This window comes from Phyllostomus discolor, chromosome 10 (genome assembly GCF_004126475.2).
Source record: "Phyllostomus discolor isolate MPI-MPIP mPhyDis1 chromosome 10, mPhyDis1.pri.v3, whole genome shotgun sequence".
Classification (NCBI taxonomy): Eukaryota; Metazoa; Chordata; class Mammalia; order Chiroptera; family Phyllostomidae; genus Phyllostomus; species Phyllostomus discolor.
Genome location: NC_040912.2, coordinates 85,536,832 through 85,676,739, shown reverse-complemented (window position 1 = coordinate 85,676,739; position 139,908 = coordinate 85,536,832). Strand labels below are relative to the sequence as shown.

At 50.2% G+C, this 139,908-nt stretch overlaps 4 protein-coding genes and 18 gene segments (V, D, J or C); 3 read left to right on the top strand and 19 right to left on the bottom strand.

Annotated features, from left to right (window-relative positions):
• Window positions 1-1,492: 1,492 nt before the first annotated feature.
• LOC114507380 lies at window positions 1,493-2,198 on the bottom strand. The segment is given in 2 exon segments: window positions 1,493-1,920; window positions 2,019-2,198. Coding segments are annotated over 2 exon segments (516 nt in total).
• Window positions 2,199-3,734: 1,536 nt separating this feature from the next.
• LOC114507379 lies at window positions 3,735-4,272 on the bottom strand. The segment is given in 2 exon segments: window positions 3,735-4,084; window positions 4,194-4,272. Coding segments are annotated over 2 exon segments (429 nt in total).
• A 1,426-nt stretch (window positions 4,273-5,698) lies between these two features.
• LOC114507378 lies at window positions 5,699-6,513 on the bottom strand. The segment is given in 3 exon segments: window positions 5,699-5,704; window positions 5,942-6,321; window positions 6,452-6,513. Coding segments are annotated over 3 exon segments (435 nt in total).
• A 3,753-nt stretch (window positions 6,514-10,266) lies between these two features.
• On the bottom strand, window positions 10,267-18,053 carry LOC114507377. The segment is given in 5 exon segments: window positions 10,267-10,408; window positions 12,031-12,182; window positions 12,445-12,767; window positions 12,877-12,976; window positions 18,042-18,053. Coding segments are annotated over 5 exon segments (729 nt in total).
• Window positions 18,054-24,548: 6,495 nt separating this feature from the next.
• Window positions 24,549-25,190, bottom strand: LOC114507375. The segment is given in 2 exon segments: window positions 24,549-24,934; window positions 25,065-25,190. Coding segments are annotated over 2 exon segments (435 nt in total).
• A 7,665-nt stretch (window positions 25,191-32,855) lies between these two features.
• LOC114507373 lies at window positions 32,856-33,496 on the bottom strand. The segment is given in 2 exon segments: window positions 32,856-33,205; window positions 33,315-33,496. Coding segments are annotated over 2 exon segments (429 nt in total).
• A 5,508-nt stretch (window positions 33,497-39,004) lies between these two features.
• LOC114507372 lies at window positions 39,005-40,434 on the bottom strand. The segment is given in 3 exon segments: window positions 39,005-39,105; window positions 39,897-40,208; window positions 40,301-40,434. Coding segments are annotated over 3 exon segments (462 nt in total).
• Window positions 40,435-41,361: 927 nt separating this feature from the next.
• Window positions 41,362-41,932, bottom strand: LOC114507371. The segment is given in 2 exon segments: window positions 41,362-41,783; window positions 41,884-41,932. Coding segments are annotated over 2 exon segments (471 nt in total).
• A 1,516-nt stretch (window positions 41,933-43,448) lies between these two features.
• LOC114507370 lies at window positions 43,449-44,019 on the bottom strand. The segment is given in 2 exon segments: window positions 43,449-43,834; window positions 43,965-44,019. Coding segments are annotated over 2 exon segments (435 nt in total).
• Window positions 44,020-49,873: 5,854 nt separating this feature from the next.
• On the bottom strand, window positions 49,874-50,566 carry LOC114507369. The segment is given in 2 exon segments: window positions 49,874-50,297; window positions 50,407-50,566. Coding segments are annotated over 2 exon segments (429 nt in total).
• An 11,672-nt stretch (window positions 50,567-62,238) lies between these two features.
• On the bottom strand, window positions 62,239-62,856 carry LOC114507365. The segment is given in 2 exon segments: window positions 62,239-62,624; window positions 62,755-62,856. Coding segments are annotated over 2 exon segments (435 nt in total).
• Window positions 62,857-68,321: 5,465 nt separating this feature from the next.
• On the bottom strand, window positions 68,322-69,269 carry LOC114507364. The segment is given in 3 exon segments: window positions 68,322-68,477; window positions 68,740-69,062; window positions 69,172-69,269. Coding segments are annotated over 3 exon segments (558 nt in total).
• Window positions 69,270-77,397: 8,128 nt separating this feature from the next.
• Window positions 77,398-78,067, bottom strand: LOC114507363. The segment is given in 2 exon segments: window positions 77,398-77,765; window positions 77,882-78,067. Coding segments are annotated over 2 exon segments (417 nt in total).
• An 841-nt stretch (window positions 78,068-78,908) lies between these two features.
• On the bottom strand, window positions 78,909-79,553 carry LOC114507361. The segment is given in 2 exon segments: window positions 78,909-79,340; window positions 79,441-79,553. Coding segments are annotated over 2 exon segments (471 nt in total).
• Window positions 79,554-80,815: 1,262 nt separating this feature from the next.
• Window positions 80,816-81,392, bottom strand: LOC114507360. The segment is given in 2 exon segments: window positions 80,816-81,201; window positions 81,332-81,392. Coding segments are annotated over 2 exon segments (435 nt in total).
• Window positions 81,393-83,096: 1,704 nt separating this feature from the next.
• LOC114507359 lies at window positions 83,097-88,463 on the bottom strand. The segment is given in 5 exon segments: window positions 83,097-83,146; window positions 85,477-85,530; window positions 85,640-85,778; window positions 87,967-88,262; window positions 88,363-88,463. Coding segments are annotated over 5 exon segments (588 nt in total).
• A 601-nt stretch (window positions 88,464-89,064) lies between these two features.
• Window positions 89,065-89,807, bottom strand: LOC114507358. The segment is given in 2 exon segments: window positions 89,065-89,543; window positions 89,674-89,807. Coding segments are annotated over 2 exon segments (528 nt in total).
• A 4,688-nt stretch (window positions 89,808-94,495) lies between these two features.
• Window positions 94,496-95,697, bottom strand: LOC118496949. The segment is given in 3 exon segments: window positions 94,496-94,503; window positions 95,047-95,385; window positions 95,496-95,697. Coding segments are annotated over 3 exon segments (549 nt in total).
• Window positions 95,698-99,749: 4,052 nt separating this feature from the next.
• Window positions 99,750-100,934, bottom strand: LOC114507357. Its single transcript, XM_036010978.1, has 2 exons — window positions 100,667-100,934; window positions 99,750-100,555 (listed from the first exon to the last, which is right to left on the bottom strand). The coding sequence occupies exons 1-2, from the start codon at window positions 100,713-100,715 to the stop codon at window positions 99,891-99,893; spliced, it is 714 nt and encodes a 237-aa protein (XP_035866871.1). The 5' UTR covers window positions 100,716-100,934; the 3' UTR covers window positions 99,750-99,890.
• Window positions 100,935-109,452: 8,518 nt separating this feature from the next.
• Window positions 109,453-114,064, top strand: LOC114507874 (cationic trypsin). Its single transcript, XM_028525919.2, has 5 exons — window positions 109,453-109,911; window positions 111,538-111,697; window positions 112,411-112,664; window positions 113,220-113,356; window positions 113,889-114,064. The coding sequence occupies exons 1-5, from the start codon at window positions 109,872-109,874 to the stop codon at window positions 114,036-114,038; spliced, it is 741 nt and encodes a 246-aa protein (XP_028381720.1). The 5' UTR covers window positions 109,453-109,871; the 3' UTR covers window positions 114,039-114,064.
• Window positions 114,065-119,968: 5,904 nt separating this feature from the next.
• LOC114507245 (serine protease 58-like) lies at window positions 119,969-126,907 on the top strand. Its single transcript, XM_028525145.2, has 5 exons — window positions 119,969-120,038; window positions 121,353-121,509; window positions 123,290-123,540; window positions 126,210-126,346; window positions 126,758-126,907. The coding sequence occupies exons 1-5, from the start codon at window positions 119,969-119,971 to the stop codon at window positions 126,905-126,907; spliced, it is 765 nt and encodes a 254-aa protein (XP_028380946.1).
• Window positions 126,908-131,121: 4,214 nt separating this feature from the next.
• On the top strand, window positions 131,122-137,581 carry LOC114507235 (probable inactive serine protease 58). The gene is made up of 5 exons (XM_028525136.2): window positions 131,122-131,193; window positions 133,040-133,178; window positions 133,407-133,663; window positions 137,053-137,192; window positions 137,279-137,581. Exons 1-5 carry the CDS (start codon window positions 131,154-131,156, stop codon window positions 137,426-137,428), a joined length of 726 nt encoding a protein of 241 aa, XP_028380937.1. The 5' UTR covers window positions 131,122-131,153; the 3' UTR covers window positions 137,429-137,581.
• The last annotated feature ends 2,327 nt before the right edge of the window (window positions 137,582-139,908 follow it).

The window sequence follows — 139,908 nt, the reverse complement described above, 5'->3', positions numbered from 1 at the left end:
AAGCCCGGGGCGCAGACTGAAGTCGGGCGCTTTTGTTCTGTCCAGAGGTCAGAGACCACTTTCCTCTTGGCTTTCGCCAACCTCCATGATGCACAATGAACTGGAGCCTTCATTTCCGAGGTGCTGGCTTCCAGGGGAAGGGTGTCGTATATCTTACCTGCAAAGGTGGAGAGCTCTCTGATCCCTGAAAATACCAGGGTGGACACAGTATTGGCAATATGAATTGAACAGACCTTCTGGAATCTGAAAAAACCTACACCTCTAACATGACTTACAAGTGAATTTCATGGTTTTTTAAAAAGAGAGCAATGGCCTTGGCCACATGGCTCAGTTGGTTCAAGTGCCATTCTATGAACCAAAAGGTTGTGGGTTCAATTCCCAATCAGGACCCATACCTAGATTGCAGGTTTGATCCATGGTTGGGGTGTGAATGGGAGGTAATGGATGGATGTTTTTCTCTCACATCTCTCTCTCTCTCTCTCTCTCTCTCTCTCTCTCTCTCTCTCTCTCTCTCTGTATGTGTGTGTGTGTGTGTGTGTGTGTGTGTGGTCCCTACACCTACAAGCAAGGCTGGGGATCTAGAGCAACTTGGGGAGGTGGTGACCACAAGGGGTCTGTCACATTAGGATGGTGTCCCTTCCTCATGTCCCTTCCCAGCCTGCAACTTACCCTTCTGTGTCTCATGGGGTGTGTTGTGGTGTCTTTTGATATACAAGGGTATAATTTAATACCACTGATATTATAAATATGTTTGTCAATATTTGTACATTACATTATTTTATAAGTATTTATATGCTTTATAAATGTTTGTGCTCTTTTGTGTCTTTGCTAAAAACACCCTCGCCTAAATGAATGCCTAAATATATTTCATTCCCTTCTCCTAGTAAAATCTAAGTTTTCCTTTTCACATTTGAGAGTAAGTATGCCTAAAATATATTGTCACATAAGGAATGAAGGGGAAACCTAGAGATAAGAGGGCGGGACGTAGGTTGCATGCTGAAGAAATAATCTGTAAAACAGATCCCTGAGGTGGCACACCTGAGGGAGAAACTGAATGCAGATGAATGAATCTAGCACAGGGAGAGCAGAGGAGACTTGTACAAGAAGACCGTGGAGGTCAAGGGCAAGGTGAAGGGCAAACACTATAGGACCTTGTAGGGCTATTGTCCCATAGGAGAAAGGCAGCCAGCGGCAGATCCATCTGAAGGAAAGTTTATGACTATAAGTTGAAGGGAATAGAGCGTGGGGACCAGCGTAAACGAAGAAGTCACTGAAGCCCCTAGGAGAGTGTGGGGACTTTAAGATTATCAGGGGACTCCTCATGCAGCTCAACTTGTGATGCATTTTCCTTTCTGCAAACGGGAAGAGAGAGAGAGAGAGAGAGCGCCAGCGCGAGCGCTGCAGAAGGCAGAATCAGCTAGTTAAGTGTGTTCGGGTGGCTGGTCTCCAGTCAGGCTGAGACTGGTACAGAGGAGGACTTCGGCCCTGAGGGTCATAGTGCCCAGTGCCGTAAGGCCCCCACACTGGCAGGGACTTCTTTGGGTTTGGGCCAGGAATCAGAGTGCAACCTCAGGCTTTCTACTGACACTTTCTGTGCAGAGAGGAGGTGGCCATGCAGCACTGTGGATTCACTGCTGGCGCAGAAGTACACAGATGTCTGGGCGGGGGTGGCCGACTCCAGCGTGAGGAGGAAATTCTTTATATCTGATCTAGAGACGCTGTACCCATCAGGGACCTCTCCTTTGTCAATGCTGCCAATACCATATGAATAATAGATCAGCCTCAGCCCGTGACCTGGATCTTGTCGATACCAGTACATATAGTTGTGGTCATAAGCCTGGTTGCAACTCAGTATCACCTTCTTTCCTGTCACTGTGACCTTGTTTCTTGGACTCTGGGTAACTTTGGCATCCAGGTGTCCTGTGAGAGAGAGTGACATAGTGTGAGGTTGTCATCCTAAGACGAAGGCTTGGACTGAAGGCTGGGAATTCCAGGGCAGGAAGCCCGCTTGCACTCACCTGCCCACAGGAGACAAACAGCTGCGCAGAAGAAGAGCCTGGTGACCATTTTGGGTCCAGGACAGAATCTCACGTCTTCCTGTTCCATTTGGGCACATAGAACTCGGCCTCTCAGGGACTCAGTGACATCACTGACCTTCACAGATGCTTCAGCTACAGAGCTCACCTGCCACACCCCTCCCACAGGAACGAATCAGTGACACAGAGAAAGCTGAGCAGTGCAGCATGGGAAAAATGTGTAAGTCTGTTTTTAAAGAAATCTAATAAGTCCTACATTCTTTTTTCCCACCTTCAGGTATGAAATTCATGCCTCTATGCATAATGATACAATTCCTTACTTGAATACTGCTATAATTTTTAACACCATTTTTGGTGCTTTGGCAGATTTCTCTGCTGATAATACACCTTCACATTCTGTCTGCTAGTGATTCTCTTTGCATATATTCTGGATAATTTTGATGTCAGCCCACAGGGATCCTCTTGGTTAAAGGAACTAACTGATACCCAGAAAGTTTTCACAGTGTCAGCCTCAGGGTCATTGGAATCTGAGACTTGATTTACGTTGTCTCACGATTCACCCACTGGTGGGAGCCCAGCCACCCAAGCTCAGGTCTCTGCATGCTCACGGGTGAGTGTCTCCCCTGGTTCCAGCTGAGGCCCGGGGGGACTAGATACCTATGGCCCTGTGACTGCGCTTTCTGTGAAAAAGAGAGTTAGTGACATAGATTAGATATTCAGCCAGAGATCCCCGTCCTGCTACCTCTTACACAGGTCATACCTCAGTGTGACGTGACCCTGTTTCTGTGACTGCTCTTTTGATGTCATGCTGATGGGCAACAACAACCACCCAGCAGTGAGAAAGGACACGGAGTCAAAAATCAGAGGCCAGGGGGATGTGACACTCAGCTGTTGTCTGCAGCTCCGCACCTGGGCAGATGGAGCAAGTTGAGATTTCCTGACCAGAAGTGGTGGAGCTGAGGACAGGCTGAGAAACCCCCATCCCCTACCCTGTCCAGTAGTTCAGAAACACGCATTCCCCCGCATGAGCTCCCAGAGTGCTCCTTGACAGTCCCAGAGGGCTTCTGCTTCCCTCCTAGGATCTCCTGATGGGCTGGACATTCCCCGGGTGACTTAGCTCCTCTCTTAGGGGGATATCATGACCTCGCTCTGTCTGCAAGCATGACAGGACAGACACATGTCCTCTGGCTTGAAGCTCTAGGTCCTAGCAGTTGGCAGGCAATCAGCCATGTACCCTACACCTGAGGGGTGACCTCCCCATCCCAGATCAGAGGGTCCTGAAATGGAAGAGACTGTGCTCTGTTCTATCCCATGGACCAAGGCCCAGGCAGGACCATGGAATCCAGGGGCTTGTTGACTTCAGAGGCATGAGAATGGAGGATGCACGTGCATGTGACGTTTGGAAGGTCCAGCAGCTGCAGCTCCCTGTCTAGGAAATGGTGTACTGAGCCCTCCCCCCTCTGCAAAGTGGACACACAGTGTCCACCAGGACCGGGCACCACAACACACAGTCACAGAACTCCACTCTGTCACAGAAGAGGGCTTCCTGCCATGTGCTGGGCATTTCACACTGCTGGCAGAGCTGGGAGAACATTCAAGAAGGCTCTAACTGAGTTTAGCAGGGCAGGGAGAGAGTTAGAAAGGAAACAAAAACCAACAGTGAAACTCAGCTGAGGCCCCCTCCCTCTGCCTGTGACATCAGCTGGGACAGGAGGGTTTGGGTACAGAAAGGCATGGGCCCTGCAGGGCTGTGTCTAGGCTGCTGGCACAGAGGTACACGGCCGAGTCTCCCAGCTGCAAGGTGTGCATGGTCAGCTCGGAGCTGTAGTCACTGAACACTTGTACTGAGAAGTGATCTGGGATGTCTCCTTTCGCGTACTCCTGCTTTTCATAATACTGAATGAGAAACCTAGGTCCCTGCCCTTGAGCCTGCTGGTACCAGTAAACACTCTTGTGTCCAGAGATGGGGTGGCATTTCAGAACGGCCCCCCCACCAGGGCCTTTGATGAGGTGTCTTGGGGACTGGGTGACTCCAGCAGCCACTGACCCTGTGGAGGAAGGAGACGGAGCTGAGACCAGCCCAGGAGGCAGATGGACACTCCAGGAACAGTCAAGAATGCTGGGTTGGAGGGATGTCCCACCTGGGCTAAGACTCACCTGCACCCAGCAGACACAGGACCATGCAAGAGAGGAGCCGGGTGCCCCTGGAGGATTCAGGCAGGACCCAACTGGCCATGTCTCTGCTCAGGGCTCTGGTCCTTTGGTTGAGAATGCAGTTTTGTCCCTCTCTTTGCTCCCTTTGGAGGACTTGCTTGTGACGTCACTGTTCTGATGTCACTGTCTTTGTAGGCACTCGTGGGTACTCACACCCCAGGACAAGCTCAGCTAGTCCTGCTCTCCCTGAATCTGACCATTTTCCTACGAGCAGGTGCAGCTGGCTGTGCTGAGTTGGGCCCCGAGGGTACAGGGCGGGTGGCCATCAGCAAAGGTTCTCTCTGCCTTGAGCAGATGCTCCTTGCTCTACACTGGCTCAGGTTCCCCAGGCTCCTCCCTGAAGCCCCATCACACTCTCCAGCAAACACAGGCTCCAGGAGAAACTTAACTCCCTGCAAGGCCTACTTCATGGCTCCTTGCTATAACATACCCACCTGGTTGTCAGTTAATGTGAGAAGATAAGATCAGTGAGCCTCTGATTCACCAGATAATCTCCTTGATGCAGGAATCAACCCAAGATTCTTCCCATGAACCCTCCCTCTCCCACAGGGCACCATCTGCATCTCACTCCATGGATCCACAGCGCCCTCATGTGGCCACTTATGCAGCAGCGCTGTTGACACCTCCCTTGCAAGGAAGCCTGGGAACCATGAGCAGAGGGGAGCACAGGAGGGTATGTGAACAGGGAGAGGGTGACGGTGACACACTGTGGTGGCAGTGCTGGCACAGAGGTACACGGCCGAGTCCCCAGGCTCTGCAGGGTGGATGCTCAGATCGGAGTAGGAGCCAGCAGGTCTCACAGCAGAGAAGCGATCGTTAGACATCCCGGAGGAGTCCACAGGTTCCTTGTTTTGAAAGGACACCAAGAACTTCGGGCCCTGCCCTGGCACGTGTTGGTACCAGTATAGGCTAATGTGGCCAGAAATAGGATCACACCGAAATGTCACGTTCTGTCCCCTCTTGGTGACCTTGTAACTGGGGGACTGGGAGACTCCAGCTTCTGTATGACCTGGGGACATAGAAGTTGAAAACAGAAAGAGGAAAACAAATGTAATCATCTCTCTCTCTCTCTCTCTCTCTCTCTCTCTCTCTCACACACACACACACACACACACACACACTGAGGCTGCCTGGGTTTCTGAGGACTCACCGGCCCCCAGGAGACAGAGGGTCGCCCAGCAGAGGGGCCTGGTGCCCATGGCAGGGTCAGGACAGGAACGGGAGGTTCCCCGGGTCAGGTCCCTGTGAGCAGGAGCAGAGGAGGAGGGACGTCCCCTGTCCCCACAGGGCAGCTCCCACAGTGACATCACTGCCTCTGTCAGGCCCCTTGAACTCAGGGACATGTGATGCACATGGAACACACTTGGGTGACTTGTTTAAACACTTATAAGCTGTCAGGGAAGAGGTGACAATCCCTGATGGCACTTCATCTCCCCAGGCCTGTTCACCTAAACCTGGAAGAAAAAAGCCACGTGGGCACAGCACTGGGAGCAGCGGGCAGTGGGGCAAGTCACAGGTGTTGAGGAACAGACTTCAGTGTTTTCTCGCTCCTCTGCTTATGAAATGTGAGTCCCAGAAACGTTACTTCCCACCACGTATATAAACAGGAACAAGGATACTGAAGCTGCACGATGTCTGTAAGCACTACAACCACCCCGTCTGTAAGCAGCAGAACGGTGCCTGGGGAGGGCCTGAGCCTGTCTGGCTGGCAGCTGCCGCTTCCTGAGTGGGGCGGAGTGTTTCTGTGCAGGAGGCTGCCGCGCCTGCAGGGCTGTGTCAGGGCTGCTGGCACAGAGATACAGGGCCGAGTCGCTCAGCTCCAGCGAGCTCGCGGTCAGCTCGGAGCGGTCGCCATCCAGCGGCCTCACGGAGAATCTATCGGGGATGTTCCCTTTTTCTTGCTCTTGCCCATTGTAGTACTGAATGAGGAACTCAGGGCCCTGACCCTGAACCTGTTTGTACCAATACACAGAGCGGTGTCCAGAGATGTAGGAACACCCCAGCGTCACTTGCAGTTTTCTTGCTGTGACCACGTGTTTTGGGGTCTGCGTGACTCCAGAGTCCACTGGGCCTGTTGGGAGGAGACACAGAGGAGCTGGGGGCAGAGCACAGGGAGCCTCCAGAGGCAGCCACCACCCCCAGGCTTGTGTGTCAGGGATGTGACTGCGTGTCCAGACTTACACACAGTGCCCGGGGCTCACCTGCTCCCAGGAGACAAAGGGCCACACAGCAGAGGAGCCTGGGGCCCATGGCAGCTGCCCAGGGCCTCTCCCAGCTCTGGGCAGGGCCCCCTGGGGTGAGCGGTCTACAGTTCTGTGCTCCGTGTGCTGATAGGAGCATTTGCTATGACGTCATTGGTCTGATGCTGTCGCTGCTGTGATGGAACTCCCCAAGGAGGGTGCCCCCTGGTGCTCTGAACCCTTGGTGGGACCCAGGGTCCAGATTCTATACACGTCTCCCTGTGCTGCCCAGCGCCATGGCTAAGGGTTCACTGCAACTTCCCTGTATCCCCAAGTACCTCAACATTGTCCCTGCCTGCCCCTGCCTGAACTAAGTACCAGCTCTTGCTGCTGGCCCTACATCCCTTCTTGCTCTTCGGGCTGAAGGAGTTGCCTCCTTGGTGCCTCCTGAGGTGCAGGCAGGTCCCCTCTCCCTGGGCAGGAGGAGCCTGTGCCAGCTCGGGGCATCCTAGGACCCCTCAGTGACTCCAGCTGCTTCCCCCTGCACACATGAGCCCTGAGGTCCCTTCACTGTCCTAACCTGGGCCACTCCTGGTCTCCCACAGTGCTAGGGGACAGTTAATTGTCTCTCTGCACCTGCCCCTGCCAGCAGGGCTGCCTTGCCCAAGTCCTTCAACCATGGATCTGTTAAGGTTTAGCGGGACCTCCCACCCACTCCACAGCTGTAGGGAGGCTGCCCACAACTGAAACCTGCCTCAGCATCTGCCCAGTGTTGGTCCCTGCCCAGGGCTTCTTAACCCTTTCCTGCTCTCCCAGACGCTCCCCACAGCCCCTTCCAGGTCAGTGGTGTCACAGCGCCATCTGGTGGCCAGTAACTGACATTTCATTATCCTGTCTTCTGCCACAGCCCAAGGGATGGTGGGCTTGTCTGCCTGGTCTACAGGCAGAGGATTCCAGAAGCACTATCCTTTATATGGTATCTCAAAACCCTTAACCCTAATCCCAACTTTATTACCCACCGTGACCCTATTTCTTTCAGGTTCCATGCTTAACACCCCACCCCGTTCCCCTGGAGCACTCTCACATCATCTGCAGCTGCAGTCTGGGACCGGCTTCCCTCACATTGTCCTCTGAAAGGCAGAGGGAGAGAAGGGGAATGGGGGGACATAATATCTAGTCCAAGTAGGAAGGAAAACACACAAGGTGAAGGTTAAAGCATTTCTTTTATCTCCATTGCTCAAAATAAACATAATGCAAAAAAAGAAAAAAGGTATATTGAGTTACCTCCAAAATGTAGATAAGCAAAAGACTGAAAAGATAATGATATTACCTTCAAGATTGGAGTCAAATGTGTGTGAATAAATGTTAAAATTGATACCCAAGTGAAATGTAACCCATACGGTTGGTGAGCAGTCGTGGAGAATAGACATCCAATGGGGAGCTGAGGACGCTGGGACTGAGGCCCCCACGCACAGCCCACACGGGAGGAGCAGCCCGCACAGGGGGCACCTGCTCTGTGAGCACGGAGATGATTCGCGGTAAAGCGGCGGGTTGTGGGAGACAAGCAAACACTGGTACAAAACAGTGTCCTAAAGAAGCAGAGCGGCCAGGGTCAGGTGCTGGGCAGTGGCATAAATGGGGACACAGTCTGGGAAGGGGTCCCTGATGGCTTCCCAAGGACAGGCAGCTGCCCTGGGAACCCAGGCCTTCCCCCCTCCCAGGAGGCCCAGGGACCCGAGCACAGTCCACACACGACCAGGAAACGTCCCCCACCAAGGACTCTAGTTCCTGGGTGAGCAGGTCTGGTGTCATGGCTACCACAGTGTTTAGGTGGGTTTTCAGAGACTGTGACTGTCCTTACCTGCTGTGCAAGGTCAGGCTCCTGGACCAGGACTGAGTCTGTGACATCCAGTCCCACCTCAGAACTGAGGACTCCCAGAAGCCCATGATCCAAAGGCCTGTCCCCTCTGCCCATGGGCGGGGATTTGCCAGATGTCTGCCGCTGCCCCCACACACAGGGCCTCGATTATTCATATTTGTAGCAGATAATATATCCCAAAATAACACATAAAATAAATAAGAAGAAGTAAGGCATATTATCTAGAAAATGTCACATCATTGAGTTAAAAGAATTCAGGGAAATTACTTCAAGTCAAAATGAGAGGACACCAAGAAAAACCCTCATCTCTAGAAAGGATGACCCATGGGGTCAAGATGAAACCAAGAGGTCGTGGACACACGCTGCAGCCTGACACTCAGGATGGAGTGGAGGGAAAAAGAAAACACAATAGAGTGTGGGCTCCTGCAGCCTGGCAGAGGGCATGACGCCGTTCTGGTATCACTATGGTGATTCTCAGTCAAAGACACAGAAGCTGTGAAGACCTTCACTCCCAACAGGAAGGCACGTTAGAGAAGTTGCTACGGAGCCCCCAAGGTGGCAGGGCGGCTCAGAGAAGGGTGCGCAGGAAGAGGGTGTTGTGTGCATTCCTGAGGAGCGGGCACACTCCCCCTCCCCCGCAAAGCGGAGCTGTGTTGGGGACCGAGCCTCACAGTCCTACCGATGACTATTTGTGACCACGATGTTCAGTATGTGCCTTGGAGCACTGAGCTGGGTCTGGGAACCCTCATTATTTAATTATGTTATTTATTTACTTCCAGAGAGATGAGAGGGAATGCGAAAGAGAAGGAGACAAACATTGATGTGGGAGAGAGATATGCATAGGACACCTCTTGTATGTGCCTCAAGAGGGTACCAATTCTGCAATCCAGACATGTGCCCTGACTGGGATTCGAACCAGCAAGCCTTTGGTTAGCAGTACAATGCTCAGGAAACTGAGTGTCACCAGGCAGGGCTTTGTTTTGTCTTCCCAAAGCACAGCTGATGTCAAGAACTCTGTGTTCCCTGGTGAATGATGAGCAAAGAAGGGCTGCTTAGAGTGCGGGAGCTGCATGGAGGGAGAAGGATGAGGGTGTGTGCGCATGAAGGGGTGACAGGACCACCCTGTGCTGGAGCTGCTGGCACAGAGGGGCACGGCCGAGTCCCCCAGCTCTGCAGGCTGGCTCCTCAGAGTGCAGTGGGATCCCCCTGGCCTCTGAGCAGAGAACCGGTCCTAGGCTTCCCGCAGGAGTCTGGGGATCCAGGAGGTGAAAGTACATCACAAACTCTGGGCCCTGTCCCAGGACCTGTCAGCACATGTAAATGTCAAGTGTCCAGATATGGGATCACACCTGAGGACCACTCCCTGGCCCCGCTTGCTTGGAGACACCCAGAGTGATGCCCCAGGAAATATCTGAGTTGGAAGCTCCAACTCCTTCTGCAGGGCTTGACCTAGTGCCCTCTCTCTGCTCATTAACCTCCATGTAGTATAAGGTGTCTCCCCCGCCCACAGCAAAGCCCCGTGTCCTTCTTAGTCACCACCACTAAAAACCACGTTTCTCAGCCTCTGTCTGGAGGAAGACTCAGTGTTCTGCACCTTTAACACACCTGCATGTTATACTCACGGGGATCTCAGTGGATATGCTGTTCATGACTCCCTGCCCTGCAGTCATCACACTCAGGCTGATGACAAGAAAAGCTAGAAAGAGCAAACATCTTCCCAGCTAACAGAGCACCTGGCAGGACAGACTGACAGACAGCGACATTGCAGACTTGTGTCTGAGGCCCTGGACCTACACCAGGCCTGGTAGACACTAACCTAGAGGGGACCTCATCACACACCCAGGGTCCCCTAGCAGGCAGGGTGCCTCAGTTCTCTCAGGTGTAGGAGTTTGCTCAGGGGTCCCATGAATCCCGAATGCAGGGCTGCAACAATTGTTTTTGTGCAGAGAGAAGATGGTCATGCAGCACTGTGGATCACCACTTTTCTGCTGGCACAGAAGTACACAGATGTCTGGGAGGGGGTGGCCGACTCCAGTGTGAGCAGGAAGTCCTCCATGTTCTCCCTAGACGCACTGTACCCATCGGCATCCTCTCCTTTGCTGGAAAACCCAACACCCCAGGAGTAATACATCTGCCTCAGCCCATGGCCTAGGTTTTGTCGATGCCAGGACATAACGTTGTGGTTATCAGTCTGGTGACAGCTCAGTGTCACCTTTTGTCCTGTCCCTGTGACCTTGTACTTTGGACTCTGGGTGATTCCTGCATCCAAGTGTCCTGTGGAGAAAGTGACAGACCTTTATGTTGTCATCCTACCACCAAGCCTGGGACTGAAGGCTGGGAATTCCAGGGCAGGAAGCCCACCCGCACCCACCTGCCCACAGGAGACAAAGAGCCACACGGAAGCAGACCCTGCTGACCATTTCAGAACCAGCGTACAATGTCACGTCTTCCAGTTCTGTCTGGGGAAACACAAGTGAGCCTCTTAGGGCCTCGGTGACATCATGGTCCGTCACAGATGCTTCAGCTACAGAGCTCACCTGCCTCCCCCTCCCCCACAGGAACAAACCAGTGACATAGAGACAGTTGAGCAGTGCAGCATGGGAAAAATGTGAAAGTCACTTTTTTAAAGATATCTTAGAAGTATGTATGCTTTCCCCTGAGTCTGGTAAGGAAATTCCTTCTTCTATGCACAATGATACAATTCCTTCCCTGTACAGGTTTTCCTCCTATTACTGTAGACTAGGAAATGTTCCCATAGCAATGCTCATGCTCTGGTGGTGACTTCTCTGATCAAATTTCTCTTCAAATACATTCTCCTAGCTTTTCTCTTTGCATAAACTCTAGATAATTTCAATGTCAGCCCATAGCAATCCTCTCCCTTAAAGGAACAAACCCATATCCAGTTTTCATAGCCTTGGGGTCAAGGCCATTGGAGTCTGAGAATTCTGTTATATTTTACCACGATTCACCCACTAGTGGGAGCCCAGCCACCCGAGCTCAGGTCTGTGCAGGCTCACGGGTAAGAGTCTCCCCTGCTTCCAGCTGAGGCCCCAGAGGGACTAGACACCTGTGGCCCCATGACTGTGCTTTCTGTGACAAAGAGGGGAGCCTCGTCAGTGACGTGGATGGGATATTCAGCCAGCGCTCCCAGTGCTGCGACCTCTTCCACAGGTCGTACCTCAGTATGACGTGACCCTGTCTGTGACTGTGTATCCTGATGTCACCTTGATGGGCAACAACAACCACCCAGCAGTGAGAAAGGACACGGACTCAAATATCAGAGGCCAGGGCGATGTGACACTCAGCTGTTGTCTGCAGCTCCGCACCTGGGCAGATGGAGCAAATTCAGATTTCCTGACCAGAAGTGGTGGAGCTGAGGACAGGCGGAGAAACCCCATCCCCCGCCCTATCCAGTAGTTCAGAAACTCGCATACCCGCATGAGCTCCCAGAGTGCTCCTTGACACTCCCAGAGGGCTTCTGCTTCCCTCCTAGGATCTCCTGAGGGGCTGGAAATTCCCCAGGTGACTTAGCTGCACTCATAGGTGCATATCATGGTCTTGCTCTGTCTGGAACTATGACAGAACAGATACATGTGCTCTGTCTTGAAGCTCTACATCCTCGAAGGTGGGAGAAAATCAGCCGTGTCCCCCACTCCTAGAGGTGACCTCCCCAGCCCAGCTCAGATGCTCTTGAAACAGGAGAGACTGTGCTCTGTTCTACCCTATGGACCAAGGACCTGGTACGATGATGGAATCCAGGGGCTTGTTGACTTCAGAGGCATGGAGATGGACGATGGACGTGCACGGGACGTGTGGAAGGTCCAGCAGCTGCAGCTCCCTGTGGATGACATGGTGCACTGAGTGCTCCCTACTCTGTAATGTGAACACAAAGTGTCCACCAGGACCGGGCACCACAACACACAGTGTGGACTCCACTCTGTCACAGAGAAGGGCTTCCTGCCATGTGCTGGGAATTGCACACTGGTGGCAGAGCTGGGAGAACATTCAGGAAGGCTCTAGCTGAGCTCAGCAGGGCAAGGGGTGGGGCAGAAAACAATGAAAACCATCTGTGGAACTGGGCTGAGGCCCCCTCCCTCTGCCTGTGACATCAGCTGGGACAGGAGGGTTTGGGTACAGAAAGGCATGGGCCCTGCAGGGCTGTGTCTACGCTGCTGGCACAGAGGTACACGGCCGAGTCCCCCAGCTGCAAGGTGTGCATGGTCAGCTCGGAGCTGTAGTCTCTGAACTGCTTTCCTTTGAAGTGGTCGGGGAAATTTTCTTTCCCGTACTCCTGCTGTTCATAATACCGAATGAGAAAGCTGGGTTCCTGCCCCCGAGCCTGTTGGTACCAGTACACACGGTTGTGTCCTGAGATGGGGTGGCATTTCAGAACAGCCTCCCCACCAAGGCCTTTGATGAGGTGTCTTGGGGACTGGGTGACTCCAGCAGCCACTGACCCTGTGGAGGAAGGAGACAGAGCTGAGACCATCCCAGGAGGCAGATGGACACTCCAGAAACGGTCAAGGACGCTGGGTTGGAGGGACGTCGCACCAGAGCTGAGACTCACCTGGTCCCAGCAGACACAGGACCATGCAGCAGAGGAGCCGGGTGCCCCTGGAGGATTCAGGCAGGACCAGACGGGCCATGTCTCTGCTCAGGGCTCTGGCCTTTGGGGTGAAACAGCAGAGGCTTGTCCCTCCCTCCCTTTGTTCTCTTTGGAGGGCTTGCCTGTGACGTCACTGTTCTGATGTCACTGTCTTTGTAGAATCTCGTGGGCACTCACACCTCCGGGACAGGCTCAGCTGGCCCTGTGTTCCCTGAGTTGGTCCATCACCTATGAGCAGGTGCAGCTGGCTGTGCTGAGTTGGGCCCCGAGGGTACAGGCCAGGTGGCCACCAGCACAGGTTCTCTCTGCCTTGAGCAGGTGCTCCTTGCTCTACCCTGGCTCAGGTTACACAGGCTCCTCCCTGAAGCCCCATCACACTCTCCACCAAACTAGGCTCCAGGAGAAACTTAACTCCCTGCAAGGCCTACTTCATGGCTCCTTGCTAAGACATACCCACCTGGTTGTCAGTTAATGTGAGAAGATAAGATTGGTGAACCTCAGATTCATCAGATAATCCTCTTCTTGCAGAAACCAAGCCAAGATTCTTCCCATGACCCCTCTCTCTCCCACAGCGTGCCATCAGCATCTTACTCCGTGGAGCCACAGCGCCCTCAAGTGGCCACTTGTGCAGCAGCGCTTTTGACCCAGCTGGAGCTGGCTGGGTTCTGCCTAAGTCAGTCACAAAGAAACCCCCAGTCTGGGTTCTGTCTACATTAGTTATCAGGGATCCTCAAGGACTCTGCACAGCTCCTGCTGCCTATTTACCTTTCTCAGGCTCACCCTTTGCCTGTGGTGGTGAGGGAGGTGTGATGCCTTTTCCAAATGGGAATAAAAGTTATCAACCTGATCAGTGAGTGATCATGGAAAGAGGACGCCATGCATGCAGCTGCCCAGGGAAGGGAAGGCAGGACCTTCAGCAAAGCTCTGTCTTCACCCAGCGATTCCAGGAGAGGGTCTTCGCTGGGCTCCCATCAGCCAAAACGTCTCCTCAGCTCTAGAAGAAACCCTCTGTGAAGAAGGAACTAAGAAATGGTCTACTTATATATCACTTTTGTTTTTTAGAGCACCATCTTCAACTTGTCATATTTTTAAAAAAAATTGATTTGTCTTCCTTAATTATTGGTTTCTAGGAATTATTTATATTTTGAATACATGCTCTTTTCAGATATATACTTATATGTTCTTGATATCTTTTGATGAGCAAGATTTTTAAAATTTTCATAAAGGATAATGTGTGTGTTTTTAAGTTTAGATATCTTTATTTATTTTAAGATATATTTTGTTAATTATGCCATTACAGTTGTCCTGATTGTTTCCTCCACTTTCTCGTCATGTAACCTGGAGCCTCTCACCCTCCATCATTCCGCCTACCCCTTACTTCATGTCCACAGGTTGCACATAGAAGTTCTTTGGCTTCTCTGTTTCCTATACTATTCTTAACCTCCCCCTGTCTACTTTGTGCCTACCAATTATGCTTCTCATTCCCTGTACCTTTACCCCATTCTTCTCCCTCATCGTCCCCACTGATAACACTCCAGGTGATCTCCATTTCTGTGATCCTGTTCCTGTCTTACTGTTTCCTTAGTTTCTGGGTTTGTTTTTTTAGGTTCAGTTGTCGATAGTTGTGAGTTTCTTGTCATTTTACTGTTCTTAGTTTTTGACCTTCCTCTATTTCTTACTTTTAACTTTTCATATAGTAAGGGTTTGGTGTTGATGAACTCCTGTAACTTGACCTTATCTGGGAAGCACTTTCTCTGCCTTTCCATTGTAAATGATAGCTTTGCTGGGTAGAGTCATCTTGGATGTAGGTCTTTGCCTTGCATGACTTCAAATACTTCTTTCCAGCTCTTCTTGCCTGCAAGGTTTCTTATGATAAATCAGCTGATAGTCTAATGGGAACTCCTTTGTAGGCAACTCTTTCCTTTCATTTCCTCTTGCATCTTTTAACATTCTCTGCTTGTCTTTACTCTTGGGTAACTTATTTATTATGTGCCTTGATGTGTACTCCTCGGGTCCAATTTTTTTGAGATGTGTCAGCTTCCTGGACATCTTGGAAGTCTATTTCCTTCACCAGATTGGGGGTTTCCCTTCATGATTTTTTTCAAATAAGTTTTCAATTTCTTGCTCTTCCTCTTCTCCTTCTGGCACCCCTATGATTGGGATGTTGCAACATTTAAAGTGGTGCCAGAGGTTCCTAAGCTTCTCCTCATTTTTTTTTGAATTTTTGTTTCTTCATTCTGTTCCAGTCGGATGTTTATTTCTTCCTTTTGTTCCAAAGCATTGATTTGAGTCCTGGTTTCCTTCCCTTCACTGTTGGTTCCTATGTATTTTACTATATTTCACTTTGGGTAGCCTTCATTTCTTCCCCCATTTTGCAACCGAGCTCTTCAATTCTATGAGCATCCTGATTACCGGTGTTTTCCACTCTGCATCTGAAAGGTTGTCTATCTCCTTGTTGTTTAGTCTTTTTTCTGGAGTTTTGATCTGTTCTTTCATTTGGGCCATATTTCTCAGTTTCTGCACACCTGTTATGTAGTAAGGAGCAGAACATTAGGTATTCACCAGGGTGAGGCACCATCTTCAGTGTGTTGTGAAGCTTTATGTGGGGCAGGGGTCCCTGAGGGAACAATGCCAGTTGCTCGGTTCTCACAGCCTTTCTGTCACTTCTCTCTCCCTTCCCACAAGCTAATTGTGCCTTTTCAGATGATGGTTCTCAGGTGTGTGGGTTTGTATACATTCTATGACCCCATGGTCCCTCCAGCAAACTCTCCTGTGAGACTGGGAGTTTCTCCCACCACTGCAGCCCCCACAGATTTTTACAGCAAGAGGTTTTGAGTCTTTAGTTTTCTGTGCTGAAACCCTTGGTTTTTACATAACACTGAGGAAAGAAATCAAGGAAGACACAAACAAATTGAAACATATACCGTGTTCATGGATGGGAAGAATTAATATCATCCAAATGTCCATACTACCCAAAGCAATTTACACATTCAATGCAATACCTACTAAAGTACCAATGGCATATTTCACAGACATAGAACAAACACTTCCAAAATTTATATGGAATCGTAAATGACCCCGAATTGCTGCTGCAATTTTGAGAAGGAGGGAGGAGAATAAAGTAGGAGGGGTCACAATACTTGACACTAAACTATACTACAAGGCCACTGTAATCAAAATGGCCTGGTACTGGCATAAAAACAGGCACATGGACCAATGGAACAGAACAGAGAGCCCAGAAATAAACCCAAGTCTGTACAGTCAATTAATATTTGACAAAGGAGGCAGCAACATAAAATGGGGTAAAAATAGCCTCTTCAACAAATGGTGTTGGGAGAACTAGACAGCTACGTGCAAAAAAATGAAACTTGAACACCAACTTACACCTTACACAAAAATAAATTCAAGGTGGATAAAAGACTTAAATATAAAACGTGACACCATTAAAGTCCTAGAGGAGAACGTAGGTAGGAAAATCTCAGACATTTGACACAGAAACTTTTTTACTGACATGTCCCCTAGAGCAAGGGACATAAAGGAGAGAATAAACACATGGGACCTCATCAAAATAAAAAGAGAAACAAATGTATGGGGAAACATATTTGCCAATGATACCTCAGACAAGGGTTTAATCTCCAAAATATATAAAGAATTTACACGACTCCACTCTAAGAAGACAAGGAACCCAATTAAAAAATGGGCAAAGGACTTGAACAGAAACTTCTCCAAGGAGGACATACAGAAAATCCATAGACACATGAAACAATGTTCCATATTGCTAGCTATCAGAGAGATGCAAATTAAAACCACAATGAGATACCACTTCACACCAGTCAGAATGGCCATCATAAACAAAGCAACAAACAACAAGTGTTGGAGAGGTTGTGGAGAAAAGGGGACCCTCGTGCACTGTTGGTGGGACTGCAGACGGGTACAACCACTGTGGAAAACAGTATGGAACTTTCTCAGAAAACTAAAAATGGATCTGCCTTTCAACCCAGCAATTCCACTGCTGGGACTCTATCCTAAGAATACTAAAACACCAAGCCAAAAGAACCTATGTATCCCGATGTTCATAGCAGCACAATTTACAAGAGCTAGGTGGTGGAAGCAACCTAGGTGCCCATCAGTAAATGAATGGATCAAAAAACTATGGTAATTTACACAATGGAATTCTATGCAGCAGAAAGAAAGAAGGAGCTCCTACCCTTTGCAACAGCATGGATGGAGCTGGAGAGCATTATGCTAAGCGAAATAAGCCAGGCAGTGAAAGACAAATACCATATGATCTCACCTTTAACAGGAACATAAACAACAAAACAAAGAAACAAGCAAAATATAACCAAAAACACTGAAATAGAGGACAGGCTGACAATGACCAGAGGGGAGAGAGGAGGGAATTTCAGGGGAGAATGGGAAGGGTTTACAGGCACAAATGTAAAGGACACATGGACAAAAACTAGGGGGAGGGTGGTAATGGGAGAGAAGTGGGGAGGGTTGGGTGGGTGGGCTGGATTGGGAGTAAAAGGGAGAAAACTGTACTTAAACAATGATTAAAATTAAAAAATAAAAAAGAAATATAATAAGATCATCATCATCATCATCATCATCATCATCATCATAAAAGAAACCCTTGGGTTTGCTGTCTGTCTCGCTCCCCATATGTTCTTCCCAGCTCATCTGTGTGGGAATGTGGGACTGCCCACCCCATCGCCTGACCACACAGCCTCTCCTCTGGGCAGCCCGTCTCCACCCTTCCTACCACTCCTGATGAAGAGTTCTTCTTTAACTCCTTGGTTGTCAGATTATGGGAGGAAGTGAAGTTTTTCTTCCTACATTTCCATCTTGGCCAAAATTCAAAAAATGTGATTGTAAGGATTACAATAGTTTTTGTCCTCTCTAAGCAATCTTTGCCTACTCCAGGGTCATGAAGGGAATGTGCTATGCTTTCTTTCAGAAGCTTAATAGATCTGTCATGTTGGCTCACCTAATTTCATTGTGTGCATGGCCGAGTCAGCAAAATCACTGTGTAAAGAGGCAGGTGGTGAATATGTTCTGTTTTCAGTCCCACCTACTCAGCTCTGCCACTGCTGTGCCAGGTCAGCCAGAGACACTGTGTACCTTACTGAGTGGGGCATGTTCGCATAACTTCGTGTGTGGACATTGAAATCTGAGTTTTGTATGTCACAAAAGATAATTTTTTCCACCCACTTATATAAACCCCAATAGTTAGCTCCTGGGCCCTAGGAGAACCAGGAGAGGCCAGGTTTGGCCCCTTCTGCTTTATGGAGTGAGGTAAGCATTGAGATTCATTATTTTTCTCTATGGGTCCGGGTTGTCCAGCACTACTGTTGAAATGACTATTCTCCCCTTTCGTGCTACTCTTAGTGTTGGGCCTGTGGATGGCAGTGTGCATGCATCTTTGCTTTACCACAGTCTACCTCACCGCGGTCTACCTCCAGAAATGTTACTAACCCCAGATTTTTCACAGATGCCCTGGATTAGGGGAAGAGTGTTCCCAATTACTTCTAATTTAGGAAGAGTTTTTATCCAAACAGATGTTGGAATACATCAGGGTATTTTTAAGCATCTATAGAGATAATCATATGATTTTTTACACTTTAGCATTTGAGAGGTTACCCTTCCTGGACGTCCATTTAAATGTTAACAGTCATGAGGACGTAATGCTGAGACAGACCCCACTTGGTCGTGCTGTGTTATCCTTTTCAGTGTCGGGTTGGATGCACTGGAATTCCAAAGCTTTATTAATCTGTGCTCATGAGGGGTATTCCCTGTAGGGTTTTTAATATTTTTGGTTTTTTGTTTTGTTTTGTTTTGTTTTGTTTTGTTTGGGTGATACCTGGTTTTGATTTGGGTAAAATAGTGCTGGCTCGGGATGAGTAGGGAATTATTCCCTTGTTTTCAGGTTTCTCCCTAAGTATTCCTAGTGTGGCATTCACTCATTTTCATATGTTACATTTTCATTTTTAGTAGTGAAAATCCCTTTATGATTTACTTTCGATTTGTTCTTTGTCCTATGGGTTATTTAGAATATTGTTATTTAGTTTCTAATATTTGGGATTTTTGTAGACCTCTTTCGGTTATTGATTTCTAATTCAGCTCCTCTGTGTTCAGAGAACACGGTTTGTATGACTTGAATTCTTTTCAATGTATTGTTACTTATTTTATAGTAAAAGTCCACAGATTATCCTGTTGCATAGTCTGTGTGCCTTTGGTAAGAAGGTGCCTTCTGCTGCTGTTGGGTGAACTATCCCGAAAATGTGCATGAGGTCAAGGTGATCGATAATGTTCTCTATGGCTTCAGTTCCCTCACTATTTTTCCTTTTTGGTCAAGTTGTTCAATCAATTACTGACAGGTGATGATATGTCTGACTATAATTGTGAATTTGTCTCTCTCTCCTTGCCTTTTTGTCTTCAGCATTTCAAAACTCTGTTTTTAGATGCATAAGTGTTTCTGATTGCCTTGTCTTCTTGATCAGTTGACCTTTTTATCATTAGAATATGACCTTTCTTGTCTCAGATGATAGTCTTTGCTTTGAGATTTGCTTTGTGTGATACTCACGTTGCTGCGCCAGCTTTCGTGTGATCAGTGTCAGCGCGGTGGGTCTGCTCCAGTGCACCTGTGAGCCCTTCTGCTGCTGGTGCAGGCCGCTGTGGCAGGTGGCACACATCTGCTTTTTTGTGTTTTATCCATGATCACAATCAATGGTTTTGAATTTGGGCATTTAGACTATTTGGAGTTGATGTACATATTGTTCTGGTTACCTTCATGTCTGTCATTTTGCTGTGTGTTTTCTATTAGCAAATCTGTTCTTTGTTTCCCTTGTCATTTGTTTCATCCCTTCTTGTGTATTAATTAGGCATTTTTATAATAGTTCCATTTCCCTGTTTGTTGGCCTATGAGATACAACTCTGTTTGCTATTTCCGTGGTGGCTCTAGAGTTTGCAAGGGCCTCTCAGCTTCATCACAGCCTATACCCCTCCACGTAGATCAGGAGGCTCTCACAATGGTAAGACACCTATGCATTACCTGCTCCCTGTCTTGCTATTGTTGTCGCACATTTTACTTTTACCCAGAGAAGTCCCCCCTTAGCTGCACTTTCGCTTTCCACAGATTCAGTTTCCTAAGGTCAACTGTAGTCCCAAAATATTAAATGATAAATTCAAGAAAAAAAGAATTTAACAGTTTTAAACATGTGTCATTCTGAGTAGTGTGGTGACATCTCACACTGTCCCTTCTGTCCCACCCGGGATGTGAATCAGCCCCTTGCCCAGCGTCTCCACACTGTGCTCTGTCCCTGCCCATCACTCCCTGGGCCAGCTCTGTCATCAGGCTGACTGCTGTGGGCGGGCAGTGCCTGAGGTCCAGTCACCATTATTGTACTTAGAGACGGCCGTGACATGCAGGGCCATGATGCTAGCAACCAGATCTGCCGAAGAGATGCCAGAAAGTGCTTCCTTCAAAATGAAAGGTGTGTGTGTGGGGGGGAACAGTAAACGTTGGATTCCACCAAACCATCAGGGGTTTCAGGCATCCACTGGGTCTTGGAAAGGATCTCCACAAAATAAGGGGAGATCAGTACAACTATTATTTGGATCTTATTTGAGTGACTTCCCTTTAAAACCTTCTCAAGTAGGGATTTTATTAATCCAAGATAAATTTAAATTGTACTAAAAATAGGCTAGAGAAGAAGGAAATTAAATATGGAATGACTTCAGCATTGTCAAGAAAAATAGTAAAACCACGTATGGATATTGATCAATGTCCATTATTGTACATGACTCGTGTCTGTGAATGATTTGAATGGCAGTTTGCACTAAGGAGTGTAACTATTGATTTTTAAGGCTGGTGGCTGCATGTAGCCTAAGAGAATGCTGCATGGCTGCTCACATGTGGGCATCACGTGTCATCATCAGTGACACTCAGGACTCGGAGGTTGTCGCACGTCTGCTGAAACTTTCTATTTCACAAGAGAAGATTTCACCACACCCAAGGCACAGCTCCAGGGCTTATCCTCAATTACAGAATCTTTAGGTACATGAAGGAACCCCAGAAATCCAGCATGCTGTGTTCTAGTCATTCCTGCCAGAAAAAGCATTGAAAATCCAAATGCACTTATGCTCCTTGAGAAAGGAAGAACAGGGCAACTCCTTTGCTGGGCAGTCTAAGAACCATGAGCAGAGGGGGGCACAGGAGGGTGTGTGAGCAGGGAGTTGGGGACAGTGCCACACTGTGGTTACACTGCTGGCACAGAGGTACACGGCCAAGTCCCCAGGCTCTGCAGGCTAGATGCTCAGAGTGGAGGAGGAGCCAGCAGGTCTCACAACGGGCAACCGATCCTTAGGCATCCCAGAGGTGTCTAGAGCTCCCTTGTACTGAAAGTACACCAAGAACTCCGGGCCCTGGCCCGGAGTCTGTCAGTACCAGTAAAGAAGAACAGTGTGTCCAGAAATTGGATCACATTGAAATGTCACGTTCTGTCCCCTCTTGGTGACCTTTCGCCTAGGGGACTGGGAGACTCCAGCCTCTGTGTGACCTGGGACACAGAAGTTGACAACAGAAGGAGGAAAACAAATGGAATCATCACACACACACACACACACACACACACACACACTGAAGCTGCCTGGTTTTCTGAGGACTCACCGGCCCCCAGGAGACAGAGGGTCGCCCAGCAGAGGAGCCTGGTGCCCATGGCAGGGTCAGGTCAGGAGTGGGAGGTTCCCTGGGTCAGGTCCTTGTGAGCAGGAGCAGAGGAGGAGGGACATGTCTTGTCACCTTGGGGGCCGTTCCCATAGTGACATCACTGCCTCTCTCAGGCCCCTTGAACTCAGGGATGCGTGATGTATGTGAGAGCGCACTTGGGTGACTGGTGTAAATAGTTCTACACTCCTTCTTAAACAAAACTGTGCACGGCTGTCCCTTTCGGGTTCCTGCTGTCTAGGCACAGGGTTCCCACGTGACACCTCATTCCCCTGTCTTCCGGGTCAGCTGGCATTTTCACTCTGACATGTCAACAGTGTCATCAGTGCAACACACCGAAGGGTGAATTCATTGACTCTTTGTCATTTGGGACCTCCTGGGAGCACCCTGTTCTGTCACCATCCCCTCCACTCTCCTAGTCGCACATGCTAAACCTGGTCCCTTGCTAAGGAGAGGGTGGGCATAGGGGTTGACCCAACTCTGCCCTGGATGCACTGACACACTCAGAGACGCACAGATGGAGTGACGCCCTGGGATATATTGGAGTGGGAAGCCCCTCTTCCTTCTACAGGTCTCAACCCAGGTCCCTGTCTGTGCGTGCTCACACTACCATGTAATACCATGTCCGCACAGGCCACAGAGAAGCCTCTTGTGCTTCTAAGTCGCCCTGCATGTAAACACGGGTTTCTCATGGCCGCTTTCCAGAAGGAGACTCACCGTGACTGACCTGTGACACGCCTGCGTGTGATACACCAGTGGGCACAGATGTGTCTGGTTACTGATGACAGCCCACCCTGATGGCCTATGACTGAGGTTGCTGACAAGAAAAGCAAGAGCTGGGGAAGCATCATCCCAGCCAATGGAGCAGATGCAGAGGACAGACAGACAGCAAGCCAAGTGGACACATTTGTGTTCAAGGCCCTGGGTTTGGTTGCAGCCTGGCAGACACTGGCCTAGAGGATGACCCCACAAGTACAGAAGGTCACCCTACATATACAGAGGGTCACCCTGCAGGCAGGGGCCACAGTGGGCTCCAAGGTGTAGGAGTCTGCACAGGGTTCCCCTGAGTCTGGGCGCTGGGCCTCCCCCTGACTTTCTGTGCAGAGAGGAGGCGGCCGTGCAGCACTGTGGGTTCACTGCTGGCGCAGAAGTACACAGATGTCTGGGAGGGGGTGGCCGACTCCAGCGTGAGGGGGAAGTCTTCTTGTTTTGATCTAGAGACGCTGTACCCATCCGGGACCTCTCCTTTGTCCTTGACCCCAACACCCACTGAGTAATGGATCAGCCTCAGCCCGTGACCCAGGTCCTGTCGGTACCAGTACATGTAGTTATGGTTCAAGTCCTGGGAACACTGCAAGGTCACCGTCTGTCCTGTTGTCACAACCTGGGAGGTTGGGGACTGAGTGACGCCGGCCATCCCCAGACCTGCGGGGAGGACAGGGGAACAGATGCTGAAGCCTCCAGGGAGCGGCTCGGTGCTGGGCCTGGGCACTGTCCCCACAGAGGGGCCCAGCCCAGGACCCACCTGCTCGGAGGAGACACAAGGTCACGCAGCACAAGAGGCTGCCGTTCATGGCAGCAGGCAGGCTGACTCAGGGTCCCTCTGGGTCTGTGGGTGTCTGCACAGGAGCAGGGCGATTCCAGGGAGTCTCTCTGAGGTGTCACTCCCACTTCCTGGGCCCCAGAGCCAGCTTGTCACAAGGGACACGCCCCCTTCCCCAGAGCATCAAATCAGAAGCAGACGGGCAGGGGACAGCTCAGAGGGAGAAGAACGCGTGTGGCTGAACTGACGGGAGTCCCAGAGGCGTCCTCACCCTCTGTGTTCACAGTGTGTGGCTCAGGTGTGCTTCGTCCTGCCCGCAGATCCTCATGCCGCCCTGGTCTGCTGTGTGTCCCCGGCCCTGTGTTCTTGTACCTGAGGGCAACGCCTGGGGGCATTCTGATGCCTTTAGGGCTCTGGGGCCCAGTCGTCCCTCAGCCTCCTGTTTACTTTGCTGGTCGTCCAGCATCCGCTCACTGTCGCTCCTCCCACAGGGGCCCTCCTGGTGTCTGGTGGCCAAACCTCAGGGGCAGCCTCATAAACCCTAGAAGACCCTCTGGCTCTGATTTCTCTCCATCCCCTGACCGATGGGGCCCCACCATGTGCTCCTGAGGACCTTCAGAGTCACCTGAGAACCTGATTTCCGTTTCAGGGTGAGGCAGCACCAGCACATCCAGCCCAGGACTGGGACCTGGGTTTCTGCATGGTGTTCGGCTCTGCAGGTGCCCCGATGGCCCCGGCAGTTACAGCTGTGTGAGGGACATGGGGACAGGAGCCACCTCCCAGGTGAGACAGTGAAACTGCTGCCTTTAAATTTCTTCCTTGTTCCACAGGGACTATCCCCCGTGAAGAATTGCTGACACTGATAATAAAATAATGAGCCTTTAAACACCTGTAGCGCATCTACTCACAGTCCCACACTTGACATGACCCACAACTTGCTTCAGGGCTTTGTGTAGGTCTAGGTGATGGCCACAGTGCATGCAGTTGTGCCTTTCTTTGTTGTCATTAGGAAGGATTGATGAATATGTGTTGCCATGAAGTGAGATGTTATTGAAGCTGCCGGGTAAGAAAATGACAACCCAATGGTGTCAGATCTCCCCAGGGCGGTGAATCTAAACCCAGAAAAGGGGAGCCAGATGTGGACACGCTTCTGGGAGAGGTGGATGGGACAGATACACAGACGTTCAGGAGCAGACTTGAGTGATGTTTTGGTCTTCCGGTTACGGAATGTGAGACCCAGGAACAGGATTCCCACCAGGTGTATGTGCAGGACAATGATACTTGAGCTGCATGATGTCTGTGGGCATCACATCCCACCCCATCTGGGAGCAGCAGAACCGGGCCTGGGGAAGCTGAGCAGCTCCCTCAGGCCTGAGCCTGTGTGGCTGGCAGCTGCCGCTTCCTGAGCGGGGCGGAGTGTTTCTGTGCAGGAGGCTGCCGCGCCTGCAGGGCTGTGTCAGGGCTGCTGGCGCAGAGATACAGGGCCGAGTCGCTCAGCTCCAGCGAGCTCGCGGTCAGCTCGGAGCGGTAGCCATCAAACTGCTGCACTGAGAACCGATCAGGCAGGTTCCCTTTTCCTCGAGCTAGCCCAATGTAGTACTCAACCAGTAAATCAGGGCCCTGACCCTGAACCTGTTTGTACCAAAACATAGATTGGTGTCCAGAGATATAGGAACACTTCAGTGTCACTTGCTGTTTTCTTGCCTTGACCACGTGTTTTGGGGTCTGCGTGACTCCAGAGTCTACTGGGCCTGTTGGGAGGAGACACAGAGGAGCTGGGGGCAGAGCACAGGGAGCCTCCCGAGGCAGCCACCACCCCCAGGCTTGTGTGTCAGGAATGTGACTGCGTGTCCAGACTTACACACAGTGTCCGGGGCTCACCTGCTCCCAGGAGACAAAGGGCCACACAGCAGAGGAGCCTGGGGCCCATGGCAGCTGCCCGGGACCTCTCCCAGCTCAGGGCGGGGTCCCCTGGGGTGAGCGGTCTACAGTTCTGTGCTCCGTGTGCTGATAGGAGCATTTGCTATGACATCATTGGTCTGATGTTGTAGTTGCTCTGATGAACCCTCCAAGGAGGCTGTCCCCTGGTGCTCTGTGCCCTTGATGGGACCCCTATTCTAACTTCTATGCATCATTCCATGTCTTGCACAACCCCATGGCTAAGGTTGGCTGTAGCTTTCTGATGCGTGGGTCACCAGCCAGCAGTGATCATGGAACGCTGCCGATGGCTCGTAGATATGCGAGAGAAAACATGCACAGAGACATACCAGTTTCTATGGAGAAGTAGGGAGGGAATGGCCACCCCCTCTAGTGGGGAGCGCTCCGATTTATCGTCCAAACCTGCTTTCATTGGGCTCGTTTTCCATAATAATTCAAGTACAGTACTCATTACGAGGAAGTAAGGAACCAAAGAAAACAAGGAACTCTGTGGGTTTGAGTCAGGATCAAAGACCTGTAAAACTTTGAGGAACAAACTAACTTCCTCTTTGGACCCCTCTCATTCAACTGAGAGCATTCTAAACAAAGCAGGTTTCACAGTAATTTACGTGTTCTTTCTTAGGCCTGGTCACCTGGGGAATCCGCCCTTTTCAGCACAGAGCTGGACCACCCTGTCATTGTTTCAGGCTTAGGTGGAGCACGGGAACTAAGGCAACCAAGAGATAAGGAGATTTTCTCCCAGAGGATGAGAACTCAGTCTATGTCAAAGCCAAGGAACGAGGGTCCATCATCCCCTTTTGCTGCAGCCCCCAAAGTCCTCTTGGGGAGCCACCCACGTGATCATGCCTGTCTCAGGTCATTCCCCTCTTAGGGAATCTTACCCATCTTTGGCTAACCGACCAAGCTTTGGGGTTCAGTTATGAATGGAGCAGCAGAAGCAGCATTCCTGCCAGGGAGATAAGCTTTTGTCTCCTTGCTGGCTTACGGTTCCAAGGGCGTTCCCCTGGCCTGAGCCTAGGTGGGGGTTACAGCTTCTGATACCAGTCAGGGCGGTTCCCAACAGCTTCCCCACCGTCCACAGTGCCTACTACATTGTCCCTGCCTGACCCTGCCTGAACTAAGTACCAGCCCTTGCTGCTGGCCCTACATCCCTTTTTGACCTTTCTACTCAAGGAGACCCCTCCTTGGTGTTTCCTGAGGTGCAGACAGGTCCCCTCTCCCTGGGCAGGAGGAGCCTGTGCCAGCTCCAGGCGTCCTAGGACCCCTCAGTGACTCTGGCTGCTTCCCCCTGCAGAGATGTGGGCAGGGGTCCCGTCACTGTCCTAGCCTGGGCCACTCCTGGTCTCCCCCAGTGCTAGGGGACAGTTAATTCTCTCTCTGCACCTGCCCCTGCCAGCAGGGCTGCCTTAACCAAATCCATCCACAGTGGGTCTTTTAAGGTTGAGCAGGACCTCCCACCCACTCCACAGCTGTAGGGAGGCTGCCCACAACTAAAACTTGCCTCAGCATCTGCCCAGTGTTGGTCCCTGCCCAAGTCTTCTTAACCCTTTCCTGCTCTCCCAGACTCTCCCCAGACCCACTTCCAGGTCAGTGGCATCACAGTGCCATCTGGTGGCCAGTAACTGACATCTCATTGCTGTATCTTCTGCCACAGTCCAAGGGATGGTGGGCTTGTCTGCCTGGTCTATAGACATAGGATTCCAGAAGCACTATCCTTTATAAGCTATCTCAACATCCTGAACCCTAAGGGGAATGGGAGGAAATAATATCTAGTCCAAGGTAGGAAGGAAAACACACAAGTGGAAGTGTGAGGCATTTTTATCTCTGTTGCTAAAACAAACATAATGCAAAAAGAAAACAGGTGTTTCATGTTATCTCCAAAACATAAATAAGCAAAGACTGCGAAGATAATGATATTACCTTCAAGATGGAGGCAAATGTGTGTGCACGAAAGTAAAATTGAAACACAAGTGAAATGTAACCCATAGGGTTGGTGAGCAGCCCTGGAGAAAAGACACCCAATGGGGAGCTGAGGACACTGGGGCTGACCCCCCACGCAGAGCCCACACGGCAGCAGCAGCCCGCACAGTGGGCACCTGCTCTGTGAGCACGGAGCTGGTTCTGGGTGAAGCGGCGGCGTTGTGGGAGACAAGCAAACACGGGTACAAAACAGTGTCCTAAGGAAGCAGAGTGGCCAGGGTCAGGTGCTGGCAGTGGCACAAATGGGGACAGGGTCCGGGAAGGGGTCCCTGATGGCTTCCCAAGGACAGGGAGCTGCCCTGGAGCCCAGGCCTCCCTCCCTCCCAGGAGGCCCAGGGACCCGAGCACAGTCCCCATACGACCAGGAAATGTCCCCCCAAGGCCTCTCGTTCCTGGGTGAGCAGATCCGGTGTCATGGCTACCACAGTGTTTAGGTGGGTGTTGAGGAACAGCCACTGTCATTACCTGCTACCCAAGCCTCAGGCACCTTGATTGGGACTGCGTCTGTGACATGCAGTCCCAGACTCAGAGCCAAGGGTTACTGTTACAGGGTGCAGCCAAGAGGGGGGGCCCCAAATAGGCATTTGAAATGGGGTCCAGAAGTTAAGGTGTCCAGGAGATTTTGGGATGTCTCCCCCCCGCCCAGGGTGTGGGTTAGGGGAAGAGACAAATGGAGCAGGGCCATTGAGAGCTGTTTAGCATAGCAACAGCCTTGCAGCTAAGCTCTGGTGTGGTCGTTTGGCATATCTATAACCTTTGACTGGTTGCATAGATATGTTAAGTAGCTGTGATCAGCTCTAAGCCGGGGGAATGGAAGTAACTTCCCCACCCAGATGTAACTGGGGGGGGCGGGTCCCCTGAGTTACAGCGCCTGCGTGGGAGCTCAGAGAGGATTGGCTCCAGGGCATGGGGCCACGCCTGCCCAGACTCAGGATGGCAGCCCAGTAAAGCTGGAAGGATACGAGTTCTGGCATGTGAAGCCGAGTGTGGGAGGAGTTGGAAATGGGGCTGCAGAGGAAGATTGGCCGCGGGGATTTAAAACCCAGACTTGGCGGCCATTGAGAGGGAGAACCATGCTGCTTTAGGAAGGAGAGCTGTGCACAGCCCTGAGAGGAGAGAACCACGTGGCTGTGGAGGTGCAGAGAAGATCACCGCAATTGGAGAGAGAACCACGCGTCTTTAGCAGAGTGGAGACTCCCGCATCCCAGAGAGAGGGAACCATGCGCAGCCCTGAGGAGAGAACCACGCGGCCTGGCAGAGTGGGGACCCCCACAGCTTTAGAAGGGGGAACCACCACCTGGTTTTAGCAGAGATCCCGGCAACTCAGCCAAGGGTGCCGGGAATCCAGGGAGGTCTCCCAGTTGAGATGGAGGACTAACTGGGAACAACCAGAGGACTGCCTGAGCCATGGACTTCTATTTCCTTTCCTGAGATACGGTACGCTGGACTGGGCAAAGGGGGAAGGAAGGAAGAACTGTGTGTTTGTGGGTGTTTTTAGGGACTTTAGGATTTTTTTGATAAAGACATTAGGTCACTACTTTAAGTTAGTATAGCATTAAATAAACATTTCCTTTCCATTTCACGAAGCTCTGGCATTGAGAGACGTCTTTCCTAGGGCGGCGGACATAACGGACCCAGGGCCTTCTTTCAATAATAGTACATTGTCCCAGGCCCCCCTAGTTGTGTTCTGTAGCATTACCTCTCAGGTTCCCGGAAACCCATGATCCGAAGGCCTGTCCCCTCTGCCCATGGCCGCGGATTTGCCAGATGTCTGCCACTGCCCCCCCCCACAGGGGCTCGATTATTTATATTTGTAGCAAATGATATGTCCCAACATAACACAGCATATAAATAAAAAGAAATAAAGCATGTTGTCGAGAAAATGCCGTATCACATTGAGTTACAGAATCCAGGGAAATTACTTGAAGTCAAAATGGGAGGGTGCCAACAGCACCCCGCCTGTCTAGAAGGATTTACCCACGGGGTCAAGATGAAGTGGAGAGGTCGTGGAGGTACGCTGCAGCCTGACACTCAGGATGGAGTGGCGGGAAAATGAAAACACAATAGAGTGTGTGCTCCTGCAGCCTCGCAGAGGACATGACGCCATTCTGGTATCACTATGGTGATTCTCAGTCAACGGGCACAAAAGCGGTGAAGACCTGCACTTCCAGCAGGAAGGAACCTTTGACAAGTTGCTACAGAAAGCCCCCAAGGTGACAGGGTGGCTCAGAGAAGGATGGACAGGAAGAGGGTGTCACCCGAATTCCAGATGTGGACAAGCTCTGGGGAGTGGGCACACGCCCAGACCCACAGCGCAGCTGTGTTGGGGGCCCAGACCCACAGTTTTACCAAAGACTGTTCCTGTCCATGACATTGGGTCCATGCCTTGGAGCACTGAGTTGGCTCTAGGAATCCTAGTTTTTTAAAGATTTATTTATTTACTTTTAGGAATGAGAAAAAAATGAGAGAGAAAGAGAAAAACATTGATGTGAGAGATAAACATCCATCGGTTGCATCTTGCATGCGCCCAAACAAGCGTCCAAATCTTTAACCCAGGCACGTGCCCTGACCGGGAATCCAACCAGCAAGCCTTTGGTTGGCAGTACCATGCCCAGCCAACTGAGGCTCACCAGGCAGGGCTGTGTTCTGTCTGCCCAAAGCACAGCTGATGCCCAGAACTGCATCGTCACTGGGGAACAATGAGCAAAGAAGAGCTGCTTAGAGTGCGGGAGCTGCATGGAGGGAGGAGGATGAGGGCATGTTCACATGAAGGGGTGACGGGGTCACCCTGTGCTGGAGCTGCTGGCACAGAGGGACACGGCCCAGTCCCCCAGCTCTGCAGGCTGGATCCTCAGAGTGCAGTGGAGCCAGCTGGCCTCTGAGCAGAGAACCGGTCCTAGGTGGCCCACAGGAGTCTGGGGATCCAGGAGGTGAAAGTATATCAGAAACTCTGGGCCCTGTCCCAGGACCTGTCAGCACATGTAAACGACAAGGGTACAGAAATGGGATCACACTGGAGGGCCACTTCCTGGGCCCACTTGATGACACGTGGAGTGATGTGCATGGAAATATCTGTGTTGGAAGCTCCAACTCCTTCTGCAGGACTCGACCTAGTGCCCTCTCTCTGCTCATTAACCTCCACGTAGTATTAGGTGTCTCCCCCGCCCACAGCAAAGCCTCGTGTCCTCCTTAGTCACCAGCACTGAAACACGTGTCTTGTAGCTTCTGTCTGGAGGAAGACTCGATGTCCTGCACCTTCAACACACCTGTATGTGACACTCACGGGGATCTACCAGGATATGCTGCTCATGACTCCCCACCCTGGAGGCATCACACTCAGGCTGATGACAAGAAAAGCTGGAAAGAGCAAACACCTTCCCAGCTAACAGAGCACCTGGCAGGACAGACTGACAGACAACAACAGTGCAGACTGTGTGTCTGAGGCCCTGGACCTACACCAGGCCTGGTAGACACTAATCTAGAGGGGGACCTCATCACACACCAAGGGTCCCCATGGAGGCAGGGTGCCTCAGGGCTCTAAAGTGTAAGAGTTTGCTCAGGGGTCACATGAATCTGGAGCGCAGGGCCTCAACCTTCCTTTCTGTGCAGAGAGAAGGTGGCCGTGCAGCGCTGTGGATCAGCACGTCTCTGCTGGTGCAGAAGTACACAGATGTCTGGGAGGGGGTGGCCGACTCCAGCGTGAGCAGGAAGTCCTCCATGTTCACTCTAGACGCACTGTGCCCGTCGGCATCCTCTCCTTTGCTGGCGACCCCAACACCCAATGAGTGATATATCTGCCTGAGCCCATGGCCCAGGACTTTTCGATGCCAGGACATAGCGTTATGGTTATCAGTCTGGTGACACCTCAGTGTCACCATTTTTCCTGTCCCTGTGACCTTGTACCTTGGACTCTGGGTGATTCCTGCTTCCAAGTGTCCTGTGGAGAAAGTGACACACCATTATGTTGTCATCCTACCACCAAGCCTGGGACTGAAGGCTGAGAATTCCAGGGCAGGAAGCCCACCTGCACCCACCTGCCCACAGGAGACAAAGAGCCACACGGAAGCAGACCCTGCTGACCATTTCAGGTCCAGCGCACAATGTCACGTCTTCCAGTTCTGTCTGGGGAAATACAAGTGAGCCTCTCAGGGCCTCGGTGACATCACGGTCCTTCACAGATGCTTCAGCTACAGAGCTCACCTGCCTCCCCCTCCCCCACAGGAACAAACCAGTGACATAGAGATAGTTGAGCAGTGCAGCATGGGAAAATGTGAAAGTCACTTTTTTAAAGAAATCTTAGCAGTACGCATGCTTTCCCCTGACTTTTGGTAAGGAAATTCCTTCTATGCACAGTGATACAATTCCTTACCTGTACAGTTTTTCCTCCCATTACTGTAGACTAGGAAATGTTCTCATAGCAATGCTCATGCTTTGGTGGTGACTTATATGATCAATTTTCACTTCAGATACATTCTCCTAGTTTTTCTCTTTGCATAAACTCTGGATAATTTCAATGTCAGCCCATAGCAATCCTCTCCCGTAAAGGAACAAACCCATATCCAGTTTTCATAGCCTTGGGGTCAAGGCCATTGGAATCAGAGAACTACTTTACATTGTCTCACGATTCACCTACTAGTGGGATCCCTGCCACCCGAGCTCAGGTCTCTGCATGCTCACGGGTAAGAGTCTCCCCTGGTTCCAGCTGAGGCCCCGGGGGACTACACACCTTTGGCCCCATGACTGTGCTTTCTGTGACAAAGGGAGGAGCCTTGTCAGTGACGGGGGTGAGATATTCAGCCAGCGGTCCCACTGCTGCTACCTCTTACACAGGTCATACCTCAGTGTGACGTGACCCTGCCTGTGCCTGTGTATCTTGACGTCATGCTGATGGGCAACAACAACCACCGAGCAGTGACAAGGGCACGGACTGACATATCAGAGGCCAGGGCAATGTGACACTCAGCTGTTGTCTGCAGCTCCACACCTGGGCAGATGGAGCAAGCTGAGATTTCCGGACCAGAAGTGGTGGAGCTGAGGACAGGCTGAGAAACCCCCACCCCCACCCTGTCCGGTAGTTCAGAAACACTCATTCCCCGCATGAGCTCCCAGAATGCTCCTTGACACTCCCAGAGGGCTTCCGTTTTCCCCTGATGGACTGGAAATTCCCCGGGTCATTTAGCTCCTCTCTTAGGAGCATATCATGGTCTCGCTCTGTCTGGAACTATAAGAGGACACACATGTGCTCTGCCTTGAAGCTCTACATCCTCGAAGATGGGAGGCCATCAGCCGTGTCCCCCACTCCAGAGATGTGACCTCCCCATCCCAGCTCAGATGCTCTTGAAACAGGAGAGACTGCGATCTGTTCTATCCCATGGACCAAGGCTCTGGAAGGCCGATGGAATCCAGGGGCTTGTTGACTTCGGAGGCGTGGAGATGGAGGATGGACGTACATGGGACATTGGGAAGGTCCAGGAGCTGAAGCTCCCGGTGTATGAAATGGTGCACTGAGTGCTCCCTACTCTGCAAAGTGGACACACGGTGTTCACCAGGACCGGGCACCACAACACACAGTGTGGACTCCAGTCTGTCACAGAAGAGGGCTTCCTGCCATGTGCTGGAAATCCCACACTGCTGGCAGAGCTGGGAGAACATTCAGGAAGGTTTAGGTGAGCTCCGCAGGGCAAGGGGTGTGGCAGAAAACAATGAAAACCATCTGTGGAACTGGGCTGAGGCCCCCTCCCTCTACCTGTGACATCAGCTGGGACAGGAGGGTTTGGGTACAGAAAGGCATGGGCCCTGCAGGGCTGTGTCTAAGCTGCTGGCACAGAGGTACACGGCCGAGTCCTCCAGCTGCAAGGTGTGCATGGTCAGCTCGGAGCTGTAGTCTCTGAACTGCTTTCCTTTGAAGTGGTCGGGGAATTTTCCTTTCCCTGACTCCTGCTGTTCATAATACTCAATGAGAAACCTGGGTTCCTGCCCCCGAGCCTGTCGGTACCAGTAAACACTCTTGTGTCCAGAGATGGGGTGGCATTTCAGAACAGCCTCCCTACCATGGCGTTTGATGAGGTGTCTTGGGGACTGGGTGACTCCAGCAGCCACTGACCCTGTGGAGGAAGAAAATGGAGCTGAGACCAGCCCAGGAGGCAGATGGACACTCCAGCAACAGTCAAGGACGCTAGGTTGGAGGGACGACCCACCACAGCTGAGACTCACCTGGTCCCAGCAGACACAGGACCATGCAGCAGAGGAGCCGGGTGCCCCTGGAGGATTCAGGCAGGACCAGGCGGGCCATGTCTCTGCTCAGGGCTCTGGTCTTTGGGGTGAGACAGCAGAGGCTTGTCCCTCCCTCCCTTTGCTCTCTTTGGAGGGCTTGCCTGTGACGTCACTGTTCTGATGTCACTGTCTTTGTAGAATCTCGTGGGCACTCACACCTCCGGGACAGGCTCAGCTGGTCCTGTGTCCCTGAGGTTGTCCATCACCTCACAGCAGGTGCAGCTGGCTGTGCTGAGTTGGGCCCGGAGGGTCCAGGGCGGGTGGCCATCAGCACAGGTTGTCTCTGCCTTGAGCAGGTGCTCCTTGCTCTACACTGGCTCAGGTTACCCAGGCTCCTCCCTGATGCCCCATCACACTCTCCACCAAACACAGGCTCCAGGAGAAACTTAACTCCCTGCAAGGCCTACTTCATGGCTCCCTGCTATAACTTACCCACATGGTTGTCAGTTAATGTGAGAAGATAAGATCAGTGAACCTCAGATGCATCGATTAATCTCCTTCTTGCAGGAACCAAGTCAAGATTCTTCCCATGAACCCTCCCTCTCCCACAGGGTGCCCTCAGCAGATTGCTCCGTGGAGCCACAGCGCCCTCAGGTGGCCACTTGTGCAGCAGCGCTGTTGACCCTGCTGGAGCTGGCTGGGCTCTGCCTCAGTCAGTCACATAGAACCCCCCAGGCTGGGTTCTGTCTAAATTAGTTATCAGGGATCCTCAAGGACTCTGCACAGCTCCTGCTGCTTATTTACCTTTCTCAGGCTCACCCTTTGCCTGTGGTGGTGATGGAGGTGTGATGCCTTTTTCCAAATGGGAGTAAAAGTCATCCACCTGATCAGTGAATAATCATGGAAAGAGGACGCCATGCATGCAGCTGCCCAGGGAAGGGAAGGCAGGACCCTCAGCAAAGCTCTGTCTTCACCCAGCGATTCCTGGGCAGGGTCTACGCTGGGCTCCCATCAGCCAAAATCCCTCCTCAGCGCTGAAAGAAACCCTCTGTGAAGACGGAACTAAGAAATGGTCTACTTACATGTCATTCTCAATTTTTTAGAGCACCATCGTCAACTTGTCATATTTTTTAAAAAATTGATTTGTCTTCTTTAATTATTGATTTCTAGGAATTATTTATATTTTGAATACATGCTCTTTTCAGTTATATACTTCTATGTTCTTAATATCTTTTGATGAAAAGGATTTTTTAAATTTTCATAAAGGAGAATGTGTGTGTTTTTAAGTTTAGATCTTTGTTTATTTTAAAAATATATTTTACTAATTATGCTATTACAGTTGTCCCAATTGTTTTCCTCCACTTTCCCCTCATCTTCCCTGCACCCTCTCACCCTCCTTCATACCCCCTACCCTTAGTTCATGTCCATGGGTTGTACACAGAAGTTCTTTGGCTTCTCTGTTTCCTATACGATTTTTTACCGCCCCCTGTCTATTTTGTGCCTACCAAATATGTTTCTCATTCCCTGTACCTTTACCCCCATTCCCCTCCCTCATCCTCCCCACTGATAACACTCCAGGTGATCTCCATTTGTGTGATTCTCTTCCCGTCTTATTCTTTGCTTAGCTTTGGTTTTGTTTTTTTTTAGGTTCAATTGGTGATACTTGTGAGTTTCTTGTCATTTTACTGTTCCTAGTTTTTGATCTTCCTCTATTTCTTACTTTTAACTTTTCATATAATAAGGGTGTGGTGTTGATGAACTCCTTGAATTTGACCTTATTTGGGAAGCACTTTCTCTGCCTTTCCATTGTAAATGATAGTTCTGCTGAGTAGAATCATCTTGGATGTAGGTCTTTGCCTTGCATGACTTCAACTACTTCTTTCCAGCCCTTCTTGCCTGCAAGGTTTCTTTTGATAAATCAGCTGATATTCTAAAGGGAACTCCTTTGTAAGCAACTCTTTCCTTTCCTCTTCTTGCTTTTAATATTCTCTGCTTATCTTTACTCTTGGGTAACTTAATTATGATGTGCCTTGGTGTGTGCTCCTTGGGTCCAATTTCTTTGAGCCTCTCTGAGCTTCCTGGACATCTTGGAAGTCTATTTCCTTCGCTAGATTGCAGGTTTCCCTTCATGATTTTTCTCAAATAAGTTTTCAATTTCTTGCTCTTCCTCTTCTCCTTCTGACACCCCTATGATTGGGATGTGGGAGCATTTAAAGTGGTGCCAGAGGTGCCTAAGGCTCTCCTCATTTTTTTCAATTTTTGTTCCTTCATTCTGTTCCAGTCGGATGTTTATTTCTTCCTTTTGTCCCAAAGCATTGATTTGAGTCCTGGTTTCCTTCCCTTCACTGTTGGTTCCCTGTATATTTTACTCTATTCCACTTTGGGTAGCCTTCATTTCTTTTCCCATTTTGCATCCGAGCTCTTCAATTTTGTGAGAATCCTGATTACCAGTGTTTTGAGCTCTGCATCTGAAAGGTTGTCTATCTCCTTGTTGGTTAGCCTTTTTCTGGGGTTTTGATCTGTTCTTTCATTTGGCCCATATTAGTTTCGGCACACCTGTTATGTAGTAAGGAGCAGAACCTTAGGTATTCACCAGGGTGGGACAACCATCTTCAGTGTGTTGTGAGGCTGTATGTGGGGCAGGGGTCCCTGAGGGAACAATGCCCCTTGCTTGGATCTCACAGCCTTTCTGTCACTTCTCTCTCATTTCCCACAAGCTAACTGTGCATTTTCAGGTAGGTGCTGATTCCCAGGTGTGCAGATTTGTGTACGTTCTAGCACCCCATGGTCCCTCCAACAAACTCTCCTGTGAGACTGGGAGTTTCTCCCACCAGTGCAGCCCCCATAGATTTTTACAACCAGAGGTTTTGTGTCTTTAGTTTTCTGTGCTGAAACCCTGGGTTTTGTGGTCTGTCTCACTCTCCACTTGTTCTTCCGGGCTTATCTGTGTGGGAATGTGCCACTACCCACCCCATCGCCTGGCCACGCATGCTCTCCTCTGGGCAGCCCTTCTCCACCCTTCCTATCACTCTGGATGAAGAGTTTTTCTGTAACTCCTTGGTTGTCAGATTTCCACTCAGTTTGATTGTCTGGCATATCTGGCTGTTTTTGTTTTTAAATTGGTTGAAAAGAAGGATTCTTCCTTATTTGGGAAATTGTGTGAGGAAGTGAAGAATTTCTTCCTATGCCTCCATCCTGGCAAGATTTCGAAAAATGTAGTTTGTAGGATTATGATAATTGTGTCCTCTCTAAGCAATCTTTGCCTACTCCAGGGCCATGAAGGGAATGTGCTATGCTTTCTTTCAGAAGCTTAATAGATCTGTCAGTGTTGGCTCACCTCAGTTTCATTGTGTGCGTGGCTGAGTCAGCAAAACTACTGTGTAAAGAGGCAGGTGGTGAATATGTTCTGTTTTCTGTCCCACCTACTCAGCTCTGCCACTACTGTGCCAGGTCAGCCGGCGACACTGTGTAACTTGCTGACGGGGTCATGTTCCCATAACTTCGTGCATGGACATTGAAATCGTAGTTTTGTATGTCACAAAAGATTATTTTTTCCACCCACTTATATAAACCCCCATAGTTAGCTCCTGGGCCCTAGAAGAACCAGGAGAGGCCAGGTTTGGCCCCTGCTGCTTTATGGAGAGAGTTCAGCATTGAGATTCATTATTTTTCCCTATGGATACGGATTGTCCAGCACTACTGTTGAAATGACTATTCCCCACTTTCGTGCTACTCTTAGTTTTGCGTCTATGGATGGCAGTGTGCATGGATCTTTGATTTACCACAGTCCACCTCACTGTAGTCTGCCTCCAGAAATGTTACTAACCCTTGATTTTTCAGAGATGCCCTGGATTAGGGGAACCGTGTTCCCAATTACTTCTAATTTAAGAAGACTTTTTATCCAAACAGATGTTGGAATACATCAAGGTATTTTTAAGCATCTATAGAGATAATCATATGATTTTTTAATTTTAGCATTTGAGAGGTTAACCTTCCTGGACGTCCTTTTAAATGTTAACAGTCATGAGGATGTAATGCTAAGACAGACCCCACTTGGTCGTGCTGTGTTATCCTTTTCAATGTCGTGTTGGATGCACTGGAATTCCAAAGGTTTATTAATCTGTGTTCATGAGCTATATTCCCTGTAGGTTTTCTAATTTTTTTTGTTTTTGTTTTGTTTTGTTTTGTTTGGGTGATACCTGGTTTTGATTTGGGTAAAATAGTGGTGGCTCGGGATGAGTAGGGAATTATTCCCTTGTTTTCAGGTTTCTCCCTAAGTATTCCTAGTGTGCCATTCTGCTCAATTTCATATGTTATGTTTTCATATTTAGTAGTGAAAACCCCTTTATGATTTACTTTTGATTTGTTCTTTGCCCTATGGGTTATTTAGAATATTGTTATTTAGTTTCTAAAATTTGGGATTTTTCTAGACTTCTTTTGGTTATTGATTTCTAATTCACCTCCTCTGTGTTCAGAGAACATGGTGTATATGACTTCAATTCTTTTCAATGTATTGTTACTTATTTTATGGTCAAAGTCCACAGTTTATCCTGTTGTATAGTCCGTGTTCCTTTGGAAAGAAGGTGCCTTCTGCTGCTGTTGGGTGAACTATCCCGTAAATGTGCATGAGGTCAAGGTGATCGATAATGTTTTCTATGGCTTCAGTAACCCCACTATTTTTCTTTTTTGGTCAAGTTGTTCAATCAATTACTGACAGGTGATGAAATGTCTGACTATAATTGTGAATTTGTCTCTTTCTACTTGCCTTTTTGGCTTCAGCATTTCAAAACTCTGTTATTAGATGCATAAGTGTATCTGATTGCCTTGTCTTCTTGATCAGTTGACCTTCTTATCATTAGAATATGACCTTTGTTGTCTCAGATGATAGTCTTTGCTTTGAGATTTGCTTTGTCTGATACTAACATTGCTGCTCCAGCTTTCACGTGATCAGTGTCAGTGTGGTGTGTCTGCTCCAGTGCACCTGTGAGCCCTTCTGCTGCTGGTGCAGGCTGCTGTGGCAGGTGGCACACATCTGCTTTTTTGTGTTTTATCCATGATCACAATCGATGCTTTGGAATTGAGGCATTTAGACTATTTGGAATTGATGTACATATTGTTCTGGTTCCCTTCATGTCTGTCATTTTGCTGTTTGTTTTCTATTAGCATATCTGTTCTTTGTTCCCTTGTTTTTTGTGTCATGCTTTCTTGTGTACTAATTAGGCATTTTTATAAGAGTTCCATTTCTGTGTTTGTTGGCCTATGAGTTATACAACTCTGCTATTTTCATGGTGGCTCTAGAGTTTGCAATGGACCCCTCGGCTTTATCACAGCCTACACCCCTCCACGTAGATCAGTAGACTCTCACAACGGTAAGACACCTATGCATTACTGGCTCCCTGTCTTGCTATTGTTGTCGCAAATTTTACTTTTACCCACAGTAGTCCCCCCTTAGGTGCAGTTTCACTTTCCACAGATGCAGTTTCCTAAGGTCAACTGTAGTCCCAAAATATTAAATGATAAATTCCAGGAAAAAAAGAATTTAACAGTTTTAACCGTGTGTCATTCTGAGTAGTGTGGTGACATCTCATAGTGTCCTGCTCTGTGCCACCCAGGATGTGGATCAGCCCCTTGCCCAGCGTCTCCACCCTATGCTCTGTCCCTGCCCATCACTCCCTGGGCCGTCTCTGTCATCAGACTGACTGCTGTGGGCGGGCAGTGCCCGAGGTCCAGTCACCCTTATTGTACTTAGTGATGGCCATGACATGCAGGGCCGTGATGCGAGCAACCAGATCTGCCAAAGAGATGTCAGAAAGTGCTTCCTTCAAAGTGAAAGGTGCGTGTGTGGGGGGAAAACAGTCAACGTCGGGTTCCATCAACCAATCAGGAGTTTCAGGCATCCACTGGGTCTTGGAAAGCATCCCCCCAAAATAAGAGGAGATCATTACAACTATTATTTGGGTCTTATTTGAATGACTTCCCTTTAAAACGTTCTCAAGTAGGGTTTTTATTAATCCAAGATAAATTTAAATTCTATTCAAAATATGCTAGAGAAGAAGGAAATAAAATGTAGAATGACTGCAGGATTGTCAAGAAAAATAATAAAACAACATATGGGCATGCATCAATGTCCATTAATGTGCATGACCGGTGTCTGTGAATGATTCCAATGACAGTTGTCACTAAGGAGTGTAACTATTGATTTTTAAGGCTGGTGGCTGCGTGTGGCCTAACAGAGCTCTGCATGGCTGCTCACATGTGGGCATCACGTGTCATCATCAGTGACACTCAGGACTCGGAGGTTGTCACACATCTGCTGAAACTTTCTATTTCACAAGAGAAGATTTTGCCACAGCTGAGGCAGAGCTCTGGGGCTTATCCTCAATTACAGAATGTTGAGGTACATGAAGGAACCCCAGAAATCCAGCATGCCATGTTCTAGTCATTACTGCCAGAAAAAGCATTGAACATCCAAATGCACGTATGCTCCTTGAGAAAGGAAGAACAGGGCAACTCCTTTGCTGGGCAGTCCGAACCATGAGCAGAGGGGGGCACAGGAGGGTGTGTGAGCAGGCAGTTGGGTACGGTGCCACACTGTGGTTGCACTGCTGGCACAGAGGTACACGGCCGAGTCCCCAGGCTCTGCAGGCTGGATGCTCAGAGTGGAGGAGGAGCCGTCAGGTCTCACAATGAAGAACCGATCCTTAGGCATCACCGAGGTGTCCACAGGTTCCTTGCCTTGGAAGTACACCAACAGCTCCGGGCCCTGCCCCAGTGTCTGTCGGTACCAGTAAAGAACAGTGTGTCCAGAAATTGGATCACACTGAAATGTCACATTCTGTCCCCTCTTGGTGACCTTGTGCCTGGGGGACTGGGAGACTCCAGCCTCTGTGTGACCTGGAACACAGAAGTTGACAACAGAAGGAGGAAAACAAATGGAATCGTCACACACACACACACTGGAGCTGCCTGGTTTTCTGAGGACTCACCGGCCTCCAGGAGACAGAGGGTCACCCAGCAGAGGAGCCTGGTGTCCATGGCAGGGTCAGGTCAGGAGTGGGAGGTTCCCCGGGTCAGGTCCTTGTGAGCAGGAGCAGAGGAGGAGGGACATCCCTTGTCCCCACAGGGCGGCTGCCGCAGTGACATCACTGCCTCTCTCAGGCCCCTTGAACTGAGGAATGTGTGATGTATGTGAGAGCACACTTGGGTGACTGGTGTAAATAGTTCTACACTCCTTTTACAACATAACCCATGCACGGCTGTCCTTTTTAGGGTCCCTGCTGTCTAGACCCAGGGTTCCCACGTGACACCTCATTCCCCTGTCTTCCAGGTCAGCTGGCATTTTCATTCTGACATGTCAATAGTGTCATCAGTACAACACACCGAAGGGTCAATTCATTGACTCTTTGTCATTTGGGACCTCCTGGCAGCACCCTGTTCTGTCACCATCCTCTCCACTCTCCCAGTTGCACATGCTCAACCTGGTCCCTTGCTAAGGAGAGGGTGGGCACAGGGGTTGACCCGGCTCTGCCCTGGATGCACTGACACACTCAGAGACGCACAGGTGGAGCGACGCCCTGGGATGTATTGGAGTGGGAAGCCCCTCTTCCTTCTACAGGTCTCAACCCAGGTCCCTGTCTGTCTGTGCTCACACTCCCATGTAATACCATGTCCGCACGGCCCACAGAGAAGCCTCTTGTGCTTCTAAGCCGCCCTGCATGTAAACACGGGTTTCTCATGGCTGCTTTCCAGAAGGAGACTCACCGTGACTGACCTGTGACACGCCTGCGTGTGATACACTAGTGGGCACAGACGTGTCTGGTTACTGATGACAGCCCACCCTGATGGCCTGTGACTGAGGTTGCTGAAAAGAAAAGCAAGAGCTGGGGAAGCATCATCTCAGCCAATGGAGCAGCTGCAGAGGACAGACAGGCAGCCAGCCAAGTGGACACTTTTGTGTCCAAGGCCCTGGGTTTGGTTGCAGGCTGGCAGACACTGGCCTAGAGGATGACCCCACAGGTACAGAAGGTCACCCTACATATACAGAGGGTCACCCTGTAGGCAGGGGCCACTGGGGGCTCCAAGGTGGAGGAGTCTGCACAGGGCTCCCCTGAGTCTGGGCACTGGCCCTCCCCCTGACTTTCTGTGCAGAGAGGAGGCGGCCGTGCAGCACTGTGGGTTCACTGCTGGCACAGAAGTACACAGATGTCTGGGCGGGGGTGGCCGACTCCAGCGTGAGGGGGAAGTCTTCTTTTTTTGATCTAGAGACGCTGTACCCATCGGGGACCTCTCCTTTGTCCTTGAACCCAACACCCGCTGAATAATGGATCAGCTTCAGCCCGTGACCGAGGTCCTGTCGGTACCAGTACATAGCGTTGTGGTTCAAGTCCTGGGAACACCTCAAGGTCACCGTCTGTCCTGTTGTCACAACCTGGAATGTGGGGGTCTGAGTGACCCCGGCCATCCCCAGACCTGCGGGGAGGACAGGGGAGCAGATGCTGCAGCCTCCAGGGAGCGGCTCGGTGCTGGGCCTTGGCACTGTCCCCACAGAGGGGCCCAGCCCAGGACCCACCTGCACGGAGGAGACACAAGGTCACGCAGCACAAGAGACTGCGGTTCATGGCAGCAGCCGGGCTGACTCAGGGTCCCTCTGGGTCTGTGGGTGGCTGCACAGGAGCAGGGCTGTCCAGGGAGTCTCTCTGAGGTGTCACTCCCACTTCCTGGACCCCAGAGCCAGCTTGTCACACGGGGACACACCCCTTCCCCAGAGCGTCAGATCAGAAGCAGACGGGCAGGGGCACAGCTCAGAGGGAGAAGAATGCGTGTGGCTGAACTGACGGGAGTCCCAGAGTCGGCCTCACCCTCCGTGTTCACAGTGTGTGACTCAGGTGTGCTTCGTCCTGCCCGCAGATCCTCATGCCGCCCTGGTCTGCTGTGTGTCCCCGTCCCTGTGCTCTTGCGTCTGAGGGCAACCCCTGGGGGCGTTCTGATGCCTTTAGGGCTCTGGGGCCCAAGTCGTCCCTCCGCCTCCTTTTCTACTTTGCTGGTCGTCCAGCATCCGCTCACTGTGCCTCCTCCCACAGGGCCCTCCTGGTCTCTGGTGGCCAAACCTCAGGGACACGCTTGTCAACACTTGAGGATCCTTTGACTCTGTTTTATCTCCATCCCCCGACCGATGGGACCCCTGCCACGTGCTCCCCAGGACTTCCAGAGTCACCTGAGAATGTGCTTCCCATGTTCGTGGTGAGGCAGCGGCCAGCACATCCAGTCCAGGGGGACACTCCCTCTCTGTGGGGTGCTCAGCTCTGCAGGTGCCCTGCTGGCCCCTCGGGTTACAGAGTGGTGTGGGGAGAGGCGGCTGCCAACAGGGAGAGAGTGAAAAATGCTCTTTTTAAGTTGAGGCATTGTTCCCCAGGGAATGTCTCCATGTGAAGGAATGCTGACATTAATTATAATGAATACAACGGGTCTTTAAACACCTGTAGCTAATCTCCCCACAGTCCCATGCTTTGCAGGATCCCCAACTTCCTTCAGGGCTCTGTGCAGGTTCAGGTGACGGGGACAGTGCAGGAAATTGTGCCTTGCTCATTTGCTGGTTCAATTCCCAGACTAGGGCACATGCCTGGGTTGCAGACCAGGTCCCCAGTAGGGGGCGCACAAGAGGCAAACACACAATGATGTTTCTCTCCTTTCTCCCTCTCCTCCGTTCTAAAATAAATAAATAAAATCTTTAAAAAATAAAAGAAATTGTTCCTGTGTTTGCTGTCATCATGAGGGAAGCATGGATATTCGTTCCCTTGAAGTGAAATGTTCTTGAAGCTGTCAGGGAAGAGATCAACAATCCCCGATGGTGTGTGATCTCCCCAGGCTCCCTCATCTAAACCCGGAAAAGGGCAGCCAATGTGGGCCCAGCGCTGGGAGCGGGGGAGGGGCAGTCGTGCACATCCATGTGTGTGGAGGGGCAGACTTGAGGGATTTCTGGCTCTTTGGGTTATGAAATCTGACACCCAGGAACAGGACTTCCCACCAGGTGTATATGCAGGACAATGACACCTAGGCTGCCATGATGTCTGTGGGCAACAATCCCACCCCATCTGCGAGCAGCAGAACCGGGCCTGGGGAAGCTGAGCTGCTCTCTCAGGCCTGAGCCTGTGTGGCTGGCAGCTGCCGCTTCCTGAGCGGGGCGGAGTGTTTCTGTGCAGGAGGCTGCCGCGCCTGCAGGGCTGTGTCAGGGCTGCTGGCACAGAGATACAGGGCCGAGTCGCTCAGCTCCAGCGAGCTCGCGGTCAGCTTGGAGCGGTAGCCATCCAGCGGCTTCACGGAGAGCCGATCAGGCAGGTTCCCTTTGTCTCCCTCTTCCCCATTGTAGTACTCAACCAGGAACTCAGGGCCCTGACCCTGAACCTGTTTGTACCAATACACAGAGAGGTGTCCAGAGATGTAGGAACACCCCAGCGTCACTTGCTGTTTTCTTGCTGTGACCATGTGTTTGGGGGTCTGTGTGACTCCAGAGTCCACTGGGCCTGTTGGGAGGAGACACAGAGGAGCTGGGGGCAGAGCACAGGGAGCCTCCCGAGGCAGCCACCACCCCCAGGCTTGTGTGTCAGGGATGTGACTGCGTGTCCAGACTTACACACAGTGCCCAGGGCTCACCTGCTCCCAGGAGACAAAGGGCCACACAGCAGAGGAGCCTGGGGCCCATGGCAGCTGCCCGGGACCTCTTCCAGCTCTGGGCGGGGTCCCCTGGGGTGAGTGGTCTACAGTTCTGTGCTCCCTGTGTGCTGATAGGAGCACTTGCTATGACGTCATTGGTCTGATGCTGTGACTGCTCTGATGGGACTCTCCGAGGAGGCTGCCCATGGTGCCCTGTATCCTCGGTAGGACCCAGGGTCCAGATTCTATTCACGTCTCCCTGTGCTGCCCAGCGCCGTGGCTAAGGGTTCACTGCAACTTCCCTGTATCCCTAAGTACCTCAACATTGTCCCTGCCTGCCCCTGCCTGAACTAAGTACCAGCTCTTGCTGCTGGCCCTACATCCCTTCTTGCTCTTCGGGCTGAAGGAGTTGCCTCCTTGGTGCCTCCTGAGGTGCAGGCAGGTCCCCTCTCCTTGGGCAGGAGGAGCCTGTGCCAGCTCGGGGCGTCCTAGGACCCCTCAGTGACTCCAGCTGCTTCCCCCTGCACACATGAGCCCTGAGGTCCCTTCACTGTCCTAACCTGGGCCACTTCTGGTCCCCCACAGTGCTAGGGGACAGTTAATTGTCTCTCTGCACCTGCCCCTGCCAGCAGGGCTGCCTTGCCCAAGTCCTTCAACCATGGATATTTTAAGGTTTAGCGGGACCTCCCACCCACTCCACAGCTGCAGGGAGGCTGCCCACAGCTGAAACCTGCCTCAGCTTCTGCCCTGTGTTGGGTCCCTGCCCAGGGCTTCTTAACCCTTTCCTGCTCTCCCAGACTCTCCCCAGAGCCCCTTCCAGGTCAGTGGTGTCACAGCGCCATCTGGTGGCCAGTAACTGACATTTCATTATCCTGTCTTCTGCCACAGCCCAAGGGATGGTGGGCTTGTCTGCCTGGTCTACAGGCAGAGGATTCCAGAAGCACTATCCTTTATATGGTATCTCAAAACCCTTAACCCTAATCCCAACTTTATTACCCACCATGACCCTATTTCTTTCAGCTTCCATGCTTAACACCCCACCCCGTTCCCCTGGAGCACTCTCACATCATCTGCAGCTACAGTCTGGGACCGGCTTCCCTCACATTGTCCTCTGAAAGGCAGAGGGAGAGGAGGGGAATGGGGGGAAGTAATATCTAGTCCAAGTAGGAAGGAAAACACACAAGTTGAAGGTTAAAGCATTTCTTTTATCTCCATTGCTCAAAATAAACATAATGCAAAAAAAGAAAAAAGGTGTATTGAGTTACCTCCAAAATGTAGATAAGCAAAAGACTGCGAAGATAATATATTACCTTCAAGATTGGAGTCAAATGTGTGTGAATAAATGTTAAAATTGAAGCACAAGTGAAATGTAACCCATACGGTTGGTGAGCAGTTGTGGAGAATAGACATCCAATGGGGAGCTGAGGACGCTGGGACTGAGGCCCCCACACACAGCCCACACGGGAGGAGCAGCCCGCACAGTGGGCACCTGCTCTGTGAGCACGGAGATGATTCGGGGTAAAGTGGCGGGTTGTGGGAGACAAGCAAACACGGGTACAAAACAGTGTCCTAAAGAAGCAGAGTCGTCCGGGGTGAGGTGCTGGGCAGTGACAGAAATGGGGACACAGTCTGGGAAGGGGTCCCTGATGGCTTCCCAAGGACAGGCAGCTGCCCTGGGAACCCAGGCCTTCCTCCCTCCAAGGAGGCCCAGGGACCTGAGCACAGTCCACACACGACCAGGAAACGTCCCCCCAAGGACTCTAGTTCCTGGGTGAGCAGGTCTGGTGTCATGGCTACCACAGTGTTTAGGTGGGTTTTCAGAGACTGTGACCGTCCTTACCTGCTGTGCAAGGTCAGGCTCCTGGACCAGGACTGAGTCTGTGACATCCAGTCCCACCTCAGAACTGAGGACTCCCAGAAGCCCATGATCCAAAGGCCTGTCCCCTCTGCCCATGGGCGGGGATTTGCCAGATGTCTGCCGCTGCCCCCACACACAGGGGCTCGATTATTTATATTTGTAGCAGATAATATATCCCAAAATAACACATAAAATAAATAAAAAGAAGTAAGGCATATTATCTAGAAAATGTCACATCATTGAGTTAAAAGAATTCAGGGAAATTACTTCAAGTCAAAATGAGAGGACACCAAGAAAAACCCTCATCTCTAGAAAGGATGACCCATAGGGTCAAGATGAAACCAAGAGGTCGTGGACACACGCTGCAGCCTGACACTCAGGATGGAGCGGAGGGAAAAAGAAAACACAATAGAGTGTGGGCTCCTTTAGCCTGGCAGAGGACATGACGCCTTTCTGGTATCACTATGGTGATTCTCAGTCAAAGACACAGAAGCTGTGAAGACCTTCACTCCCAACAGGAAGGCACGTTAGAGAAGTTGCTACGGAGCCCCCAAGGTGACAGGGCGGCTCAGAGAAGGGTGCGCAGGAAGAGGGTGTTGTCAGCATTCCAGATGCGGACAAGCCCTGAGGAGCGGGCACACTCCCCCTGCCCTGCAAAGCGGAGCTGTGTTGGGGACCGAGCCTCACAGTCCTACCGATGACTATTTGTGGCCACGATGTTCAGTCTGTGCCTTGGAGCACTGAGCTGGGTCTGGGAACCCTCATTATTTAATTATGTTATTTATTTACTTCCAGAGAGATGGGAGGGAATGTGAAAGAGAAGGAGACAAACATTGATGTGGGAGAGAGATATGCATAGGACACCTCTTGTATGTGCCTCAACAGGGTACCAGTTCTGCAATCCAGATATGTGCCCTGACCGGGAATCCAACCAGCAAGCCTTTGGTTGGCAGTACTACGCCCAGCCAACTGAGGCTCACCGGGCAGGGCTTTGTTCTGTCTGCCCAAAGCACAGCTGATGCCCAGAACTGCATCGTCACTGGGGAACGATGAGCAAAGAAGGGCTGCTTAGAGTGCGGAAGCTGCATGGAGGGAGAAGGATGAGGGTGTGTGCGCATGAAGGGGTGACGGGGTCACCCTGTGCTGGAGCTGCTGGCACAGAGGGACACGGCCGAGTCCCCCGGCTCTGCAGGCTGGATCCTCAGAGTGCAGTGGGATCCCCCTGGTCTCTCAGCAGAGAACCAGTCCTTAGGGGTCCCGCAGGAGTCTGGGGATCCAGGAGGTGAAAGTCCATCAGAAACTCTGGGCCCTGTCCCAGGACCTGTCAGCACATGTCAATGTCAAGTATCCATAAACCGGATCACACCTGAGGACCACTCCCTGGGCCCACTTGCTTGGAGACACCCGGAATGATGCCCCAGGAAATATCTGAGTTGGAAGCTCCAACTCCTTCTGCAGGGCTCGACCTAGTGCCCTCTCTCTGCTCATTAACCTCCATGTAGTATAAGGTGTCTCCCCGACCCACAGCAAAGCCCCGTGTCCTCCTTAGTCACCAGCACTAAAAACCATGTTTCTTATAGCTTCCGTCTGGAGGAAGACCCAGTGTCCTGCACCTTCAACACACCTGCACGTGACACTCACGGGGATCTCTGTGCATATGCTCCTCATGACTCCCTGCCCTGGAGGCATCACACTCAGGCTGATGACAAGAAAAGCTAGAAAGAGCAAACACCTTCCCAGCTAACAGAGCACCTGACAGGACAGACTGACAGACAGTGACAGTGCAGACTGTGTGTGAGGCCCTGGGCCTAGACCAGGCCTGGTAGACACTAACCTAGAGGGGGACCTCATCACACACCCAGGGTCCCCCTGTAGGCAGGTGCCTCAGGGCTCTCAGGTGCAGGAGTTTGCTCAGGGATCCCATGAATCCTGAGTGCAGGGCCGCAACAATCATTTTTGTGCAGAGAGAAGGTGGCCGTGCAGCGCTGTGGATCACCACTTTTCTGCTGGCACAGAAGTACACAGATGTCTGGGAGGGGGTGGCCAACTCCAGCGTGAGCAGGAAGTCCTCCATGTTCACTCTGGACGCACTGTACCCATCAGCATCCTCTCCTTTGCTGGAGAACCCAACACCCCCGGAGTAATATATCTGCCTCAGCCCATGGCCCAGGTTTTGTCGATGCCAGGACATAGCGTTATGGTTATCAGTCTGGTGACACCTCAGTGTCACCTTTTGTCCTGTCCCTGTGACCTTGTACCTTGGACTCTGGGTGATTCCTGCATCCAAGTGTCCTGTGGAGAAAGTGACAGACCTTTATGTTGTCATCCTACCACCAAGCCTGGGACTGAAGGCTGGGAATTCCAGGGCAGGAAGCCCACCTGCACCCACCTGCCCACAGGAGACAAAGAGCCACACGGAAGCAGACCCTGCTGACCATTTCAGGTCCAGCGCACAGTGTCATGTCTTCCAGTTCTGTCTGGGGAAACACAAGTGAGCCTCTCAGGGCCTCGGTGACATCATGGTCCGTCACAGATGCTTCAGCTACAGAGCTCACCTGCCTCCCCTCCCCCACAGGAACAAACCAGTGACATAGAGACAGCTGAGCAGTGCAGCATGGGAAAAATGTGTAAGTCACTTTTTAAAAGAAATCTTAGCAGTACGCATGCTTTCCCCTGAGTCTGGTAAGGAAATTCCTTCTTCTATGCACAGTGATACAATTCCTTACCTGTACAGGTTTTCCTCCCATTACTGTAGACTAGGAAATGTTCCCATAGCAATGCTCATGCTGGTGGTGACTTCTCTGATCAAAGTTCACTTCAAATACATTCTCCTAGCTTTTCTCTTTGCATAAACTCTAGATAATTTCAATGTCAGCCCACAGGGACCCTCTCCCTTAAGGGAACAAACCCATATCCAGAGAGTTTTCACAGCCTTGGGGTCAAGGCCATTGGAATCTGAGAACTACTTTACATTGTCTCATGATTCTCCCACCGGTGGGAGCCCAGCCACCCGAGCTCAGGTCTCTGCATGCTCACGGGTAAGAGTCTCCCCTGGTTCCAGCTGAGGCCCCGCGGGGGACTACACACCTGTGGCCCATGACTGTGCTTTCTGTGACAAAGAGAGGAGCCTCGTCAGTGACGTGGATGGGATATTCAGCCAGCGGTCCCAGTGCTGCTACCTCTTACACAGGTCATACCTCAGTGTGACGCGATTTGTCTGTGACTGTGTATCTTGATGTCACCTTGGTGGGCAACAACAACCACCCAGCAGTGAGAAAGGACATGGAGTCAAAAATCAGAGGCCAGGGGGATGTGACACTCAGCTGTTGTGTGCAGCTCCTCACCTGGGCAGATGTAGCAAATTCGGATTTCCTGATCAGAAGTGGTGGAGCTGAGGACAGGCTGAGAAACCCTATCCCCGCCCTGTCCAGTAGTTCAGAAACTCGCATTCCCCGCATGAGCTCCCAGAATGCTCCTTGACACTCCCAGAGGGCTTCTGCTTCCCTCCTAGGATCTCCTGATGGACTGGACATTCCCTGGGTCACTGAGCTCCTCTGTTAGGAGCATATCATGGCCTCGCTCTGTCTGGAACTATGACAGGACAGACACATGTCCTCTGTCTTGAAGCTCTCCGTCCTAGAAAATGGCAGGCAAACAGCCATGTACCCCACTCCTGAGGAGTGACCTCCCCATCCCAGCTCAGATGCTCTTGAAAGGGGAGAGGTTGTGCTGTTTTCAATCCTATGGGCCAAGGCTCTGGAGGGCCGATGGAATTGAGGGTCTTGTTGACCTCAGAGGCGTGGAGATAGAGGATGGACGTACATGGGACGTTTGGAACATTGACAAGCTACAGCTCCCTGTGGATGACATGGTGCACTGAGTGCTCCCTACTCTGCAAGTGGACACACGGTGTTCACCAGGACCGGGCACCACAACACACAGTGTGGACTCCACTCTGTCACAGAGAAGGGCTTCCTGCCATGTGCTGGGAATTGCACACTGGTGGCAGAGCTGGGAGAACATTCAGGAAGGCTCTAGCTGAGCTCAGCAGGGCAGGGGTGTGGCAGAAAACAATGAAAACCATCTGTGGAACTGGGCTGAGGCCCCCTCCCTCTGCCTGTGACATCAGCTGGGACAGGAGGGTTTGGGTACAGAAAGGCATGGGCCCTGCAGGGCTGTGTCTAAGCTGCTGGCACAGAGGTACACGGCCGAGTCCCCCAGCTGCAAGGTGTGCATGGCCAGCTCGGAGCTGTAGTCTCTGAGCTGCTTTCCTTTGAAGCGGTCTGGGAAGTTTCCTTTACTGACCTCGCGCTTTTCATAATACTCAATGAGAAACCTGGGTTCCTGCCCCCAATCCTGCTGGTACCAGAACACACGGTTGTGTCCAGAGATGGGGTGGCATTTCAGAACAGCCTCCCCACCACGGCGTTTGATGAGGTGTCTTGGGGACTGGGTGACTCCAGCAGCCACTGACCCTGTGGAGGAAGGAAATGGAGCTGAGACCATCCCAGGAGGCAGATGGACACTCCAGCAAGAGTCCAGGGTGCTGGGTTGGAGGGACGTCCCACCACAGCTGAGACTCACCTGGTCCCACCAGACACAGGACCATGCAACAGAGAAGCTGGGTGCCCCTGGATGATTCAGGCAGGACCAGACGGGCCATGTCTCTGCTCAGGGCTCTGGTCTTTGGGGTGAGACAGCAGAGGCTTGTCCCTCCCTCCCTTTGCTCTCTTTGGAAGGCTTGCCTGTGACGTCACTGTTCTGATGTCACTGTCTTTGTAGCATCTCATGGGCACCCACACCTCCTGGACAGGCTCAGCTGGTCCTGTGTCCCTGAGTTTGTCCATCACCTACGAGCAGGTGCAGCTGGCTGTGCTGAGTTGGGCCCCGAGGGTACAGGCCAGGTGGCCATCAGCACAGGTTCTCTCTGCCTTGAGCAGGTGCTCCTTGCTCTACACTGGCTCAGGTTACCCAGGCTCCTCCCTGAAGCCCCATCACACTCTCCACCAAACACAGGCTCCAGGAGAAACTTAACTCCATGTAAGGCCTACTTCATGGCTCCCTGCTATAACATACCCACGTGGTTGTCAGTTAATGTGAGAAGATAAGATCAGTGAACCTCAGATTCATCAGATAATCTGCTTCTTGCAGGAACCAAGCCAAGATTCTTCCCATGAATCTCCCTCCATCTCCCACAGGGTGCCATCAGCATCTTACTCCGTGGAACCACAGCGCCCTCAAGTGGCCACTTGTGCAGCAGCGCTATGGACCCTGCTGGAGCTGGCTGGGGTCTGCCTCAGTCATCAGGGAACCCCCAGTCTGGGTTCTGTCTAAATTAGTCATCAGGGGTCCCCAAGGACTCTGCACAGCTCCTGCTGCTTATTTACCTTTCTCAGGCTCACTATTTGCCTGTGGTGGTGAGGGAGGTGTGATGCCTTTTCCAAACGGGAATAAAAGTTATCAACCTGATCAGTGAATAATCATGGAAAGAGGACGCCATGCATGCAGCTGCCCAGGGAAGGGAAGGCAGGACCCTCAGCAAAGCTCTGTCTTCACCCAGCAATTCCTGGGCAGGGTGTACGCTGGGCTCCCATAAGCCAAAAAGTCTCCTCAGCGCTGAAAGAAACCCTCTGTGAAGACGGAACTAAGAAATGGTCTACTTACATGTCACTTTTGGTTTTTGAGAGCACCATCTTCAACTTGTCATATTTTTAAAAAAATTGATTTGTCTTCTTTAATTATTGATTTCTAGGAATTGTTTATACTTTGAATACATGCTCTTTTCAGATATATACCTATATGTTCTTAATATCTTTTGATGAACAGGATTTTTAAAATTTTCATAAAGGATAATGTGTATGTTTTTAACCTTAGATATCTTATTTATTTTTAAGGTATATTTTATTAATTATGCCATTGCAGGTGTCCCCATCTTCTCCACTTTCTCCTCATCTTCCCTGTATCCTCGCACCCTCCATCATTCCCCCACCCTTAGTTCATGTCCATGGGTTGTACATAGAAGTTCTTTGGCTTCTCTGTTTCCTACACTATTCTTAACCTCCCCCTGTCTACTTTGTGCCTACCAGTTATGCTTCTCATTCCCTGTACCTCTACCCCCATTCTCCTCCCTCATCTTCCCCACTGAGCACACTCCAGGTGATCTCCATTTGTGTGATCCTGTTCCTTTCTTATTGTTTGCTTAGTTTTTTTTTTTTTTTTAGGTTCATTTGTTGATAGTTGTGTGTTTCTTGTCATTTTACTGTTCCTAGTTTTTGATCTTCCTCTATTTCTTACATATGTACTTTTAACTTTTCATATAATAAGGGTTTGGTGATGATGAACTCCTTTAACTTGACCTTATCTGGGAAGAGCTTTCTCTGCCATTTCATTGTAAATGATAGCTTTGCTGGGTAGAGTCATCTTGGATTTAGGTCCTTTCCTTGCATGACTTCAAATACTTCTTTCCAGCCCTTCTTGCCTGCAAGGTTTCTTGTGATAAATCAGCTGATAGTCTAAAGGGAAATCCTTTGTAGGTCACTCTTTCCTTTCCTCTTGCTGCTTTTAAGATTCTCTCCTTACCTTTACTCTTGGGTAACATAATTATAATGTGCCTTGGTGTGTGCTCCTTGGGTCCAATTTCTTTGAGACTCTCTGAGCTTCCTGGACTACTTGGAAGTCTATTTCCTTCACCAGACTGGGGGTTTCACTTCATGATATTTTCAAATAAGTTTTCAATTCCTTGCTCTTCCTCTTCTCCTTCTGGCAGCCCTATGATTTGGATGTTGGAAGATTTAAAGTGGTGCCAGAGGTGCCTAAGCCTCTCCTCATTTTTCTGAAGCTCTTTCTTCATTCTGTTCCAGTCAGGTGTTTATATCTTTTTGTTTTCCCAAAGCATTGATTTGAGTCCTGGTTTCCTACTTTTCACTGTTGGTTCCCTGTATATTTTGCTTTATTTTATTCTGGGTAGCCCTCACTTCTTCCCCCATTTTGCAACTGAGCTCTTCAATTCTATGAGCATCCTGATTACCAGTGTTTTCCACTCTGCATCTGAAAAGTTGTCTATCTCATTGTCGCTTAGTCTTTTTTCTGGAGTTTTGGTCTGTTCTTTCATTTGGGCAATATTTCTTAGTTTCTGCACACCTGTTCTGTAGTAAGGAGCAGAACCTTAGGTATTCACCAAGGTGAGGCAACCATCTTCAGTGTGTTGTGAGGCTGTATGTGGGGCAGGGGTCCCTGAGGGAACAATGTCACTTGCTCGGTTCTCACAGCCTTTCTGTCACTTCTCTCTCATTTCCCACAAGCTAATTGTGCATTTTTAGGTAGGTGCTGATTCCCAGGTGTGTGGGTTTGTATACATTCTAGGACCCCCTGGGCCCTCCAACAAACTCTCCTGTGAGACTGGGAGTTTCTCCCACCACTGCATCCCCCACAGATTTTTACAGCCAGAGGTTTTGAGTCTTCAGCTTTCTGTGATGAAACGCTCGGTTTTTACATAACACTGAGGAAAGAAATCAAGGAAGACACAAACAAATGGAAACATATACCGTGTTCATGGATTGGAAGAATTAATATCATCAAAATGTCCATACTACCCAAAGCATTTACACATTCAATGCAAAACTTATTAAAGTACCAATGGCTTATTTCTCAGACATAGAACAAACACTTCCAGAATTTATATGGAATCATAAATGACCCCGAATAGCTGCTGCAATTTTGAGAAAAAAGAGTAAAGTAGGAGGGATCACAATACCTGACTCTAAACTATATTACAAGGCCAGTATAATCAAAACAGCCTGGTACTGGCATAAAAACAGGCACATGGATCAGTGGAACAGAACAGAGAGCTCAGAAATAAACCCAAGTCTTCACGGTCAGTTAATATTTGACAAAGGAGGCAGCAATATAAAAAGGAGTAAAAATAGCCTCTTCAACAAATGGTGTTGGGAGAACTGGACAGCTACGTGCAAAAAAAAAAATGAAACTCGGCCACCAACTTACACCTTACACAAAAATAAATTCAAAGTGGATAAAAGACTTAAATGTACACCGTGACACCATTAACGTCCTAGAGAAGCTCGTAGGTAGGAAAATCTCAGACATTTCATGCAGAAACTTTTTACTGACATCTACCCTAGAGCAAGGGACGTAAAGGAAAGAATAAACATATGGGATCTCATGAAAATAAAAAGCTTCTGCATGGCTAAAGAAGACAGTATCAAAATAAAAAGAGAACCAACTGTATGAGAAAACATACTTGCCAATGATACCTCAGACAAGGGTTTAATCTCCAAAGTGTATAAAGAACTCACATGACTCCACTCTAAGAAGACAAGCAACCCAATTAAAAATGGGCAAAGGACTTGAACAGACACTTCTCCAAGGAGGACACACAGAAAATCCAAAGACACATGAGACAATGTTCCATATCGCTAGCTATCAGAGAGATGCAAATTAAAACCACAATGAGATACCACTTCACACCAGTCAGAATGGCCATCATAAACAAAGCAACAACAACAAGTGTTGGAGAGGTTTGGAGAAAAGGGGACCCTCGTGCACTGTTGGTGGGACTGCAGACTGGTACAACCACTATGGAAAGCAGTTTGGAACTTCCTCAGAAAACTGAAAATGGATCTGCCTTTCAACCCAGCAATCCCACTGCTGGGACTATATCCTAAGAACACTAAAACACCAATACAAAAGAACATATGCACCCCAATGTTCATGGCAGCACAATTTACAAGAGCTAGGTGCTGGAAGCAACCTAGATGCCCATCAGTAAATGAGTGGATCAAAAAGCTATGGTACATTTACACAATGGAATTCTATGCAGCAGAAAGAAAGAAGGAGCTCCTACCCTTTGCAACAGCGTGGATGCAACTGGAGAGCATTATGCTAAGCGAAATAAGCCAGGTAGTGAAAGACAAATACCATATGATCTCACCTTTAACAGGAACCTAAACAACAAAACAAAGAAACAAGCAAAATATAACCAAAGACACTGAAAGAGAGGACAGGCTGACAGTGACCAGAGGGGAGAGAGGAGGGAATTTCAGGGGAGAATGGGAAGGGTTTACAGGAACAAATATAAAGGACACATGGACAAAAACTAGGGGGAGGGTGGTATGGGAAGGAAGTGGGAAGGGTTGGGTGAATGGGCTGGATTGGGAGTAAAAGGGAGAAAACTGTACTTAAACAATGATTAAAAGTAAAAAAGAAATAATAATAATAATAATAATAATAAAAGAAACCCTTGGTTTTGGTGTCTGTCTCGCTCCCCATACGTTCTTCCCAGCTCATCTGGGTGGGAATGTGGGACTGCCCACACCATCGCCTGGCCCCACAGCCTCTCCTCTGGGCAGCCCGTCTCCACCCTTCCTACCACTCTGGATAAAGAGTTCTTCTTTAACTCCTTGGTTGACAGATTATGTGAGGAAGTGGAGCATTTCTTCCTACATTTCCGACTTGGCCAAAATTCAAAATATGTGATTGTAAGCATTACAATAGTTTTTGTCCTCTCTAAGCAATCTTTGCCTACTCCAGGGTCATAAAGGGAATGTGCTATGCTTTCTTTCAGAAGCTTAATAGATCTGTCATGTTAGCTCACCTCAATTTCATTCTGTGCATGGCTGAGTCAGCAAAATCACTGTGTAAAGAGGCAGGTGGTGAATATGTTCTGTTTTCTGTCCCACCTACTCAGCTCTGCCACTGCTGTGCCAGGTCAGCCAGACACACTAGGTACCTTACTGAGTGGGGTCATGTTCCCTTAACTTCGTGTGTGGACATTGAAATCGTAGTTTTGTATGTCACAAAATATAATGTTTTCCAACCACTTATATAAACCCCAATAGTTATCTTCTGGGCCCTAGAAGAACCTGGAGGGGCCAAGTTTGGCCCCCTTCTGCTTTATGGAGTGAGGTAAGCATTGAGATTCATTATTTTTCTCTATGGATCCGGGTTGTTCGGCACTACTGTTGAAATGACTATCCCCCCCTTCCCTGCTACTCTTAGTGTTGGGTCTGTGGATGGCAGTGTGCATGCATCTTTGCTTTACCACAGTCCACCTCACCACGGTCTCCCTCCAGAACTGTTACTAACCCCAGATTTTTCACAGATGCCCTGGATTAGGGGAAGGGTGTTCCCAATTACTTCTAATTTAAGAAGAGTTTTTATCCAAACAGATGTTGGAATACATCAAGGTATTTTTAAGCATCTATAGAGATAATCATATGATTTCTCACATTTTAGCATTTGAGATGTTAACCTTCCTGGACATCCTTTTAAATGTTAACAGTCATGAGGATGTAATGCTGAGACAGACCCCACTTGGTCGTGCTGTGTTATCCTTTTCAATGTCATGTTGGATGCACTGGCATTCCAAAGGTTTATTAGTTTGTACTCATGAGGGATATTCCCTGTCGGCTTTTTAATTTTTTGGTTTCTTGTTTTGTTTTGTTTGGGTGATACCTGGTTTTGATTTGGGTAAAATAGTGCTGGCTCGGGATGAGAAGGGAATTATTCCCTTGTTTTCAGGTTTCTCCCTAAGTATTCCTAGTGTGGCATTGTACTCATTTTTATATGTTACATTCTCATTTTCAGTAGTTAGAATCCCTTTATCATTTACTTTCGATTTGTTCTTTGCCCTATGGGTTATTTAGAATATTGTTATTTAGTTTCTAATATTTGGGATTTTTCTAGACCTCTTTCGGTTATTGATTTCTAATCAGCTCCTCTGTGTTCAGAGAACATGGTTTGTAAGACTTCAATTGTTTTCAATGTATTGTGACTTATTTTATGGTCAAAGTCCACAGTTTATCCTGTTGCATAGTCCGTGTGCCTTTGGTAAGAAGGTGCATTCTGCTGCTGTTGGGTGAACAATCCCGTAAATGTGCATGACGTCAAGGTGATTGATCATGTTCTCTATGACTTCAGTACCCTCACTATTTTTCCCTTTTGTCAAGTTGTTCAGGCAATTACTGACAGGTGATGAAATGTCTGACTATAATTGTGAATTTGTCTCTTTCTCCTTGCCTTTTTTGCTTCAGCATTTTAAAACTCTGCTTTCAGATGCATAAATATTTCAGAATGCTTTTTTCTTCTTGATCAATTGGCCCTTTCATCATTAGAATATGACCTCTGTTGTCTCAGATGATAGTCCCTGCTTTGAGATTTGCTTTGTCTGATACAAACGTTGCTGCTCCAGCTTTCATGTGATCAGTGTCAGCGTGGTGTGTCTGCTCCGTTGCACCTCTGAGTGCTTCTGCTGCTGGTGCAGGCCGCTGTGGCAGGTGGCACACATCTGCTTCCTTTCTCTCTTATCCATGATCACAATCGATGCTTTTGAATTGGGGCATTTAGACTAGAGTTGATATACATATTGTTCTGGTTACCTTCATGTCTGTCATTTTGCTGTTTGTTTTCTATTAGTATATCTGTTCTTTGTTCCTTTGTCCTTTCTTTCATGCTTTCTTTTGTATTAATTAGGCATTTTTATAATAGTTTCATTTCCGGGTTTGTTGGCCTATGAGCTATAACTCTGTTTGCTATTTTAGTGGTGGCTCTAGAGTTTGCAATGGACCTCTCAGCTTTATCACAGCCTACACCCCTCCACATCGATCAGGAAGATCTCACAACGGTAAGACATGTATGCATTACCTGCTCCCTGTGTCACTATTGTTGTCTCACATTTTACTTTTATCCACAGAAGTCCCCCCTTAGCTGTAGTTTTGCTTTCCACAGATTCAGTTTCCTACGTTCAACTGTAGTCCCAAAATATTAAATGATAAATTCCAGAGAAAAAGTATTTAACAGTTTTAAACATGCGTCATTCTCAGTAGTGTGGTGACATCTCACACTGTCCCCCTCTGTCCCACCCAGGATGTGAATCAGCCCCTTGCCCAGCGTCTCCACACTGTGCTCTGTCCCTGCCTGTCACTCCCTGGACCGTCTCTGTCATCAGACTGACTGCTGTGAGCGGGCAGTGCCTGAGGTCCAGTCCCCCTTATTGTACTTAGTGATGGCCGTGAAATGCAGGGCCATGATGCTAGCAACCAGATCTGCCAAAGAGATACCATAAAGTGCTTCCTTCAAAGTGAAAGGTGCGTGTTTCGGGTGGGGGGTGGAGACCAGTAAGCGTCGGGTTCCATCAAACCATCAGCGGTTTCAGGCATCCACTGAGTCTTGGAAAGCATCCCTCCAAAATAAGGGGAGATCAGTACAACTATTATTTTGATTTTATTTGAATGACTTCCCTTTAAAACTTCTCAAATGTGGTTTTTATTAATCCAAGCTAAATTTAAAATTCTATTAAAAATAGGCTAGAGAAGAAGGAAATTAAATATGGAATGACTACAGGATTGGGAAGAAAAATAATAAAACAACATATGGATATATATTAATGTGCATTATTGTGCATGACCGGTGTCTGTGAATGATTCCAATGACAGTTTTCACTAAGGAGTATAACTATTGATTTTTAAGGCTGGTGGCTGCCTGTGGCCTAACAGAGCTTGCATGGCTGCTCACATGTGGGCATCACGTGTCATCATCAGTGACACTCAGGACTCGGAGGTTGTCACACATCTGCTGAAACTTTCTATTTCACAAGAGAAGATTTCACCATGCCTGAGGCAGAGCTCCGGGGCTTATCCTCAATTACAGAATCTTGAGGTACATGAAGGAACCCTAGAAATCCAGCATGCCGTGTTCTAGTCATTACTGCCAGAAAAAGCATTGAAAATCCCAATGCACTTATGCTTCTTGGAAAAGGAAGAACAGGGCAACTCCTTTGCTGAGGAGTCTCAGAACCATGAGCAGAGGGGAGCACAGGAGGGTTTGTGAGCAGGCAGTTGGGGACGGTGCCACACTGTGGTTGCACTGCTGGCACAGAGGTACACAGCCGAGTCCCCAGGCTCTGCAGGCTGGATGCTCAGAGTGGAGGAGGAGCCGTCAGGTCTCACAATGAAGAACCGATCCTTAGGCATCACGGAGGTGTCCACAGGGTCCTTGCCTTGGAAGTACACCAAAAACTCCGGACCCTGCCCCAGTGTCTGTCGGTACCAGTAAAGAACAGTGTGTCCAGAAATTGGATCACACTGAAATGTCACATTCTGTCCCCTCTTGGTGACCTTGTGCCTGGGGAACTGAGAGACTCCAGCCTCTGTGTGACCTGGAACACAGAAGTTGACAACAGAAGGAGGAAAACAACTGTAATTGTCACACACACACACACTGAGGCTGCCTGGTTTCTGAGGACTCACCGGCCCCCAGGAGACAGAGGGTCACCCAGCAGAGGAGCCTGGTGCCCATGGCAGGGTCAGGTCAGGAGTGGGAGGTACCCTAGGTCAGGTCCTTGTGAGCAGGAGCAGAGGAGGAGGGAACATGTCTTGTCACCTCGGGGCCGTTCCCACAGTGACATCACTGCCTCTCTCAGGCCCCTTGAACTCAGGGATGCGTGATGTATGTGAGAGCGCACTTGGGCGACTGGTGTAAATAGTTCTACACTCCTTCTTAAACAAAACCCGTGCACGGCTGTCCCTTTGGGGTTCCCTGCTGTCTAGACCCAGGGTTCCCACATGACACCTCATTCCCCTGTCTTCCGGGTCAGCTGGCATTTTCACTCTGACATGTCAACACTGTCATCAGTACAACACACTGAAGGGTGAATTCATTGACTCTTTGTCATTTGGGACCTCCTGGGAGCACCCTGTTCTGTCACCATCCCCTCCACTCTCCTAGTCGCACATGTTCAACCTGGTCCCTTGCTAAGGAGAGGGTGGGCATAGGGGTTGACCCAACTCTGCCCTGGATGCACTGACACACTCGGAGACGCACAGATGGAGTGACGCCCTGGGATATATTGGAGTGGGAAGCCCCTCTTCCTTCTACAGGTCTCAACCCAGGTCCCTGTCTGTGCGTGCTCACACTCCCATGTAATACCATGTCCGCACAGCCCACAGAGAAGCCTCTTGTGCTTCTAAGTTGCCCTGCATGTAAACACGGGTTTCTCATGGCCGCTTTTCAGAAGGAGACTCACCGTGACTGACCTGTGACACGCCTGCGTGTGATACACCAGTGGGCACAGATGTGTCTGGTTACCGATGACTGCCCACCCTGATGGCCTGTGACTGAGGTTGCTGACAAGAAAAGCAAGAGCTGGGGAAGCATCACCCCAGCCAATGGAGCAGATGCAGAGGACAGACAGACAGCCAGCCAAGTGGACACCTTTGTGTCCAAGGCCCAGGGTTTGGTTGCATCCTGGCAGACACTGGCCTAGAGGATGACCCCACATGTACAGAAGGTCACCCTACATATACAGAGGGTCACCCTGCAGGCAGGAGCCACTGGGGGCTCCAAGGTGGAGGAGTCTGCAAAGGGTTCCCCTGAGTCTGGGCGCTGGGCCTCCCCCTGACTTTCTGTGCAGAGAGGAGGCGGCCGTGCAGCACTGTGGGTTCACTGCTGGCACAGAAGTACACAGATGTCTGGGCGGGGGTGGCCGACTCCAGCGTGAGGGGGAAGTCTTCTTGTTTTGATCTAGAGACGATGTACCCATCCGGGACCTCTCCTTTGTCCTTGACCCCAACACCCACTGAGTAATGGATCAACCTCAGCCCGTGACCCAGGTCCTGTCGGTACCAGTACATGTTGTTATGGTTCAAGTCCTGGGAACACCTCAAGGTCACCATCTGTCCTTTTGTCACAACCTGGAATGTTGGGGACTGAGTGACCCCGGCCATCCCCAGACCTGCAGGGAAGACAGGGGAACAGATGCTACAGCCTCCAGGGAGCGGCTCGGTGCTGGGCCTGGGCAGTGTCCCCACAGAGGGGCCCAGCCCAGGACCCACCTGCACGGAGGAGACACAAGGTCATGCAGCACAAGAGGCTGCCGTTCATGGCAGCAGGCAGGCTGACTCAGGGTCCCTCTGGGTCTGTGGGTGTCTGGGCAGGAGCAGGGCTGTCCAGGGAGTCTCTCTGAGGTGTCACTCCCACTGCCTGGGCCCCAGGGCCAGCTTGTCACACGGGGACACGCCCCTTCCCTGAGCGTCAGATCAGAAGCAGAAGGGCAGGGGCACAGCTCAGAGGGAGGAGAACGCGTGTGGCTGAACTGACGGGAGTCCCAGAGTCAGCCTCACCCTCCGTGTTCACAGTGTGTGACTCAGGTGTGCTTCGTCCTGCCCGCAGATCCTCATGCCGCCCTGGTCTGCTGTGTGTCCCCGTCCCTGTGCTCTTGCGTCTGAGGGCAGCCCCTGAGGGCGCTCTGATGCCTTGAGGGCTCTGGGGCCCAAGTCGTCCCTCAGCCTCCTGTTTACTTTGCTGGTCGTCCAGCATCCACTCACTGTCCCTCCTCCCACAGGGGCCCTCCTGGTCTCTGGTGGCCAAACCTCAGGGTCAGGCTCGTCAACACTTGAGGATCCTTTGACTCTGTTTTATCTCCATCCCCCGACAGATGGGACCCCTGCCACGTGCTCCCCAGGACTTCCAGAGTCACCTGAGAATGTGCTTCCCATGTTGGGGTGAGGCAGCGGCCAGCACATCCAGTCCAGGGGGACACTCCCTCTCTGTGGGGTGCTCAGCTCTGCAGGTGCCCTGCTGGCCCCTCGGGTTACAGAGGGGTGTGGGGAGAGGCGGCTGCCAACAGGGAGAGAGTGAAAAATGCTCTTTTTAAGTTGAGGCATTGTTCCCCAGGGAATGTCTCCCTGTGAAGGATTGCAGACATTAATTATGAGAAATATAATGAGTCTTTAAACACTTGCAGCTAATCTCCCCACAGTCCATGCTTTGCAGGAACCCTAACTTCCTTCGGGGCTCTGTGCAGGCCCAGGTGAGGGCAACAGTGCGGAAAATTGTGCCTTGCTCATTGGCTGGTTCAATTCCCACTCAGGGCACATGCCTGGGTTGCAGGCCAGGTCCCCAGTAGGGGGCCCACAAGAGGCAACCACACAACGATGCTTCTCTCCTTCTTTCTCCCTCTCCTCCCTTCTAAAAATAAGTAAATAAAATGTTTTTAAAAAGAAAAGGAAAATAATCATACCTTTCTTTGCTGTCATCATGAGGGATGGATGGATATTCACTACCTTGAAGTGAAATGCTCCTTGAAGCTGCCAGGGAAGAGGTTGACAATCCCCGATGGTGTGTGATCCCCCCAGGCCCGCTCACTTAAACCAGGAAAAGGGGAGTCAGTGTGGGCATGGGGCTGGGAGGGGGGAGGGGCAGTCGTGCACATCCATGTGTGTGGAGGGGCAGACGAGCGATTTCTGGCTCCTTGGGTTATGAAATCTGACACCCAGGAACAGGACTTTCCACCAGGTGTATAAACAGGACAAGGACACCTAAGCTGCCATGATGTCTGTGAGCATCACATCCCACCCCATCTGCGAGCGGCAGAACCGGGCCTGGGGAAGCTGAGCTGCTCTCTCAGGCCTGAGCCTGTGTGGCTGGCAGCTGCCGCTTCCTGAGTGGGGCGGAGTGTTTCTGTGCAGGAGGCTGCCGCGCCTGCAGGGCTGTGTCAGGGCTGCTGGCACAGAGATACAGGGCCGAGTCGCTCAGCTCCAGCGAGCTCGCGGTCAGCTCGGAGCGGTAGCCATCCAGCGGCCTCACGGAGAATCTATTAGGCAGGTTCCCTTTTTGTCGCTCTTCCCCATTGTAGTACTCAACCAGTAAATCAGGGCCCTGACCCTGAACCTGTTTGTACCAATACACAGACAGGTGTCCAGAGATGTAGGAACACCCCAGCGTCACTTGCTGTTTTCTTGCTGTGACCACGTGTTTTGGGGTCTGCGTGACTCCAGAGTCCACTGGGCCTGTTGGGAGAAGACACAGAGGAGCTGGGGGCAGAGCACAGGGAGCCTCCCGAGGCAGCCACCACCCCCAGGCTTGTGTGTCAGGGATGTGACTGCGTGTCCAGACTTACACACAGTGCCCAGGGCTCACCTGCTCCCAGGAGACAAAGGGCCACACAGCAGAGGAGCCTGGGGCCCATGGCAGCTGCCCAGGGCCTCTCCCAGCTCAGGGTGGAGTCCCCTGGGGTGAGCGGTCTACAGTTCTGTGCTCCGTGTGCTGATAGGAACATTTGCTATGACGTCATTGGTGTGATGTTGTAACTGCTCTGATGGGACTCTCCAAGGAGGCTGCCCCCTGGTGCTCTGTACCCTTGGTGGGACCCCGCTTCTAGCTTCTATGCATCATTCCATGTCTTGCACAGCCCCATGGCTAAGGGTGGCTGCAGCTTCCCCACCGCCCCCAAGTGCCTACAACATTGTCCCTGCCTGCCCCTGCCTGAACTAAGCACCAGCTCTTGCTGCTGGCCCTACATCCCTTCTTGTCTTTGTGCTCAAGGAGACCCCTCCTTGGTGCCTCCTGAGGTGAAGGCAGGTCCCCTATCCCTGGGTGGAGGAACCTGTGCCAGCCCCAGGCGTCCTAGTACCCCTCAGTGACATGTGGGGCAGGGGTCCCTTCACTGTCCTAACCTGGGCCACTCCTGGTCTCCCCCAGTGCTAGGGGACAGTTACTTCTCTCTCTGCACCTGCCCCTGCCAGCAGGGCTGCCTTGCCCAAGTCCTTCAACCATGGGTCTTTCAACTTTCAGCTGCACCTCCCACCCACTCCACAGCTGCAGGGAGGCTGCCCACAGCTGAAACCTGCCTCAGCTTCTGCCCTGTGTTGGGTCCCTGCCCAGGGCTTCTTAACCCTTTCCTGTTCTCCCAGACTCTCCCCAGAGCCCCTTCCAGGTCAGTGGTGTCACAGCGCCATCTCGTGGCCAGTAACTGACATCTCATTACCATGTCTTCTGCCACAGCCCAAGGGATGGTGGGCATGTCTGCCTGGTCTACAGGCAGAGGATTCCAGAAGCACTATCCTTTATAAGCTATCTCAACATTCTGAACCCTAATCCCAACTTTATTACCCACCGTGACCCTATTTCTTTCAGTTTCCATGCTTAACACCCTACCCCGTTCCCCTGGAGCACTCTCACGTCATCTGCAGCTGCAGTCTGGGACCGGCTTCCTTCACATTGTCCTCTGAAAGGCAGAGGGAGAGAAGGGGAATGGGAGGAAATAATATCTAGTCCAAGTAGGAAGGAAAACACACAAGTGGAAGTGTGAGGCATTTTTTATCTCAATTGCTCAAAATAAACATAATGCAAAAGGAAAATAGGTGTTTCATGTTATCTCCAAAATATAAATCAGCAAAGACTGGGAAGATAATATTACCTTCAAGATTGGAGGCAAATGTGCGTGAATAAGAGTTAAAATTGAAACACAAGTGAAATGTAACCCATACGGTTTGTGAGCAGCCATGGAGAAAAGACACCCAATGGGGAGCTGGGGACGCTGGGACTGAGACCCCCACGCACAGCCCACACGGGAGGGGCAGCCCCCACAGTGGGCACCTGCTCTGTGAGCACGGAGCTGGTTCTGGGTGAAGCGGCAGCGTTGTGGGAGACAAGCAAACTCGGGTACAAAACAGTGTCCCAAGGAAGCAGAGTGGCCAGGGTCAGGTGCTGGGCAGTGGCATAAATGGGGACACAGTCCGGGAAGGGGTCCCTGATGGCTTCCCAAGGACAGGCAGCTGCCCTGGGAGCCCAGGCCTCCCTCCCTCCCAGGAGGCCCAGGGACCCGAGCACAGTCCACACACGACCAGGAAATGTCCCTCCCATGGACTCTCGTTCCTGGGTGAACAGATCTGGTGTCATGGCTACTACAGTGTTTGGGTGGGTGTTGAGGAACAGCCACTGTCATTACCTGCTACCCAAGGCTCAGGCACCTTGATTGGCACTGGGTCTGTGACATCCAGTCCCAGCGTCAGAGCCGAGGGTTACCTCTCAGGACTCCCAGAAACCCATGATCTGAAGGCCTGTCCCCTCTGCCCATGGCTGGGGCTTTGCCAAATGTCTGCAGCTGCCCCCCCACAGGGACTCGATTATCTATATTTATAACAAATAATATATCCCACCATAACAGAAAATAAATAAAAAGAAATAAAACATATTATCTAGAGAATGTCACATCCCTTTGAGTGCAAGAATTCAGGGAATTTACTTCAAGTCAAAATGAGAGGACACCAAGAAGACCCTCATCTCTAGAAGGATTTACCCATGGGGTCAAGATGAAACCGAGAGGTCGTGGACCCACGCTGCAGCCTGACACTCAGGATGGAGTGGCGGGAAAATGAAAACACAATAGAGTGTGGGCTCCTGCAGCCTGGCAGAGGGCATGACGCCTTTCTGGTATCACCTGGGTTTCTTCAGACAATACACACAGAAGCGGTGAGGACCTTCACTCCCAACAGGAAGGCACGTTGGAGAAGATGCTGCAGAGCCCCCAAGGTGACAGGGCGGCTCAGAGAAGGATGTGCAGGAAGAGGGTGTCGCCAACATTCCAGATGCGGACAAGCCCTGAGGAACAGGCACACTTCTCACCCACAGCGGAGCTGTGTTTGGGGACAGAGCCTCACAGTCCTACCAAAGGTAGTTCGTGTCCATGACGTTCAGTCTGTGCCTTAGAGCACTGAGCTGGCTCTGCAAATCCTCATTACTTAATTATTTTGTTTATTTACTTCCATAGCAATGAGAGGGAATGAGAAAGAAAGGGGTAGACAACCATCAATGTGAGAGAAATATCAATCAGTTGCCTCTCCTATGTGCCCCAATGAGATCCAAACCTATAACCCAGACAGGTGCCCTGACCGGGAATCCAACCAGAAAGACTTTGGTTGGCAGTACAACACCCAGCCAACTGAGGCTCACCGGGCAGGGCTTTGTTCTGTCTGCCCAAAGCACAGCTGATGCCCAGAACTGCATAGTCACTGGGGAATGATGAGCAAAGAAGGGCTGCTTTAGAGTGGGGGAGCTGCATGGAGGGAGAAGGATGAGGGTGTGCGCATGAAGGGGTGACGGGGCCACTCTGTGCTGGAGCTGCTGGCACAGAGGGGCACGGCCAAGTCCCCTGGCTCTGCAGGCTGGATCCTCAGAGTGCAGTGGGATTCCCCTGGTCTCTGAGCAGAGAACCGGTCCTAGGTTTCCCGCAGGAGTCTGGGGATCCAGGAGGTAAAAGTACATCAGAAACTCTGGGCCCTGTCCCGGGACCTGTCAGCACATGTAAATGTCGAGTGTCCAGGAATGGGATCACACCTGAGGGCCACTCTCTGGGCCCGCTTGCTTGGAGACACCTTGAGTGATGCCCCGGGAAATATCTGAGTTGGAAGCTCCAACTCCTTCTGCAGGGCTCATCCTAGTGCCCTCCCTCTGCTCATTAACCTCCACGTACTATTAGGTGTCTCCCCTGCCCACAGCAAAGCCCCGTGTCCTTCTTAGTCACCAGCACTAAAACATGTTTCTTGTAGCTTCTGTCTGAAGGAAGACTCAGTGTCCAGTACCTTTACACACCTGCATGTGACACTCGCAGGGATCTACGTGGATATGGTGTTCATGACTCCCCGCCCTGGAGGCATCACACTCAGGCTGATGACAAGAAAAGCTAGAAAGAGCAAACACCTTCCCAGCTAACAGAGCACCTGGCAGGACAGACTGACAGACAGCGACATTGCAGACTTGTGTCTGAGGCCCTGGACCTACACCAGGCCTGGTACACACTAACCTAGAGGGGGACCTCATCACACACCCAGGGTTCCCCTGGAGGCAGGGTGCTGCAGGGCTCTAAGGTGTAGGAGTTTGCTCAGGGGTCGCATGAATCTGGAGTGCAGGGCCTCAACAGTCCTTTCTGTGCAGAGAGAGGGTGGCCGTGCAGCGATGTGGATCAGCACGTCTCTGCTGGCACAGAAGTACACAGATGTCTGGGAGGGGGTGGCCGACTCCAGCGTGAGCAGGAAGTCCTCCATGTTCACTCTAGATGCACTGTACCCATCGGGAGCCTCTCCTTTGCTGGCGACCCCAACACCCCCTGAGTAATATATCTGCCTGAGGCCATGGCCCAGGTTTTGTCGATGCCAGGACATAGCGTTATGGTTATCAGTCTGGTGACACCTCAGTGTCACCTTTTTCCTGTCCCTGTGACTTTGTACCTTGGACTCTGGGTGATTCCTGCTTCCAAGTGTCCTGTGGAGAAAGTGACAAACCCTTATGTTGTCATCCTAAGACCAAGCCTGGGACTGAAGGCTGGGAATTCCAGGGCAGGAAGCCCACCTGCACCCACCTGCCCACAGGAGACAAAGAGCCACACGGAAGCAGACCCTGCTGACCATTTCAGGTCCAGCGCACAGTGTCACCTCTTCCAGTTCTGTCTGGGGAAACACAAGTGAGCCTCTCAGGGCCTCGGTGACATCACGGTCCTTCACAGATGCTTCAGCTACAGAGCTCACCTGCCTCCCCTCCCCCACAGGAACAAACCAGTGACATAGAGACAGTGGAGCAGTGCAGCATGGGAAAATGTGTAAGTCCCTTTTTAAAAGAAATCTTAGCAGTACGCATGCTTTCCCCTGACTTTTGGTAAGGAAATTCCTTCTATGCACAGTGATACAATTCCTTCCCTGTACAGTTTTTCCTCCCATTACTGTAGACTAGGAAATGTTCCCATAGCAATCCTCATGCTTTGGTGGTGACTTATCTGATCAATATTCACTTCAAATACATTCTCCTAGTTTTTCTCTTTGCATAAACTCTGGATAATTTCAATGTCAGCCCATAGCAATCCTCTCCCTTAAAGGAACAAACCCATATCCAGTTTTCATAGCCTTGGGGTCAAGGCCATTGGAGTCTGAGAATTCTGTTATATTTTACCACGATTCACCCACTGGTGGGAGCCCAGCCACCCAAGCTCAGGTCTCTGCATGCTCACGGGTAAGAGTCTCCCCTGGTTCCAGCTGAGGCCCCAGGGGGACTAGACACCTGTGGCCCCATGACTGTGCTTTCTGTGACAAAGAGGGGAGCCTCGTCAGTGACGTGGATGGGATATTCAGCCAGCGCTCCCAGTGCTGCTCCCTCTTACACAGGTCGTACCTCAGTGTGACAAGACCCTGGCTGTGACTGTGTATCCTGATGTCACTTTGATGAGCAACAACAACCACCCAGCAGTGAGAAGGGACACGGACTCAAATATCAGGGGCCAGGGTGATGTGACACTCAGGTGTTGTCTGCAGCTCCGCACCTGGGCAGATGGGGCAAGTTCATATTTCCTGACCACAAGGGGTAAAGCTAAGGACAGGCTGAGAAATCCCCATCCCCCGCCCTCTCCAGTAGTTCAGAAACACGCATTTCCCACATGAGCTCCCAGAGTGCTCCTTGACATTCATTCCTAGAGGGCTTCTGCTTTCCTCCAAGGATCTCTGGATGGGCTGGAAATTCCCCAGGTGACTTAGCTCCTCTCAGAGGCGCATATCATGGTCTTGCTCTGTCTGGAACTATGACAGGACAGACACATGTGCTCTGTCTTCAAGCTCTACGTCCTTGAAAGTGGGAGGCAATCAACCGTGTCCCCCACTCCTAGAGGTGACCTCCCCATCCCAGCTCAGATGCTCTTGAAACAGGAGAGACTGTGCTCTGTTCTACGGTATGGACCAAGGCCCTTGTACGATGATGGAATCCAGGGTCTTGTTGACTTCGGAGGCGTGGAGATGAAGAATGGACGTGCAAGGGACGTTTGGAAGGTCCAGTAGCTTCAGCTCCCTGTGGATGACATGGTGCACTGAGTGCTCCCTACTCTGTAATGTGGACACACGGGGTTCACCAGGACCGGGCACCACAACACACATTGTGAACTCCACTCTGTCACAGAGAAGGGTTTCCTGCCATGTGCTGGGAATTGCACACTGGTGGCAGAGCTGGGAGAACATTCAGGAAGGCTTTTGCTGAGCTCAGCAGGGCAAGGGGTGTGGCAGAAAACAATGAAAACCATCTGTGGAACTGGGCTGAGGCCCCCTCCTTCTGCCTGTGACATCAGCTGGGACAGGAGGGTTTGGGTACAGAAAGGCATGGGCCCTGCAGGGCTGTGTCTAAGCTGCTGGCACAGAGGTACACGGCCGAGTCCCCCAGCTGCAAGGTGTGCATGGTCAGCTCGGAGCTGTAGTCTCTGAACTGCTTTCCTTTGAAGCGGTTGGGGAAATTTTCTTTCCCATACTCCTGCTGTTCATAATACCGAATGAGAAAGCTGAGTTCCTGCCCCAGAACCTGTTGGTACCAGTACACACGGTTGTGTCCAGAGATGGGGTGGCATTTCAGAACAGCCTCCCCACCGAGGCCTTTGATGAGGTGTCTGGGGGACTGGGTGACTCCAGCAGCCACTGACCCTGTGGAGGAAGGAGATGGAGCTGAGACCAGCCCAGGAGGCAGATGGACACTCCAGAAATGGTCAAGGACGCTGGGTTGGAGGGAAGTTGCACCAGAGCTGAGACTCACCTGGTCCCACCAGACACAGGACCATGCAACAGAGCAGCTGGGTGCCCCTGGAGGATTCAGGCAGCACCAGACGGGCCATGTCTCTGCTCAGGGCTCTGGTCTTTGGGGTGAGACAACAGAGGCTTGTCCCTCCCTCCCTTTGTTCTCTTTGGAGGGCTTGCCTGTGACGTCACTGTTCTGATGTCACTGTCTTTGTAGCATCTTGTGGGCACCCACACCTCCGGGACAGGCTCAGCTGGTCCTGTGTTCCCTGAGTTGGTCCATCACCTATGAGCAGGTGCAGCTGGCTGTGCTGAGTTGGGCCCCGAGGGTACAGGGCAGGTGGCCATCAGCACAGGTTGTCTCTGCCTTGAGCAGGTGCTCCTTGCTCTACCCTGGCTCAGGTTACCCAGGCTCCTCCCTGAAGCCCCATCACACTCTCCACCAAACTAGGCTCCAGGAGAAACTTAACTCCCTGCAAGGCCTACTTCATGGCTCCTTGCTAAGACATACCCACCTGGTTGTCAGTTAATGTGAGAAGATAAGATTGGTGAACCTCAGATTCATCAGATAATCCTCTTCTTGCAGAAACCAAGCCAAGATTCTTCCCATGACCCCTCTCTCTCCCACAGAGTGCCATCAGCATCTTACTCCGTGGAGCCACAGCGCCCTCAAGTGGTCACTTGTGCAGCAGCGCTTTTGACCCTGCTGGAGCTGGCTGGGGTCTGCCTAAGTCAGTCACAAAGAAACCCCCAGTCTGGGTTCTGTCTAAATTAATTATCAGGGATCCCCAAGGACTCTGCACAGCCCCTGCTGCTTTCTTGTTTACCTTTCTCAGGCTCACCCTTTGCCTGTGGTGGTGAGGGAGGTGTGATGCCTTTTTCCAAACGGGAATAAACGTCATCCACCTGATCAGTGAATAATCATGGAAAGAGGACGCCATGCACGCAGCTGCCCAGGGAAGGGAAGGCAGGACCCTCAGCAAAGCTCTGTCTTCACCCAGTGATTCCTGGGCAGGGTCTACGCTGGGCTCCCATCAGCCAAAAAGTCTCCTCAGCACTGAAAGAAACCCTCTGTGAAGACGGAAGTAAGAAGTGGTCTACTTACATATCACTTTTGTTTTTTGGAGCACCATCTTCAACTTCTTATATTTTTAAAAAAATTGATTTCTCTTCCTTAATTATTGATTTCTAGGAATTGTTTATATTTTGAATACATGCGCTTTCAGATATATAGTTGAATGTTCTTAATATCTTTTGATGAACAGGATTTTAAAAATTTTCATAAAGGATAATGTGTGTGTTTTTAACTTAAGATATCTTTATTTATTTTAAGATATATTTGGTTAATTATGCTATTTCAGTTGTCCTGATTTTTTCCTCCACTTTCTCCTCATCTTCTCTGCACCCTCTCACCCTCCATCATTCCCCCACCCTTACTTCATGTCCATGGGTTGTACAGAGAAGTTCTTTGGCTTCTCTGTTTCCTACACTATTCTTAACCTCCCCCTGTCTAGTTTGTGCCTACCAGTTATGCTTCTCATTCCCTGTACCTCTACCCCGATTCCCCTCCCTCATCCTCCCCACTAATAACACTCCAGGTGATCTCCATTTGTGTGATACTATTGTCTTATTGTTTGCTTAGTTTTTGGTTTTGTTTTTTTAGGTTCAATTGGTGATAGTTCAGAGTTTCTTGTCATTTTACTGTTCCAAGTTTTTGATCTTCCTCTATTTCTTACTTTTAACTTTTCATATAGTAAGGGTTTGGTGTTGATGAACTCCTTTAACTTCATCTTATCTGGGAAGCACTTTCTCTGCCTTTCCATTCTAAATGATAGCTTTGCTGAGTAGAGTCATCTTGGATGTAGGTCTTTGCCTTGCATGACTTCAACTATTTCTTTCCAGCCCTTCTTGCCTGCAGGGTTTCTTTTGATAAATCAGCTGATAGTGTAATGAGAACTCCTTTGTAGGTAACTCTTTTCTTTCCTCTGGTTGCTTTTAAGATTCTCTACTTATCTTTACTCTTGGGTAACTTAATCATGATGTGCCTTGGTGTGTGCTCCTTGGGTCCAATTTATTTGAGACTCTCTGAGCTTCCTGGCCATCTTGGAAGAATATTTCATTCACCAAACTGGCAGTTTCCCTTCATGATTTTTTCAAATAGGTTTTCAATTTCTTGCTCTTCCTCTTCTCCTTCTGGCACTCCTATGATTGAGATGTTGGTACATTTAAAGTGGTTCCAGAGGTCCCTAAGCCTCTCCTCATTTTGGGGGGTTTTTGGTTCTTCATTGTGTTCCAGTTGGATGTTTATTTCTTCCTTTTGTCCCAAAGCATTGATTTGAGTCCTGGTTTCCTTCCCTTCACTATTGGTTCCCTGTATATTTTACTCTATTTCCCTTTGGGTAACTTCATTTCTTTTCCCATTTTGCATCTGAGATCTTCAATTCTGTGAGAATCCTGATTACCAGTGTTTTCAACTCTGCATCTGAAAGGTTGTCTGTCTCCTTGTTGCTTACTGTTTTTCTGAAGTTTTGATCTGTTCTTTCATTTGGGCCGTATTTCTTTGTTTCGGCACACCTGTTATGTAGTAAGGAGCAGAAACTTAGGTATTCACCAGGGTGGGACAACCATCTTCAGTGTGTTGTGAGGCTGTATGAGGGGCAGGCGTCCCTGAGGGAACAATGCCACTTGCTTGGCTCTCTCACAGCCTTTCTGTCACTTCTCTCTCATTTCCCACAAGCTAATTGTGCATTTTTAGGTAGGTGCTGATTCCCAGGTGTGAGGGTTTGTATACATTCTAGGACACCCTGGGCCCTCCAGCAAATGCTCCTGTGAGACTGGGAGTTTCTCCCACCACTGCAGCCCCCACAGATTTTTACAGCCAGAGGTTTTGAGTCTTCAGTTTTCTGTGCTGAAACCCTCGGTTTTTACATAACACTGAGGAGAGAAATCAAGGAAGACACAAACAAATGGAAATATATACCGTGTTCATGGATTGGAAGAATTAATATCATCCAAATGTCCATACTACCCAAAGCAATTTACACATTCAATGCAAAACTTATTAAAGTACCAATGGCTTATTTCACAGACATAGAACAAGCACTTCCAGAATTTATATGGAATCATAAATGACCCTGAATAGCTGCTGCAATTTTGAGAAAAAAGAGTAAAGTAGGAGGGATCACAATACCTGACACTAAACTATATTACAAGGCCAGTATAATCAAAACAGCCTGGTATTGGCATAAAAACAGGCACATGGATCAGTGGAACAAAACAGAGAGCTCAGAAATAACCCAAGTCTTCACGGTCAGTTAATATTTGACAAAGGAGGCAGCAATATAAAAAGGAGTAAAAATAGCCTCTTCAACAAACGGTGTTGGGAGAACTGGACAGCTACGTGCAAAAAAAAATGAAACTCGGCCACCAACTTACACCTTACAGAAAAATAAATTCAAAGTGGATAAAAGACTTAAATGTACACCGTGACACCATTAACGTCCTAGAGAAGCTCGTAGGTAGGAAAATCTCAGACATTTCATGCAGAAACCTTTTTACTGACATCTACCCTAGAGCAAGGGACATAAAGGAGAGAATAAACATATGGGATCTCATGAAAATAAAAAGCTTCTGCATGGCTAAAGAAGACAGTATCAAAATAAAAAGATAACCAACTGTATGAGAAAACATATTTGCCAGTGATACCTCAGACAAGGGTTTAATCTCCAAAGTGTATAAAGAACTCACATGACTCCACTCTAAGAAGACAAGCAACCCAATTAAAAAATGGGCAAAGGACTTCAACAGACACTTCTCCAAGGAGGACACACAGAAAATCCAAAGACACATGAAACAATGTTCCATATCGCTAGCTATCAGAGAGATGCAAATTAAAACCACAATGAGATACCACTTCACACCGGTCAGAATGGCCATCATAAACAAAGCAACAACAACAAGTGTTGGAGAGGTTTGGAGAAAAGGGGACCCTAGTGCACTGTTGGTGGGACTGCAGACTGGTACAACCACTATGGAAAGCAGTTTGGAACTTTCTCAGAAAACTGAAAATGGATCTGCCTTTCAACCCAGCAATCCCACTGCTGGGACTATATCCTAAGAACACTAAAACACCAATCCAAAAGAACCTATGCACCCCAATGTTCATAGCAGCACAACTTACAATAACTAGGTGCTGGAAGCAACCTAGATGCCCATCAGTAAATGAGTGGATCAAAAAGCTATGGTACATTTACACAATGGAATTCTATGCAGCAGAAAGAAAGAAGGAGCTCCTACCCTTTGCAACAGCTTGGATGGAACTGGAAAGCATTATGCTAAGCGAAATAAGCCAGGTAGTAAAAGACAAATACCATATGATCTCACCTTTAACAGGAATCTAAACAACAAAACAAAGAAACAAGCAAAATATAACCAAAGACACTGAAAGAGAGGACAGGCTGACAGTGACCAGAGGGGAGAGAGGAGGGAATTTCAGGGGAGAATGGGAAGGGTTTACAGGAACAAATATAAAGGACACATGGACAAAAACTAGGGGGAGGGTGGCATGGGAAGGAAGTGGGAAGGGTTGGGTGAATGGGCTGGATTGGGAGTAAAAGGGAGAAAACTGTACTTAAACAATGATTAAAATTAAAATAATTTAAAAAGAAATAATAATAATAATAATAATAATAATAATAATAATAAAAGAAACCCTTGGTTTTGGTGTCTGTCTCGCTCCCCATATGTTCTTCCCAGCTCATCTGTGTGCGAATGTGGGGCTGCCCACCCCATCGCCTGGCCACACAGCCTCTCCTCTGGGCACCCGTCTCCACCCTTCCTACCACTCTGGATGAAGAGTTCTTCTTTAACTCCTTGGTTGACAGATTATGTGAGGAAGTGGAGCATTTCTTCCTACATTTCCGACTTGGCCAAAATTCAAAATATGTGATTGTAAGGATTCCAATAGTTTTTGTCCTCTCTAAGCAATCTTTGCCTACTCCAGGGTCATGAAGGGAATGTGCTACGCTTTCTTTCAGAAGCTTAATAGATCTGTCATGTTGGCTCACCTCAATTTCATTCTGTGCGTGGCCGAGTCAGCAAAATCACTGTGTAAAGAGGCAGGTGGTGAATATGTTCTGTTTTCTGTCCCACCTACTCAGCTCTGCCACTGCTGTGCCAGGTCAGCCAGAGACACTAGGTAGCTTACTGAGTGGGGGCATGTTCCCATAACTTTGTGTGTGGACATTGAAATCGTAGTTTTGTATGTCACAAAAGATAATGTTTTCCAACCACTTATATAAACCCCAATAGTTATCTTCTGGGCCGTAGAAGAACCAGGAGAGGCCAAGTTTGCCCCCCTTCTGCTTTATGGAGTGAGGTAAGCATTGAGATTCATTATTTTTCTCTATGGATCCGGGTTGTTAGGCACTACTGTTGAAATGACTATCCCCCCCTTCCCTGCTACTCTTAGTGTTGGGCCTGTGCATGGCAGTGTGCATGCATCTTTGCTTTACCACAGTCCACCTCACCGCGGTCTGCCTCCAGAACTGTTACTAACTCTAGATTTCTCACAGATGCCCTGGATTAGGGGGAGGGTGTTCCCAATTACTTCTAATTTAAGAAGAGTTTTTATCCAAACAGATGTTGGAATACATCAAGGTATTTTTAAGCATCTATAGAGATAATCACATGATTTTTCACATTTTAGCATTTGAGATGTTAACCTTCCTGGACGTCCTTTTAAATATTAACAGTCATGAGGATGTAATGCTGAGACAGACCCCACTTGGTCGTGCTGTGTTATCCTTTTCAGTGTCGTGTTTCATGCACTGGAATTCCAAAGGTTTATTAATCTGTGCTCATCAGCGATATTCCCTCTCGGGTTTTTAAAATTTTTTTGTTTTTTGTTTTGTTTTGTTTGGGTGATACCTGGTTTTGATTTGGGTAAAATAGTGGTAGCTCAGGATGAGAAGGGAATTATTCCCTTGTTTTCAGGTTTCTCCCTAAGTATTCCTAGTGCGGCATTCACTCATTTTCATATGTTATATTCTCACTTTCAGTAGTTAGAATCCCTTATCATTTACTTTTGATTTGTTCTTTGCCCTATGGGTTATTTAGAATATTGTTATTTAGTTTCTAATATTAGGGATTTTTCTGGACCTCTTTTGGTTATTGATTTCTAATTCAGCCCCTCTGTGTTCAGAGAACACGGTTTGTACGACTTCAATTCTTTTCAATGTATTGTGACTTATTTTATGGTCAAAGTCCACAGTTTATCCTGTTGCATAGTCCGTGTGCCTTTGCTAAGAAGGTGCATTCTGCTGCTGTGGGGTGAACGATCCCGTAAATGTGTGTGAGGTCAAGGTGATCGATAATGTTCTCTATGGCTTCAGTATCCCCACTATTTTTCTTTTTTGGTCAAGTTGTTCAATCAATTACTGACAGGTGATGAAATATCTGACAATAATTCTGAATTTGTCCCTTGCCTTTTTGGCTTCAGCATTTCAAAACCCTGTTATTAGATGCATAAGTGTATCTGATTGCCTTGTCTTCTTGATCAGTTGACCTTTTTATCATTAGAATATGACCTTTGTTGTCTCAGATCACAGTCTTTGCTTTGAGATTTGCTTTGTGTGATACTCACGGTGCTGCGCCAGCTTTCACGTGACCAGTGTCAGCGTGGTGTGTCTGCTCCAGTGCACCTGTGAGCCCTTCTGCTGCTGGTGCAGGCCGCGGTGGCAGGTGGCACACATCTGCTTTTTTGTGTTTTATCCATGATCACAATCAATGGTTTTGAATTGAGGCATTTAGATTATTTGGAGTTGATGTACATATTGTTCTGGTTACCTTCATGTCTGTCATTTTGCTGTTTGTTTTCTATTAGCATATCTGTTCTTTGTTCCCTTGTTTTTTGTGTCATGCTTTCTTGTGTACTAATTAGGCATTTTTATAAGAGTTCCATTTCTGTGTTTGTTGGCCTATGAGTTATACAACTCTGCTATTTTCATGGTGGCTCTAGAGTTTGCAATGGACCTCTCGGCTTTATCACAGCCTACACCCCTCCACGTAGATCAGGAGACTCTCACAACGGTAAGACACCTACGCATTACCTGCTCCCTGTCTTGATATTATTGTCGCACATTTTACTTTTACCCACAGTAGTCCCCCCTTAGCTGCACTTTCGCTTTCCGCAGATGCAGTTTCCTGAGGTCAACTGTAGTCCCAAAATATTAAATGATAAATTCCAGAAAAAAAGAATTTAACAGTTTTAAATATGTGTCATTCTGAGTAGTGTGGTGACATCTCACACTGTCCCACTTCTGTCCCACCCGGGATGTGAATCAGCCCCTTGCCCAGCGTCTCCACACTGTGCTCTGTCCCTGCCCATCACTCCCTAGGCCGTCTCTGTCATCAGGCTGACTGTTGTGGGCGGGCAGTGCCTGAGGTCCAGTCACCATTATTGTACTTAGAGACGGCCGTGACATGCAGGGCCATGATGCTAGCAACCAGATCTGCCAAAGAGATGCCAGAAAGTGCTTCCTTCAAAATGAAAGGTGTGTGTGGGGGGAGAACAGTAAACATCAGGTTCCATTAAACCATCAGGGGTTTCAGGCATCCACTGGGCCTTGGAAAGGATCTCCACAAAATAAGGGGAGATCAGTACAACTATTACTTGGATCTTATTGAATGACTTCCCTTTAAAACCTTCTCACGTAGGGTTTTTATTAATCCAAGATAAATTTAAATTCTATTCAAAATATGCTAGAGAAGAAGGAAATAAAATGTAGAATGACTGCAGGATTGTCAAGAAAAATAATAAAACAACATATGGGCATGCATCAATGTCCATTATTGTGCATGACCGGTGTCTGTGAGTGATTCCAATGACAGTTTTCTCTAAGGAGTGTAACTATTGATTTTTAAGGCTGGTGGCTGCATCTGGCCTAACAGAGCTCTGCATGGCTGCTCACATGTGGGCATCATGTGTCATCATCAGTGACACTCAGGACTCAGAGGTTGTCTCACATCTGCTGAAACTTTCTATTTCACAAGAGAAGATTTCGCCACAGCTGAGGGAGAGCTCTGGGGCTTATCCTCAATTACAGAATGTTGAGGTACATGAAGGAACCCCAGAAATCCAGCATGCTGTGTTCTAGTCATTACTGCCAGAAAAAGCATTGAAAATCCAAATGCACTTATGCTCCTTGAGAAAGGAAGAACAGGGCAACTCCTTTGCTGAGGAGTCTCAGACCCATGAGCAGAGGGGGGCACAGGAGGGTTTGTGAGCAGGCAGTTGGGGACGGTGCCACACTGTGGTTTCACTGCTGGCACAGAGGTACATGGCCGAGTCCCCAGGCTCTGCAGGCTGGATGCTCAGAGTGGAGGAGGTGCCGTCAGGTCTCACAATGAAGAACCGATCCTTAGGCATCCCGGAGGTGTCTACAGGGTCCTTGCCTTGGAAGTACACCAATAGCTCCGGACTCTGCCCCAGTGTCTGTCGGTACCAGTAAAGAACAGTGTGTCCAGAAACTGGATCACACTGAAATGTCACATTCTGTCCCCTCTTGGTGACCTTGTGCCTGGGGGACTGGGAGACTCCAGCCTCTGTGTTACCTGGAAAACAGAAATTGTCAATAGAATGAGAAAAGCATCTGTAATCGTCACACACACACACACACACACACACACACACACACACACTGAGGCTGCCTGGTTTTCTGAGGACTCACCGGCCCCCAGGAGACAGAGGGTCACCCAGCAGAGGAGCCTGGTGCTCATGGCAGGGTCAGGTCAGGAGTGGGAGGTTTTCTGGGTCAGGTCCTTGTGAGCAGGAGCAGAGGAGGAGGGACGTCTCCTGTCCCCACAAGGCAGCTCCCACAGTGACATCACTGTCTCTATCAGTCCTCCTGCCCTCAGGAACACATGGTGTGCATTAGTGCACATGTGGGTGAGTACTCTAAGCTCCTTCTGAACAAAATGCAAACACAGCTGTCACTTTGGATCTGTGCTGTGTGCATGCAGGGGACTCACACTGAGTCTCATTCACCTGTCACCCTGCTCAGCTGGCAGTTTCACTAGGACATGCCAACAGTGTCATCAGTACAACACACCAAAGGGTGAATTCACAGTCCTCTCTGCTATTCGGGATTTCCTGGGAGCACCCTGTCCTGTCACCATCCCCTCCACTCTCCCAGTCACACGTGCTCCACCTTGTCCCTTTCTTAGGTGATGGTGGGCATCGGGGTGACTCGACTTTGTCCTGGACACACTGACACACTCAGAGACACACAGATGGAGCGATGCCCTGGGAACACCTCAGTAGGGAGCTCCTACTCCTTCTGCAGGTCACGACCAAGTGTCCCCTCTGCGCTCCCTGACTTCCATGAGCTTTCATGTCCCCACTGCCCACAGAAAAGCCTCTGGTCCTTCTGAGTCACCAGGCATTTGAAAACAGATTCCTCGTAGCTTCTTTCCAGGAGAAGACTCACCATCACTGGCCTGTAAGACATGTGTGTCTGATACACAAGTGGGCACAGATGTGTCTGGCGACTGATGACCGCCCACCCTCATGGCCTCTGACTCCGGCTGGTGACAAGAAAAGCAAGAGCTTGGGAAGCTCTTGCTAATGAACCAGCTAATGAACCAGCTGCAGAGGACACACAGACAGACAGCCATCACAGGTGGACAACTGTGTGTTCCAGGTCCAGGCTTTGGTCCCAGCCTGGGAGACACTGACCTGGAGGGCAACCCCAGCACACACAGAGGGTCACCCTGCAGGTGGGGGCCACTGGGGGCTCCAAGGTGGAGGAGTCTGCACAGGGCTTCCCTGAGTCCGGGCGCTGGGCCTCCCCCTGACTTTCTGTGCAGAGAGGAGGCGGCCATGCAGCACTGTGGGTTCACTGCTGGCGCAGAAGTACACAGATGTCTGGGCGGGGGTGGCCGACTCCAGCGTGAGGGGGAAGTCTTCTTGTTTTGATCTAGAGACACTGTACCCATCGGGGACCTCTCCTTTGTCCATGATCCCAGGGCCCACTGAGTAATGGATCAGCCTCAGCCCGTGACCCAGGTCCTGTCGGTACCAGTACATGCCGTCGTGTTTCAAGTCCTGGGAACACCGCAAGGTCACCGTCTGTCCTGTTGTCACAACCTGGGAGGCTGGGGACTGAGTGACGCCGGCCATCCCCAGACCTGCAGGGAGGACAGGGGAACAGATGCTGCAGCCTCCAGGGAGCCGCTCGGTGCTGGGCCTGGGCACTGTCCCCACAGAGGGGCCCAGCCCAGGACCCACCTGCACGGAGGAGACACAAGGCCACGCAGCACAGGAGGCCGCCGCTCATGTCAGCAGCCAGGCTGACTGAGGGTCCCTCTCAGTCTGGGGGTGGCTGGGCAGGAGCAGGGCTGTCCAGGGAGTCTCTCTGAGGTGTCACTCACACTGCTTGGGTCACAAGGGACACGCCCCTTCCCCAGAGCATCCAATCACAAGCAGACGGGAAAGGGCACAGCTCAGAGGGAGAAGAATGTGGCGTGTGGCTGAACTGACGGGAGTCCCAGAGTCGTCCTCACCCTCCGTGTTCACAGTGTGGGACTCAGGTGTGCTTCATCCTGCCCGCAGATCCTCATGCCTCCCTGGTCTGCTGTGTGTCCCCGTCCCTGTGCTCTTGCATCTAAGGGCAACCCCTGAGGGCATTCTGATGCCTTTAGGGCTCTGGGGCCCAGTCGTCCCTCAGCCTCCTTTTCTACTTTGCTGGTCGTCCAGCATCCCCTCACTGTCCCTCCTCCCACAGGGGCCCTCCTGGTCTCTGGTGGCCAAACCTCAGGGGCAGCCTCATAAACCCTAGAAGACCCTCTGGCTCTGATTTCTCTCCATCCCCTGACTGATGGGGCCCCCACCATATGCTCCAGAGGACCTTCAGAGTCACCTGAGAGCCTGATTTCCGTTTCAGGGTGAGGCAGCACCAGCACACCCAGCCCAGGCCGGGGACCTGGGTTTCTGCGTGGTGCTCGGCTCTGCAGGTGCCCCGATGGCCCCGGCAGTTACAGCTGTGTGAGGGACGGGGGGACAGGACAGGAGCCACCTCCCGGGTGAGACAGTGAAACTGCTGCCTTTAAATTTCTTCCTTGTTCCACAGTTTATATCCCCCGTGAAGAACTGCTGACACTACTAATAAAATAATGAGCCTTTAAACACCTGTAGCGCATCTACTCACAGTCCCACACTTGACATGACCCAAAACTTGCTTCAGGGCTTTGTGTAGGTCAAGGTGACGGCCACAGTGCATGCAGTTGTGCGTTTCTTTGTTGTCATTAGGAAGGATTGATGAGTATTTGTTGCCATGAAGTGAGATGTTATTGAAGCTGCCGGGTAAGAAGACGACAACCCAGATGGTGTGAGATCTCCCCAGGGCGGTGCATCTAAACCCAGAAAAGGGGAGCCAGATGTGGACACACTTCTGGGAGAGGTGGATGGGACAGATACACAGACGTTGAGGAGCAGACTTGAGTGATGTTTTGGTCTTCCGGTTACGGAATGTGAGACCCAGGAACAGGACTTCCCACCAGGTGTATATGCAGGACAATGATAAGCTGCCATGATGTCTGTGGGCATCACATCCCACCCCATCTGCGAGCAGCAGAACCGGGCCTGGGGAAGCTGAGCTGCTCTCTCAGGCCTGAGCCTGTGTGGCTGGCGGCTGCCGCTTCCTGAGTGGGGCGGAGTGTTTCTGTGCAGGAGGCTGCCGCGCCTGCAGGGCTGTGTCAGGGCCGCTGGCGCAGAGATACAGGGCCGAGTCGCTCAGCTCCAGCGAGCTCGCGGTCAGCTCGGAGCGGTCGCCATCCAGCAGCCTCACGGAGAACCGATCAGGCAGCTTCCCTTTTTCTCGCTCTTGCCCATTGTAGTACTGAATGAGGAAATCGGGACCCTGTCCGTGAACCTGTTTGTACCAATACACAGACAGGTGTCCAGAGATGTAGGAACACTTCAGTGTCACTTGCTGTTTTCTTGCTTTGACCACGTGTTTTGGGGTCTGCGTGACTCCAGAGTCCACTGGGCCTGTTGGGAGGAGACACAGAGGAGCTGGGGGCAGAGCACAGGGAGCCTCCCGAGGCAGCCACCACCCCCAGGCTTGTGTGTCAGGGATGTGACTGCGTGTCCAGACTTACACACAGTGCCCAGGGCTCACCTGCTCCCAGGAGACAAAGGGCCACACAGCAGAGGAGCCTGGGGTCCATGGCAGCTTCCCGGGACCTCTCCCAGCTCTGGGCGGGGTCCCCTGGGTGAGCGGTCTACAGTTCTGTGTTCTCTGTGTGCTGATAGGAGCATTTGCTATGATGTCACTGCTCTGATGGTGTCACTGCTCTGATGGGACTCTCCAAGGAGGCTGCCCCCTGGTGCTCTGAACCCTTGGTGGGACCCAGGGGCCAGATTCTATTCACCACTCCCGGTGCTGCACAGCCCCATGGCTAAGGGTTGCTTGCAGCTTCTGCACGGTCCCTGGTGCCTACAATATCGTCCCTGCCTGGCCCTGCCTGAACTAAGTACCAGCCCTTGTTGTTGACCACTGCATCCCTTCTTCCCCTGCGGGCTCAGGGAGACCCCTCCGTGGTGTTTCCTGGGGTGCAGGCCTGTCCCCTCTTGCTGGTCAGGAGGAGCCTGTGCCAGCTGCTCACATGTCAGGACCCCCCAGTGACTCCAGCTGCTTCCCCCTGCAGACATGTGGGGCAGGGGTCCCTTATCTTTCCTCCTGTGGGCCACTCTGGGTCTCCCCAGGTGCTAGGGGACAGTTACTTCTCTCTCTGCCCCTGCCCCTGCCCCTGCCCCTGCCAGCAGGGCTGCTTTGACCATATCCATCAACAGTGGGTCTTTTACCGTTTAGCAGGGCTTCCCACCCGTTCCACAGCTGTAGGGAGACTACCCACAACTGAAACCTGCCTCAGTTTCTGCCCTGTGTTGGGTCCCTGCCCAGGGCTTCTTAACCCTTTCCTGCTGTCCCAGACTCTCCCCTGAGCCCCTTCCAGGTCAATGGCATCACAGCGCCATCTGGTGGCCAGTAACTGACATCTCATTACCGTGTCTTCTGCCATGGCCCAAGGGATGCTGGGACTGTCTGCTTGGTGTACAGGCAGAAGATTCCAGAAGCACTATCTTTAAAAAGGTCCTCAACATTCGGAACCGTAAGCGCCAGATTGACGGCACAGGAATGAAGGATGATTTCAGGCTTCCTGATTTTCAAAGGTCTTTTCAAGATTTTGACCAGGTTTCTCTATTCTCTTTCTCAAAGGGCACCCTACCATTTTATCAGCTTTCACCCCCACCGAGCCCCGCCTGCTCTGTACCTGGATTCCAGCAGGGCTCGTTGGAGGAAAGATGAGAGGAGTGAGTGGTCACCTGAGCCCAGGCACACGTGTCTTCTGTGAACATAACCAGGCTAGTCAGTGGCAGATAGGTTCAGAGCGTGAAGGGAGCAGAGACCCACGTGAGTCTGCTGGGAGTTCAACGTGAAGCAAAAGGCCCTGGGAAGACATTCATTCATAGGTGCTGTTGTAAGACTGTGTGTTCACATGAGACTGTTGAATGAATGGATGGCAGAATGAATGACATACAAATGGCGGTCTCTTCCAGGGAGACGGGACTTCTGACGGTCACTTCACTCCATCCCTGTCACAGTGTAGGCTGCACCCAGGGGAGCAATATGAGAGAAGGTCTTAGGAGCAGGCAGCATATTTGGGATATGACCCCAGAAAGCAGGAGTAAGAGAGCAGGGAGGAAGCAACAGGGAAGGAGAGACCAGTAGGAGGTGGGGTGTTGCCTCTGTGCTGGGGCATCGGGAGATGGACTTGTTAGCACCTGCTGAGAAGCATGCACCATGCCTCCCAACCTCTCCTCCTGAGCACAGAGGCTGGAGCATTTGTCCCCTGCTCTGCCCATGGGCCCACACTTCAGGAGTGTTAGCACTTCAGCAGCTCTGGCTGCTCCAGCGAGCAGGCCTCCTGGGCTCCTGGGACAGAGGGGAGACCAGCACAGACAGCAGAGGGACTCCCGCTCGACTGGGGCTGGGGTGCACTCAGTAGCAGGTAAGTGGACCCGGTCTTGCAGGGAATTGCCCACTGCAGCGGAGGCGGAAAGCAGAGCGGGGCCAGGATGTGCTGGGGGCACTGGAGGCCCCACCACGGTGGCCTCTCTCTAAATGAAACCGTCCCTTCTGCCCTCCCTCTGGTGTGTGATCGCCTATCGCCCTGGAGCCACAACCTTCTGGAAGCATCACACCTTCTTGTGTGCAGGCTTCATATCAAACAGGAAGTGCTGTTACGGGTCCCCTATTCCATTTCCCCCAGAAGCAACTCTGTACAGTAGCTCACTCCCCTAACAGATTACCAGAGGTCACTGCTTGCATTTCAGAGGACTCTGTGTGGGAATGCAGGTGAGGCAGGGACAACGCACCTGTGCCTGCCTTGACCCCTGCCCTGCACCCAGCAGTGGCTGTGCTGGACGAGGGGTTTGTCACAGAGTTTATGGGCACCTACGGACATTTGAGCCCATATTGTTTGATTAAGCAATTTGTGTTATTTGCCTGTGTGAAATCTGTCCCAGACATGCACTATCGGCCCCAGGGTATACATGCACAAACTCAGACAAACGTCTTCGTCAGCAGCCCAGGGCAGGGCCGCCTGGGAAACGACAGACGGCCCAAGCTGCATCTCTTCCCTCTTCAGCCTGTCACTGTGCAGGTGGAAGCTGTTAAGCCAGTGAACTGTGTCAGAGCCAGCACGTCCGAGAGGGACCCTGGGGTCAGTGTCCCCACTTTGAAGGCGCCTCCCCTACCAATTCGCAGAAGAGAGCAGTGACGTAGAGCAAGGCTGGGAGTGAGCACGGCCTGCGGTGGAGTCCCAGCTTAGACCTGCATCGCCTGCGCCTCCTTTGGCACGTCCTCTCACCTCTCAACCATCAGCGTTTTCACCTGGAACGTGGGTCCCGTGCCTGCCTCACAGGAAAGGGGCAATAATGTGGACACATTTGTGGGGATTGACTCCGGTAGTGGGTGGCTGGCTAGGGGAAGGGGAGCAAAGGGGGAACACTAAGAAGTGTAAGAGCATAAATAATAAAATGCTGGGAAAATGGTAATAAATAATGTAACAGAATAAAATGCACAAAGTGAGTAGAATTAAAGTCATCTGTGTCCCCCATAGATTCCCCGCACTCTGTGTATGGTTCCATCTTTCCTTCAATGGCCCTGATGCTCAGCTGTTGTCCGCAGCTCCTCCCCTGGGCAGATGCAGCAGTTTCAGATTTCCTGACCAGAAGTGCTGGAGCTGAGGACAGGCTGAGACCTCTCATCCTCCTCTACCCCTGGCAGTGGTTCAGAAACACCCATTCCCTGCATGAGCTCCCAGAATGCTGCTTCACACTCCTAGACGGCTTCTGTGTCCCTCCTAGAATCTCCTGATGGCCTGGAAATTCCCCAGTCACTTAGCTCCTCTCTTAGGGGGATATCATGGCCTCGCTCTGTCTGCAACTATGACAGGACAGACATACATCCTCTAGGGTGAGGCTCTATGTCCCAGCAGTTGCCAGACAATCAGCCGTGTACCCAAATCTAAGGTGCGGCCTCCCATCCCAGCTCAGATGCTCTTGAAACGGGAGAGACTGTGCTCCATTCTATCTCATGGACCAAGGCCCAGGCAGGACCATGGAATCCAGGGGCTTGTTGACTTTGGAGGCGTGGAGATGGAGCATGGACGTGCATAGGACACTTGGAACGTCCAGGAGCTGCAGCTCCCTGTCTAGGAAATGGTGCACTGAGCCCTCCCGCCTCTGTAAAGTGAACGCACGGTGTTCACCAGGACCGGGCTCCACAACACACAGTGTGGACTCCACTCTGTCACAGAGGAGGGCTTCCTGCCATGTGCTGGGCATTGCACGGAGCTGGCAGAGCTGAGAGAACATTCAGGAAGGCACTCGCTGAGCTCAGCAGGGCAAAACGAGTGATAGGAAACAGCTAGAAGCATCTGTGAAACTCGGCCAAGGCCATTCCCTATGCTTGAAACATCCTGAGCTAGAACAGAAAGCCATGGACCCTGCAGGGCTGTGTCTAAGCTGCAGGCCCAGAGGTCAAGGCCAAGTCCTCCAGCTGCAAGGTGCACATAGCCAGCTCAGAGCGGTAGTCACTGAACATTTTGCCTTTGAAGCGTTCAGAGATGTTTCCTTTCCCGGACTCCTGCTGTTCCTAATACTGAATGAAGGACCCGGGTTCCTGCCCCCAAGCCTGCTGGTACCAGGACACACGGCTGTGTCCAGAGATGGGGTGGCATTTCAGAACAGCCTCCCCACCACGGCCTTTGATGAGGTGTCTTGGGGACTGGGTGACTCCAGCAGCCACTGACCCTGTGGAGGAAGGAGATGGAGCTGAGACCAGCCCAGGAGGCAGATGGACACTCCAGCAACAGTCAAGGATGTTGGGTTGGAGCAATGTCCCACCTGAGCTGAGACTCACCTGCACCCAGCAGACACAGGTCCACGCAGCAGAGGAGCCAAGAGCCCCTGGAGGATTCCGGCAGCACAAGACTGGCCACGCCCCTCTCGGGGATCTGCTCTTTGGGATGAGAGAGCAGAGGTTTTGCCCTCCCGTTGCTCTGTTTGCAGAGCACGTCACTGTCTTATGTCACTGTCTGTGTAGGTCCCAAACACCCTGCACCCCCAAGCTCAATCTTGGGGCACAGCATTCCCCCATTCTGCCCACCTTCCTCTGAGAGGTGCAGCTGGCTGTACTGAGCTGGGTGCCCCAGGGTACAGGGCTGGTGAGCAGCCCCATGGCTTCGGAGCAGGTGCTCCTCTCCCTACACCTGGCTTGTGTTTTCCAGGCTTCTCGCTGGAGCCCCATCACACTCTGGGACAAACATGGGCTTCAAGAGAGGACATAACTCCATGCAAGACCAAGGTCATGGCTCCCTGCTGTGACAGACAAATGCATATCCATTGATGTGAAAAGATATGATCAGCAAACCTTTGATTCATCCGATAATTTCCCTAAAGCAGAATCCAAGCCAAGTCTCTGGGGTGAACCAAGCCCCTCCCCCCTCCCTCTCCCACAGGGCACCATCTGCATCTCACTCCATGGATCCACAGCGCCCTCAAGTGGCCACTTGTGCAGCAGCGCTGTTGACACCTCTCTTGCAAGGAAGCCTGGGAACCATGAGCAGAGGGGAGCACAGGAGGGTTTGTGAGCAGGGAGGCGGTGACGGTGACACACTGTGGTCGGAGTGCTGGCACAGAGGTACACGGCCGAGTCCCCAGGCTCTGCAGGCTGGATGCTCAGAGTGGAGTAGGAGCTGTCAGGTCTCACAGCAGAGAAGCGATCGTTAGACATCCCGGAGGAGTCCAGAGGTTCCTTGTTTTGAAAGTACACCAGGAACTTCGGGCCCTGCCCTGGCACGTGTTGGTACCAGTATAGGCTAATGTGGCCAGCAATAGGATCACACCGAAATGTCACATTCTGTCCCCTCTTGGTGACTATGTGACTGGGGGACTGGGAGACTCCAGCCTCTGTGTGACCTGGAACACAGAAGTTGACAACAGAAGGAGGAAAACTATTATAATCATCAGACTCACACACACTGAAGCTGCCTGGTTTTCTGAGGACTCACCGGCCCCCAGGAGACAGAGGGTCGCCCAGCAGAGGAGCCTGGTGCCCATGGCAGGGTCAGGTCAGGAGTGGGAGGTTCCCCGGGTCAGGTTCCTGTGAGCAGGAGCAGAGGAGGAGGGACATCCCTTGTCCCCACAGGGCGGCTGCCACAGTGACATCACTGTCTCTGTCAGTTCTCTCGACCTCAGGGGCACGTGGTGTATATGAGAGCACACTTGATTGACTGGCTCAAACATTAATAAGCTCCTTTTTGAACAAAATCCATGCACGACTGTCACTATGGGGTCCCCCGCTGTCTAGTTGCAGGGTTCTCACATGGCATCTCACTCACCTGTCACCCTGGTCAGCCGGCATTTTCACTAGGACATGTCAACGGTGTCATCAATATAATACAGAGAAGGGTCATTTCATTGTCTTCTCTGCAATTCGGGATCTCCTTGGAGCACACTGTTCTGTCACCTTACCCTCCACTGTCCCAGTCAGACATGCTCAGTCCTCCCCATTTCTTAGGTGAGGGCGGGGGTCCGGTCAACTCGGCTGTGCCCTGGACACACTGACACACTCAGAGACACACAGACGGAGCGATGCCCTGGGAACACCCGAGTAGGAAGCTCCTACTCCTCCCGCAGGTCATGACTGAGGGTCCTGTCTGTGCTCACTGACTTCCATGCAGTATTGTGTCCACACAGCCCGCAGTAAAGCCTTTCGTCCTTGTACGTCACCATGCACTTAAAAACTGGGTTCGTACAGCTGCTTCGTGGAAGAAGCCTCAGTTTCCCTGACCATGACACACCTGTGTGTGGTATGCAGGGCGGTCTAGGTGCATCTGATTGGCTGATGACTTCCCACCTTGGGGGCATCAGACTCAGGCGGAAGACAAGAAAGCTGGAGCTACGGAAGCACCTTCCCAGCTAACGGAGCCGCTGCAGAGCGCAGACTGACAGACAGCCACAGTGCAGACATGTGTGACCCAGGCCATGGATCGAGACCAGGCTTGGCAGACACTGCCCTGGAGGTGGACCCCAGCACACTCCGGGGGTCCCCCTGCAGGCGGGGGCCTCTGGGGGCTCTAAGGTGTAGGAACCTGCACAAGGGTCCCCTGAGTCAGGGTGTGGGCCCCCCCCCCCCCCGGCCTTTCTGTGCAGAGAGGAGGCGGCTGTGCAGCGCTGTGCGCTCACTGCCTCGCTGCTGGCGCAGACGGACTCGGACGTCTGGGCGGGGGTGGCCGCCTCCAGCGTGAGGGGGAAGTCTTCTCGTTTTGGTCTAGAGACGCTGTACCCATCCAAAACCTCTCCTTTGTCCTTGACCCCAACACCCACTGAGTAATGGATCAGCCTCAGCCCGTGACCCAGGTCCTGTCGGTACCAGTACATGTTGTTATGGTTCAAGTCCTGGGAACACCGCAAGGTCACCGTCTGTCCTGTTGTCACAACCTGGAATGTCGGGGACTGAGTGACGCCGGCCATCCCCAGACCTGCGGGGAGGACAGGGGAACAGATGCTGCAGCCTCCAGGGAGCGGCTCGGTGCTGGGCCTGGGCACTGTCCCCACAGAGGGGCCCAGCCCAGGACCCACCTGCACGGAGGAGGCACAAGGCCACGCAGCACAGGAGGCCGCCGCTCATGGCAGCAGCCGGGCTGACTCAGGGCCCCTCTGGGTCTGTGGGTGGCTGGGCGGGAGCAGCTGACATTAATTATAATAAATATAACGAGTCTTTAAACACCTGTAGCTTATCTACCCACAGTCCCATGCTTTGCAGGAACCCTAATTTCCTTCAGGGCTCTGTGCAGGCCCAGGTGACAGCAACAGTGCAGGAAATTGTGCCTTGCTCAGTCGCTGGTTCAATTCCCAGTGTAGGGCACATGCCTGGGTTGCAGGTGAGGTCTCCAGTAGGGGGCGCACAAGAGGCAACTACACAATGGTGTTTCTCTCCTTCTCTTTCTCACTCTCCTCCCCTCTAAAAATAAATAAATAAAATCTTTAAAAAAAAGAAAAGAAAAGAAATCGTGCCTTTCTTTGCTGTCATCATGAGGGATGGATGGATATTCGCTGCCTTGAAGTGAAATGTTCCTTGAAGCTGTAGGGGAAAAGGTCGACAATCCCAGATGGTGCGTGATCTCCCCAGGCCCGCTCATATAAACCCAGAAAAGGGGAGTCAGTGTGGGCATGGGGCTGGGAGAGGTGGAGGGGAAGAATCCACAGGTGTTGAGGAGCAGACTTGAGTGATTGCTTGCTCCTCGGGTTATGAAATCTGAGACCCAGGAACATTATTTCTCATCATGTATACAAACAGGAACAAGGATACTGAAGCTGCACGATGTCTGTGAGCACTACAACCACCCCATCTGTAAGCAGCAGAACCGTGCCTGGGAAAGACCCTAGCCTGTCTGGCTGGCAGCTGCCGCTTCCTGAGTGGGGCGGAGTGTTTCTGTGCAGGAGGCTGCCGCGCCTGCAGGGCTGTGCTGAGTAGCTGGCACAGAGATACAGGCCGGAGTCACTCAGCTCCAGCGAGCTCGCGGTCAGCTCCGAGCGGTAGTCACTGAAATGCTTCACTGAGAATCGATCTGGCAATTTCCCTTTTTCTCGCTCTTGCCCATTGTAGTACTCAACGAGGAACACGGGTCCCTGGCCCCAGGCCTGTTGGTACCAAAACATGTAGCGGTGCCCAGAGATGTAGGAACACCCCAGCGTCGCTTGCTGTTTTTTTGCTTTGATCAGGTGTTTTGGGGTCTGCGTGACTCCAGAGTCCACTGGGCCTGTTGGGAGGAGACACAGAGGAGCTGGGGGCAGAGCACAGGGAGCCTCCCGAGGCAGCCATCACCCCCAGGCTTGTGTGTCAGGGATATGACTGTGTGTCCAGACTTACACACAGTGCCCGGGGCTCACCTGCTCCCAGGAGACAAAGGGCCACACAGCAGAGGAGCCTGGGGCCCATGGCAGCTGCCCAGGACCTCTCCCAGCTCTGGGCGGGGTCCCCTGGGGTGAGCGGTCTACAGTTCTGTGCTCCCTGTGTGCTGATAGGAGCATTCGCTATGACATCATTGGTGTGATGTGGTAGCTGCTCTCATGGGACTCTCCAAGGAGGCTGCCCCCTGGTGCTCTGAACCTTTGGCGTGACCCAGGGTTGGGATTCTATACATCACTCCCTGTCCTGTACATCCCCGCAACTAAGGGTTGGCTGCAGCTTCAGCACTGTCCCCACCTTCCCACAGTATTGTCCCTGCCCACCTGACACTATCTACCCAGCCTTTGCCACCCCAACCCCCACATCCCGCCTTCCCCTGCAGACTCAGGGCGTCACCTCCTTGGTGCCTCCTGAGATGCAGGCACGCCCCTTCTTCCTGGCCAGGAGGAGCCTGTGCCAGCTCCATGCGTCTCAGGACCCCTCAGTGACTCACGCGGCTTCCCCTGCAGACACATGGGTCAGAGGTCCCTTAACTGTCCTCTCCTGGGACTCTCCCTTAGCCCCTCCCAGTGGTGCTGGCAGCCCTGTGGGTCCACAGCACCTCCCAGGGGCAACAGTCCACATCTCCGGGATTCACATCTATCTACATTAAGAGCCAGCATTTGCCCCGGCCCTTGTCACTACAGCCCTCACCCCCCTTCCCCTCCCACTGGCCATTTCTACTATTTCCCCAGCCTTTTCTGACACAAAGTTGATCCTCACATACACTCTTCATTTTGAAGCCAAGATTGTATGAACCAACATTTCAATTAGGAAAAAATTATTTTGCACCATGGCAGTCAATGTCCAATAACAGAAGAGACAGCCAGAATTATACGGGCCCGAACAATAAATAGTCTGCGGATCCCAAGTGGATCTTGCCTGGAAATGCTCTATTCCATCGCTCCTCCTAGTAATCACATCCATGAACTTCCAAATATGTAGTTAGATACTCTGGTTTCTCCTTAGGCCATATTTATCTTTCCCCCTTTACCAAATATGTATTTAGAATAATTATTAGCACCCATTAAAGTGCACTTTTTAAACTATTTATTTTTAGAGAGAGGAGGAGGGAGGGAGAAAGAGAGGGAGAAAAACATCAATATGTGGTTGCCTCTGGCACGCCCCCTACTGGGGACCTGGCCTGCAACCTAGGCATGTGCCTTGACTGGGAATTGAACCAGCGACCCTTTACTTCGCAGGCGGGCACTCAATCCACTGAGCCACACCAGCCAGGGCACAAAGTGTGTTTTTACAAACACAGTTTAAATATTTTAGCTATTCATTTCTGAGACCATATACCTTGCATACACCGCCCTGTGAGCTCTAGCTAGGTGAGACCCAGTGGGGCCAACACATGCTGTCCTTACCCAGAGTGTCCCTGAGCCCTGCTCAGTGATGCCACCCCTTAAACAAATGCCCATGGAGAGAAAATACTGCCACTCGGTGTGTCTCCACAAGGACACACACACACACACACACACACACGTGCATAGACAATCTGTGAGCTGCAAGGATGCCAAGGGTCTGTGACTGAACACAGCTTTCTTTTCTGGGCATTGAAGGTTTTGGGGGGGTGGGTAGAGAAAATGATATGATACAAATAACAGATTTAAAACAATCTTTTAGCTCTATCTTTATTTCAAAGCATTTTTGCCATATTTTATTTCCTAGACTTTCTGCAGAACCTGAAATTCTTTTCCATGAATTTATAAACCAAATTCCAGGGGTTCTATCGGCTAGACTGCACGTTTAACCAACAATTTCGATCCTCCAATAAACTTTCCCCCGAAAAAAAAGAGTGGGCAGCTATTAAATGACCAACCTGTCCTCTGCCCGAGAACCGCAGAGTGCCAGGCAAGGAAGGTGAGGTTGACGTGAGCGTGTTGATGTAGCACCTGAGCAGAAGTTCTTGTCCTCTGTTGCCCCAGAAAGCCTGAGGCAGCACTCCCAGTGCCCGAGTCCCCCCCACCCCCCGAGCCCCCAGCGGTTCCCAGGTTCTCCCAGGCCTGTCAGCTCTGAGGTGGCTCCACGCTGTGCCGGAAAGGTTTGTGCACAGAACCCAGGGGACTTTGCAGGGCTGTGCTGAGCCGCTGGCGCAGAGATACAGGGCCGAGTCCTTCAGCTCCAGAGAGCTCGCGGTGAGCTCAGAGCTGTTGTTATCGAACTGTTTCCCCGAGAATCGGTTAGGCATGTCTCCTTTGGCTCCTGCTGTCCCTCTGTAATACTGAATGAAGAACTTGGGACCCTGGCCCCGGGGCCAGTTGATACCAATAGATGGCGGTGTGTCCAGAGATCGGGGAACATCTCAGTGTCACCGTCTGTCCTCTGGGTTTCACCAGGTATCTTGGAGTTTGCGTGACTCCAGAATCCACCATGCCTGGGAGGGAGGGAGACGGGAGATGGAGAAAGAACAGGGCCCAGGCCCTGATGGAAACTGTGAATGGATTCAGGTGCTGTCAGGCTTGGAACAGAGACGTCCCAGCTGTGTCGAGGGCATACCTGGTCCCAGGAGAAGAAGGGCCACCCCGCAGAGCAGCCTGGAGCCCATGGCAGGACCGGGCAGGACTGGGCAGACGCCTCCCTGCTCAGGGCTCTGGGCCTGTGGAGCTGATGTACTGGCACCTTCTCCGATTGGGCATTAGGCAGTGACATCTTGCTCTGATGTCATTACCTCTGCTGGTTGCCATGTGCCTGGGTCCCCTGCCAGCACTCTGGCTCAGCTGACTCAGGCCCCTGCTTTGTCCTGGAAAAGCTCATCTCTGACCCGAGGGGCTGGGTGGGGACCAAGGGGCTGTGTCTGGTTCAGGCAGCATGCCAGTCCACACAGCTCCTTTACTTCTCCCTCAGACACCTGTTCCTCCACCGTGCCTGCTCCCAGGGCCTGCAGGCTGCCCCCTCCCAGCGCCACACCATACACCTCCCCTTGTGGGCTCAGAGGGCCCCCCTAACCGCTGCAAGGGGAACTTCCTGGCTCCCCCTGAGGCAGCACCTGCAAGTTAGTGCTTGTGCTATTTGACCTTGTAGAGGATAGACGCACCATCAGGGCTGTCCCTTAACCCTTGCCATCCCAGGCAGCTAGCTCTGACCCCTGCTCTGCCCCAGGAACTTCTGGAGCTCAGCAGTTCCACAGCGCCCCCGTGTGGCGTGTTGGGGCAGAAACCAGGATTTAGCTTTGGCCCTGATGCAAGAGGACAAGACTCCTGAGATGTGTTTAAATTAGGAATAACTTTACCATTTGCTGATCGCACTGTACTTTTAAAAACTAAAGGTACAAAAAACTCAGTTCTGGCTGAATTTGGAAATTGTGTTGTAACAAAAAGCATGGTGGTTGTGGAGATGGACTGGGGATGGACTCCCAAAGACTTTTTGAGGATTAATAATTAACAAAATTGGTTTTAACTTTGATGGCCTTCACAGTTGACTCAAGGCAGATAATTTAGACAGGCCTCTTTGCAAGATGCCTACTGATCAGCTTACCCCAAAGCTTAAGTAATAATAAAACTCATTTTTCCCCACACTGCTGAAACATTTCTCTTCCCACCTCTCATTTTTAGAAATCCTTTATTTTCCCCTCCATATATTGGCAATAGTACAATTCCAGTCTCCTGCATGGGAGTGCACACGTGTACATGATAAAGTCTCTCTCAGTGTTTCTCTGATGCCCAAGTAGGAAATAACATATTCTAATCCTCCACACTAGTAAGTGCGGGGAAGAGGCCAGTCCGAATGAATAAACGGGACAACACAGAGATTTGGGAAAACAGACTCTGATGAGGACTCACTTCGGACCGGATCATGCAGTAAGACCCTGGAGCTGGCATTGGCCCTGAGAGCAGCCTGTCATGGACAGGGTGACTGTTGCCCAAACCTCCGTCACTGCAGGACAGTGCAGGGCGCACACCCCAGTCCAGGGTGAGGGGTCCTGTCTAGCTTGCTCAGAATCCATTAGAGGGGCTTCGCTAATGCCCACTTTGTATTTGTTTGAGCCATGTACCCTTCCCGTACATGTCCTCTGACCATAAATTCAGCACTGGCTTGTGGGTCAGCCTCAGTCCTCGGGCTGGGTTGTGTTGATGCCACTACATTGCACAATGGTTCCTATCTGAGAATATTCTAAGATCAACTTTCTTTTTTTATCTCCACAACAGAGATCTTGCCCCCTGTTTGACCTGAGTATCCATGAGTTCTGTTTAGGATGATATGGAAGCTCAGCTGGAGATAAGGAAGCCAGCCATTGTCCAGATTAAAGAAATACTGAAGACCTGGCAATGAAAAGCTCACCTCAAAAGTTTCCTTGTCCTTGGCTGGCGTAGCTCAGTGGATTAAGCGCGGACTGCGAACCAAGTGTCGCAGGTTCGATTCCCAGTCAGGGCACATGCCTGGGTTGCAGGCCACGGCCCCCAGCAACCGCACATTGATGTTTTTCTCTCTCTCTTTCTCCCTCCCTTCCCTCTCTAAAAATAAATAAATAGAATCTTTAAAAAAAAAGTTTCCTCTTGTTTCTGACTCACCAGCTCCCAGGGCCACAAAGCAGAGAAGCTGGTGCCCATGGCAGGGCAGGGAGGGAGGGTGTCCACCCGGCTCAGCGCTGTGGCGTTCTAGGGTAAGGACCAGGACTTTGAGCCTTAGTGTCAGTGTAGACACGTGATGCCCAGGGCTCAGCCTGGTGTCCTGCAGTGCATAGGCCCACAGCCCTGAGTGAAATACTGCGGCTACAAAGGGCCCTCAGAGGATGGGACCTTCAGGACGGCAGGGCCAGGCCTAGAGATCTGCACACAGGTGGGACACCATGTCCCTCTCACAGCCAGTTCAGCGCCAGGGTCCAGAGGGATGGACTCTGTGACTCATAGTTCTAGTCAAGGGGAAAGAAATAACCCAGGTGAATGAGAGAGCTATTGTCCTCAGGGTTGGGAACTGACAAAGCCAAGGGGTGAGGGAATGAGGGGTTCTGGAAACAGTATATTTAGAGGTGGATCAGGGCTGCGCCCCGGGTCTCACATGGATGGAAAGAGAAGTCAGGGGAAGGTGCCTACCAGAAGGAGTCTGCTGGGGCCAGACTGTAACGTGTCTCATGAAAGACTTCCCGGGGTCACAAGCTGATAGGAAGAAACTGAAGAACGTGAGCTTGAACTTTTCTGTCCGGGAACAGTCTTCTTCAAGACGAGGCCAGGCCACAGGCTGCTGCCTGTGTGGGCACGGAGCATCACCACCCCAGTGAAGGGATGGGCAGGATTCTGCGCTGGGGTTGCTGTCTCGGGGCTCGCAGGAAGTGCGCCCCCAAGCCTGGTTGCCCCCCAGCTTCCTGGCTGGACCGGGAGGTTTCTGCACAGGGAGGCGGTGGCCCTGCAGGGCTGTGTCTTTGCTGCTGGCACAGAGGTACAGGGCCGAGTCTTCTGGCTCCAGGGCATCCACGAGCAGGTGTAACTGAGCGGTGTCTGGGCGTTTGGGCGTGAAGCGTTCTGGGACAGTATTGTTTTCAGTGAGTTCCTTGTAGCTACAGACAAACAGGAGCTGCAGCGGCTTGTGAGGGCTCTGTTTGTACCAGTACATAGCGTTATGTCCCAGCTGTTGTTCGCACTTCAAAGACTTCTTATCTCTCATTCCCATCACCAGGAACTTTGGTACCTGAGTAATTCCAGTGTCTGGGCAGACTGTTGGGGGAAAGGGACAGAATTCAGACCAAGCCCAGCAGGAAGGGTGGTGCTGCAGCCACAGGGGAATGGCTGAGGGCCCGAGGGCAGCCCTTGGAGCCCCAACTCACCTGCTCCCAGGAGACAGAGGGCCACACAGCCCAGCAGCCAGCAGCCCATGGTGGAGTCAGGCCCAATGGCCTCTTCTAACTGGGATGCCATGGGGGTGGGGGGTGGGCTCTGGTCTCCTTGGCCTTGGTTGGCGGCTCTGCCTGTGATGTCACTGTCCCTGACAGTTTCCCCAGGCCCAAGGGACACTCCTCCCCCTCTCATGCTTTGTACAGACTCTGACCCAAGGTGGATCTCAATGGACTGACGTGGGTTATTCCCCTGATGTTTGCCCTGTTTCTTTTAGCTGCTTTCCCCAGTACATAGATTCTCTCCCTAACACACTCCCTTCCAAGTCCCCCTCTCAGCCACAGACCCTCTAGTCAGGTAGGATGTCTCTCCAATGTCGTTTCCCTCGGTGTCTACCTCCTGGGAGCCCCCTTGCCCGACTGAGTGGAGGGGGGCAGATTCGATGGACCCGCGCCCATCAGTTTAAATGCATGACTGCAGTCCCAGCCCAGAGCCAGACACGGGGAAGGGTGCTGAGGGAAGGAGGGACAACCGGTCTCCACACCTGCATTGAGGAGACAGGGCTTGGCTGGGCTCAGCACTGACCGTTATTGAAAGACAATGGAAAGCACTGGTTGAAGACAAAGGGAGATCAATTTGAAGACAATTTCAGTTTAATATCCTTGGGATGTCAACAACGGATGGCCCCAGCTGACAGGAGGATGGAGCCCCAGGTCCTAGTGTCCGCCCTCTCACACCCCTCCCTCACTCCCAACCCCTTCCCCTCCCCCAGCTCAGAAGTTTCAGTGGAGCCACAGCTCCTCCTTCTGGCTAAAGCAGCATGCTTTTCAAATCTCAGGCCTCTTCCACCCCAGCCCAGGGCAGCAATGCAGACCCACCCCTCACTCCAGGAACTGGGAGCAGCTGTGATGGGTGTGCAAGCCTAGGGCAGTGTGAAGAGGAAAGAGGCATCCGGAATAACAAAAGCAGCCAGCAACTGCAGCCCATGGTGGAGAGACGGAGCCAGGCCCGTCATTTCTGCAGACGGCTCTGCAGGCTGGCACTAGTGGGGATGACCTACCAGGAGCCATTGCTACTTCACGGCCTGTTGATGCTTTTTATCTGCCTAGTTCCTGGAGTCCCATCCGATTTGTTCACAGGTGCCATTTGGCCCGAATGGAATTTGCATTTCAGAAAATGTAAATGGATGAACAAATACAAAAATGAAACGCTCTATAAACTGCTAAATGATCTTTTAACATACCATTTATTATTCTGGTTAGTATTTATCGCCAAATTGGAATAACAAGGATTTATATCAATCCATGTTGGGGGCAAAGAAGATGGATACCCATGCTTTAAGTCAGCGTGCTGGGTCGGGAGGTAGATATTAGTGTTTTCTATGGTAATAAATTTTTTCAGATTTTAGATATGGTCCAAAAGAGACACTAAATGTTAAGGCACACGGTTAGAATGTAAGCAGTTAGAGAGGAGGGTGGGTATTCTCCCTGAACACGTGGCAGGTATGGTGGACCCTCAGTCCCCTGGAGTGGGAGATACTGCATTCTCAGGTAAGAACCTGAAGCTAGCCCTGGTTGCAGGGCCAGCATAATCTCTATGAACACTGCTATGATACTCGCATCCCCCGTAGCAAGGGGACACTCTGATGGCCCCTCTATGTGAAACAGCACAAGTCTGAACACATGAAGTTGCATCACATTGCTTGGCTCCCGATAAGGAAGTAAATTCCAAGGATTACAAAACAATCAGAACTTAACTGACACCTTGAAGGATGAGGGAAACTGAAAGGCTTGGTGGCTCTGAAACAAGAGCCAACGTGAGTGACTCTCGAAGCAAGGGGTGGGTGAAAGGAGAGTTAAAGTCATCCGATCAGGGAATGAGCCTGAAGAAGGAAAATAACTGGAGGGTGGTCCAAATTGCAAGAAGGAAGAGTGAAAAAATGAATAGTAAACACCCAAGTACATTCAAGTAGAGATGTTGATATAAAATAGCAATGGCATTATGTTGTTTGAAGATAAATTGGAAAAACGTAACTGATTCTGTTGACGGGAGAGACCTGGTTCTTCTTGCTAATGCATGTAAAGGATTACATATCAGCAAATCTAGTAGTGTGTAATCAGTTTATTAGTGGTCCGCTTCCATGGAAGAGCACAGGACTGGGTAGAGTAGGGGGTGAAAGGCAGAGTTTCAGAGCAAAACAGGGTGAGAAAAGCAAGAGCGGCTGGAGACCAGGGCGGCAAGCCCCTGGGCAGCCTGAGGCCGGGTGGCCAGAGGCCCTGTGGCCCCAGAGCCAGGAGCCCCCTGAGCCCCCGACAGAGAGAGAGCAAGTCCTTTGTTCTCAGGACTTGCATAGTTGGTGGGAGAGGAGGGAAAAAAGTTACACATTGATTAGCGGGTAAATGTGGCGCCAGCTTTCCTGGGGGAATGTGACTACCCAAATTTAGGGATGAATGGGGGTCTGCCCGCCCGAATCCTTATCTTGCTCCAGACCCCATTTGGTCATCCTGTTGTAAAACAAATACATGACAGGAGGCAGTTAATTAAAATTGGGGCACTTTCCAAAGTTATTTATGGGCTCTTTCTGTAAGCATCAGGGACTCCCTCGGAAAACAGATAGTGACCAGAGGTAGGCAATTAACCAAAGTTATTTGTGGGCTTTTTCTTTGGGTCCCGGGACCCTCTCCCACATTGAGGCCTCGGGATGAAAGCACCGTTTCAAGGCTTTCTTTCTTGCTAACATAGTGTTTCTTGTGATATTGGAACACCTGGCAATATTATCAGAACAGGCTTAGGACTGCTGAGTTAGCATGTCAGACTTGTCTCCTTCCTCCTCCCTGCCTCGGTTTCTCTTTATTCTACCTAATTGGTAAAAGGCATTTCCTGGCCACCAGGGTGCTAAGTGCTGGCCAGTGACAGTATTGCAGTCTGAGAGTTCTTCCTATGGTGTCTCCTGCTTCAATTCCAAGACAGCTAGGGTTTGGAGTATAGGGAACAAAAAGGAATCCCCAAGGATGCATGGAAGGAACTCCCTTTTTCGTGACCAGTTCCTATGGGGTATGGACAGTGAGGGCTCTAGGAGGCTGAGCAGAGACAGGTGGTGGAAGGCTGGAGAGCTGGAGACAGATTTCAGAAGACTCTCACATGGATGTGGTGCTTTCCTCCAAGACCCCACAAGTCCAGGCACTTAGAATGAGGACATGCTCAGGCTCCCTAAGAGAAAGGGACAAACTGAAATAAATCCACATTCAAACCTGCCAGGATAACACTTAACACTCTTTAGAAGAACATAACATAATCCAGAGTCCCTATTCTGGATTAGGTTATCCACATATGCACCCCATAAATCCCTTTATAATCCTTCATGCAGAATATTTTAGTAGTCTCCTCATTGTTCATTCCATCCCAAATCTATACGTCTGCCACTGTGATGGTAGGTCAACACAAATCTGATCATGTCATCTCACGTCAGGTAGGATCAAGGACTAGCTACTACTGTCTAGAGACTTGTGTCCAAAGTCTTTCTTTTCCACGTCTCATAATGTCCTCCATCATGTTGCTGCTGCCTTCTTTGCAGGAGGCTCTGAGATGAGAGTCAGAATAGGGAGGGATCCCTGCTCAGCTCCTGAGCGTGAGAGTCTGCACTGCACAAGGCTACCTCTACCTCTGTCGGCTCCTCGCCCTCCTGTAGGAGACCATTCTGCGTGGCGTGGGCCCAGCTCCCACTCGGAGATGCACAGGACCCACACCCACGGATAGGTTCTCCCGTGGGGAATCAGGCCTGCAATATACCTAGGCCGCTTTGAGTCTTGCTTTTTGCTAAAAACTCCCTCACCCTGAATTGAGATGGCAAGTGCTTCCTGTAACTTCCTAAAATCTATGCTAAACCTTCCCAGGACCAGTGTAACCGGTTCAACCACGTTTCCCTTTTCATTTGCAAATATCCCTCTTCTGTGATGTGATTAGCGTCATTGGCTCCTTTGTTCTCTGGAAAAGGTAACCACCTAGAGCCAACCTGTGCACAGTGAATGAGGACCATCACCGTAATGTGCGGAGAAAAAGAAATAAAGGCCTGTCATGGCCAAGGCCATGGCTTTTTGCTCCCCTGGAGAGTGAAACTGCTTGCCCTTTTCTTCCACAGGACTCGGTGGTCCGTGTGAATGTCTCTCCCCATCCACAATGTCTTGGACCCCAAGAGCCGGGGCCCGCATCACCCTCCCCCTTTCTTTCTAGCTCATCTATTGCCATGGACTTTCATGCTTCTCCAAGTATTTTTCTATCAAGCAGGGAACTCACTGATAACCCGTATTTCCTTTTGGTCTTAGAAACGTTTACCTGCACGTCCCCTTTTGGCTTTCACTCATCAAACATGTTTAACACATAGTGTGTTTTCAGTAATATTGTTGTGTGTAACACGCACCGATGCGTACAGCAGAGAAAGCAAAGGAATGGCTCCTTCCACCAGTTAAGATCTTCAGTGCCTGGCCCTTTCCCGTGAGTGGAGTCCTGAGTGCTTCAGTGAACTTGTTAGAAACCCCTGCTGTAGCTGGTGGGTGGAATTCTGTAACACTTCTGGGTGCATGAACTGTAGAACCACCCTGTTGGGTATTATGGGCTGTGCCGTAGATACAACTCCAGGCAGGGGCGTCACAGACGGGTGCAGGGAGCCTCCCTCTAGCTGGGTGAACCTGTTGTCCCCACCGCTTCCTGGCTGGGCCGGTGGGTTTGTGTAGAGGGAGGCGATGACTTTGCAGGGCTGTGTCTCGGCTGCTGGCACAGAGATACACGGCAGAGTCGCTGAGCTCCAGGGACTTGATGTGAAGTTTCAAATGAGCTTTGTCAGGAGATTCTGGTAAGAAGCGACCTGAAGCCGTCTCATTTAGAAACGGCTCCTTGTTATTGTAGGCAAACATAACCTTCAGCGACTGCTTGGAGTCTTGCTTATACCAGTACATAGCATCGTGGCCCAGCTTCTGTTCACATCTTAGTGACTTTGTATCCCCCACCCGTGCAACAAGGTATTTTGGAGCCTGAAAAACTGCTGCGTCCAAGGGGCCTGAGAAGAAAAGAGGCAGAAATCAGACAAGACCCAGGATGCAGCCTGTTGCCGTTCTTGTGAGCGTGTCAGAGACTCCGAGTGCGTCCTGTCACCTGACTCCACACTCACCTGCTCCCAGGAGGCAGAGGGCCACACAGCAGAGGAACCTGGGGCCCATGGTGGGTTCAGGGCCCTCGGGCAGGGCCCACGGGCAGGGCCCTAGCGAAGGGTCTTGCCTCCGGTGGTAAGAAGCCCCGGCTGCAGCGCCCCACTGTCCCAGCTCAGGCTTCGCTGTGATGTCACAGTCTAGAACGATTTCCCCATCCTCAGGCTCTCCTCACGTGGGTTCTCTCCTTTCTTCTCGTCCTGCCCTTGCTCCTTTCAAAGGAGCTTCAACCTGTACTGCTTTCAAAGGACTTTGGGATTTCTAGGGGTAGCTGAGGGGGGCGGACACGTTGTCTCAAGGACGTTCACCTGACGTCATCCCTGTGCCAGCAGCTGCCTCCCTCCCCTGTCCTTGCCCCGGCACCTGGCCACCTCCTCCCTCCCCGCCCCTCCTGCATGCAGCCTGGTCTCCTTCAGAGTAATGCAGGGCGACCCCACTCACATCTTGGCTCCCTGCAACGTCTGATTTACGCTCACACGTTGTTTCGGCTGTGGGCAGAGAGTGGCCCCGAGGTGTCCCCTGAGAACTGGCAGAGACCATTTGAAATGGCCTGAACTGATGGTGGTTAGGAGCAGACCCTGTTCACGGGTCCTCGAGGGGGGGTGAACCGAAGCCCTGCGGTTTTTCAGCCTCCGCAGTACTGGCATGCGGCTCAGGATAACTCCTCCTTGTGGGGCTGTTGTCCTGGACAAATGGGATATTTAGTAGGATCCCCGGTCTCTGTCCACTACATGCCAGTGGCGCTCACTGCCCACCCCCACTTATGCCAACCAAAACTGTCTCCAGATGCTGCCAAACCAATTTCCTGGAGAAAGAGCATTCTCTTCATTCCTTCCTTCTGTCCTTGACCAACCTCAGGGGTTTTGGTGGGGCCACAGCGCCTCCTGGTGGTCAGCAAAGCACAGTTCTCACTCTCAGGGCCCACTGGGCCAGGCTCCAACCCTTAATAATCCCAAGTCAGCAAGGACCAAGGAAGGGTGAGGCTGGGAACCAGGTCTGCCACCTGCAGGGGAGGCATCTTACACACACAATTCGGCAACACTGTCAACTCCTGGTGGGCACTCCTTCAAAGAGCCCGCAGTGGTTCACATTTTCTTTATCTGAACACAGAACAAGGTCTGGAGATACAGGAGTAAACCAATCAGGTGCAAATAGTGAAAAAAAAAAAAAAAGCAAACAAACTGACAGGAGGCTAGGTGTAATACTTTGAAGATATGTGAAGACTGTGAAGGTATGAAGTGTAACCATGGTTAACAAGTAGATTCCGGGAGAATTATACTTCAGCGTTTTTTTTGCAAGAGCTCTTGAAAAATCAGCTGCGCCTCATCCAACGAGATGCCCGTAAGGTTAGTTCCGGCTGTTTGACGTTTGTTGCAAGAGAGGTAGAAAAGGACAACTTTTTTGTCGCCTGTCGAGAATTGCCCAAAGGATAGGACGGAGTAAGGAAACGGGTCCTCTGACCCCTCGTTGCTGAGCCGGAGAAGGGGAAGCCTCCACAGGGGGAATGCACGCTGGCACTGGGGTGCCTGGGCGGTGCCGGGGTTCGGTCACAGCAACAAAGTAAAGGAGAGGGTGAACTGCAGGAAAATTAGCGTGAAGATAACTGGATCCACGAGGAGGTGGGGAGGTGGGGACCGGTGGGACGAGGCCGAGGCTCAGGAAGAGCTGGGACAGAGGGGCAGGGGGCTGGCCGAGAGCAGGATGCACATTTGGACGGCGGTCCTGCTTGGGGCTGTCCGGTAGTCACACCGCTGCTCGTGTTCGGACACTTCCCCGAGGTGTGGGTGTTCCCGGGAAAAGGGTTGTGTGTTGGTTTGTTTAAAAGTCAAATCTGCTTTCTGTTCTAGAAGCAACACCCGCATCCTTGCTGCTGCCGTGTGTGACTTCGACAAGGGCACGGCTCCGCTGGGCGAAGCCGCCCCTTTCCCCCCAGCTCCCGACAACCCAGCCGGAAGCCAGGCGGTGTGCTCCGGGGGGCGGGCACGGGGAGGGAACCTCTGTGCCCAGTTCTGTCACACTGAGTTACTCCCTGGGCACAGAGTCCCGGGGAGGTGCCACTTTCATCAGACTCTCTCTCGAGGCTGGTCAGAACCAGTTTCTAAAACTAGGACCACGACCCCTCTTCCGTCCTGCTCAGCTGGCGGCTGGTTCCTGCTGGCTCTGGCCCTGAAAGAGATCCCCTTTTTGTCTGATAAAAATACAAAAGTCCACATACACATCGACTCTTGAAGTCACATGCCTGCAGGCGGGCCCGTGGCCGTTGGTTTTCCCAAAGAAAATCCAGATCCAAACCAGATGGGACAGGCTGCTGCCCCGGGTCATTCACCTCCATAAACCCTCAGTTCACGCTGTTGCCCTCAGTTCACGCTGTCGCCCTGTTTAGCTACTGAAGTCTCGTTTAGCCACTTAAAATATGTATGCTGACGATTTCTATTGGACTGTCAGTGTTTAATCTTGAAGTTATTTGAATGTAGCATGAGCAACAATTAACAAAAATTAAATGTAATACTATGAGGCATAGGCTTTATTAACTTTCAAACACAATTACATGTCACCTGATTTTTTTTCTAAATTTGGAAGAAGCTGTAGGCGTTTTGTGGCGTGAGGAAGATCCAGGGGGACTCTGACTACCCAAGCCTTACGTTCAAGTTAGTCTCAAAGAACATTCAATATTGAGTTTAGAAGTATGAAGTGTGTGTTTCTGCATTTTCTGACGTTTATAACTTCCAACCGATTTTGAAAGTGACTCATAACACAGACAGCTAAGAAATTTAGATTTACATGTAGGCAAAGGAGTTGGCTGCCTTTCGCAGGTTCTTCTGTCGCATTCTAAGGTGAACTGCAAAATTACCCTTCGCCGAAGGGCTAGCGGTTTTCCCAGGGCTGAGGGTGGAAGTGCCCGGCCAGCCAGACTTCATCGCGTCAGGCAGCCGGGTGGAACCCGTACGTATGCTGAAGCTTCCTCCTGCTGCGTATGGCTAGAGTTGACATCAAACGTAATTTTGTGGACTTCTGGGATTTTTAAGAAGCAACGAAGCCCTGGCTGGCATAGCTCAGTGGATTGAGTGTGGGCTGCAAACCAAAGTGTCACAGGTTCAATCCCCAGCCAGGGTACATGCCTGGGTTGCAGGCCATGACCCCCAGCAACCGCACATTGATGTTTCTCTCTCTCTCTCTCTCTGCCTCCCTTCCCTCTCTAAAAATAATTTTTAAAAATCTTTTTAAAAAAAGAAGCAAGAAAAATTCCAGAGGTTAAAACAAAACAAAACAAAACAGGAGCCTGGAGTGAAAACAGTGAGAAGCCTGGTCTCAGATCGGGGTTTCGGGTGTCTGTCTTTGCTGTCTCTGGGTGCTTCGGTATCAAGTGTTTCCGGGAGTGGACAATGCAGCCATCGTGAGTCACTGTGTGGGAGACAGCACCCAGAAGGACGTCTGTAGCTGGTATTTGCACAGAACCGTTTTATCAAACCCAGAAGGGTTTCCTGTCACTGCCCAGGACCCTCCTGCTCCGAGAGCTCAGAAGACCACCCAGCAGAGGGACGAGAATGAAACCCTTCCTAGCCAACTCCCTGATACTGTGGAGTGAGGGGAGAGGGGCCCCGGTTTCCCTTAGCCTGGTAGTTCCATGTCCCTAGTTAGTGTCGTCTCTGCAAGGTCCCCCACAAACGTGTGGCCTGTCAGGCTCCCTGCCTAAGCTCCAGGAGCTCCCCTCCCAGCCCCACAGCCTTCAGGTTGTCTCAGGAAAGCCCCTGCCTGCACCTGCCTGCAGGCTCCACTCTCCACTCCCCCCCTTCTCCCTGCTCCCATGCAGGCCCACAGCAGCTGGTCTGGCAGTGCGGGCTCTGTGCTGGGACAAGAACACCTGCAGGTCCACACCAAGCGGAAGACTCTGCATTTAACCCCTCGCATTGCGGCGCTGACTCCCAGCCTCTGCCAACCACATTCTCCCAGGTTGCAGGCAAAACCAGACTTTTCCTTAACCCTCTTCCATGGGGGGGTCCTCTCATCTGCTCCCTGCCCCCCAGTAGAGTCACAGCTCCTCCTTGTGGTCAAAGGGAAACCGAGTGTCAAGACCTGGTTCTCCCTCCGTGGAGACAGGAGGGCCGTAGGGGACTTAGAGGGAAGGACATGCAGTCAGAGGGTTGTAATTAGCCCCTCCCCCTCCCGTCTCCGAATGAAGTCTGTCTGTCAGGATGAGGCTTACTGCTGTAGCTAGACAGGAGCCCTGCAATTCCTTAGTTAGCATTCTGTTCATACCAGCACATAAAATCGTGTCCCAGCCCTGGCTGGGGTGGCTCCGTGGATGGAGCGCCTGACTGTGAAGCAAAGGGTCGCTAGTTCAAATCCCAGTCAGGGCACATGCCTGGGTTGTAGGCCTAGTCCCCAGTAGGGGGCACAAGAGAGGCAACCATACACTCATGTTTCTCTCCTTCTCTTTCTCCCTCCCTTCCCTTCTCTCCAGAAATAAATAAATAAAATATATTTTTAAAAAATCATGTCCCAAATGTCTCCACTTCCATTTCAGGATGCTCATACTTCGGTACCATGTTCTGTCCGTCATCTCTCCTTTTCCCGCCCTGTTCTCCATCACCTCAGGGTTCCAGCCCCAAACCCCCAACCCCCCTCTCGTCTTCCTTTCCCCCAAAACATGATTGGAAGTAAAAGCAACGGGGAGATATTTGTTTTAACATTAGTAATTCCATTTCAAGCCAGGCCCGGTTATTGAAACGGAGCCACCCTGCAGCTTCAAGTCTGGGTACGGGGCACTGAAAGAGTTTCCTCTCCAGCTTCCAGAGCAGGGCCTCCAAGCTGGGGCCCAGAGACAAGTCTGGCCCCCGGCCCATTTCAGCAAATGACGTTTTACACGCGGTCGCTCTCCTGTTTCAACAGCAGAGTAACTGCGACAGGGGCCAGGCTGCCTGCACAGCCTAAACTGTTTCCTATCCAACCCCCCCAGAACGTCACATGCAGCCAGCATAGAAACGGCTCCCAGACATGGGCCACCCTTGAGCGGGTTCTCGAGGAAACCCAGGTCTGCTTCCAGCCTCGACTTTACCCGGGAAGAACATTCTAGTCACTGATTTCTCACGCATGGCACAGGGCACACATTCAGCTTCGACACGCAGGTCAGCATCGAGGTTATTCTGTGAGCATATCCTTTATACCTTGGGGGTTCCCCCCTGGAATTTGCTGCCCTGTTTACATCAGGGTTTTTTAAAAAATAAGTTTCTTATTACATGTTTCTTCAAGGAGAGGAATTCTCATTTTTTAAATTTTGCACAGGGGAGCCCCTAGGAGCCAGCACGGCCTCAGGGAACAGGGAGGGTGAACCAGGGAGACGGCTGGGGAAGCTCGGGGAAGAGGAGAACTGGCTCCAGTGAGCGGAACGGCACGAAACTGCCTTCAGAGGCTGCTGAGCTGCTCCTCCCAGTACAAAAGTCAGTACATTGGCTGGCGCCCAGTCAGACCGCAGCTTAGGAAAAAGCTAGTGCAATTCTCCAAGGCCACTGAGTGACATGCGTGGGAAAGAGAGGGCCCAAGTGCAGATGAACTAAACACAGACCCACGCCTCTGGGCCCCCACGTGGTTGACGTGGGGAAGGGAAGAGCAGGCACCAACACACTCCGCACAGGCAGAAGGCAGGCTTTCCCCACACGCAGCTGACGGCTCCGTCTGCGGGAGGGGCCTGCGGAAGCAGACCCACACACCATGGGGCATGTTCCGCGTTGGTGGTCAACGGGAATCCATCAATGTCACCAGATCAGAAGTTTTGCTCACATCAAGCACAGGCAAGCATAGTTTTTGAGTCTGGGAGCTGCTTGCAGCCCAGTTCTGCAGGGTCCGACTTCACAGGATGACCCACAGTATCTGAGAGGGAAAAGGCATCGTGTCGGTCTGGGCTCCTTCACAATCATGTAGGGGCAGCTTCTTTAGACCTGCTCACCCATTCACATCAGTGACAAACCATGTACACACAGAGACTCCTCGCGGGGACCCAGTTTTGCCTGGCCTCTTCGGCAGGGAGCTTCATCCCAGTCACCTTCACTTAGAACACTAACTGCTTTCACCTGACACCTTCACTTAGCACACTAACTGCTTTCACCTGACACGCTGATCGGCTCTGCTCCATCCCCCTGTGCACAGGGCCACCACCACCACCCCACCCCCACTGCCAGAGATCTTTAATCCTCCCCCTCTTGTTTTGTCCAACCATCTGCCTAATGTGTGGTGTGCACATCACTAACAGTCTTCAGTGTGATTTTATTTTTATTTATTTATTTTAGAGAGAGGGGAAAGGGGGGAGAAAGATGGGGAGAGAAACATCAATCGGTTGCCCCTCATACATGCCCCGACTGGGGATCGAACCCACAGCTTAGGCATGTGCCCAGACTGGGAATCAAACCTGCTGCCTTTTGGTCTGCGGGACCATGGCTCCAACCCACTGAGCCACAGTGGCCAGGGCCAACATGATCTTACACAGTGCACAAAAGACCAGATTTATTTAAAGAGCTATTTTATTAAATTGCATATGTTCCCGTTAATGTGCATCAGATAAAGATTCGCCAACACGCAAAACGTCAATGTCTTTGCTTAAGGAGAGACGCGTGGCTGGGTAGGGAGGAAGTCTGTGTAAGTATCAGAGTGTGACTATGTCCCAGGCACCGTGAGAAGCAGCTTACGTGCTCCGTGCATGACAGCAGCATGGGAAGAACTGGAGCCTGGATCCCCTCACTTGGCACTTCCCCCACGTCCTCACTGCCACTTTAGGTGACTGAATCCTCCCACTGCAGCCAGGCAGGCCCCCGTGCCTTTGCTTCAAGGTGTGTCCTTGGGGACTTGCAATCGATCCTAGCTGACTCCCCTTACCTGGCAATCCCCACTCTCTCCCTCCCTGGAGGAAGGGGCAGGGCTCCAAGTGATAAAGCCCAGCACACACGGGAGAGAACATTCGAGGACATAGCTGCACACGGGCCAGCGACTGGGAAAACTCTGCTCCAAGATGTGGTGTTGCTCATGTCGGTGAAAATGTCCGGCAGGCTCAGGAGCAGTTTCAGGGGTGATGTAGAATCCAACAACTCCCCATACTGCACCGCGGGGGTGTCAGCAATGGGAGGGAACCAAACACAATAAGAAGTTGCTCCCTTTTTGCACCCAACCCTCCTCTTACTCATTAGTATCTCCTGATTTTTAGGGACCCACAAAAAGCAGCTCGCTGCCTTGTGAACCACTCTTGCAGGAGTTACTGAGTGCCTGTAGTGTCCCGAAGCTAGACACACTTCCCCGTAGCGCCTGAGAAACTCCCTTGCCCACCTTCTCTCAGCTGGGGATGATTTTGACCCCCAGGGGACATTTAGCAATATGTCTGGACACAGGTTTGGTTGTCACAACTGGGAGGAGGGGCCAGTGCTACTTATAACCCAAGGCCAGGACAGCTGATTAATACACCACAGTATGGCCCTGGCCCCGTGGCTCAGTTGGTTGGAATGTCACCCTATGTACCAAAAGGTTGCAGATTCGATCCCCAGTAAGGGCACGAACAGAAGGCAATCAGTCAATGTTTCTCTATTTCTTTCCCCCCTTCCTCTCTCTCTCAAATCAATAAATATGTCCACAGGTGAGAATTAAATATATATATACATATGTTTAATATGGTACAGTGTGCAGGGCTGTTCCCCACAACAAAAATTATGTGGCCCAAAATGTCAATAGGGCTGACAAACTCTTCCGGTAAATCCTCTTCATACCAGCAAGATTTCAAATGTAGAAGAAACAGGAACTGCTTCCGGAGGGATGATCTGCTACCTCTGAAGCAGTCGTTGCGCCCTGGTAGGCCGTGCGGGTGTGTCTGCGGATGTAGGAGCGGGGGTCCGCTCTCACTGAGAGTCACGTATTCTGGGTACCCCTTCTGTGCCTCATTATTATGATGATTCCTGCTCTGGGAACCCATGTCTTGGGTTTCTCAGAATTCTATAGGCTCCCTGGGGTCGTCCCTGAACTCCATAGAGTGCAGGCTGTTCTCTTTGCTTGTGTTTATGGTCTCACAGTGGAACACGCGAACCTTAATACGAGGCTGCTCTAGTTTGAACGTCGTGGTGACCCCTTCGTAGCTATAGAACTCACCGAAAAACACAAAACCTCTCTAAGCCTCGCCCTCCTCACCAAGGAAGAGGTAAAAATCACAGGCATAGTCATGAAGCTGCTGGTGAGGACTGGATGAACCGATGTATGGAGATCCTGTTCGCGGTGCTTGATGCACTGTGAGCACTCGGCAAATTTCAATCGTCTTATCATTGGCCAAGCATTCTGTCCCCGTGGTCTCCAGATTTTGGTGAACTTACTGGGGAAGGGTTTCCCAGTGGTTAATAGCACGGACTCTGAAGCCCAGTTTCCTGGCTTGGGATCCTGCCCCTACCATGCACCTGTTGCGTGAGTTGCGTCAAGCTCCCTCTACTTTTGTGTATCTCCATGTTCCCGTCTGTAAAGTGGGGATGATAATAAGTATCTGGTAGGGTCAGTATGAGCGTTGCTAAATTAACCACAGGCAGAGTATTTAGAAGAGTCCTAATACATAGTAAGTTCTAGATACATGTAAGTTATTATTCTTTCACTCTCCTGTTTAGATCTCTTGTAATTGCAAATCAGAGTAATTTTTCTCTTCTCAGGGGAATAAGTTGCTTCAGTTGGTCATGACAGTTAACATGGGTAGATGAGGCCAGAGCTGCCACAAGAGAAGTTACATGATTGCAACGGAGCCAGAGTTAATTCAATGTCAAGGGTGCAGCGCACAAGGTCATCTGCAAGATAAAGGTTCGCAGCTGGCAAAGGAACAGCCAGACGCCCAAGACTTTTGCCTGGGAATCAGGACACCTGCAGCCCTGTTCCGAGACCTTATTTCAACTCACTTCTCTATTACAGGGAACAGCTCCCACCAGCTGGGGTCCTCACTTTCATTCCCACAACCCTTTGGAAAAAGTGGTTCATGTTTACATTTCATGCTGAGTTATCTTCAGTTTGATACAGAACTGAATTCTAAACTGGGATTTGTGAGCTGCCTGTGAAATCACGTGTCTGGCACCCATGGCCATGGCGGCGATGACCAGCCTGCAGGTATAAATAGTGGACAAAAGCCCTTCTCATCCTATGCGCATCCAGACCTAGCGAGCAACCATGAAGGCCTTCATCTTCCTCGCTCTCCTGGGAGCTGCTGGTGAGTCTCTGTAGCTAAATGAAGCCATAGGAGTCCAGCACGTATTTGAGCTTGCACACCACACTCTGTAAGACAAGGGATGTTGAATATAATCTCTTTTGTACTCAAGAATCTTAAAACGCCGAGACAGCAAGTGCACAGTCCATAAGTCTACATGGGCACATAAGTCCCACTTGTTGGGGAGAGATTGCTGAGTGGAAGTGACCAGAGTAGAGCAGGCAGAAAGAGATGGAACCTGCCCTGAGGTTGAAGGTAAACTCTATGAAAGGGAGAGGAAAGGAAAGGATAGTCAATAGTGAGGAAATGCGCCTCTGACCTTGCTAAGGATTTGGAGTTAATAATAACCAGGACTAACGACGAGTCTCATGCCCCTTGCAGAGGCTGGGAGGGTCAGACCCCGAGTCTCCTCTAGACTAAAGGGCCCCTCAGCAGGGGCCATAACAGGCCCAGATATTTTATCTTTCATGAATAAAAGCTATGGGCAGGGTTTTACATCTCTGCTAATTAAACCTCTCCACGGTAAAAGTAACACGTTAGTCAACCATCAAATGAGCTTAGAGAAATGACTATTTTTAAACTACTAAATTTCCCCAAATTGGGCATGTGTAAATTCCATACAGTGGTCCATATGCCCAGAAATGTCTTTCTCAAAAGTACTACTTTAAAGTACATGGACAACAGGGCACATATAATACAATGAACTACTTTTGGAGCCATAAGAAATCGTAGTATATCTGAATCAATTGAAAAATGTTGGAGAGATCATTGGGGTTGGGGAGAAAGGTAGGAGATGGAAAACTTCCAATGTTCTATAAAATTATTTTGTGACAATTTTAGGTGAGAACCTAAAAGAGAATTTCCGGCGTGACGGAGGGGGATGGAAGTATAAAATTCCCATTTTCCTTCTAGGACAGCACATTCTCAGCTGGTTTCTGAAAGCTTTCTTTCTCTTACCTCCTGGGCATATGTATCCTATCCTAGGCCAACCACTGCAGACACACATAACCCTGGATATTGCAAAGCTTCACTGAACACCTGTTTGCATGGCTGCTGAGCACGGCTTTGTTCTTAGGTAGTGGGGTTTGGGACATTTATTATGTAAAGAGTCTCCTATCTGCGGGGGGGGCATTACATATGAACCACACAGTTTATTTCTTAAGTTTAAAGCATAAACTAAAAATCACGTCCCTGGCTGCTGTGGTTCAGTTGGTTGGAGCGTCATCCCATAACCAAAAGGTCACAGGTTCGGTTCCCAACCAGGACAAATGCCCGGATTGCAGATTCGGCCCCCAGCTGGGATGACCGAACATCAATGAGAAATATTGGTGAGATGTTTCTCTCTCTCCCCCTATCACTCCTTTCCCCTTTCTCTTACATCAATAAGCATGTCTTCAGGTAAGGATTTAAAACAAATCAGATACTTACCACTGGATATGTAGGGTATGTGTTAAAGGTACAGAAAAATTAGGTTTTAGAAACATTGCATTAAATATCACCATTTCCTGATTATGTGTGACAGGAGAATATTGTTTGATCTTTTCCGGTTAATCTGCAAATCCTTGGAGGTGAGTCCAAATGCCAAGATGGACCTGTTTAACAGGTAGTTTTCCAACTTTCCTCTGTCAGTTGCTTTCCCCAGTGATGACGATGACAAGATCGTCGGGGGCTACACCTGCAAAAAAAACAGCATCCCCTACCAGGTGTCCCTGAACGCCGGCTACCACTTCTGCGGCGGCTCCCTCATCAACAACCAGTGGGTGGTGTCTGCGGCTCACTGCTACAAGTCGTAAGTAGCCAAGGCTCACCTCCCTGTGCTTAGAATCAACTCGTCCCCCGGCCCTGCCACAGCCCGAGCGGGGTAACCAACAGAGTTAGGATTCAGGGGCGAACATGCATGTTCTAGAGACGTCATTGTTCCCCCAGGCACTGAACGATGTGTGGAGGGACTTTCACAGGGTGGGTGCCCTTAGAGTGCCCGGATGACCTCCCCAATAAGGACGTGGGAGGGGAATAGGGCGTGGCGAAGTACACGTACAACTAGCTTGAGAGCGTTAATCCTCATAGCTCACCCAGACACAAGACCCTGTGGAGGTGAGAAAACACATGAAATTTCCAGGACATTGACAATAAGGAAGCTCCTTCTGCTCCCGTGACTCTGATTGCTGCCACGCCTCCCCACAATAATTGGTCATCCCAACCGGGGGAGCGAGGGCAGGTTCCCCTCATCTCCCGTCGTCTCACTGGTGTCATTCGGTTCCCATTCCTACGCCTCGCTATTCCAGCAAGAGCGGGGGCTGTGAGTCCGTGCCTGCAGGGACACCCACCTAAGCGATACTCTAACTGCACCGTGTCTGCTGGGACGGCCTTCCGTGCACAGCTACCTGTGTGCGTGAATGCCGGAAGCGGGTGGTGTCTGTGCACATGCCCGTGACTGGGGTTCGCCAGGAAGGGGGAAAGCTCAAGTTGAAAACTTAGAGAACGTTGAATCCTTTCACCCAGCCGCATCCAGGTGCGTCTGGGAGAGTACAACATCGAACTTACGGAGGGCAACGAGCAATTCATCAATGCGGCCAAGATCATCCGCCACCCCAAATACAATTCCCAGACCATCGATAATGACATCATGCTGATTAAACTGAGCTCGCCCGCCACTCTCAACTCTCGCGTCTCCACTGTCTCTCTGCCAAAAACCTGTGCAAGTGTTGGCACCCAGTGTCTCGTCTCCGGCTGGGGCAACACCCAGAGCGTCGGCAGTAAGTGTCCCATGAAACACGAGCACCAGGTCTGAGAATCCTGGGGGTCAAGGGCGTGTGGGGGGGTCAGTTAGTCCAAACTGCCGCTCGAGACAAGGTTCCCAGAGGGAGTCCGTGGACATAAGGGGCCTTAGAATATATTCATGGGAATGAGGAAGAGTCCTTTGCTGAAAAACGCAGCACAAATGAGCTGTAATAAAGATGCCAGGTAGTCAACGGAAGTGAGTAGTGATTTGCAGAGAACTGGGAACTGAGTGGTACACAGAGCCGAGGCTGAGGGGTTTGGAGCTGCCTGAGGCAAAGACCTGCTTGAGAAAGGAAGTCTCTAGATTTGAGATCTGTGGTCCCAGATGCTGGTCTCAGAGAGGCAACAGCCTGCGGATCAAAACTCTTTGGAAGGCCTTCCACATAAAAGTTGTTCTTCCAAAGCAGAAATTATTGGCCACGTGGATGAAAGCGTGGCAGCATTGGGAAGGAGGGGAGAGACCGTGGGACAGCAATGTGCCAGGAATCCTGCGGATAACCTGCTTCCATTTTCACTCCCGCGCCCAACAGCTAACTACCCCGAGCTGCCGCAGTGTCTGGATGCCCCCATCCTCTCCGACAGCGCTTGCCGCAATGCCTACCCAGACCAGATCACCAACAACATGATGTGCCTGGGCTTCCTGGAGGGCGGCAAGGACTCTTGCCAGGTGAGTTCCTTCGCTTTCCTTCTCTTTCCGACTCCACCTCACCCACCTCCACCCAATTTTCCCTCTCCTGGAACACAGAACACTGAAAGGTTTTCTCTGGGACCAATCATGAGGGCTGAGGGGTAGGCTTGTGACAAATGATCGTTTTTTCTTCTGCCATATGAATGGTACGAATTAAGGGTAAAAAGATACACTGAGGATGATGTGCAAATAGGACATCCAAGGCGCCCTCCGGAGGAGGCCTGCATCCAAGGGCGCTCCCTGAAAGGAGCAGGGCTCGCAGGGTAGCCTTACGCTGGCCCATCCCCACCTCTTCTTGGACAACTAAGGAACAAGAAGGGTCTAGAGGGAGGGAGGAGGAAGAATGGGGATGCGGTACGGAGATGGAGGCTTAGATGTCTAATGGGGAGAGAAGGGGCTTTATGCAGGACCAGCAGCCTGAAGGGATGGCCCCCGGATAGTGCAGGGACATCGAGCCTTTACCCATGCGGGCATGGCTGCGAGTTCTGAGTGGCTTCTCCCTCCTGCTCAGGGTGACTCCGGCGGCCCCGTGGTCTGCAACGGCCAGCTGCAGGGCATCGTCTCCTGGGGCTACGGCTGCGCTTTGAAGGGCAAGCCTGGCGTGTACACCAAGGTCTGCAACTATGTGAGCTGGATCAAGAACACCATCGCTGCCAACTAAGTGCACCTCCGTGCCAGACGACGTCGCCTTCTTCCCATGCCCAAACACAGTGCCTAAATAAAAACATTCTGTCCCGCATCAAATATGTCCGAGAACTGGCCTCCTTGGTATTCATCCGCTTTCCCTTGAAACTGGCTGCTGTGTCAGAGGGTGGACATAGACTATTATATGAGGGTGGGATTTGAAAGGTTGTTTAGTTATGTATTCACCTAATCAGAATGACTTCACTGCTCACCTACTCTGTGCCAGGCTGTATGGGACACGGAGCATATGGAGATGAATAAGGGGAGGGGTCGCTGTCACCATCACATTTTTAAGCAGACAGTGACACTACAAGGCAGAAAGTTAAAATCGCCCTCCCAAAGTCACTCGGCTAGTGCCTGGGAACACTGGGAGGAAGCCCTGGCTGTCCTCACTCCCCAAGTGTCCCTGCAGCTGCCACCCTGCGTTCTCGCTACGTTTTTCTCTAATCTCCATGCCACTCTGCGAGGCTGGAGAAGGAGCATCTCCAGAAGGAGAAAGCTTTTAAAATTTCAGAGTTCCTGCATTATTCAAGATTTCACCTATTTATATGCTGGCTGTCCAAGATCTTTCTTCTTTTCTAACTGGGATTTTATTGCTATTACAGGCATGATGCCTGCGGCAATTTGGGCCTCTCTTCCAACACCAGTCTCTCCGGCCTCCAGCCCACATTACGTACTATTTTGAAGTATATGCAAAAAAACAAAAAACAAAAAACAAAAAAGTATGAATGCAGATAAGATTGCAGAACATAGATCTATTACTTTAAGGTCACAGAAGTCTTGGTGAGAGAGAGCAGATGTTCGTTCTGTCTGTTCCGTCTGGAAAGGCAGCACGGGCAGCCTGCTTTAGCTCTGCAACGCCCTCCCCAGCTCTGGGTTGTTCCACAGTCACCCAGAGGACGGTTGGGAGCACGAGTCCCAACGCGAGGTTTCTGGGCATGTCTGGCACGGCTCAAGGAGAAAGACACAGGAGGGCTGAGCATGGAAATGCTGGAGTAGGTGGGGGAGGTCTGAAAGAGGAAAATAGAGCCCTGGCTGGTGTAGCTCAGTGGACTGAGCGCAGGCTGGGAACCAAAGTGTTGCAGGTTCGATTCCCAGTCAGGGTACATGCCTGGGTTGCAGGCCATAACCCCCAGCAACAGCACATTGATGTTTCTCTCTCTCTCTCTCTATCTCCCTCCCTTCACTCTCTAAAAAATAAATAAATAAAATCTTTTAAAAAAAAAGAAAGAGGAAAATGTCTGTGGTCCCAGTGGGCAGGTGAAGGAGAGCTGTGCCTTCATCGGCATGGGCTGCTGTCGCCAGAGAACTGTGGATTTGGTGGCTTGAACAACAGACAATTTCTCACAGTTCTGGAGGCTGGGAAGTCCAAGATCAAGGGCCAGCAGGAAGTGGTAAGAGCCCACTTCCTTATAGACAGTTACCTTGTCCCTTCTCCTCACGTGGCTGAGACAGCTAGTTCTAACGTCTTCTCCTTATAAGGACACCAGTCCCATCATGGGATTCCACCTGCATGACCTCATCCAAACCTAACTACCTCCCAAAGGCCCCAACTCCCAATACCGACCCTCTGGGGGTCAGGGCTTGAACTTAGGAATTTTGGGGGGGGCACAAACAGTCCACAGTGGGTATCGTGGGGGAGGAGAGTATAGGAAGACACGTGTCCCCATAATAAATTTTCTATCCCTTTGTAACTTGGGGTGGTATACTTGCAGGGAGCAGCCCTGACCCTTTAACATCGCCTGCTGCTGCTGTTAGGATAAAGTCCAAATTCCTGAGCTCTGCATTCAAGGGTCTTGAACATTTGGTCATAATTAATGGGCCTTGTCTTACTTCCTTCTCATTGAGTTGCTTCTATATTTGCATTTGGCCTAAATTAATTACATCTATAGCTTCTCCTTATTAAAGTAAGGAGCCTTAGATATATCTCAGGCTTCTCCCCAGAAACAAATGAGTTGAAAGATGCCCGTTCCCTCTGAAATGGGTTTCCACCTACCTCACCCCCATCCTCAATACACAGCGCTTCACCGAACCACTGCGGACAGAGGAGAGACTCAGAGGCAGGATAAGTGAGATGGTAACAGAAGAAAGACCAGGGCAGCACAAAAAAAAGTATGAGAGGACAAATGAACCATGTTTCTTGGTGCCACCCACAAGTCCCTTTTCAGCACATCTCATCACTTTCTATCTCTTTTGTTTAAAAGCCGTTCACAACTTGTGAATTTATATTAAGGTGGAAGTCTGTATGCTCTTTAACCCAGGAATCGACTTCTAGAAATGTATCCCATTAACATATGTATATAAAATGTATAAATGTGACTATGCTTTAGGAATCACATGGCTGCAAGGAAAAGAATATCCAACTCACACAGCCTTAAAAAATGCACTAATAAAAGTTTAGAATTAGGAAGGCCTTCAAGGACGAGTTGATCCCAAAAATGTTATCAACAAATAAAGTGCGACCCACTTTCTTTACGTTTGCTCTCCGAGTTACTGCCAGCTTTGCCCTAAGACTAAAGTCTCAAGGCAATGCTCTCCCTGGTGTGCATGTAGGGAGAGAAAGAAACAGAGTGACTCCCAGAAGGTCTAAGAGGCTTCCTTTCCCGGGAGCGCCCAGCAGACACTGCATGGTATCACCTTATAGGAATTTGGTCACTTACAGATCCCTGAGCCATTCGTTAAATGCGATTACACTATTAACTTACAATTGAGTTTCACAGTTTACCATCCAAGTGAGAGGTGGACCCTTCTCTCTGGGATAGACATGACCTACATGGTACACGATTGGTTAACAAAATAATCGAAGGGTTGTTATGAAGAGGAAGAGAAGTAGGTGTTAAGAAGGCAGCCACGACCTCCATTAGAATAATCCAGGATGTTTCTCAGTGCATTGTCTACCGAACCCTGAAATTCCAGCAACAACGCTCATATCTATTAGCAGAGCATTGACTAAACATACCCGGTGTGTCCTGTGGGGGACCCAATGTAACCCTTCTCTCCATGTGTCCGAGCCTTTACTCCACACACACTTATCGAGGGCCTGTTGGGTGCCTGACCCTGCTTGAGGCACTAAAGATACATTAGAGAAGAACACAGTCAAAGCCCTGTCTCCACGGCACGTGCGTGCTCACTGGGTAAACCGGAAACAAACAGAGGTTACGGACTGTAATGCTGATCAACGCCCATGCCCCCCGGCAAACCGGGGAAAGGAGTGGGTGACCAGAAGGCAGATCTGCTTCTAACGGACCACGAGAAGCATCAAGACCTATGGAAACTACGATTGAGAATAAAAACCATTTTTTAGTCAGAAGAGAGAGCTCGGACCAAAATACATTTACCACAAATAAATACTGAATTCCTGATTCAGAAAGATCCAGAAAGACAGGGTATTTCTGTAGCAAAACTAAGGAAATGTAACGAGGGAACCGTCTGAGATTAGGGACAATGCAGAAAGATAAAACATTTGTTTCTGTTGTTGTTTTGTCTAATTATAGTAACAGGTCAATTTACTTATCACTTGCTCCAGAAAATTCTGAGGAAATGGCTCTCACCTGTCAACTTCGAGGTTAGGACCTTCTTCAGGCATGAAACATAAAGCAGTATCAGCATGTCGAAGCTTAGCTATAACTTTTTTTTTCACGTAGGCTGTATACACTGGGTAGAAGGAATTTACGTCTACTCGGTACACTCCATAACCTAGTCTCTCAGTAGAGGAAGCTCTGCTGAACTGGGGACACCTTCAGCTGCAGGCGTGTGACAATTCTGAATCCCCGCCTCCAGGAGGAAAGGTGCTCCGGGCCCAGCTGGGGCCGAACACACAGTCTGTGGGGCGGGGGGGATGCGCTGAGGGTTTGCCCCTTGGCAGAATTCAGGACACACTGCTTGCTTCCGCAGAGGCAAATATGTACGAATAAGCACAAGCATTTCAAAGGACTTTCTATGTGCCACATGCTATGTGTGTGCTTTTACATAACATTTCATCAGTTAATCCTCACAAGTATCCTATGAAGTAGGTACTAACATTTCTCTCATTTTGTAGTTTAGAATCCTGGGGCTCACGGAGGTCCCGAGGCTGGGATTGCAGCCCTAGAAGTCTGACCCCGTGTTCTCTGCTCTTTGCGGTTATGTTAACAAACATGAAAATGCTGCAAAGATCTAAGGACTTCACAACAATCCCTGGCCACTCAGATAAAAAAATGTCCCCAGAAGCCTGGGAAACATGGGGGTCCCAAGGTTACAGCTATTTTATTTCACAAGCATTGATATAGCGTTGACTATTCGCCCCTGTTCGTCACCACTCTAAGCACTTTAGAAATGGAAAATCTGAACAAATAACCAGCAAAGAGATGGCCGTGAGCAAAAACAAACAAACTCCCAACACAGAACACCCAGAGACAGATGGCTTCGCTGGCGAATTCTACCAAATATTTGAAGAATTAACACCAATCCTTTTCAAACTCTTCCCCCCAAAACTGAGGAGAGACCCCTTCCGAACTCATTCTATGGGGCCAGCACTACTGAGACCCCAAGGCCAGAGAAGGACACCGCAGAAGGCCATCTAGGGGTGTCCAACATTCGGCATCTCTGGACCACGCTGGGAGAAGAAGAGTTGTCTTGGGCTACACTTAAATACATTGCAACATATAATCACACACACAAAAATCTCATAATGTTTTCATTTACGATTTCGTGTTGGGCGGCATTCACAGCCGTCCCGGCCCACATGTGGCCTGCGGGACGCAGGTTGGACACCCCTGCATAGCCCTGATTGACCCCACCGTTTTCCATTGCTTGGGGAGCGGGCATTGGAAAGTTTGCATGTAAGGCTACCTTACAAAGACGAGCGTGGTGCATCAGAAAGAGCAAGCGTCAAAGACACCTGAACAGGTAAAAATATCGATTTGATTCAGACTCTTGCAATAAGAGGACATTCTGGACTCGAAGAAAATCTCTCAGCAGGATGGTTTTGCCTCAGATTTTTATTGGGAGAAACAGACAAGGTGCAGGTGGGGAGATCCACAGGGGGGCAGTTTTGCAATTGGGGCGCTCCTCGGTCAGCTGTCTATGTTTGGCCCGTTTCCAGGGAAACAGCTCTAAGCTCAGCTAATCATTCATGAGGCAAAGCATGAGGAGCTGGAGGGCCTGTGTCCCGTCCAGGGCAAAGGGGGAAGGTCTGTGCTTGACCTTGTCCCTGGGAACCAAGGGGTCATCTGAAGTCTCAGGGGAGCCTCGAAAAGTCTCCTCTAACTCACATGGGCAAGGGTATTTCTTCGTGGCAAGCCGTTTGCCAGCATGCAAAACGCCCAGGGGACTTTTTTGCCCACTGCTGTCCTCCGGGGGCCCAGGGCTCCGGCATGGAACAACCTGTCTGAGGACCTCTGCAGGCTCAGGTCCAAGTCCTGACGCTGCACCGACTTCCCTGCGGACCACGGTGTCCTCATCTCTAAAGCTCGGGGGGCGGGGGAGGGCACGATTGATTAAATTTGTCTCCTACCCCAGTGTTTCATGCATCTGTGAGACGGTTCTCTGAGGGCCTCTGGGGAAGGGGAGGCGGCAAGTGAGGGCGGGGAGAGAGGGTGGCGGTCACAAAGACAGGAGGGGACAACAGAGAAAGGCTATGTCACAGAGAGGGGAGGGAAAGTGTCCGCGGACACCTCACCACTCTGGAGATTTTTAGGGACAGAGAAGAGGCACCAGGGGCTTGACTGGGTGGGCTCCTTCCTCTCTTCCACCCACAGCAGGCACAGCTCCCGGCTTTTGTCCTACAAAGGGGTTGGATACGGACTAGTTTGAAGACTCCTGTAAGATCCCTGCGTCTCCCCCAGCCCCCAGTTAAAGTTTCTCCCCAGCTGTTCTTAACGGAGACACTTGGAGCAAAGGCCGGAATTGTTTCCAGTTTGAACCCACATGTCTGCTCCTGGTGAGATCGCGGCCGCCATGAAGTTCTGTCTCATCGTCACCCTCCTGGGCGCGACTGGTGAGAGTCTGAGCCATTGCTGCCGCCTTGGGAGAGATGGGTTGGGGGCGGGGGAGGCTCAGAAAGGGAAGTAACTGGCCACAGTGCAAGGGCTAGGAAGCTGAGGGCATTTCCTTCAAGTAACTGATGAAGGAAACAGAAGGAACCACACTCGCTCAGGAGGCACAGCCCACCCCATCAGCACTCTCCCCACGCCCTCCGAGGCCCAGGAACCTGTTGGATGTGCCCCTGGTAAGTGCCTGACTCTTGAGCGTGGTGTGTGCTGACGGCCTCAGTTTCTGCACGGCCACAGGAAAAGGAGGCCCTCCCTCAACCTGGGCTGCAGGGGCTGGAACATGGGAAGCCTCGTGGCCCCTCCCCAAGCTTGTCCATCCCTTTGGTTACCAGGAAACCCAAGTCAGGGGGCTCCCCCTCCTAAAAGATGTTACCGGGGAGACCCGACTCAGGAGCTCCCCCTCCTCAGTTCTTCCCTTGCTCACCAGAGAAGATCTCAGACGAGAGACAAGAGACAAGCACATATAGTGGGGAGGAGAGCAAGTATATTTATGGAACGCATACAAGCCCGAAGCTGCAAGCAGGCACCTGTCTAGTCTGAGTGCCTCCCCTATGGAGGAAATAAAATCATTAGTGAATTTGCTTTTAAGTTTATTAGTAAGTTTGTTCTAGACACTTGAGCACCTGGCAACAAGTGGGCCCTCAGTTAATCTGAGTGTGCTGACTATTGGGGTTCAGGGGTGATGTACTTCAGTCAGTGCCTAAGTTCCCCTCTTCGTCCCACTTCTAGACCTTGGGGTTAACCCACAGTTTTAAAGGTTTTCTTTCTCAGCTAGTGGAGATGACATCTGAGAATTTCGAGGGCTCCTCTCCTCCTGAGCTCTCATAGTGTTGCTTGTGATTCTCAGAGCACCTGGCGATTGTATCGGACCGGGTTCAGGACGGCTGGGTCAGTGGGGGAGACGTGACTCCCCCTTGTCTCCAGCCTCCCGTGTTAAGTTCTCGTTAGACTGTCGTGACAAGGGGCCCCGCCTTCTTTCTCCTCCAGCTGCTCCTTCCCAGCTGCTGCCTAACACTTGCACCTGCAAAGTCAGGGCGCCTTTACCTTGTTCCTTCCCTGCCTGGCAGGGACAGGTGTCGGTGTCCTTAACGTGGGCGGCTTGAGCGGCACACTTGGTTCTCCCTGATTTAAGACGAATATGGAATATAATTGGAAGGCCTCGAAAATACCTTCGAAAACCTTGGGCTGGGAAAAACTACCCTGGCCACCTCTCAACCTTGTTGTCTTTCTTTCTACCTATGACCGCATCCATTCTTTAGCGGTCGTTCTGGCCAACGAGTCTAAAAAGGAAAAGTTGAGCTCACCAGGCGAGTTTACTATTCCTTACTTGGCCTACCTGCAGTCCAGCCCGGAACCCTGCGTGGGGTCTCTCATCAGCCCCGAGTGGATCCTGACAGCTGCTCACTGCCCCTTACCGTGAGTACCCCTTTGCTCGGGGGCCAGGAGGGGTGTGGTTAAACAAAAGGGGGTCTGGTGAGGCATTCCAGCACGCGCTAATGGCATCCTAAAGGACTATGAGGCCCCAGCAAGAGAGAGGATCTTCTTCCCAATGGGGAAAATCATACACATTTGTCAGTTTAAGAGAGGTCAGTAGCCCTGGCTGGTGTGTCTCAGTGGATTGAGCACCGACCTGCAAACCAAAGGGTCACCGGTTTGATTCCCAGTCAGGGCACGTGCCCGGGTTGCAGGCCAGGTCCCCAGTAGGGGGCGTGTGAGAAGGAACCACACGTCGATGTTTCTCTCTCTCTCTCTCTCCTTCTCCCTCTCTAAAAATAAATAAATAAAGTGTTTCTTAAATGAAGAGAGGCCAATAGGAAGGTGCCAGAAGACTCTAACTCATGGAGGGTAAACTATTCTTTCACTCAGTGTCTTTTCTAAACACTCACTATGTGGCAGGGACTGCTTCATGCACTGAGAAAATGGCGAGGGGAAAAAGATGGAAATAAATTTCCCCTCATGGAGCCTGCATTCCAGGAGAGGAAGTGCCAAAATAAACAAACAGCCAAAAAGAAAGCATGAAAAGAGTGGCACGCTGCAATAAACAGGAAGGAAACAAGAGATCCACTTCCGTTCGGGTGGCCACGTGCGGCCCCTTTGCCGAGAAGGGACCCACGGGAAGAGGAGGTGGCAGCCAAGTACCTACAGCCTGGGAATCGAGTGCCCAGGCAGTCAGGGTATCTGGGAGACCGCTGTCAGCTGAGTATACCGAGAGGGCGAGGCAATTCCCGGGACAAGGGCAAAGCGCCAGGCAGGAGAATGGCAACAGTGCATGGCTCAAAATAACACTGTCCCTTGCAAATCTCAGCGTCTCCGTTGTGACTGGGTCCCAGTGCGCAGTGCGACCGGCACCTGTTCAGAGTTTCAGGGGCACGCAAGGGTCTTTTCATGCTCAGAGCTCTCAGCCACCTGGCTGCTTAAGACAGTTTACTCAAACACAGACGGAACCCCTGCTCTGCACATTGTGAGAAATACAAAGGAAATAAGGACAGGTCATCCCCTCCAAGAAACTGACATTCTGCGTGAACTGTCCACCGCAGGCAAATGGCTCTCGTATCTGGCACACGACTGGATTTCTGGCGATGGAAGCGAGTGGGTTTGAGTTTGTCCGGGGGGCATAATGGAAAATGGTGAAGGGGAATCCTGACAGACTGCCAAGAGCTGGGTGGATCCGTGATCAGTGCAGGCGGCACGTGGTTTCCGTACAATGACATGGGCCTGGGAGGAGCTGGGAGGGGCCTAAGGATGTGTAGAAGCGAAGTGCACTGTATGCTTTCTCAAGAGGGTCTTGAGACAGTGTAGTACAGGCAAGGGCTCTGGAATAATGCATTGAGGTGCCATCTCTATTGCCTGCTCAATCAGATTATCCAAATCATCATCATCAGCATCATTATCATCATCATCATCACCATCACAATTAGACTGCACAGGTATGTCCTGGGTGGCAGGTACCATGTCAGGATTTATATATACATTGACTCGAACATAACAATGCTATATGCTATTACCACTATTTTATAGACCAAGGGAGGTCATTTTGGTTCTCAGGTCTAAGAGAGAAAATTAAGAGGATTGTAGAAAGTTGCCTCTGTTGTATCTTGCAGTTCTGACATTTTATGACCCTGTTTTAGTGTGTGTGTGTGTGCGTGCGTGCACGTGTGTGTGTGTTAACTGTCTCTCTGCCCTCTTTCTCCCAAAGCGTTAAAATTCGACTGGGAGTTTTCCAACCCACCATCAAGAACAACAAAGAGCAGATACGGAATTACTCACTGATCGTGCCCCACCCTGAATTCAACACGCACACGCTGGAGAATGACCTGATGATGATAAAACTGTCCGAGGCCGTGGCCCTCAACCCCTACGTGGGAACCATCGCCATCGCCCTGGAACCTTTGGTGCTGAACGACTCCTGCTTCATCCCGACCTGGAGGTGGAATGAATACAAAAACCGTAAGTGTTCGGCTTCGACCTGGGGATGACCTGGAGGGATATACTTGAGGGGAATGGGGGCTCCGAGGTAATGTTCTTGACTTCAGAGCGATTGCTTTCAGGACCTAACAATACTGACATGAGAGGTCAAAGGATAAAATTCAGAGAGGCTGATAGAGAGCAGCCCAATGGACATCAACGAACAGAATAGGCAGTAAGTGTTACATCTCCAGAACCAGGATCTGCATCCTGGGAACTGAATTTAAATAAAAGTGGGAGCCCTGGCTGGCGTAGCTCAGTAGATTGAGTGCGGGCTGTGAACCAAAGTGTCGCAGGTTTGATTCCCAGCCAGGGTACATGCCTGGGTTGCAGGCCATGACCCCCAGCAACCGCACATTGATGTTTCTCTCTCTCTTTCTCCCTCCCTTCCGCTCTAAAAATAAATAAGTAAAATCTTTAAATAAAGGTGGGTTAGTGGCTCACTCTAAGGGTAATATCAAGGTGTACTGTGGGAGGGTGCCTTGCTGCCTCAGGGACGGCTACTGGAAGCCCACCAAGCCATCATGGAAACAGCAGTGGGGAAACCAAAATAAAACATGTGCTGTTGGAAGGCAGCTGAGGATGCTTCCCACCCCGACCACAGACAACCTGGCCTGTGCTGATGGTGATTCGAGTGGACCCTGGGCGATACGGGGGTGGCTCGGGGAGCCATGTCTTCCGTCCCGGATCTGTTTCCACAAAGAGAGTGCGCCTCTTAGATCTGCGGCTCCATCCGATGGTTCCCACTGAGGGGAGGGGACTGGCGGGGTTCACAGGAGTTGAGTGCTATAACACGCTCATGGTGTCTCTCTGGGTGTCCCTCTGGCCAGACAGGCATTGGAAAAATTGCTGCAACCCATGCTGCAGGCACCCTCCGCCCTCTGAGCTCTAATTGGCGTGAGCAGAGATCTGCTGGATCATTGTATGAAGGGCATTGTATGAAGAACGTTGCTTCCTTACACATTTGTCGGTCCTTGGTGGCCTTGGCTTCATGGGGCTGCTGATGACCATTATGTTCTTTTTAGGTATTGTCAAGGGATGATGGAGCCACCCCTCAACATCTGACATGAAATGATAAAGCTAAACGTATGGCTTATTGTAGTGAGGAAGAGCATGCTGAGCAGGGACAGTCTCGCTGAGCAGAGACTACTGGGTTCATGCGGGTTTTGTGGGAAGTTTGTGGACAGGGACCAGAGGACTTTCAGAGGCTAAAGGGTATTGACCTCATCTGTAAGAAGTATGGTTACTTGGGAGAGGTTGTTGTTGATTGGTTGGTCTTCTGAGGAATGTTTTTTGGAGTGGTCTGATTGACTGACTTTAAAAGTGACCTCAGTTGATTGACTTGCCAAAGCTCTGTCCACTGAGGCAAAATGTCATGGACAGTAATCATCACATTTAGACCCCGGTCGTGGCTACAGAACAAGTCATCTGTTCTGCAAAAACAACTACCAAGTGGGAACTTTTAAAATAATTCTCTTTTGCAAAAACAAATAAAACGTGGGAACTTTTACATTCTTCCCTGTTGGCAACTTCATTTTCAGTTTAGCAGCCACATTCCTGGGAATCTAAGTGAATATGTTTTCTGAACAAGTCAAAGATTTATGACCTTTGGCCTTGACTTTATAAGTCTTATTCAAAATAATGACATCACACATCACAAAAGCAAGTTATTACATACCATTTGAAAACAAAATAAAACTATAGGAACGTTTTATCACACAGGCCCTGTGTGACAAGCCCATGGCGAGGGTCTGTCCCCTGCAGGTCAGGACCATGGTGACAAACTAATTCTATAAGCCCTCTGGTGCGAGGCTCCCCATAGTTATTGGGAGTTCATTATTTCAAGTAACTAGACTACTTTCACCTAGCTTGTTTTACGTATTTTGATTCAATTCCCCTAAAAGTTGAAAACTGAACCTAACTCCTTTCTTTTCTGACCTGACACTTTCTGGTCTAATCTACTTTAGGACATTAGATTGGTTACACCCCAGGAAAAAAATCTTGCTCCACAAATCATTAAGTTTTGCTTGAGCAATCTCTGGTCAGTTTTTTGTTTCCTCCTTGCTATTCTTTACCAGAGATTAAAATTGTATAATATCTTGATTAGAATCCTTGCACCCTGACATTAACAGGATACTAACAACTGCTACCATAGAGATACTACCAACTACTTAAAGGAAATATGTACATATATTTACATGTATACACATCTACACTTATAAATAATCCATTTAAAAATAAGCACCACAAAACACTCTTAAACACATTAAAAACAGTTTTCTCCCTCTATTTCTGCATTTAAAGAAGATGAAGTAGGTGCTGAGAAGACAGATTTCTTGGAGACGAAGGCTTTGTGTCTGTCTCTTCTCAAAGTCACTCATGATTTTCTCCTGGGTCCTCAAAGGTTCTGAATTAGGCATAGTGGAGAGGACTCGGATCCGACGTCCGATGTGAGGAGGGACTCCTGCCCTGAATCCACTGTTCTGACACAGAGACACTGAACCAGGGACTCTGAGGGGATTGGAATGTTTACTACCGGCAATGAATATTCTCAGGGATTCATGCATATGCACAACGGAGGCTGATCCCAGGAGGACCTGGATCAGGAGAATAAGTCAGTCTGGGCTTCATTTCTCTTCTCATTCCCACAGTGAGTGATCCCGACATCCTCACCTGGACGAGCCAATATTCTCTTCCTTCCCATGAGTGCCAGGGTATACTAAGCCAAAGAACGACAGCCAACATCATGTGTGTGGGACAACCTCTGAGCACCCTATATGCAATTAAGGTATCTTCCCTTCTCCCCGGACAGGAAGACAGCAAAGGGTCCACGGGGAGGGAAGGTGACTGTGGACAATCCAATGATACTTATCCCAAAGGCCTGAAGTCCTTCTCCTTTCCCCACTCACTCTCTGGGTTTGTCATCCATTCCCCTTCCCTCCTTCAGAGTGGAAGGAATTTTCAGTAGAACCATCTGTCCTTTCTTTACCTGCTTGCTCTCAGGTTGGGCCAAGCTTGACCCAAGACAGGTGAGGCCTGTGTGGATGTGAAGAGAGGGTTGTTGCCTCTAAAAAAATACACAAAAAAATAAGTCCAGTCCCTTCAATGCCCCTGCTACTCTAATGTGCCACTTGTTGGGATTTATTCTTGTTCCATGAGGACAGAATGACATTGACCTTCTGTTCCCCTTTCCCGGCAGGAAGTTTCAGCGGCTCCAGCTGTCTGTGCTGGGAGGTTGCATGGAATCTTGTCCTGGGCAAAAGGCAGTGTCACCCTGGGAAGTGAAGGATTCTTCACAGAAGTTCACCCCTACGCCAGATGGATCCTAAAAATCATTAAGAGCCACTGAGGCTCCCGTGTTCCTCCCTCCCCACAGGGCAACCCCTTCATGACTTCTATACTGGATCCCCAACTCCACATTTAGAATCCACATTTTAAAACCCAATAAAAAGTGACAATACATTCATGCTGTGATCCCTGACCTCTTCCTCATATCGAGAACAAGGAGAAATTCAGCAACATCCCCACCATGTGTGTGCACTCAGAGGGCACCGCCTATGCTAGGGGTGCATGGGTGAATACAACATAGTCTTTGCCATCAGCCAGACAATTATAATAGCCTCTGATAACTGCCGTAATCATGATGAGCAAAATGTGTTGTGAGCACATAGAATAAGAACATGTCACAGGAGGTGTCACCAAAGAGACAGACAAATCAGGAGACAATATTGTAAAACTGAGGGTATACTCAAGTAAAATTCAGAAAAAGCATAAAAAATGTGGCATGTTCTGGAAAATATCTGTAAATAACTAATACTGGAGACACAATGGTGAGAAAATGTTATAAAAGACTGCTGTTTGTAGGTGAGTGAATGTTAGCAAAGGACCTGACCTGTTCTATGAAGAAATTTAGATTTTCTTGTCTTGTAGACATCAGAGAGGGTGTTATTAATGTCTCCATGCTAGAGAGAGTATCGCCAGATTTCTGAATTGGGAGAGAGTAAGGAAGCTGTGTCTGTACCATAAATCCACAGATGAGTTTGACTGGGAATAAAGAAGGAAGTGTCTGAGCTAACTCCCAAGTTTCTGACTTAGGTAACTAGCTAGGTGGTGGTTCTCAAACACAATATCATCAGAACCAATGTTCCCATCTCTGAAAGATCAGGAGCATGAGAATGAATTAGGAGAGATGGGGCATGTGATTGCTGGCATCCTTGGAAGATTGGGAGGCCATCATTTCTAGCAGACAGCTGGAGACAAAGATCTGGATCCCAGATAGCAGCTGGGGAAATCTGTATTTATGGAAAGCAGTTTCAGGCTTTGGTAGAGTTTTGTGCTACTAGGAAGAGCTCTGAAGAATGCTTAGTCCTTCTGTCACAATGGCGTATGGTGGAGAGATGAATAGCAGCCCAGACCCAAGATACCTAAAAAGACAGAGTTGAGAGGATTCTGGACCTAAAAGTTAGGGTTTAGACTGATATTCGAGAGGCCATGGACTTTCATGTAGGAGAGGGGCAGTGTAACATGGGTCAGGGAGGTGGGGGGAGAGAGAATTGTGCCATTGGAGAAAGAGACTGCACAGAATGAGGAGGTTAGGAGATCCATCCTTTGAAGGAGAAGTGAATCCGTGTGTTAGTAGAGATTGCAGAGGTAGGTTGGTTCTTGGACATTGATATATGGTGAACGTGAATGCTTCTCACCCCTACTGAAGTGAAAAACAAAACAAGACAAAAAGTAAATCTGGGTTCTGACTAATATCCATCCACAGCTTAATCCTCTCACGTACACAAAAATTATCTCGAATTTGGACACCAGGCCATTTCCTTCAACTTTGCTGCTTTTTCTTGTAACAGCTGGCCCATCCAAACCACAGTCCTCTCTGCTTGCCTTATCTAGGAGCCTCACTCCTAGTTTCTCCATGCTTCCTGCCTCTGATCCATTGCCCAATGTGCCTTGCTGTGATCACTTTTTATAACTCTGAAATTATGTCTTCAATGCTTACTGACAATTCTATATTCTCCAAGTCCATGATCTGTGCAATTCTCCATAGTGGCCGCATCAAACATCCTCCTCTCTCCCGTGACCTTCAGGGCTCACCATCAGCAGACGAGCTCTGGGAGGAGAAGGATGGTGAAACCCTCAGAAGATACCTCTGTGTAACTTCCCACACCCAACCTACAAGCATAGTGGGTTTTTTAAACTATCTTTAGCTTCTTATCTCTACCCTTCATATGGATCTCATCTTCTATGACTTCCTCATGGACTTCCTTATACATTATGTCCCCTTTACCTTATTTTTCAACTCCCTCAATCTATTGGATTCTTTCTGTCCACATCTCAGCAAGATAAAGCCTCTCCCATCTAAATTACAGAGGCCAAGGACCTTCTCCCCGGCTCTACTCTCTGGTTGCCTCCTCTGTCTTCCTCGCAGGACATTCTTGACAATTCCTGAATGTTCTATTCTGTAAAAGTCTTCTCTGTCTCTCTTCACACTTTGGTATGCACTCTGCTCTCTTTTCATTCCTGGTTCATCTTCCCAGGAATTGCTTCCATCATGCCTTCCTTTGGTTAACTTCTCCTCACCCTTCTAGCCTCAATCAACCAGCACTTCGTCAAGAAGGCCTTCTTCTGATCCTTACCTGGCAACTCCACTATGTGTTTCCCTATCTCTTTACTTCCCAGAGTGTGACATTCATGGAAACATCCCCCTGTTTCCCCTATTAGTCCTTATGATCTGTGAGAGCTCGATCCTTATCTCTCTTACCATTACATCATCAATATCTAATAGAATGCCAGCACACAATAGTCATATGTGTTAGTTTTCTATTCCTGCCTAAACACATTACCACCAATTGAACAGCATAAAACATTTATTGTATCACAGTTTCTGTAAGTCAAGGGTCTAGGCATAGCTTAGTTGGATCTTCTCTTTAGGGTCTACGAAGGTTTTGAAGGAAGCATTTGCTTCTGAGCTTATTCGGGTGGTTGGTAGAACCCGTTTCCTTGTGGTTGTATGACACAGGGCCTCTGCTTTTTCTGGCCGTCAGCTGAAAGCTGCCCTGGGGTCCTTAAGATTCTCCTCAGTACACAGAGGCCACCCACACAGAGTTCTTTGCCAAGTGGGCTTTCTGCATCAAGCCAGTGGGAAGAATCTCTCTTTGCATGCTAGCAAGTGGAGGCATATACAGAAACACAACCGTGGGGAGGACATCCCATATTTTTGCCATGTTCCACTAGTCAGAAGCAAGTCATAGGTCCCACCCATACTCAAGGGGAGGCAATTGAGGATTACTCGGGGGATAAAACATGGGCAGGTCTGTCCTCCACAATATTCAATAGAATTTGGTTGAATAATGAATTTATTGGCTCCTGATCTACACACTGAAGACTTCTGCAAGCCTTAAATATGCAAGGCTTATATAAGAAGGCTTTTTGTGATTCAAACCTGCTTGTCTCTCCTCCCAGCTCTTAACATTCCTGTAATACTCATAGATCCACAAACTCACCATGTCATTTCACATGTTCATGCTTATACAGAAGCCTTTCCATCTTCTTTAATAGTTTTTAATAAAGATATTTGTTTATTTATTTATTTACTTATTTCTTTTAGAGAGAGGGAAAGGGAGGGAGAAAGAGAGGGAGAGAAACATCAATATGTGGTTGCCTCTAGTGTGCCCCCCTACTGGGGACCTGGCCTGCAACCCAGGCATGTGCCCTGACTGGGAATAGAACCGGCAACCCTTTGGTTTGCAGGCTGGCACTCTATCCACTGAGCCACACCAGCCAGGGCCCTTTCTTTCTTCTTGAATTACTTTTTCTCTTCCTTTTATGCCGGACAAGCTCCTTCCCCTTCTCTGAGCCCTGGGTAGAGTGTAGTCTCTGGGTTCTCCTTTCCTACACACACTTTCACAAAAGTGCTTTTAACTCTGTGCCCCCAGGCAGAAACAGTGTCTTCCCACTTAGGCATCCTCAACAAATCTGATGCATAATATATATTATGGGCTGGCTGGCTGAATAAATAAAGGTGGGAGTAGTGACACGAAGGAAAGGGCTAATGTATCTCGAGGCGGTGTGCAGTCAGACACAGGGGCTGAGATCAGCACAGGATGCCGGGCTACAGCCACCGGAGATGAATGTCAGAGGCACACAACCAGGGGCCTGCATCACACAGAGGGGTGGGGCCAGCACCCTGCAGGGAGCTCAGGGAGGGACTTGACTTCAGAGTTTGACAAAGCAGGGGCCAGAGGGGAGGAGGCTGGGGACACACTGTGAGCTTCCACGTCTCTCAGATTAGGGACTTTCTAATCTGACAGTGAGCAAAACACTGATCTGTTCTCTACCGTGTCTCGGCCCAAGTCACCTGATGTCTGTTCTTGTCCTTCTGACGCTTGACACCACCACCTACTCTGACTGACAAACACCTCTTTTGGAACTGAATCCTGCCACGGCAAGAATTCAGATGACAATGTTTTCTAACCCTAACCCCATCCTGCCTCATCTTATTTAGTCCTTTACTCTCTCTCTCTCTCTTCTCTTCATCCCTTCCAGAGACCCGGAGCTGAACCTCATTCTTTGAAAAGGCCTTCAATATCACTATGAAGTTTATCCTCTTCTGGGTGACCTTGAACCTGCCTTGTGAGTATCTGCACATTTTTCTTCACTGGCCAAAGAGAAATCCTAGGGGGGGAGGAAAGGTGGATAAAGACAGGAACAACATCCCAGACCGCAAGGGTAGGCTTGGTTCTCTATCCCTGGCCACTGCCTCCATCCCCCCAGGCTGCCTCCTATGACATTACCTGCCTGCCTCACCCCAGATTGACTATTGCACGCTTTTGGGGGAGGCATGGCCATTGCCCCACCCCCAGTAATGGACCTCCTCTTTAGGAAGACTGAGAGCTGCCCCTCGGCCTGTCCAGAGCAAAACTGACTTCGGTATGAGACACTGAGAAGTGGAGGCAGGGGGTGAAAGCAGGAGTCCAAAATAATGGACCCAGAAGAGCATTCAAGGGTTTGGGGGGCTAGCGCAGGCAGGGTTTCAATTATTCAGGCCAAGGCTGTGGAGATAATCCGAAATCCTCTTTCTGGTACACACCACGTTCATGCTGTTTGGACAATTTTGTTGACTCTGTCTTCTAAACAAATCCGGAATCCAATCACATCTCACCACCTCCACTGCTCACCATGGTCCAAGCCACCATCTCTTGCCTGGATCAGCAAATTGTAACAGGCCTCTCTGCTTTATACGCCTATACTCAACACTTCTCCCTAAGGGGACTATCATCCCTCCTTTATCACTCACCACACACCCCATTTCTCTCAGAAGGCAAGTCCACGACCTTACCACACTCTACAAAGCCCCGCCCGCATCACTCCTTTGTCCTCTCTCCTTCCCTCCTCCTCCCCCCCTCACTCGCCATGCCAGCCACATTGGCCTCTGTGATGCTCCTTAAACAGGTGTTAGGACTCTTCTCCAGCTGCATCCTCTGCCTGGGATCCTGTTCCCCAGACCTCTGATTACTGTATTTTGCTGTGTATAATGCACACCCACATTTTGTGCACACAAAACACGGGATTATTATACCCATGCATTGTACTCATTACATTTAGGTATAATGCACATCCTTATTTTTTCCCTCAAAATTTTTGGCAAAAAAGGGCACATTATACACAGCAAAATACAGTATCTCCTTCCCCTAGCTTCATTTCACTGTTCGCCCCTCACATCCATGAGATCTACCCTGTCTACTGATGCGATTCCGCACAGTGCCTCCCACACACGTGCGCGCGCACACGCCCCAGCTACTACCTCCCCCTCTTTCCTTCTTTTTCCAAAGCACTGATCACCGCCTAACATACCGAGCCATTCACTTATGCTTGTGGTTGTTATTGCTGAGTGTCCCCTCTCACCAGAATGTGTGAGAGCAGGGATATCTCTCTGTCGTATTCGCTAGGCGGCCCAAGCCCCTCAGACGGAGCCTGGCACCCACCAGGTCCTCAGCAGTTTCTTGTTGAATGAACAGCTGACTGTCCTCCTTCGACTCTCTTAGCATTTGGTCTGTTCTTCAAGTGGCACTTACATCATTCTGCCTTGCATGGTTGTTGGGGGGACGGGATGAGATCGGTCAAAGCATTCTAAAAATGGTAAAAAATAGTTCAGTTCTTCGTGAGCTGATTTAACATACGCCCACTGAGTTGTGGAAGGTATTTGAGAAAGCTTGTGTTTTCCCTGCAAGGATATTTACTGACAACTAGAAGGGAAAATGCCTTTCGGCTTTTGAAATAAATACATTTCTACAGTTTTCTTTATAGTTTACAACAAAAGGATCGAGCTTACAAATTCAGCTCACAGTTAATGGTACTAGTGAGAAAGGCAGACAAACCTTGGATCTATGAAGTCATTTTCCTTTGGGTTTTTTTTTTTTTTTCAACGGATTCCTGAAAAAATAACCTCAGAATTTCCTGTCTATGTTTCTCTTTCCAGGTGCTTTGACCTATGACCCCGATTACACCAATACCATCACTCCCCCCTACCTGGCCTACTTGAAGTCTGATTACCTGCCCTGCGCTGGAGTCCTGATCCACCCCCTGTGGGTGGTTGCCTCTGCCAGCTGCAACTTACCGTGAGTCGTAAGCCCCCAGTGCCCCTTCGCACTTGGGGTTCTCAGGTTGCACCCAGGCGGAGACCCCCGCCTGCGACCGCTGCCTGTTGAGCCTTCATGGGTTAGGGAGGCCTTCTGGGGATGTTCAGGGGCAGAAAAGTACCTCTGCGGGGAGGAGCTAATAAAGGCCCAGGCGGACGGGTGAGCCGTCTCCACCCAGCCCCCTCAAGAACACCCATGTTGTTCCAGGAACCTTAAGGTGATACTGGGGGTTACGAACCCCTCCAACCACATGGAACGAAATGTGCAGGTGGTCCGTGAGGAGAAGATGATTAACCACCCGTACTTCTCGATCATTTCTATTGAGCACAATCTGCTGTTAATCAAGTTGGAAAGATACATCGGAGTCGACAACTACGTGAAACTGGCCAGCCTGCCCCGAGAACCAGCCCCCGAAAACGCCGTGTGCACCGTCTCCACCTGGGGCTACAACAGATGCGACCTCTGTGAGTGACGGCCGGACGATCCTCTCGCAGCGTCGGACGCGCTCCTACCCGTTGTTGGCTCTCAGCCTCCCTCCGCTCGTCCCTCCGGCTCTTTCTCCTAACCTCGTTGTCCATCCTCTCCCCCTTTCCCCACACCCCACTGAGGGGGTCCTTCAAGCTCCCCACCCCCACTGCCTCTTTCTACCATCTTTGTTTTTGTTTTTAGATTTTATGTATTTATTTTTAGAGAGGGAAGGGAGGGAGAAAGAGAGAGAAACATCAATGTGCATTTGCTGGGGGCTGTGGCCTGCAACCCAGGCATGTGCCCTGACTGGGAATTGAACCTGCGATACTTTGGTTCGCAGCCCAGGCTCAATCCACTGAGCTACGCCAGCCAGGCATCTTTGCTTTCGTACACGACAGAAGTGGTGTTAGTGGAGGGAAGACGTGTGTACTCCGGCCCTAATTTGCTGCATGGCCGTGGGCCACTTCACCTTGGAGCCTCAGTTTTCTTGAATCAAAAATGTGGCGCAGACTATATCAGATGTTTTCAAACTATTCCAGGCAATCGAGAAACTTAGAGTCTTGAAATAGCATCAAATAAGATTCATGTATTAAACATGAGGTATATATATAATATTGTGCTTAATCAGGCAGACTTTCCGTATGCAAGGCTGTGATACAGATAAATAATTACAAGTTCAAGAAAAATATTTCCGAAACACTTTGAAATGATGACATTCTGAACGTTCTCTCATTTATTCAGGAAATCAAAAAAAATGGCCCTGATGATTTTGTCAGTAAAAGTCTCCCATGTATAATTAGAAACCACTGAACTATACATTCTAAGCTTTCTTCTGTGTCGCAATTTTCAGATTCCATAAAAAAAAAATCTTTAGGTTAAGACAGCTTTCTCTTGTCTAGGTTTTGTGCTGTCTGCTCCTATCCCATTCCAAAATGTTCACGCAAATTCTAAGCCACTGCAGCTGTGACCCAATACAGCCGTGAATACTGGGGAAGGGGTGCTGACTTAATTATGAGGAAAACGGAACTATGATATTGTCCCTTAGGGAAAATCACTGATAGAATTTTATTTCTGAGTAACTTCTGTGAGTATATTGAACATACATCATCCAACAGACACCACAGTATGGGAGGAGAGTCGTTTTGAACAAGGCTGTCGGATTATATTCATGCACCCACCTCTACTTTCTTTCACTAGACGTGAAGGGGTGACTACACACATATAATGCTGCCATCGCTCCAACCTTCGTCACCAGATCTTCAGCACATACCTCCAGATCTCGGGGCATGTTGTTTTCAATATATCAAAAAGTAGAAATTGTTTTCCCCTCAGCTTTACTGACGTATGATTAACAAAAAATGCATATATTGTGTATAATGCCATGTTCTGGTGTAGGTACACATTTTGATATATGTATACATTACATGTGTGTTCGTGTGTGTACATGTGTGGTAAGAGTTACAAAACACACAATATAGTATTATACAGTGTACTCACCACGCTGTACGTTAAACCTCCATAACTTACTCCCCTTATAACTGAAAGTTTGTGCCCTTTGGCCAGCATGCCTCTATGCCCTCCTGCCCCGGCCCCAGCGACTGCCATGCTCGTCTCTGTTTCCATGAGTGCAGCGTGTTTCCATTCCACACTTAGGTGAGACCGTGCAGTATTTGGCTTCCTGCGTCTGCTGCCTTTCACTTGTCAGAGTGAGTGTCCTCTAGATAAGCAGAAAGTCTTTGTTCTTCTGAGAGTCAATCTGAGTTTTGAAAATAAGCAAATGTCTCTCTCACGAGCAGTATGTTTGACTCATTGTGTTTAGCAAAGAGCAGGGACTTACAAAAAAAATCTAGCTGATTTGGGTCTGGCTCATGAAGTAGCGAAGTAAGCATTTCTTGGAAATGCATTTGCAGACGTACAATACGCTATGCTCCTGAAACTAATACAAAAGAATATTTAATGTCAACTGTAATTGAAATTTTTTTAATTAAAAAAATTAAAAATACATTTCCAGAAGAAATGCTGACCCACACAATTATTGCTAGACTAGAAAATAAAACAAAGAACTTTAAACATTTTCTTTTCAAGAATAAATATACCATTTACAAATAAAGACATTTATATAAACACGCTCCCATTAGAAAAACAAAATCTCAAAATAAAATACTTCTTTCCAATGAAAAGTCCTTGGCAAGAACCCCTAACATACATAATAATATTATTTTGTTCTTGTTTTTCTCATTTTATTACATTAAAAAAGCTTTGTTATGGGTCTACACAGTCCATAGTATTTATAAGCCATTGATATAAAGAAACTAACTTGAATTAGAAATCAAGAGACCCTGTTTTAAATTCTAGTTTCATGGGGTTTAGGAAAATCACTTTTTGAGTGATTTTTTTTTAGCAGATTCTAGATTTTTTGATCTGACAATGAAAAATCTAAGGTGAGAGGACTCTACATATCTTTAAACTAAAAATACACATGTAGCAACCAGCAGAGAAGTAGGTCCTGAAGATCTAATGCCCAGTATAGCGAATATAGGCAATAGCATTGTATTATAATTGAACTTGCTAAGAGACTAGATCTTAATTATTCCCACCAAAAAAAAGGAAATGGTAATTATGTGATGTGATATTGATGCTCACTATTGCTACAATGGCCATCATATTGCACTATGTAAATGTATCAAATCAACATGTGCACCTTAAACGTACACAGCCTTGCAAGTCAAATATAATTCATTTTTTTAAAGATTTCATTTATTTATATTTTTAGAGAGAAGGGCAGGGAGGGAGAAAGAGGGAGAGAAATATTGCTATGAGAAACATTGATCAGTTGCCTCTCACATGCGCCCCAACTGGGGACCGAATCTGCAACCCAGGCATGTGCCCTAACGGAAATCAAACCCTTGACCTTTCGCTTTGTGGGATGACACCCAGCCAACTGAGCCATACTGGTCAGGGCCAAGCCAAGTATCTTTCAGCAAATAACCTGAAAAGGAGTCAGTGGTGAGTTTAAAATAGGGAACAAATAACAAGACCTAAATAAATAGGTAAAATTCCATCCCAAAGGACACTCTTTACATGTTTAAACTTCTAGGAGTTTCTAAAATAATTTCTTTCATGTCATTGCAGAGATCTCTCACATTTACGTATAACTTCCAAGAGTTTAATCTGTTTTGTGAGGCGACAGACACTTGTATCTCGAGAAACTGTTAAGCCAATAATTCCTTGTTGTCCCAGCGGCCACAGTTCTGATTTCTCTCCCTGTTGGACCTCCTTCCCTTTCTGCTGGGAGGAGGAGAAGTGTGTTGAAACAGAGGGGAGGGAGAGGAGACGGCCTGGCATCCAATCAGGCTCATGGACATTCTACTCCTCTTTCCTCTAGCCAAGGAGCCTGACTCACTGCAGAGCGTGAACATCTCCGTGGTCCCCAAGGCTGAATGCCAGGACGCCTATCAAAGCCACAACATCACGGAAAGCATGCTGTGCTTGGGCATCGTGCCAGGGAGAAGGCTGCCCTGCAAGGTGAGCTGCTCTCCCTACTGTCCTCTTCCCATTTGGTCCTTGCGCCTTTTGCCAGACAATAACCTGGTTTCCTTTTTTCCTGGCAGGAAGTCACTGGGGCCCCCGCAGTCTGCAATGGGGTACTTCAAGGAATCCTAGCTTTTGCAGATGGATGTGTTTTGAGAGCGGATGTTGGCATCTATACCAGAATCTTTAACTACGTACCCTGGATTGAAAATACAATTCGTAACAACTGAGCTCCCATGGCTGGAACTCTGGGCCATTCGATGCAGCCCGTACCCATGTCCAGCCTCAGAGTCGAATCTAAATAGACGCCTTGGGTTGCACCCTGCATCCCTGTCTCTCCTGCCCGCAGAGAGGGGGACGGGTACACACCTGTGCGGTGACTATACGTGACAGCCCTTCTTCCTCCCCCTCAGTGAGGACAGCAAACTCAATGCCTCTTACGCAGCTGAAGTGTGTGAAGTGGGGACAGTGTTCTCTCTCACACACTGAGCATGGATTTATTGAGAAAACAGGCCACTCGGTAGCCACTTTGGGTGTCAAAACCCCTCCTACTTGCACTGATTTGAACATGTGCAACTTACACATGCCAGTAGGAAAAAGGCAGTGTGACAAGGGCAAGCTAACCAGAAGTACAGATGAGGGGAAAGGGCTTAAGGAGGGAGGTTGTGGGAGGTACTGCATTTTGTTTCTCCTCATCTTTATGACTCTACACCAGGCAGAGATTCTGGTCATTCATCCTGCGGGATTCTGTGCAGGGACTTGGGGCAGGAGAGGTTAATACAAACGTTCCCTGGGGCTTAGGACAGAAGAAGTTACAGCAGTAAACTCTATCCTCTCTATGGTCCTAAAACCTCTAAGGCAATGAGGCCCAGTGCGTAGTGTTGAAAGCAACATTTTGTACATGGGTTATTGAGTTCATTTGTGAGAGCTTCACCTCTATGTAAGTTGTGACTGAAAGTTTTGCTTTGAGAGAAACAGGTGGTTTTTGCAGGTGAGCACCTCAGCCTCGGGAGGTGTGTCCCAGCTTCAAGTGGTGCTAAGATTTGAGCAGGTCATCCTGATGTCTTATAAGCTCAGATGAGTCTAGGTGAGGAAGCATGTGTTAGGGGCGCTGAATCTCGTGGACATCAGCTTGCTGTATGGCCACTATCATTGGAAGGTGACTTCCTTGGTTGAAAAATGCATTCCTTTTTTTGTGGAATAGATAAGGCATTCAGCTGATTCTGGATGGTGGGGCTGGGAGTGAGGATGGCAAGGGAAAGAAAACCCAAACCTAGACTATGTCATTTTTAGTGAGGATGGGGCCCTACTACCCCGACCTGGCTGGTAGGTTAACTGGGCTACAGTAATAGATCAAGGCTGAGTTTGGTCACCAACACTGCAAATGGGGTCTTCAGCAGACATGGTGGCCAGGTGAGACTTGCATGAAGTCCCTACATGCATCCTCTTTGGTTCCATTATTCTTGGTTTATGAAGCCATAAAAAACACTTAGAAAAATGAGGAAAAAAAAACTTCAGAGCAGACCAGCTTGTCCATCTGATTATCCAGATCTTCTTAAGTGAGAGCATTTTGGCGAGAATTCTCATTGGACGCAATTATTCTCCTGCATAAGCTGACCCTGACAACCCATACCACATAGTTCTTTTCAAAGAGCGTATCCTCATTCCCTCCATCATGCCCTCTGAGCACTAGCCACTCCCAAGAAATCCATATACAGCGAGACCTCCAGAAAGAGAACAGCTAGATGTGCTGATTGAATCCTGCCCCTTGAGAAGATTTCTCTTCTCCTCTTTCCTTCAGGGCATCCCTCTGAGGGGTTTTAACACCACAGGAGTACACATGCGGTCGGTAGCAATAGAGCAAACAGATCCATTCATAAATGAGGTGACATCTCATCCTCAGTGAACTGTTCATGGAAAAGTTGTCTTCTTGAGGTGCGGGTTGAAGAAAGATGGCCCAGAGGAATTGCTTATGCAACTTTTTTGGACCTTCGGGGCCTCATTCACTTCTGTTCCATTTATGCTTCTCGTCATGCTTCTTGTTGACGATGGAGCATTGCTGAGTCCATCCAAGTTGATGGCAGAAAAGCAGCCTCACCTGGAGCAACTCCATGGCCACCTGGTGATGTAGAGTCAGGCGTTTAGTCTCCACCAGAACACAGTAACAAGCCAGAGGCCGTTTCCCAAAGAGGAGAAAGCATGAGTCTGCTGCCCTGTGTAGGGATTCCTGTTCTGATCTTCCTATTAGCCTTTGCCATGAGCTTCATTTGGCAGGCTCAAGATACTTCTAGCACTACCAAATCTGTAGAGTTTAAACCCAGGAAACAGAGCCAATTGGATTTCAACACCTGTGCTGGGTGGATAATCTTTTCTGACATAGTCTCACACTAAATTAGCAACTTCCTAGATCTCTCATTAAATGGCTCAGAGCATGATATCCTAATGAGAGAGATTTTGCTTATACAATGTAGAGGCCTTCAGGCAGCATTCCTAATAGTAGGGAGCACAGGGTACAACAGCGTGTTCATGTCAGGGGAAGAACCCAACATCCACCCACAAGTTTCATTCTAGTAGCAGGTTTTCACTGCTTGTATCACCTACCCACCACCACATACCTGTCTTTGCAAGACATCCAGGAAACCTGCTACTTCCTGTTATCTAGTCCGATCAACACAGTATCATCAATATAACAGACCAGCATGGTACCCTT

Bases quoted from the DNA above. Each gene is read 5' to 3' on its own strand.
- LOC114507874 (XM_028525919.2), top strand. From the start codon at position 109,872: ATGAAGGCCTTCATCTTCCTCGCTCTCCTGGGAGCTGCTG. The intron at 111,698-112,410 runs GTAAGTAGCCAA...CCTTTCACCCAG, and splicing joins GCGGCTCACTGCTACAAGTC to CCGCATCCAGGTGCGTCTGG. The intron at 113,357-113,888 runs GTGAGTTCCTTC...CCTCCTGCTCAG, and splicing joins GCGGCAAGGACTCTTGCCAG to GGTGACTCCGGCGGCCCCGT.
- LOC114507357 (XM_036010978.1), bottom strand. From the start codon at position 100,715: ATGGGCCCCAGGTTCCTCTGCTGTGTGGCCCTCTGCCTCCTGGGAGCA. The intron at 100,556-100,666 runs GTGAGTGTGGAG...TTTTCTTCTCAG, and splicing joins CCTCTGCCTCCTGGGAGCAG to GCCCCTTGGACGCAGCAGTT.
- LOC114507245 (XM_028525145.2), top strand. From the start codon at position 119,969: ATGTCTGCTCCTGGTGAGATCGCGGCCGCCATGAAGTTCTGTCTCATC. The intron at 123,541-126,209 runs GTAAGTGTTCGG...TCATTCCCACAG, and splicing joins GTGGAATGAATACAAAAACC to TGAGTGATCCCGACATCCTC. The intron at 126,347-126,757 runs GTATCTTCCCTT...CTTTCCCGGCAG, and splicing joins GCACCCTATATGCAATTAAG to GAAGTTTCAGCGGCTCCAGC.
- LOC114507235 (XM_028525136.2), top strand. From the start codon at position 131,154: ATGAAGTTTATCCTCTTCTGGGTGACCTTGAACCTGCCTT. The intron at 131,194-133,039 runs GTGAGTATCTGC...TTCTCTTTCCAG, and splicing joins GGTGACCTTGAACCTGCCTT to GTGCTTTGACCTATGACCCC. The intron at 133,664-137,052 runs GTGAGTGACGGC...TCTTTCCTCTAG, and splicing joins CTACAACAGATGCGACCTCT to CCAAGGAGCCTGACTCACTG.